The 144,179-nt window shown below is 47.9% G+C and overlaps 1 protein-coding gene, 1 long non-coding RNA gene, 1 other non-coding gene and 1 pseudogene across 4 annotated transcripts; 2 read left to right on the top strand and 2 right to left on the bottom strand.

Annotated features, from left to right (window-relative positions):
• Window positions 1-4,788: 4,788 nt before the first annotated feature.
• LOC134943847 (uncharacterized) lies at window positions 4,789-5,543 on the bottom strand. The gene is made up of 3 exons (XR_010181785.1): window positions 5,384-5,543; window positions 5,085-5,259; window positions 4,789-4,920 (listed from the first exon to the last, which is right to left on the bottom strand). It is a non-coding gene; the product is annotated as an uncharacterized LOC134943847 (long non-coding RNA).
• Window positions 5,544-26,256: 20,713 nt separating this feature from the next.
• Window positions 26,257-108,555, bottom strand: SHMT1 (serine hydroxymethyltransferase 1). 2 transcript variants are annotated; one of them, XM_063934941.1, is made up of 12 exons: window positions 108,408-108,555; window positions 100,878-100,997; window positions 81,475-81,620; window positions 59,541-59,656; window positions 40,641-40,801; window positions 39,460-39,541; window positions 37,159-37,371; window positions 36,895-37,011; window positions 36,692-36,814; window positions 29,485-29,601; window positions 29,122-29,232; window positions 26,257-26,934 (listed from the first exon to the last, which is right to left on the bottom strand). In XM_063934941.1, the coding sequence occupies exons 2-12, from the start codon at window positions 100,971-100,973 to the stop codon at window positions 26,762-26,764; spliced, it is 1,455 nt and encodes a 484-aa protein (XP_063791011.1). In that variant the 5' UTR covers window positions 100,974-100,997; window positions 108,408-108,555; the 3' UTR covers window positions 26,257-26,761. The 2 variants fall into 2 exon arrangements, with proteins under 2 accessions (XP_063791011.1, XP_063791012.1); XM_063934942.1 differs by lacking the exon at window positions 108,408-108,555 and adding an exon at window positions 108,303-108,321.
• Window positions 88,348-88,455, top strand: LOC134946925 (U5 spliceosomal RNA; annotated as a pseudogene).
• Window positions 90,102-90,216, top strand: LOC134946856 (U5 spliceosomal RNA). The gene has a single exon (XR_010182437.1). It is a non-coding gene; the product is annotated as a U5 spliceosomal RNA (small nuclear RNA).
• Window positions 108,556-144,179: the final 35,624 nt, after the last annotated feature.

Raw genomic sequence — 144,179 nt, 5'->3', positions numbered from 1 at the left:
TGCAGCGAGGGACTAAGGGGAGAAGAAGCGAACTCGCCTGCTTGCAGCCGGATTGGGCTTCTTAGGCTACTGGACACCATTAGCTCCAGAGGGATCGACCACAGGCCCAGTCCTTGGTGTTCGGTCCTGGAGCCGCGCCGCCGTCCCCCTTACAGAGCCAGAAGAGGTCCGGAAAAACGGCGGCAGAAGACATCAGTCTTCACCAAGGTAGCGCACAGCACTGCAGCTGTGCGCCATTGCTCCTCATACACACTGCATACTCCGGTCACTGAGGGTGCAGGGCGCTGGGGGGGGGGGGGGGGGGCGCCCTGAGAAGCAATAATAACACCTTGGCTGGCAAAAACTCCACAATATATAGTCCCAGAGACTATATATGTGGAAAATACCCCTACCAGAATATGAAAAAAAGCGGGAGAATAGTCCGCGGAAAAGGGGCGGAGCTATCTCCTGCAGCACACTGGCGCCATTTCTCCTTCACAGATCCGCTGGAAGGAAGCTCCCTGGCTTTCCCCTGCAGTCTACACTACAGAACAGGGTAAAAACAGAGAGGGGGGGCACTAAATTTAGGCGCAGTGTATATATTATATAGAAAAAGCAGCTATAGGGGACATAACTCAGTTAGTCCCTGCATTATATAGCGCTCTGGTGTGTGCTGGCATACTCTCACTCTGTCCCCCCCAAAGGGCTTTTGTGGGTCCTGTCCTCATTCGGAGCATTCCTTGTGTGTGTGCGGTGTGTCGGTACGGCTGTGTCGACATGTTTGATGAGGATAATGATGTGGAGGCGGAGCAGATGCCTTTAGAAGGGATGTCACCCCCTGCGGGGCAGACACCTGAGTGGATGGGCTTATGGAAAGTAATTAGTGCACGTATAGACTCCTTATATAAGAAAATTGACGACATGCCAAATGTGGGACAGCCGACTTCTCAGCTCGTGCCTGCCCAGGCGTCGCATGGGTCGTCAGGGGCTCTAAAACGCCCGCTACCTCAAGCAGACCCAGATGTCGACACTGATACTGACACCAGTGTCGACGACGATGAGTCTAACCTGATGCCCACTAAGGCCATTCACTGCATGATTGAGGCAATGAAAGAGGTGTTACACATTTCTGATATAACTACAGGTACAGATGTAGCCACCTTTATCTTGAGTGGCTGCGGCGTTTGTCCCGTTCGACCATACGCAGCGTACTGGGGCGTAGCGAGGCGCGCCTAGTCACAGAGAGGCTATCTAATCGCACGGAGACAGACATTTGACGTTTGGCGTTACCTTTACGTGTAATACCTGCGATCAGCCACCAGATGTCGCTTTTTACAATCACCACTGCGCATGCGTGTGGTCTCCCGTAAAATACAATACTGAAATACATAATAAGGACTACTTTACTAAGGCGTCTCATTACGCTGCATACAGTAAATACTGTACTCATTACGCTGCATTATTTAATACAGTACTGTATATACGACACCGACGCAAATAGTACAGCATACAGTATATGATCCATCTACAATACTTTATGAATACTGTATGTGAGCGTCCAAGTCCCGCAGACAAAACATACAGTACTGTAAAACCAGTAGTGTACACTGTCGCAAATGGATGTGTGTTACAAGTTCACTATTGCCTCTCAAGATTAGGAATTTTGTACAGTATGTTATCGTCCTAATCCCGTAGCCATTACAGCATAATCAAAACCAACGGATTTATACATTTGTCTGCGGCGAAGTGGTGAAGTGTTTCGCTTCCTATACTCAGAGTCCAGGGTTCGATTCCTTAAGTACGAATGCATGTTAGTTTTTTTCAGACACTTTATTATTTTTTTTATTCACATACAGTACTATAAACCAGGGCATACAGTAGCTGCATGAGCGGTTCTATGCGATCGAGTCCGGTGTACCATAATGTGCAGGTTCTATGCAGGTTAAGGTTCTATGCTCCGTACAGTACACATACAATTCTGTAGCTGGGCAGACTGAATAGAAATGGCTACCACCTATGACTCCTTGCCCCACAGAGGCCCTAGGCTACGGAGCAAGTAATAGTCCAGATTGTACAGACTATGGGGCAATGCTGAAGGAGCGTCACAATCCCCTAGCTAAAATACACAGTATGCATATTATGGTACACCGGACTCGATCACATACTGTACTGTAGCACACTGGCAAAATGGCCGCCGCCCCTGAACCCTTGTGCAGGTTATGGGGCAATGCTGAAGGAGCGTCACAATCCCCTAGCCAAAAATACACAGGGGAGATAGGGATAAGCTACTGTAGGATTGCATACAGTATTACGGTACACCGGACTCAATCGCATAGCACACTGTCAAAACGACCACTACCCATGAACCCCCACCTCCTGAACCCCCACCTCGTGGCAGGCAGCAGTTGGGTATGGAATGAGAAATGGCATAAGCTGTGCAGGCTACGGGGCGATGCTGAAGGAGCGTCACAATCCCCTAGCCAAAATACACAGAGATAAGCGAGGTCTATGCACATTACAGTACGTTACACCGGGCTCGGTCGCATAGCAAACTGACAAAACACAAGTTTTACAGTACATACAGTAAAGCAGGCCAAAGCTGCAGGAGAGTTTCTACTGTAAAGGTTCTATGCACCGTACGGTAATGTACACATACTGTACAGTACCTGTACAATTCTATAGCAGGGCAGACTCAATTGAAATGGCTACCGCCTGTGACTCCTAGCTCCTAGGAGGCACTCAGCTATGGAGCAAATAACAGCACAGATTTTGCAGGCTACGGGGCAATGCTGAAGGAGCGTCACAATCCCCTAGCTACAATACACAGGGGTGATAGAGATAATCGAGTGGCTGGAGGGGGGTCCCCTTGATTTAAGGGGCCCCCACTCCTCCAGGGTACTCCGGCCAGGTGTGACTAGTTGGGTATTTAATTCCATGGCCGCAGGGACCGGTATAAAAGTCTCCCCCGGCTGTGCATTATCTGTCCAGCTAGTGGAGCCCAGTGCTGATTCAAAAAATATGGGGAACCCCTACGCTTTTTTGTCCCCCTTATTTTTTGCACCAGGACCAGGCGCAGAGCCCGGTGCTGGTTCTAAAAAGATGGGGGATCCCGTGTCCATTTTTTCCGTATTCCTGCCGGAATTCGACTGCAATTGCATATACAGTACTGTACCCCTTAATGTCACTGCTTACAGTATACAGTATTTAGACATGAGCTTGTGTACAGTATCTGTCATGAGGTGCTTTTTTCACTGACACTATAACTTTTTTCTATTGTAATATACTGTACAGAGGCGGCAAACTAGCCAAACGGGAATAATCAGCTTCTGCGGAATAAAATGAGATGCTACAGTACATGCCTATATTCTGTGAGTGAATGCGGCTCTATGAAATTAAATCAGAAAATTTAAATATGAAATGCATTACTAATGTGTGGCATTACTGTACTGTATGTGTATAAGGTGTACTACAATATTTTCTGGTGTAACATAAGGAAAGGGCACTACTGCATGGTCTAATGCAGTGGTTCTCAAACTTGGTCCTCAGGACCCCACACAGTGCATGTTTTGCAGGTAAACCAGCAAGTGCACAGATGTACAGTATTCATTACTAACTGACACATTTTAGAAGGTCCATACAGTAGGTGGAGCTAATTTTTTCACTTGTGATTCTGCGAGACCTGCAAAACCTGCACTGTGTGGGGTCCTGAGGACTGAGTTTGAGTACCTGTGGTCTAATGTAAATAAAGATGAATGTGGTGGGGTGTAATGTGAATAAGGGGCATTACTGTTAGGAGTAATGTGGTACTATGATATGATGTCATGAGAATAAGAGACACCACTGCATGATATAATGTGAATAAAGTTGCAGTACTGTGTTGTGTCATTTCATCTTCGGGTATTATTGTGTTACCATGCCCCTTCCCAGCAAGAACATACTGTACACTGTTTTGGGCTGGCACTAAATGTGCACATTGTTCTTATTTAGATTATAGGGGGTAGGAGCGCCAAAATGGGTGATGGTGCTGGGAAAGGGGTGCAGGGTTAGAGGCGGAACTACGTAGCATCTGTGCAAGAGGGCATCAGCCAAAATCTAGCCTAGGGCATCATGTTGGTCAGGTTTGGCTCTGATAATACTGTATACTGTACTCTTACTGTACTTTGCATTCAATACAGATACTGTTTGCACACAGGTTTTACATGAATCATTGGCAATGCTGCAGGAGTGTCTCATTAGGCAATCTAAAATATACCACGACTATGGGTGGGGATACAGTAGGGAAGTTCTGTCACCATAAGCTGTCTGCTGTGTATAGCATATTTCCATCTGAGATGCATTTGTGTGTTTGTAATAAGAAAAAAACATTTTACTGTACATTTAGTGGATACAGTATTTCTCCCCCATAATGACGTATCATACTGTACAGGTACCCTCATGTACTGTACCGTACCATACTGTAAAATTGAATATTTATTGGAAAAACATCAATATTAATGTAAAAAAAAAGTATTACAACATCCGATTCCATGTACTGCACTGATCAAAATGTACAGTACTCTTATTCAGGACTTATAAAACTGAAAATAACTGTTCATACACATCAATAACATTACTACTGTATAATATTCTACATTAGTTTATGCAATAATCAGACAAAGGCAATTTTATAATTTTTTTTAATAATGCACCAATTTAAAATTTTAAACAGAAAATACAGTACAGAACTACATATTTGTGGCTTGACCATTTCTTTCGACTACAACAGGTAATACTTTATACAGGTGATTTATATAATTATTACAATGTTCAGGTGTGAGTACTTCTAGCCAAAATTTCTTTATCCCATCCACCAGTTGCTGTTTTGTTGTTGGCTTTGCAACACTCCTAACGTACCTCTTCAATTGAGCCCACACTAATTCGATTGGGTTCATGTCTGGTGATCTATATAAAAATAAAAAAAAAGCGTATAGAAAAAATTAATTACATTACAGTAAATAGAGAAAATTAAACATACAATATTGTACTGTTTATTAAACAATTTTTTTTTTTACAGTACTAGAGTGCTATCCAAAATTTTACTTGTACACTGTTGAAAGAATACTCACTCTGGTGGTGTGCGTTCCCAATTCATACCTTTCTCTTCCATAAATTTGGCTGAGGCGGAGTGTTTAGGATCATTGTCTTGGAATATCCTATGGTGAGTTGGGTAATATTTATTCACAAATGGTACCATACATTCCTCTACTATTGTTTCTTGGAAAAATTTCTTATCCATGATTCCTACAGAAATCAAAAAATGTTGTTCATTAATAAGCAACTCCTTTTATTGTGCAGTTACACGTACTCTACAGTACAGCATGTATTTTTACAGAACACAGGCACAGAATAAAGTATAGTACTGTACCTTCGAAAAATAATAGGGGACCAGCTCCTAATCGTGATATGCCTCCCCATACATGGACTTTCAATGGATGCTTTGGGCGTGGTTTTAAAGAGATATGGTTACGTTTCCTGAATGACATTCTGGAGAACCGCTCAAGGGCAACAGACGATTCATCTGTGAAAATGACATCATCAAATGTTTCACCACTCTCAATCCATCGCCGTGCCTGTTCCACTCTCTTTTCTTTATTCACATCTCTTATCATTGGAGATATCCTGTGAAGAGCCAAAAATAATGAAATCAGATACAGTTATGAAATTACAGATTTACAGATTACTGTATATACAGTAGACTGTATGTGCAGTATACTGTATTATATACCTACAGTACTGTATACATTAAACTGTACATACAGTACATTAAGGTACATACAGAGTAATATATACAGTATACTGTATACATACTGTACATACACACAAACACACACACACACACACACACACACACACACACACACACACACACAGTATACAGTATGTAATCATCACAATACAGTAAGCCGGCAATGCTTCATTGCTGTCTCTGAGTGCCTATACAGTAGGTATCTCTTTTGGGATAGAATATATACAGTATATACTGTACACACACACATACTGTATATAGTATAAAGTACACACTCTGTATAATGATTTATGGCATTATTATATCACGTATCAAGGGATTATTAACAGTGCATTTACTGTATGGTTTATACTGCTTTCAGTATTTTACCTTGTTGCGCCAAAGGTCCATCCCATTTTCCGTCGCATCCTTCTGATGCTGGTGGCCGATATGTCCAGGTCATACTTGGAATGGAGAATTCGTTTTATTTGCAGAGCAGTACGCTCATCATCCTCACGAGTTAGTTCCTCCACAATTTGTTGCACTCTCCTACAGTACAATACAGTATGAAAAATATGAATTCATGAACAGCACAATCACAGTTACAATTGATGAAGTTTTTATTTAATTTCAAAAAAATTGTTTATGGTATAAAGCAAGTCATTTAAACATTACAGTAGTGTACAGTACGTACCATGTGCATTTTGTAGGAAATACAAATCTGGGCGTTGTTCTCTCGAATGCATGATAGCGCACCGTTTCTAAAGTGACTATAATGCCACTTTCCTTGAGCCATGCATGGATCTCTTTGATGGTTTTATTTTCTTTTTTCATGTTGGCGATTATCTTGCTCATCGTTTTGTTGATAGTTACTGGCATGTTGTCCAACTATAATTCCTGTATGGAGAGAAAACATTTGTGAATACTGTAGTCTAAAATTTACACATCTGAAAATGCATAAGAGTTTTATGATAGAAGTTAATACTGTACATGTTTACTATCCAGTACCTGATGTTCAAATTTAAGTATTGTATACTGTACAGTACTGAAAATACCACTTCAGTGTTATGGACTGCAATTAGTTTCCGGTATGAAACAGATACAGTACAGTAAATAACCCTCCTTGGAAGTGCATGGGCCCTTTGAGACTTACAGTAGTGTACAGCATAAGGGTCGACTGACATGATGTACAAGCATTACATACAGTACATGTCAGTACTGTATGTAAATTCTTCAATTATTGCCTAACAACAATGCTGCTTACTGTATATTAAATACTGTAGGCCTAGAAATGTGCATCTCTATGTAGTAGTTAAAAACACAGGGGCCTATGTGGATAAGCGAGTTCTATGCACACTAAAAATGGCCACCGACCGTGAACCCCCAGCACGTGGCAGCGCTCGGATATGTAGTGAGATACAGTATGGCATACATTTCACAGTCCAGGGGGCAATGCTGAAGGAGCGTCACAATCCCCTAGCTCAATTACACTGGGATAAGCGAGGTCTATGCACATTACGGTATACCGAGCTGGATCGCTTAGCAACCTGACAAAATGGCCGCCGACCGTGAACTCCCAGCACGTGGCAGTGCTCGGATATGTAGTGAGATACTGTACAGTATGGCATACATTTCACAGTCCAGGGGGCAATGCTGAAGGAGCGTCACAATCCCCTAGCTCAATTACACTGGGATAAGCGAGGTCTATGCACATTACGGTATACCGAGCTGGATCGCTTAGCAACCTGACAAAATGGCCGCCGACCGTGAACTCCCAGTACTGTTTTGCTTAGTTGGTAGCGTCAGAATACACTCATTTCATTCACGCTGTTTGGGTGCATTTAGCGTAAAGAATCGCTCCTGCAGATGTACTTTGATTTATGTGGAACCTGTGTGCACCCTTCCATTGACTGTCTTACAATGTAAATAAAATAATACAGTGCATTATTACAGAAAAAAAAAAAAAAAAGAAAGAAAGCACATCATGTCTCGAACCCTGGACCCCCAGCGAGGGAGGTGGGAGCCTTCACCCCTAGCCCACGACGCCTCATGAGAGATTTCTAATTTCATGTGTGAAAGTACTGCAAACAGCGCCCGGCCCTCGCCCCATTGCTGTTGGTTTATGCCTTAGAGGACTCGGACGCTCGCATTTGTAAAGCACGGTGTTTTCCTCCGCCTCCTGCTAGCCTGTTGCCCTTCCCCCATGGGAGCCTGCACAGATCATGCAGTAGACAGGGAGGGAATGCAGGTCATGTGCAATACACAAACGCCCACTGTAGTACTACTGTATTTTGCTCACTTACAGTACTGTACTGTAGGTTGCATTTAGCGTAAAGAATTGCTCCTGCAGATGTACTGTACTTTGATTTATGTGAAACCTGTGTGCATCCTTCCATTGGATGTACTGTATTGGAGAGAAAAAAAAAAAATGTTAAAGTGAATGTCACGGGAACACATTAAAAATAAGGTTGGCACTTCCTTCCCATTGGTGTTGGTTTACAGTATGCCGTAGTGTACTCGGACGCTCATGTAATTGCATTTCAAAGGCACAGTATTTTCCATCGTCTCCCCCCTACCCCCATCGCCCTTCCCCCCTGGGGGCCTGCACAGGGAGGAAATTCAGGTCCTGTGCAATACACAAACGCTGAAGATCTACAGTACTGTTTTGCTTAGTTGGTAGCGTCAGAATACACTCATTTCATTCACGCTGTTTGGGTGCATTTAGCGTAAAGAATCGCTCCTGCAGATGTACTTTGATTTATGTGGAACCTGTGTGCACCCTTCCATTGACTGTCTTACAATGTAAATAAAATAATACAGTGCATTATTACAGAAAAAAAAAAAAAAGAAAAAAAAGAAAGAAAGCACATCATGTCTCGAACCCTGGACCCCCAGCGAGGGAGGTGGGAGCCTTCACCCCTAGCCCACGACGCCTCATGAGAGATTTCTAATTTCATGTGTGAAAGTACTGCAAACAGCGCCCGGCCCTCGCCCCATTGCTGTTGGTTTATGCCTTAGAGGACTCGGACGCTCGCATTTGTAAAGCACGGTGTTTTCCTCCGCCTCCTGCTAGCCTGTTGCCCTTCCCCCATGGGAGCCTGCACAGATCATGCAGTAGACAGGGAGGGAATGCAGGTCATGTGCAATACACAAACGCCCACTGTAGTACTGTTTTGCTCACTTACAGTACCGTACTGTAGGTTGCATTTAGCGTAAAGAATCGCTCCTGCAGATGTACTTTGATTTATGTGAAACTTGTGTGCATCCTTCCATTGACTGTCTTACAATGTAAATAAAATAATACAGTGCATTATTACAAAAAAAAAAAAAAAAAAGAAAGAAAGCACATCAGGTCTCGAACCCTGGACCACCAGCGAGGGAGTTGGGAGCCTTCACCCCTAGCCCACGACGCCTCATGAGAGATTTCCAATTTCATGTGTGAAAGTACTGCAAACAGCGCCCGGCCCCCGCCCCATTGCTGTTGGTTTATGCCTTAGAGGACTCGGACGCTCGCATTTGTAAAGCATGGTGTTTTCCTCCGCCTTCTGCTAGTCCTCCATTCCCATTATGCATTAGCGAACTCAGACGCTGATATATTTTAAAAGCACGGTGTTTATACATTGTACTGTACATTCTTCCTTTTACACAATTACTGTAGTTGCGTCTCCATACACATACAGTACTGTACAGTACTCCATACTTTTTCCACCGCCTCCCGTTACGCCTACAGTATTGCCAGAGCTGTAGATCAATCCGCCGCTATACTGTACGATCGAAAGTACTGGATTAGTGGAGCATTAGCCACACAGTGGTGGAGATGTGTAATGCATGATGAGTATCTAGATCGTCTCAACGCGCCTGCCTGTGATTAAACTCAGCTATCGCCTTAGCGTGGCTAAACGCCCGTCTCGGCGGAGAAACAGTCAAGATAAAGGTGGCTACATCTCCTAATGTAGTTATGCTTAGTTACCCTGTACCTGTCCTATATTGTCTTTAACTGTAAGTCACCATCTTCCCGTTTAGATTATGTGCATATATACTCTGTAATTGGGCACTGCGGAACCCTTGTGGCGCCATATAAAGGATAAAATAAAAGTACAAGTATTTGTCGAGTATTGCTTTTTATTACCCTCTCTTTTCCTTGTGTAAGGATTCAAAACTTTATTTCTCTGACGTCCTAGTGGATGCTGGGAACTCCGTAAGGACCATGGGGAATAGCGGGCTCCGAAGGAGGCTGGGCACTCTAGAAAGATTTATGACTACCTGGTGTGCACTGGCTCCTCCCACTATGACCCTCCTCCAAGCCTCAGTTAGATTTTGTGCCCGGCCGAGGTTGGATGCACACTAGGGGCTCTCCTGAGCCCTTAGAAAGAAAGTATAGTTTAGGTTTTTTATTTTCAGTGAGACCTGCTGGCAACAGGCTCACTGCAGCGAGGGACTAAGGGGAGAAGAAGCGAACTCGCCTGCTTGCAGCCGGATTGGGCTTCTTAGGCTACTGGACACCATTAGCTCCAGAGGGATCGACCACAGGCCCAGTCCTTGGTGTTCGGTCCTGGAGCCGCGCCGCCGTCCCCCTTACAGAGCCAGAAGCAAGAAGAGGTCCGGAAAAACGGCGGCAGAAGACATCAGTCTTCACCAAGGTAGCGCACAGCACTGCAGCTGTGCGCCATTGCTCCTCATACACACTGCATACTCCGGTCACTGAGGGTGCAGGGCGCTGGGGGGCGCCCTGAGAAGCAATAATAACACCTTGGCTGGCAAAAACTCCACAATATATAGTCCCAGAGACTATATATGTGGAAAATACCCCTACCAGAATATGGAAAAAAGCGGGAGAATAGTCCGCGGAAAAGGGGCGGAGCTATCTCCTGCAGCACACTGGCGCCATTTCTCCTTCACAGATCCGCTGGAAGGAAGCTCCCTGGCTTTCCCCTGCAGTCTACACTACAGAACAGGGTAAAAACAGAGAGAGGGGGCACTAAATTTAGGCGCAGTGTATATATTATATAGAAAAAGCAGCTATAGGGGACATAACTCAGTTAGTCCCTGCATTATATAGCGCTCTGGTGTGTGCTGGCATACTCTCACTCTGTCCCCCCCAAAGGGCTTTTGTGGGTCCTGTCCTCATTCGGAGCATTCCTTGTGTGTGTGCGGTGTGTCGGTACGGCTGTGTCGACATGTTTGATGAGGATAATGATGTGGAGGCGGAGCAGATGCCTTTAGAAGGGATGTCACCCCCTGCGGGGCAGACACCTGAGTGGATGGGCTTATGGAAAGTAATTAGTGCACGTATAGACTCCTTATATAAGAAAATTGACGACATGCCAAATGTGGGACAGCCGACTTCTCAGCTCGTGCCTGCCCAGGCGTCGCATGGGTCGTCAGGGGCTCTAAAACGCCCGCTACCTCAAGCAGACCCAGATGTCGACACTGATACTGACACCAGTGTCGACGACGATGAGTCTAACCTGATGCCCACTAAGGCCATTCACTGCATGATTGAGGCAATGAAAGAGGTGTTACACATTTCTGATATAACTACAGGTACCACTAAAAAGGGTATTATGTTTGGAGAGAAAAAACTACCCGTAGTTTTTCCCCCATCAGATGAATTAAATGAAGTGTGTGAAGAAATTGGTAATTCCTAAGAAGGTACTAATGGCGTTCCCTTTCCCGCCAGAGGATAGGTCACGTTGGGAAACACCCCCTAGAGTGGATAAAGCGCTCACACGTTTGTCTAAAAGGGTGGGACTACCGTCTCCGGATACGGCCGCCCTCAAGGAACCTGCTGATAGAAAGCAGGAGGCGATCCTGAAGTCTGTATATACACACACACACACAGGCATTATACTTAGGCCAACCCTAACAAACGTATATGTATGTAGCCCTGCGCTACCAAACAGAAGCTGCTGGTTTATAACACTTGGGATCTTCCCTTAACAATCCCTAAAAACAACAGATATGCAAAAAATGGATGGTTACAAACTAGCGCTGGTTTAAAATAATAAAATCTTAAAACGACTTGAGACTCCTAAGCTTTGTCCAAGGATTCTTTCAGATTTTCTCTTTTCATTAGAAAGACACTCACTTTATAATTCTGTCTCGTTTTCACATAAAGGTATCTTTCGGTCACCAAACATCAGGGGTATATTCATTTGAAATAGACTTAGCTATTGGAATAACACTTACATTAGTGTCCTGTCTCGCGTGCACAAAAAGGTATCTTTCATCCCTCACAGTGTGGGCGACGGGAATCAGGCAAACCACTGCTTTCTTTTTCAAAAACACACGGATTTTTTATTTATCCAATACAGCAAAGTAGATGGTCAGATGAGGTAAATGGCAGGTTGAAGTTACTGCCATTTACCTCATCTGACCATCTACTTTGCTGTATTGGATAAATAAAAAATCCGTGTGTTTTTGAAAAAGAAAGCAGTGGTTTGCCTGATTCCCGTCGCCCACACTGTGAGGGATGAAAGATACCTTTTTGTGCACGCGAGACAGGACACTAATGTATCTTTCATCCCTCACAGTGTGGGCGACGGGAATCAGGCAAACCACTGCTTTCTTTTTCAAAAACACACGGATTTTTTATTTATCCAATACAGCAAAGTAGATGGTCAGATGAGGTAAATGGCAGTAACTTCAACCTGCCATTTACCTCATCTGACCATCTACTTTGCTGTATTGGATAAATAAAAAATCCGTGTGTTTTTGAAAAAGAAAGCAGTGGTTTGCCTGATTCCCGTCGCCCACACTGTGAGGGATGAAAGATACCTTTTTGTGCACGCGAGACAGGACACTAATGTAAGTGTTATTCCAATAGCTAAGTCTATTTCAAATGAATATACCCCTGATGTTTGGTGACCGAAAGATACCTTTATGTGAAAACGAGACAGAATTATAAAGTGAGTGTCTTTCTAATGAAAAGAGAAAATCTGAAAGAATCCTTGGACAAAGCTTAGGAGTCTCAAGTCGTTTTAAGATTTTATTATTTTAAACCAGCGCTAGTTTGTAACCATCCATTTTTTGCATTATACTTAGGCCAGCTATTGCGTCAGCTTGGATGTGCAGTGCTGCCGCTGCGTGGTCAGATAAACTGTCAGAAAATATTGACACATTAGACAGAGACACGATCCTGTTAACCATAGACCATATAAAAGACTCAGTCTTATATATGAGAGATGCACAAAGGGAAATCTGCCGACTGGCATCTAAAGTAAGTGCATTGTCCATTTCTGCTAGGAGAGGCTTATGGACTCGCCAGTGGACAGGAGATGCAGATTCAAAAAAGCACATGGAAGTGTTACCATATAAGGGTGAGGAATTATTTGGGGATGGTCTCTCGGACCTAGTTTCCACAGCAACGTCTGGGAAGTCAGCATTTTTACCCCATGTCCCCTCACAGCCTAAGAAGGCGCAGTTTTATCAGGTTCAGTCCTTTCGGACCCAGAAAAAATAAGATTTTACTTACCAATAAATCTATTTCTCATAGTCCGTAGTGGATGCTGGGGACTCCGTCAGGACCATGGGGAATAGCGGCTCCGCAGGAGACAGGGCACAAAAGCAAGCTTTTAGTATCACATGGTGTGTACTGGCTCCTCCCCCTATGACCCTCCTCCAAGCCTCAGTTAGGTACTGTGCCCGGACGAGCGTACACAATAAGGAAGGATCTTGAATCCCGGGTAAGACTCATACCAGCCACACCAATCACACCGTACAACTTGTGATCTGAACCCAGTTAACAGTATGATAACAAAGAAGTAGCCTCTAAAAAAAGATGGCTCACAACAATAATAACCCGATTTTTGTAACAATAACTATGTACAAGTAATGCAGACAATCCGCACTTGGGATGGGCGCCCAGCATCCACTACGGACTATGAGAAATAGATTTATCGGTAAGTAAAATCTTATTTTCTCTAACGTCCTAGTGGATGCTGGGGACTCCGTCAGGACCATGGGGATTATACCAAAGCTCCCAAACGGGCGGGAGAGTGCGGATGACTCTGCAGCACCGAATGAGAGAACTCCAGGTCCTCCTCAGCCAGGGTATCAAATTTGTAGAATTTTACAAACGTGTTCCCCCCTGACCACGTAGCTGCTCGGCAAAGTTGTAAAGCCGAGACCCCTCGGGCAGCCGCCCAAGATGAGCCCACCTTCCTTGTGGAATGGGCATTTACAGATTTTGGCTGTGGCAGGCCTGCCACAGAATGTGCAAGCTGAATTGTACTACAAATCCAACGAGCAATAGTCTGCTTAGAAGCAGGAGCACCCAGCTTTTTGGGTGCATACAATATAAACAGCAAGTCAGACTTTCTGACTCCAGCCGTCCTGGAATTATATATATATATATATATATATATATATAAATGTCCAGCAATGAACGGCACTCGGAGACACAATAGTTGCAAAAATCTGTAATCCAAAAGTCAACGTTTCGGGGGACGGACCCCCGTCGTCAGGACACAACAAACACACAAACAAGTAGCACACTTACCCTCCTAAATACCTCAGAAGTCCTGCCGCCATCGTCCGTCCTGTGCGCGCCCGCTGCTCACTCTGCTTCCGCTCACGTCATCTGACTCCTACTTCCGGAAACAGCCGTCTCCATGGCAACCCAAGGCTTGCGGTTCACCACGTGCCCGGCTGCAGTCCATCGGCAGGAGAAAGCGCAGGCCTGACTTACAGGGGAGGTTGGGCTGTCATCACAGCGGGCAGGCAGGGACATAAACTAGAATAAAAACATAGTGTAAACAGCGATACATAAAGGACAAGGCAGCATAACTTATACATATACATCAGTAAGGAAAATGAAGTATGTAGTAACACAACAAAAAACACCAGAAATCAAAAAAACAAAAAAACAAAAACAGCAAGAACCCCCAAAAATTATACAAGCGTATTCCAATTAATCTTTTCATTAAGACCCCCAGGGGCGCAGGTGCCCAGTCTCAGGATCCATTTGGTTTCTTTAACTAGAAGCAGCTTGGCACGATCACCACCCCTCAGACTCAGGGGGACGTGATCTATAATAAAGTACCGGAGTGACTCCAAAGTATGACCAGCATTTTTGAAGTGTTTAGCGACTGGTTGATCGATCAATTTGCCCTCGAGCGTAAGTTTAATGGCCGATCTATGTGCCGCCATCCTCTCTGAAAACTTACGAGTAGTCTGGCCCACATACATGAGCCCACACGGGCAGACAATAATATACACGACAAATGCAGTCGAACAAGTTAAAACAAACCTGATGTCGTATGTTTTGGAGCAATGTGGGTGTTTGAATGATCTACAGTTCAACATCAATTTACACGTTGCACAACCACTGCAGCGATAGCAACCTGAGGGTTTATAAGTCACGTTGGGGGGCCTAGCAATACCCATGCCAGTGATGTCAGTTCTAACAATTCTATCTTTAATATTACGACCACGGCGGAACGACATCAGAGGGGTGGTGTGATTAAACACTTTGAGCTCTGGATCCGAAGACACAATGGGCCACAGTGCCTTGGTGGCTCTACTCACCCCTCCACTAGAAGAGGTGAAATTACAAGGGAAGGGGATCCTCTTTGTAAGGTGTCGATCAATAGGTACCAAGAGGGATTGCCTAGACATACCTAGAACCTCCTGCTTCTGCCTCTCTAGTAGAACAGGATCATAACCCCGGGCTATGAAGTTACGAATAAGGTCATCAAGCTCACCAGGAACTCTAGAGGGATCTGACGCTATTCTAGCTATTCGCATCATTTGTGAGCGAGGGAGCCCTTTCTTAAGGGGCTCTGGATGGTGGCTAGACGCTAATAAAAGAGTATTCCGATCGGTAGGCTTGTGGAAGACCTCCGTAGACAAACAGCCACTTTCAAGATGGATATTGACATCGAGAAAGTGGATGTCTGTCGTACTGCACGTATGTGTAAATTTAATGGAGGAATCGGAGTCATTGACATCAGCCAATACTTTAACAAGAGCATCCTGTCCCCCACTCCACAACAGAAAAATATCGTCTATATAGCGACAATAAAGAAGAATACTGTCGCTAATGGACGAATTGGAGAAAAAAATACGTTTCTCTTGCTCAAACATAAAAATGTTTGCGTACGACGGGGCCACTGGGGACCCCATCGCACACCCCCTTAATTCCAGAAAAAAAGAACCATCAAATAAGAAATAATTGCGTTTGAGGGTTAGCTCCAAGAGAGACAGAAATAGCTCATGATCAAATAGCTGTTCTGGAAGTTCAACCTGCAAAAAGTTCCTCATGGCACTGAGTCCTGCATCATGAGGAATAGCCGTGTATAGACTGCAAACATCGAGGCAGCAAAGTAAAGTTCCTGAAGGAATGTTCTGAACAGCCTGTAATTTCTTAAGGAAGGAAGTGGTGTCCTTCAGGAAGGAGTCTCTATGTAGTAACAAGGGCTGTAAGATGGAATCAAGTAGCTGAGCAACTGGTCTATATAGCGAGTCCGGGGCCGAGATGATAGGGCGTCCCGGGGGTTTGAGGGAGTCCTTATGTAGTTTGGGGAGTGTATAAAGCAACGGAACCCTAGGGTGACCAACATCAAGGGCTTTGACTATTTTCTTTGGTAATTGTCCAGATAATTGGGCTGTATTTAGAATCCCCAAAAGTTCCTTCTTGAACCGGACAGTTGGGTCTGATGGTAATTTGCAGTAGACATCCACATCATCCAATTGAGCATAGATCTCTTCTCTATAGAATTTTAAATCTAGGACCACAATCGCACCGCCTTTATCGGCAGGTCTAATTATGATATCGTCATAAGACGCCAATGCTTCAAGTGCTTTAGTTTCAGTTTTAGAAAGATTAAACTTAATTTTGGCTGGTGCTGCCGCAAATTTAGTAATCGAGTCGTCAAGCAGCCTGTGGAAAGATTTTAGAGAAGCATTGGATGAAACAGGATCAAAGGACGATCTCACTGAGCGTTTAATGAAGCTGGAAAAAATAGAAAAATCACTGGAATCTGTCGAATGCTGAAAGAATTCCTTGAGTCTCAATTTTCTAGAGAAAGCATGTATATCTTTAGACCAGTTGTATACATCATGGAGGTTAGTGGGCACAAAACTGAGGCCTTTACAAAGCACCGAAATTTCAGCTGGCTCCAGAATACGGTGCGAAAGGTTGAAAATCAGCGATTCTGGCGCTGCGCGACTGCCCGTACCCCTTTTGTTTTGGCCACCCCGTCGGGTGGCAGTGAGGTTATAGGATCGATCAACCAGTCGCTAAACACTTCAAAAATGCTGGTCATACTTTGGAGTCACTCCGGTACTTTATTATAGATCACGTCCCCCTGAGTCTGAGGGGTGGTGATCGTGCCAAGCTGCTTCTAGTTAAAGAAACCAAATGGATCCTGAGACTGGGCACCTGCGCCCCTGGGGGTCTTAATGAAAAGATTAATTGGAATACGCTTGTATAATTTTTGGGGGTTCTTGCTGTTTTTGTTTTTTTGATTTCTGGTGTTTTTTGTTGTGTTACTACATACTTCATTTTCCTTACTGATGTATGTGTATAAGTTATGCTGCCTTGTCCTTTATGTATCGCTGTTTACACTATGTTTTTATTCTAGTTTATGTCCCTGCCTGTCCGCTGTGATGACAGCCCAACCTCCCCTGTAAGTCAGGCCTGCGCTTTCTCCTGCCGATGGACTGCAGCCGGGCACGTGGTGAACCGCAAGCCTTGGGTTGCCATGGAGACGGCTGTTTCCGGAAGTAGGAGTCAGATGACGTGAGCGGAAGCAGAGTGAGCAGCGGGCGCGCACAGGACGGACGATGGCGGCAGGACTTCTGAGGTATTTAGGAGGGTAAGTGTGCTACTTGTTTGTGTGTTTGTTGTGTCCTGACGACGGGGGTCCGTCCCCCGAAACGTTGACTTTTGGATTACAGATTTTTGCAACTATTGTGTCTCCGAGTGCCGTTCATTGCTGGACATTTATTCATGATTGGTTCTGGCACCGGAGCAGCTTTATTCCCTATACTTGAGTGCCGGCTGCTGCTGTATTTATATATATATATATATATATATATATATATATATTTTCAGGGCCCTGACAACGTCTAGCAACTTGGAGTCCTCCAAGTCCCTAGTAGCCGCAGGCACCACAATAGGTTGTTTCAGGTGAAACGCTGACACCACCTTAGGAAGAAACTGGGGACGAGTCCGCAGTTCTGCCCTGTCCGAATGGAAAATCAAATATGGGCTTTTGTAAGACAAAGCCGCCAATTCTAACACTCGCCTGGCCGAGGCCAGGGCCAACAGCATGGTCACTTTCCATGTGAGATATTTCAAATCCACAGATTTGAGCGGTTCAAACCAATATGATTTGAGGAATCCCAACACTACGTTGAGATCCCACGGTGCCACTGGAGGCACAAAAGGGGCTGTATATGCAATACTCCCTTGACAAATGTCTGGACTTCAGGAACTGAAGCCAATTCTTTCTGGAAGAAAATCTACAGGGCCAAAACTTGAACCTTAATGGACCCCAATTTGAGGCTCATAGACACTCCTGTTTGCAGGAAGTGCAGAAATCGACCTAGTTGAAATTTCTTCGTGGGGCCTTCCTGGCCTCACCCACGCAACATATTTTCACCACATGTGGTGATAACGTTGTGCGGTCACCTCCTTCCTGGCTTTGACCAGGGTAGGTATGACCTCTCCCGGAATGCCTTTTCCCTTAGGATCCGGCGTTCAACCGCCATGCCGTCAAACGCAGCCGCGGTAAGTCTTGGAACAGACATGGTACTTGCTGAAGCAAGTCCCTTCTTAGCTCCCGAGGCCATTAGTCCTCTGTGAGCATCTCTTGAAATTCCGGGTACCAAGTCCCTCTTGGCCAATCCGGAGCCACGAGTATAGTTCTTACTCCTCTACGTCTTATAATTCTCAATACCTTGGTTATGAGAAGCAGAGGAGGGAACACATACACCGACTGTTACACCCGCGGTGTTACCAGGACATCCACAGCTATCGCCTGAAGGTCTCGTGACCTGGCGCAATACCTGTCCCATTTTTTGTTCGGGCGGGATGCCATCATGTCCACCCTTGGTCTTTCCCAACGGTTCACAATCATGCGGAAAACTTCCCGATGAAGTTCCCACTCTCCCGGGTGGAGGTCGTGCCTGCTGAGGAAGTCTGCTTCCCAGTCGTCCACTCCCGGAATGAACACTGCTGACAGTGCTATCACATGATTTTCCGCCTAGCGAAAAATCCTTGCAGTTTTGCCACTGCCCTCCTGCTTCTTGTGCCGCCCTTTCTGTTTACGTGGGCGACTGCCGTGATGTTATCCCACTGGATCAATACCGGCTGACCTTGAAGCAGAGGTCTTGCTAAGTTTAGAGCATTATAAATTTGCTCTTAGCTCCAGTATATTTATGTGGAGAGAATTCTCCAGACTTGATCACACTCCCTGGAAATTTTTTCCCTGTGTGACTGCTCTCCAGCCTCTCAGGCTGGCCTCCGTGGTCACCAGCACCCAATCCTGAATGCCGAATCTGCGGCCCTCTAGAAGATGAGCACTCTGTAATCACCACAGGAGAGACACCCTTGTCCTTGGATATAGGGTTATCCGCTGATGCATCTGAAGATGCGATCCGGACCATTTGTCCAGCAGATCCCACTGAAGAGTTCTTGCGTGAAATCTGCCGAATGGAATCGCTTCGTAATAAGCCACCATTTTTACCAGGACTCTTGTGCAATGATGCACTGACACTTTTCCTGGTTTTAGGAGGATCCCGATTAGCTCGGATAACTCCCTGGCTTTCTCCTCTGGGAGAAACACCTTTTTCTGGACTGTGTCCAGAATCATCCCTAGGACCAGCAGACGTGTCGTCGGAACAACTGCGGTTTTGGAATATTTAGAATCCACCCGTGTTGTCGTAGAACTACTTGAGATAGTGCTACTCCGACCTCCAACTGTTCTCTGGACCTTGTTCTTATCAGGAAGTCGTCCATTTTCTTTGAAGACGAATCCTCATTTCGGTCATTACCTTGGTAAGGACCCGGGGTGCCTTGGACAATCCAACGGCATCGTCTGAAACTGATAGTGACAGTTCTGTACCACGAACCTGAGGTACCCTCGGTGAGAAAGGCAAATTTTTGGGACATGGAGGTAAGCATCCCTGATGTCCCGGGACACCATATAGTCCCCTTCTTCCCGGTTCGCTATCACTGCTCTGAGTGACTCCATCTGGATTTGAACTTTTGTAAGTGTTCAAATATTTCAGATTTAGAATAGGTCTCACCTAGCCTTCTGGCTTCAGTACCACCATATAGTGTGGAATAATACCCCTTTCCTTGTTGTAGGAGGGGTACTTTGATTATCACCTGCTGGGAATACAGCTTGTGAATTGTTTTCAATACTGCCTCCCTGTCGGAGGGAGACATTGGTACAGCAGACTACAGGAACCTGCGAGGGGGAAACGTCTCGACATTCCAATCTGTACCCCTTGGATACTACTTGTAGGATCCCGGGGTCCTGTACGGTCCCAGCGTCATGCTGAGAACTTGGTAGAAGCGTTGGAGGGCTTCTGTTCCTGGGAATGGGCTGCCTGCTGCAGTCTTCTTCCCTTTCCTCTATCCCTGGGCAGATATGACTCTTATAGGGACGAAAGGACTGAGGCTGAAAAGACGGTGTCTTTTTCTGCAGAGATGTGACTTAGGGTAAAAAACGGTGGATTTTCCAGCAGTTGCCGTGACCACCAGGTCCCATGGACCGACCCCAAATAACTCCTCCCCTTTATACGGCAATACATCTTTGTGCCGTTTGGAATCTGCATCACCTGACCACTGTCGTGTCCATAAACATCTTCTTGCAGATATGGACATCGCATTTACTCTTGATGCCAGAGTGCAAATATCCCTCTGCGCATCTCGCATATATAGAAATGCATCCTTTAAATGCTCTATAGTCAATAAAATACTGTCCCTGTCAAGAGTATCAATATTTTTAGTCAGGGAATCCGACCAAGCCACCTCAGCTCTGCACATCCAGGCTGAGGCGATCGCTGGTCGCAGTATAACACCAGCATGTGTGTGTATACTTTTTAGGATATTTTCCAGCCTCCTATCAGCTGGCTCCTTAAGTACGGCCCTATCTGTAGATGGTACCGCCACTTGTTCTGATAAGCATGTGAGCGCCTTATCCACCCTAAGGGGTGTTTCCCAACGCGCCCTAACTTCTGGCGGGAAAGGGTATACCGCCAATAATTTTCTATCGGGGGAAACCCACGCATCATCACACACTTCATTTAATTTATCTGATTCAGGAAAAACTACAGGTAGTTTTTTCACATCCCACATAATACCCTTTTTTGTGGTACTTGTAGTATCAGAAATATGTAACACCTCCTTCATTGCCCTTAACGTGTGGCCCTAAAGGAAAATACGTTTGTTTCTTCACCGTCGACACTGAAATCAGTGTCCGTGTCTGGGTCTGTGTCGACCGACTGAGGTAAATGGGCGTTTTACAGCCCCTGACAGTGTTTGAGACGCCTGGGCAGGTACTAATTTGTTCGCCGGCCGTCTCATGTCGTCAACCGGCTTGCAGCGTGTTGACATTATCACGTAATTCCATAAATAAGCCATCCATTCCGGTGTCGACTCCCTAGAGAGTGACATCACCATTACAGGCAATTTGCTCCGCCTCCTCACCAACATTTTCCTCATACATGTCGACACACACGTACCGACATACAGCACACACATAGGGAATGCTCTGATAGAGGACAGGACCCACTAGCCCTTTGGGGAGACAGAGGGAGAGTTTGCCAGCACACACCAAAACGCTATAATTATATAGGGACAACCTTTATATAAGTGTTCCTCCCTTATAGCATTTAATATATATTCATATCGCCAAATCAGTGCCCCCCCTCTCTGTTTTAACCCTGTTTCTGTAGTGCAGTGCAGGGGAGAGCATGGGAGCCTTCCCACCAGCATTTCTGTGAGGGAAAATGGCGCTGTGTGCTGAGGAGAATAGGCCCCGCCCCCTTTTCGGCGGGCTTCTTCTCCGGAGTTTGTGATATCTGGCAGGGGTTAAATACATCCATATAGCCTCAAGGGCTATATGTGATGTATTTTTCGCCATACAGGTATTATACATTGCTGCCCTGGGCGCCCCCCCCCCCGCGCCCTGCACCCTCCGTGACCGCTGTGTGAAGTGTGCTGACAACAATGGCGCACAGCTGCAGTGCTGTGCGCTACCTGATGAAGACTGAAAGTCTTCTGCCGCCTGGTTCCGGACCTCTTCAATCTTCAGCATCTGCAAGGGGGGTCGGCGGCGCGGCTCCGGGACGAACCCCAGGGCGAGACCTGTGTTCCGACTCCCTCTGGAGCTAATGGTGTCCAGTAGCCTAAGAAGCCAATCCATCCTGCACGCAGGTGAGTTCACTTCTCTCCCCTAAGTCCCTCGATGCAGTGAGCCTGTTGCCAGCAGGACTCACTGAAAATAAAGAACCTAAAAACTTTTTCTAAGCAACTCTTTAAGAGAGCCACCTAGATTGCACCCTGCTCGGACGGGCACAAAAACCTAACTGAGGCTTGGAGGAGGGTCATAGGGGGAGGAGCCAGTACACACCATGTGATCCTAAAAGCTTGCTTTTGTGCCCTGTCTCCTGCGGAGCCGCTATTCCCCATGGTCCTGACGGAGTCCCCAGCATCCACTAGGACGTTAGAGAAACAGGCGTGGAAAAGGCGGGTCCTTTCAGTCCAGAGGCAGAGGTAGGGGAAAAAGGCTGCAACAAACAGCAGGTTCCCAGGAGCAAAAGTCCTCCCCCGCGTCCTCTTCCAAGTCCGCCGCATGACGGTGGGGCTCCACAGGCGGAGCCAGGTACGGTGGGGGGTCGCCTCAAAAATTTCAGCGATCAGTGGGTTTGCTCACAGGTGGATCCCTGGATCCTGCAAATAGTATCTCAGGGGTACAAGCTGGAATTCGAGACGTCCCCACCCCACCGGTTCCTAAAATCTGCCTTGCCGATTGCTCCCTCAGACAGGGATGCGGTGCTAGCGGCAATTCACAAGCTGTATTCCCAGCAGGTGATAATCAAGGTACCCCTACTTCAACAAGGCCGGGGTTATTATTCCACACTATTTGTGGTACCGAAACCGGACGGTTCGGTGAGACCCATTCTAAATTTGAAATCCTTGAACACGTACATAAAGAAATTCAAGTTCAAGATGGAATCGCTCAGGGCGGTTATTGCAAGCCTGGACGAGGGGGATTACATGGTATCCCTGGACATCAAGGATGCTTACTTGCATGTCCCCATTTACCATCCTCACCAGGAGTACCTCAGATTTGTGGTACAGGATTGCCATTACCAATTCCAGACGCTGCCGTTTGGACTGTCCACGGCACCGAGGGTATTTACCAAGGTTATGGCGGAAATGATGATACTCCTTCGATGAAAGGGAGTTTTAATTATCCCGTACTTGGACGATCTCCTAATAAAAGCGAGGTCCAAGGAACAGTTGTTGGTGGGAGTAGCACTATCTCAGGAGGTGCTGCACCAGCACGGCTGGATTCTGAATAGCCCAAAGTCACAGCTGGTTCCGACGACACGACTACTGTTCCTGGGTATGATTCTGGATACAGTCCAGAAGAAAGTGTTTCTCCCGGAGGAGAAAGCCAGGGAGTTGTCATCTCTAGTCAGAGACCTCCTGAAACCAAAACAGGTATCAGTGCATCGCTGCACACGGGTCCTGGGAAAGATGGTGGCTTCTTACGAAGCAATTCCCTTCGGCAGGTTCCATGCCAGAATCTTTCAGTGGGACCTGTTGGACCAGTGGTCCGGATCGCATCTTCAGATGCATCGCTTAATAACCCTGTCTCCAAGAACCAGGGTGTCTCTACTGTGGTGGCTGCAGAGTGCCCATCTTCTAGAGGGCCGCAGGTTCGGCATACAGGACTGGGTCCTGGTGACCACGGATGCCAGCCTTCGAGGCTGGGGGGCAGTCACACAGGGAAGAAACTTCCAAGGACTATGGTCGAGTCAGGAGACTTCCCTTCACATAAATATTCTGGAACTAAGGGCCATCTACAATGCCCTAAGTCGAGCAAAAGCCCTGCTCCTACACCAGCCGGTGCTGATCCAGTCAGACAACATAACGGCAGTCGCCCATGTAAATCGACAGGGCGGCACAAGAAGCAGGATGGCGATGGCAGAAGCCACAAGAATTCTCCGATGGGCGGAGAATCATGTACTAGCACTGTCAGCAGTGTTCATTCCGGGAGTGGACAACTGGGAAGCAGACTTCCTCAGCAGACACGACCTCCACCCGGGAGAGTGGGGACTTCACCCAGAAGTCTTCCAGATGCTGGTAAACCGTTGGGAAAAACCACAGGTGGACATGATGGCGTCCCGTCTCAACAAAAAGTTAAAAAGATATTGCGCCAGGTCAAGGGACCCTCAGGCGATAGCTGTGAATGCTCTAGTGACACCGTGGGTGTACCAGTCGGTTTATGTGTTCCCTCCTCTGCCTCTCATTCCAAAGGTATTGAGAATAATAAGAAAGCGAGGAGTAAACACAATTCTCGTGGTTCCGGATTGGCCAAGACGAGCGTGGTACCCGGAACTTCAAGAGATGCTCTCAGAGGACCCGTGGCCTCTACCGCTCAGACAGGACCTGATACAGCAGGGGCCCTGTCTGTTCCAAGACTTACCGCGGCTGCGTTCAACTGCCATGCCGTCAAACACCGGATCCTAAAGGAAAAGGGTATTCCGGAAGAAGTCATTCCTACGCTTATTAAGGCCAGGAAAGATGTTACGGCAACGCATTATCACCGCATATGGCGAAAATATGTTGCATGGTGCGAGGCCAATAAGGCCCCACCAGAGGAATTTCAACTAGGTCGATTTCTGCATTTCCTGCAAGCAGGAGTGGATATGGGCCTAAAACTAGGCTCCATTAAAGTACAGATCTCGGCTCTGTCGATTTTCTTTCAAAAAGAACTAGCTTCAGTACCTGAAGTTCAGACTTTTGTAAAAGGAGTGCTGCATATTCAGCCCCCGTTTGTGCCTCCTGTGGCACCTTGGGATCTCAACGTGATGTTGAGTTTCTTAAAATCACATTGGTTTGAGCCACTAAAAACCGTGGATCTGAAATATCTCACGTGGAAAGTGGTCATGTTATTAGCCTTGGCTTCAGCCAGGCGAGTGTCAGAATTGGCGGCTTTATCATGTAAAAGCCCTTATCTGATTTTCCATATGGATAGGGCAGAGTTGAGGACTCGTCCCCAATTTCTCCCTAAGGTGGTGTCAGCGTTTCACCTGAACCAGCCTATTGTGGTGCCGGCGGCTACTAGTGAATTGGAGGACTCCAAGTTGCTAGACGTTGTCAGGGCCCTGAAAATATATGTTTCCAGGACGGCTGGAGTCAGAAAATCTGACTCGCTGTTTATCCTGTATGCACCCAACAAGCTGGGTGCTCCTGCTTCTAAGCAGTCTATTGCTCGCTGGATTTGTAGTACAATTCAGTTTGCACATTCTGTGGCAGGCATACCACAGCCAAAATCTGTAAATGCCCATTCCACAAGGAAGGTGGGCTCATCTTGGGCGGCTGCCCGAGGGGTCTCGGCTTTACAACTTTGCCGAGCAGCTACTTGGTCAGGGGCAAACACGTTTGCAAAATTCTACAAATTTGATACCCTGGCTGAGGAGGACCTGGAGTTCTCTCATTCGGTGCTACAGAGTCATCCGCACTCTCCCGCCCGTTTGGGAGCTTTGGTATAATCCCCATGGTCCTTACGGAGTTCCCAGCATCCACTAGGACGTCAGAGAAAATAAGAATTTACTCACCGGTAATTCTATTTCTCGTAGTCCGTAGTGGATGCTGGGCGCCCATCCCAAGTGCGGATTGTCTGCAATACTTGTAAATAGTTATTGTTAACTAAAGGGTTATTGTTGAGCCATCTGTTGAGAGGCTCAGTTGTTTTCATACTGTCAAACTGGATATAGTATCACGAGTTGTACGGTGTGATTGGTGTGGCTGGTAAGAGTCTTACCCGGGATTCTAAATCCTTCCTTATTATGTCAGCTCGTCCGGGCACAGTGTCCTAACTGAGGCTTGGAGGAGGGTCATAGTGGGAGGAGCCAGTGCACACCAGGTGACCTAAAGCTTTCTTTAGTTGTGCCCAGTCTCCTGCGGAGCCGCTATTCCCCATGGTCCTTACGGAGTTCCCAGCATCCACTACGGACTACGAGAAATAGATTTACCGGTGAGTAAATTCTTATTTTTTCCCCCCGGTTGGATTCCCTACCATGTCTGCACTACTCCCTAAATTGTCACAAATGACTTAATTAGTACTTCTTTCATTTTGATATCACCATCTGTGCTGAGCCATGGATACTCTTAATACCTGGACTGTTAGGGTGGGTTTGGGAACCTTTTATCGTCATAGACCAGTCTCCGTAACCCTGAATTGTGCGCTGCTAGTACAAAGACCAATGGCTGTATAACTACAACAGGAATCCGTTCATTCAGCAACAGAAGCGACGAAACGTACCACAAGAGATCACACATTTTATTAGAACAGTGTTGCAAGTGCAGTACAGTATTAGTGGTAAGGCACAGGGAGCTGATGCAATAACAGGACACGGTTTACAATCCCAGTGCCCAGGAAATAGTGGATTTCAGGGTTCTGTAGTGAACGTATTGGCCATCAACCCTTATATAACCCACCACTCATCTGCTGTAATATGGTATGGTTCCCATCAGCTGAGGATGCTGGTGGGTGTAGTCCAGCACGAGCCAGATGCCTGAAGGTTTAATATGAGTAACAGAACAGATTGTAGCTGTCTGTGGCAGGGATAGAACAGAACTGAGTTTCCTCTGGCACCTGATTACATGGCAAACACCAGCTTCTTGTGCCTCGTCCAGTGTAAATGTCAGTTACAGAACTAAACAAGATTGGCTCCCATTGGTACACGGTCTGGCCTATTTTTCTTCACCATTATTAGTGCATTGTAATAACACAATCACAGGAAGGCCAGTCCTGCCGGGGGTCTTCATAGGTCAGGGAGCCCCGGCAGAGGGAAAGAGCCTGAGAACTGTTCCACCTCCTCCTTCAAGGAAGAGATTTTCTCCTGGTGCTTGCCGTCGCCAGCCAACTTGTCCTTAAATTCCTTCAGTGTGGCCTTGGGATTCATGTCGTTCTGGATCTCCAGTGTGAGCAAAATGCCTGGAAAAGAGAGAGGACTCAGGTTTCAGTTATTTGTTTATTTTGGGGGGGGGGGGGGGGGGGCACATAGTACGTACAGCAACCCTTAGGGCCCATACACACTTGCCGATAAAATGAGCGACGTCGCTCATTTTCCCCCTCCCTGAGCGACGTCGCTCATTTTAATCGGCAAGTGTGTATGCCGCCAGCGACGACCGATGTGCGGCCCCGTGGGCCGGCAATGATAGTCACTGTCGGCAGTGCATGCATGCTCAATCTGGACTGTCGTCCAGGAGCTGCATGCACGGCCGGCAGAGGCGTGACGTCACTGAGTGATATGAGCGGTCATATCACTCAGTGTGTACAGGCGGCCGCCGACCGGCCGGCCCGGGAGGGGTAACATTAGACGACGGCGCTCACAGAGCGACATCGTCTAATGTGTATGGACCTTTACTTCCTACAAACCAGAGAGGAAGAAACTCTGCAGGTAGTAATATAAAAAACAAAAACACACAAAACAAGAAAAACAAACCACAAATCCTCAAGTTTTGGGAGCAAGGAGACCAACAAATGTTTTGGCGGAAAAATAAAAAAAATACATAATTACCACTGTGAAGAGAGACCAGATGGCTGACAAGATACCGATAAGCCAATCTCATATAATAATATACAGTAAAAGAAAGTACCTTCTTGGCAGAGAGTGGTTTTACGGACCCTAATATTACAAGAAGATTCTACTATAGATGTGTCCACTTACATCTAGCCTCCCTGTACGTTAAACAGCCCCTCTAGTCACGCCATGCTGGTGAGCAGTAAAGTGTGAAAAGTGACCCGGCACTATTTGCAGCGCACCCAGCACTTTAGTCGGGTTTAGCAGTTTTATGCAGCTATACCTGGCACTGCAGGCCGCGATCAGCGCATTAAAACAAGTGAATAGTGCCCCCGATATCTCATATCCTTACACTGGAGATCAGGCACGCAGCAACAACTGAACTGCCCCCTCAGAATGTCGACAATGGTCATTATGTCCAAATTTAAAGTCGACTTTGTGGATGTCATCATTCGGCCAGGATACAGCCACAGAGCACGGCATTGCTTACTGCTCCCTCTCATTATTAAACTAAAGGGCCCCATACACTAGAGCGATTATGCCCGATTTCAGCCCAGTTCGGGCATTTGGCCCAATATGTTGGGTGAAATCGGACATTTTTGAGGTGTCTCCGGTCCGATCCACGTTCCCGTGAGCATCGGATCGGATCCTCCAGATTGAATGCGCTGCACATTAAATCAGGTCCAACCTGGGGGCATGGCTGGGATCACACAGGATGCAAAAGGACAGCATCCGATGTATATCGGGCGATCCTGCCCCTCCGGGTGGCTGCTGGGGTGATAAGTCTCCGACATGCGGTCGGATAAGTGTATGGGGCCCTTAGGACATTGGGGGAGGTTTGCCAACAACTCTGAATAACCCCCATAATGCGTAACAAAGAAATAAAACTACGGCTTCCAGTAATGATCGTGGAATAAAATGCCAAATGGGCCAAAGGTGAGACGTTCAGCTAAACCTTCTCAAAAACGAAATCTGATCACATTAAGAGATTTTGGCATATTAATATTACCGTTAAAACCATCCAAAAACCATGGAGATTTTAACTCCCCCATCCCCTGAAAGACATGAGTAACTTTTCACCATGTTCTTTACTAGGCAACAACTGGAAACTGTAAGAGCCTACCTCTATTGCACCTCCCAAACCCTGTATCTAGCACATCGCATGCATGGAACACATTAGATTACTACCTACAAGACAGTTCGGACACCATATGAGCCCCTGATATCATAGAGACACAATAACTCCCACTTTCTTAAAGACCAATTAAATCCTCCTGAACCGCCAATATACAAATTTTGCATCAAGCACCCTTGTCGTCGCTTCTAGGTCCCTTGCCGGGTTCCAAAGCTTTAAGGCACATGTGACTTAGATATGTTCAAATGTCATCAGCGCCATAACAATTATGACGACAACAGCTTTGAAATGTTCGTTAAACCAGGCTACCGCCTTGCACCCTTTAGACAGATTTCAGTAACCTTATTAGCACACTATAATGAGATCTGTATTTGGTTGGTTTGGGTCTTGGAACACTGGATAGTGGAAACAGCCTTATTCACACCCGGCAACAGCGGCTACTACGCAATAAACCACAACCCACCTTGGTGAATGAAATGTGCAACTTGTTTGAAGTCCTCTTCCAGGAATCCTCGAGAAGTCAGGGCGGGGGATCCAAATCGGAGGCCACTGGGGCGCAAAGCGCTCTTGTCACCTGGGGGACACAGGCAAGCAAAGTTATCAGGGACATCTGAGATGGTTGGTGCAAGTTCTGCTCTTCAAGAAATTACAAGAGGTTATGAAGGAAAAGAAAAAAGTTTGGAAGTTTCCAGTTGTGCACTAATCAGTTTCAGAGGTCATTGTAAGAGGATCACTGGGAAATGGAAAACAACATCCATTATATCTGTATATACTGTAGAGTTTTCATAGTGACTGTTTCACAAAATTTTCCCAACTGCACCCTCACCAGGGCAGGTGTTCTTGTTACAGGCAATGGCGCAGGCTTCAAGGACCTTCTCTGCTCTTCCCCCATCCGTGTTCTTGTTCCGCAGGTCAACCAGAATGAGATGATTATCAGAGCCACCTGGATGGTGACAATGAACAAGTCACATGACAGCCAGCAGTACACATATGGGCCCCCTCCCTCTGTTGTGCTGTTCACGGTTACCAGACACACCCGATCAAGCCAACGAACCGCCAGGAATGCGCACTTACACAAATACCTTTAGAGAGCAATTCTATTAGCATGTTCTACTACAGCTGTCCTCGTACACTGCGGCTTCAGCCGCGCCAAACAGCCCCTCTCTGTGCACCAGGTTCCATGCGACTACCAAGCTAAGAGTCATTTTGCTCACAAAACGGGGCAGATGTATTAAGCCTGGAGAAGTGATAAAGCAGTGATAAGTGCAAGGTAATAACGCACCAGCCAATCAGCTCCTGTCATTTATCAAATTCTTAATGATTGGCTGGTGCGTTATCACCTTGCACTTATCACTGCTTTATCACTTCTCCAGGGTTAATACATCTGCTCCAGTGTGTCTTATGCGCACAAATAAAACAACAAGAATCAAACAAAGCGACTCTGCTAGATTATACTGATCAGTTTGATGTACATCTGTGTGCAAATGAGCCTCAATCTGTATACAAAGCAGCGGCCGCTGTGCTTTATCTGCAACTACAGGTTGAGTATCCCATATCCAAATATTCCGAAATACGGAATATTCTGAAATACGGAATTTTTTGAGTGAGAGTGAGATAGTGAAACCTTTGTTTTCTGGTGGCTCAATGTACACAAACTTTGTTTAATACACAAAGTTATTAAAAATATTGTATTCTAAGACCCTCAGGCTGTGTGTGTAAGGTGTATATGAAACATAAATGAATTGTGTGAATGTACACACACTTTGTTTAATGCATAAAGTTATTAAAAATATTCGCTAAAATGACCTTCAGGCTGTATGTATTAGATGTATATGAAACATAAATGCATTCTGTGCTTAGACTTAGGTCCCATCTCCATGATATCTCATTATGGTATGCAATTATTCCAAAATACGGAAAAATCCCATATCCAAAATACCTCTGGTCCCATGCATTTTGGATAAGGGATACTCAACCTGTATATACGTTTTAAAAAACGCTCTAGTACACTGTGAGCGGTTTCTAGCTGTGTGTCTGATGCGACTTACACGCGACTTAAATGATACAGAAAATAGGATTTTGGTACTTACCAGGTAAATCCTTTTCTTTGAATCCATAGGGGGCACTGGAGTACTCTTGGGATATGGACGGGCTTCCGTAGGAAACAGCACTGAATATTCAAATTAGTAACACTCCACCCCTCCATATCCCTGGTCACTACCCAGTGTTTTTTACTGAGCCGAACAGGAATTAAGAGAGGTTAATAATAATGGAGTATTACATATAACATAACTGACAATAACGAAGTTAACACATAACGTTAGTGACAACTAACAGTTGACACCCTAACCAGCACTTGTAACTTGAACCAGTCGGTGAAAGTGTGTTACCATAAGATCCTCAGAACTAACCACAAGTAGGTAAAACTGCTCTGGGTGGGCGTCCAGTGCCCCCTATGGATTCAAAGAAAAGGATTTACCTGGTAAGTACCAAAATCCTATTTTCTTTTTCATCCACTAGGGGTCACTGGAGTACTCTTGGGACGTACCAAAGCTTCCCCCGTGGGCGGGAGAGCTGTTTGGCACTTGTAACACTAGGCGGCCAAAGCTAGATGCTGATGCCGCAAAAGTATCAAACTTGTAAAAGCGCACAAACGTGTGCACTGAAGACCATGTAGCCGCCCGGCAAAGCTGTGTCGCAGAAGCCCCACGACCAGCTGCCCATGAAGTTCCCACAGAACGTGTGGAATGAGCGGTTACTGACGTAGGCGGTTGTAACCTAGCATGAAGGTACGCCTGGCGTATGGTCAGTTTTATCCATCTGGATAAAGTTTGTTTAGATGCTGGCCAACCCATCTTGGCAGCATCATAGAGAACAAATAACGTATCCGTCTTACGAACTGAAGACGTTCGGGATACATAAACGCGTAATGCGCGAACCACATCCAGAGTTCCGGAATGTGCTGTCAACACAGGAACTACTATTGGTTGATTGATGTGAAAAGATGACACTACCTTTGGTAAGAAGGCGGGATTCGTCCGAAGTTCCGCTCTGTCATCATGAAACACCAAATACGGTGGCTTGCATGACAAGGCACCCAAATCCGAAACACGCCTTGCCGAAGCTAAGGCTAAGAGAAAAATTGTTTTCCAAGTGAGAAACTTTATATCCACTTGTTTTAAGGGTTCAAAATATGAAGACTGTAAGAACTCCAAAACCAGATTCAAGTCCCATGGCGCTGTAGGTGGAATGAATGGAGGCTGTACCCTGAGTACACCTTGTAGAAAAGTGCGTATAGACGGCAATAGAGCCAATCGTCTTTGAAAGTAAATTGACAAAGCAGATACCTGCACCTTTAGTGTAGATAAACGCAATCCTCCATCTAACCCTGTTTGTAGAAACAACAAAAAGCGGCATAACTTGAAAGCTGATGTCGGAAATTTCCGAGCTTCACACCAACCTATATAGGCACGCCATATTCTGTAATAATGAGCTGCCGTAACCGGCTTCCTAGCTCGTAACATGGTTGGTATAACTGAATCTGGAATGCCCTCTCTTTTTAAGAGGGCGGTCTCAACAGCCACCCCGTCAAACGCAGCCGCGCTAAATCGGGGTAAAGAAACGGACCCTGTTGTAACAGGTCTGGACGTATCGGGAGCGGCCACGGATCGTCTGCGAGTAATCCTCGAAGATCCGAGAACCAAGCTCTCCGAGGCCAATGCGGCGCCACTAGTATGACTGTGAGCGACTCTCTTTTGATCCGTTTTAGCACCAGAGGGAGCAGCGGAAACGGTGGAAACAGATACACAAGACTGTACGGCCACGCGACAGTGAGAGCATCCACCGCGACTGCCTTTGGATCTCTTGTTCTGGACACATACTGGAGCGTTTGATGATTGTGTCGAGATGCCATCAGGTCCACCTGAGGATAACCCCATCGCTGAACCAACATGTGAAACACTTCTGGATTTAATGACCATTCGCCTGGGTGAAAATCCCGACGACTGAGATAATCCGCTTCCCAGTTGTCCACTCCCGGAATGAACACGGCCGACAATATCACCTGGTGGCATTCCGCCCAATTGAGGATTCGAGCTACTTCCCGCATTGCCATGCGGCTTCTCGTTCCTCCTTGTTTGTTGATGTATGCGACCGCCGTCGCATTGTCCGATTGCACTTGGACAGGCTGAGAGCGAATCATGTGCACTGCTTGTCGTAGCGCATTGAAAATTGCGCGGAGTTCTAGAACATTTATCGACAGCAATTTCTCGTGATCCGCCCAGAGACCCTGGAGCTGACAATTTTGAATGACCGCTCCCCAACCTCTGAGACTGGCGTCCGTAGTTAGAATTATCCAATTGCAAACTCCGAACCGTCTTCCTGCGGTTAAATTGTGTTCCTTGAGCCACCATAGCAGAGAAACTCTTGCTATTGGTGACAACCTCACTCTGTGGTGAATCTGCAGATGCGAGCCCGACCACTGGGCAAGCACGTTCAGCTGAAATGGACGAGAGTGAAATCTCCCGAACTGAAGCGCCTCGAAAGCTGCCACCATTGTGCCTAACAGGCGAATGCACAAGTGTACCGACACTGTGCGTGGTTTGAGTACTAATTGTACTAGATGGCGTAGCATTTGTACTTTTTGTTGTGGTAGGTAAATCCTTTGATTGACCGTATCGAGAATCATACCTAGGAACTGAAGGCGTTGAGACGGAATCAGATGTGATTTCTTGAAATTTACAATCCAACCGTGGTGAACCAGTACATTGTAAGTTAGCAGCGCATGTTGGGTAAGTATCTGTTGAGACGGAGCTTTGATGAGCAGATCGTCTAAATACGGAACTATTGTCACTCCCAGGGATCTGAGGTGAGCTATCATCACCGACATTACTTTGGTGAATACCCGAGGCGCTGATGACAGGCCAAACGGCAGAGCCTGAAACTGGTAATGGTTCTGGCGTATTGCAAATCGTAAGAATTTCTGATGAGGCTGCCAAATTGGAATGTGTAAGTACGCATCCTTGAGGTCTAGCGCAATCAGAAATTCCTTGGTCTCTAACCCCGCAATCACCGAACGTAGAGACTCCATTTTGAATCTGTAGTAAGTTACGTACTGATTGAGGCCCTTTAAGTTCAATATTGGTCTGACTGAGCCATCCGGCTTCGGGACCACAAATAGACTTGAATAATAACCCTGACCCTGTTGGTGTACAGGGACTGGAATCAACACTGCCGAATCCAGTAAGGACTGAATGGCAATTTGCAAAACTGTCCTCTTGTCGTCCGACAGAGGCAAGCCTGTCTTGAAAAACCGCAGAGGCGGCAGACAGTCGAACTCTATTTTGTAACCTTTTAACACTAAATTGCGAATCCAGCCCTCCGCGGATGTGCGGAACCACGCCCCCTGGAACGTCTGAAGGCGTGCTCCCACAATTGGAGAACCGAGATGGGCTGGTAACCCGTCATGCCACTGGCTTGTCGGTAACCTTAGCGTCTTGGCGAGTTGTGTTGGTTTGATGGAAACCACGTCCTCGACCACGTCTAGCAGGCGTGGCTGATCCTCTGCCACGTCCTCGAAAGGGCTGAGGTCTAAAGGATCTGAACGAAGGTCCAGCGTACCTTCTTCTTGGCGCAGGTGGAGGCAATGGTAAGAACACAGACTTACCTCCCGTAGCCTCCTTAATCCATGCGTCCAATTCTGGCCCAAACAACTTCTTGCCATCGTAAGGCAACGCCTCTATACTTCGTTTGACCTCTGCCTCCGCCTGATAAGTACGCAGGTAGAGTGCTCTTCGTGCCGTAACTAGCGAAGATGAAATACGAGAAGTGAGCTGACAGACGTCAGTGGACGCTGTACAGAGATACTCTACAGCCTCAATCATTTGATTTACCTGAATTATCTGGTTTTCGTCCTGTAAAACAGATTTGAGTTCTGTAAGCCATATTATGAGCGCCTTAGTTACCCAAATGCCAACCAATCCAGGTCTTAGCATCACACCTGCTGCTACATACATGCTTTTTAGCATAGTTTCTATCTTGCGATCTGAAGGATCTTTAAGCGTAGTAGCTGCTGGCACTGGTATGGTTAATTTCTTGGTAAGCTTTGACACTGAAGAATCAACTATTGGTGGATTCTCCCATGTACACGTTACCGAGTCTGGAAAAGGATAACTAGACTTAAATCTGCGAGGTATAGAAAACCGTTTATCTGGATTCTGTCTTGTTTCTACTAACATCTGATTTAGAGAATCCGACACAGGAAAACTTACTGGCGTCTTCCGTCGTTTAGTAAATACGACCTGATCATTGGTGAGAGGCTGTTCAGCTTCAGGAAACCTTAGCGACTGCCGTACCGCTCTGATGAGATCATCAATGCCGGAACTGTTAACATCCTCGCCATCTGACTCCACTTCGCCCTCCTCCCCCTCATCGTGTTCCGTGAGGTCTGGGATGGAATCGTCAGAATGCAACATAGCAGACACTGGAAAATCATAAGACATATGAAAATTATCCCGTTTGCCCAAAATGGATTTGGACCGTACGCAAGGTTGAGACGCCTCCGGTAGTTCTGGCGGTCTCACCCTAGACTCAGATCTTAACGTTTCTCGTTCCAGACGAGCCGCGGTCATTTCTGTCTGAAATCTCTCCAGTACATTTACTAACATACCCCACGGAGGGTCCGGTGAGGAAATTGGTTGTAAAACAGGAGGAGAAATGGTATTCTGAACGGAATCCACAAAACATACTTTACATGTGGCAGATCCATCCGGTAACACACTGCCACATACTTTGCAAATATGCTTTTTAGTTTTTGCTGGTGCCTTACTCATTATGGCGACAGACAATACAATACACAAAAAACAGACACTTGCACGACTCAGTAAAATAGCAGTAAGGTGTCTCTGTATATAAATCTGGCCAAGTGCAGTACACGTGGCCAGTACTATGAAATTTGATCCCAAATTCCCACTAACACCCCTGTCCGGTGGTGTAGAGATGTAAGACAGGAATCTTCTGGAATCACAGAGGAAGACACAGGAAGCATGTTAAAAATGGCTGCCATGTTATACTTATACATATAATCACAGTGCTGTTACATTCACTGATTATACTGTAACATTCCTCTGCTGCTTATTATTATTGTCCCCCATGTAAAGGCTGCCTGCTCTTTTAGCTTATTACAGCGGCAGCGCAGCGTGTGGGCCCCCAGCGGGTATCGTAGAGCGCTATGTGTGTTTCCCAGCGGTGGGCTCCTGTATAATAGCGTCAGCTAATCAAGTTAGCGCTGCGGCGGGCGGCGGCCTGTCGATCAGCGGTGCCTGCACGGAGCCTGAGCGGGGAGATCTGCGGTGCCTGCACGGAGGTCTGTGGCCGAACGTGCGGGCGCCTGAGCGGGGAGAGCCGCGGTGCCTGCACGGAGGTCTGTGGCCGAACGTGCGGGCGCCTGAGCGGGGAGAGCCGCCTGAGAGGGGAGAGCTAGCGCGTCATCAAACACTATGTCCCCACACGTCGGGGCGGCAGCGGGAGCTGACCGCCCCGTTTCACATACCTTACTCCTGCAGACGTGCGGAGGCTCCGACGGGGCTTTTCAGTAAGCGCCGGCCAGCCAGTGCAGGAGGATGTGAGGGCTGTGAGGGAGCTCTTTCAGAGAGGCCCGACACGCCCGTGCTGCTATCAGCAGCTGCACTATCCCTGACCCTGCCTTTTGGAAGGGGGAAAGGGATGTGTACAAATAGTAGAAAAAATAAAAATAAAAGTTTCTTCAACAAAACCGTGACTTCAGGTATTAAGCTGCTACCACGTTCAGCACAGAAAAAACACTGGGTAGTGACCAGGGATATGGAGGGGTGGAGTGTTACTAATTTGAATATTCAGTGCTGTTTCCTACGGAAGCCCGTCCATATCCCAAGAGTACTCCAGTGACCCCTAGTGGATGAAAAAGAAAAAGCCGGTACGCTACATAGCTCAGCTGAGAGTTCTATCTTTTACCCATTTCCTTTAGAATGTTGTGGAATGTAACACGCGTTCCTCACCAGTGACAATGTGGTACCCAAGTCCCTCTAATGCGGCAGCCAGCGCCCGGCAGTTGGAGACCACCTGTGTCTGGTACAGTGTGAACTCCGGGGTCATGGCTTGTTTCAGCGTCACAGCGATTCCTGTAAGTATAGGAAAACATGTAGTAAGACCTCACTGCTTTATGAACAGGGAGGGAGGGTATAATCCTATCCTCCATTACCTGCAATGGCATGATTATGAGGTCCCCCCTGCAGGCCAGGGAACACCGCCTGATTAATTAGGCTCTCGTAGTTGTACAGAATCTCCTTGCCGGTCTTTGGATCCACGCTGCGTACTCCTGAAATAGAAGAGAGAGATGCACTCGATCAGTAACTGGAGCAGTCAGGTGCTTCATCGCTCTGACTTTAGAATATACAGATGTATGCTGGCACTGCTTGCAGATCAGAGTGTAGATCCATACGAGAATCTCACTTTGTGAACGCACCTTTCCGATAAAAGATAACGCCGGCCCGGCAGCCGCGCAATGTCTTATGCGTTGTGGTCGTCACAACGTCACAGTGCTCAAAGGGAGAGGGGACTACGCCAGCTGCCACCAGCCCACTGATGTGCGCCATGTCGGCCATTAATACTGCGTTATTTTCATCCGCAATAGCCCGCATCCGGGCGTAGTCCAAATTCCGAGAGTAGCAGCTGACACCTGCAGGTAGTGAAGAGACAAGAATTTACAGGCCTAGACCGGTATACAAAATCCCCCCAAAATATGAATAAACAGCAATTGCATTAAACAGACTAAAAAGCATAAATGCATATTACTATATGCAAAAATAATAGTTAAAAAAAAAATTCTGTCTGCAGCTATATATATCTATATATTATATATAACACAGGTATTGTAAATAAGGACTCGCAGGCAGGTTTTTCGGTTACAACCAGAGCGTCTTTACTGGCATCAGACACTATAGAACACACAGGCTTACAAAGGCTTGGGCCTGGTCACACAGATATATACAGAAAAATGAAACAAGGGAACATAAAAGGTCCTAGCACTTCCCGTGCTCACAAGTCATTGTGCTGCAGTGGCTTGCAGCCACACATGCCACAGTCCCTGGCGCTATAAACTGCGCCCTGCTGACTGGCCTCTAACAGGCATCAGTGCAATGCATTGTAAGTAAATGGAATTTTTAAACCCTTCTCCTGCACCTGACTTCTGGGTGAGCTGGAAAACCTGGACCTCAGTTTCTCATTTTAAAAAGCCTGGAATTATAAGCTTCCACCACAGGTGCAGACCTTGTTTCCTTCGCCCTTGGAGGGAGCCGATTCCACCAGAATGTGGAGAGACGCAAGCCCTCTCACCACAATATAATACAGGGATGGCCAAAAGGTAGATCGCGATCTACCGGTAGCTTGCAATTTTTTTATTTTTTTTTAAATTGTATGAAGCAAATGTGTTTTTACTCCCGTCTGGGGGCCAATGTGTTTTTACTACTGTGTGGGGGCCAATGTGTTTGAGGTTTTTCCAGTGGAGGCCAATTTGTGATTTCGGGTGAGACAGCCCCTAACACCCTGTGCAGCGAGGAGGTCACACCCCTTTCTTGTTATGCCACGCCCTTTTTTGGGTGCGCACCTGTGTCACACGTTATTGTCGCACCTAGGAAGATCACAAAAGCTATTCAGCTTTCAAAGTAGATTGCCAACTCCAAAAGTCTGGCCACCCCTGATATAATAATATAATATATAATAATAAATAGTAACGGACCCATTCATCATTGCCATAATGCGTACGGCACAGTCTTGTGGTTTTACTTCTCCTCATAATCCAGCATGTGGATGACTATCCATCATCCCTGACTGCAGACACGAATGCTGTCTTCAGATGGCGCCGAGTCCTTCGCCTTTGTATTGGAAGGAGATCCAGCTTGCAAAGAGAGATCTATTTGGAACTCTCCCTATCCTCATAGCGCGCACGCATAACCTAAAGTCACGCATGTGCAGTAACTCACCATCAGTGTAAACCGACATCACTAATTAATAGCGTGTTAGTGATAGGGAGCAGGGGACGGAGGATTTTGAAGCAGCTGTCCTGGCAGTGGAGCCATACTGAATTGTTCGGGTAGATTTGAATCTATGGCAGCAAATGGCAGATTAATAATCTGCGCTGGGCACAACCTCCACCACATTTATTCCCGAATAGGCCTCTAAATGTAGATTTCACCCCTACCGACTATAAGAATCACTGTGCCGGTTGCAGAACCGTGCGGAGCACACGCAAGTATGGGTGAAACCGAGTAACGCACATCTGAAGAGACAACTGGGCTGTAATGTGAATGTCCTCTCATACGCTCAGCGAGGGCGTGTCCACACAACCACGGAACATGCAGACTGGAACGGTAGGGGAGATAGGTCTGTTTGCAGGTCTATCTGGTGCACCAAGTATGAGGTGCTGTAAGTGCATATTGATAACAGCATACATATAGCGGACAGGCACATAGGAGGTGATGCATCAAACAGTATAAAAGAGTGGAGAAGTTTCCCATAACAACCAATCAACTTCAAGGTAGCATTTATCAGGTACAATCTATAAAATGATAGCTAGAACCAGGATGGTCGATATGGGCATATATCTACTCTTTACACTACTTGATACATCTCCCCCCCATAATTTGCAAGTTCTCTAGTACTATGGATAATGATATGTAGAAGAAAAGGGATTATTCCTTTATCAGGTAACGTTTTAGCAAGACTGACAACCTACATCATGAGCCCGGGTGGCGCTTTCTCTACCTACCTGCTATGATTAGTTTGGGATGAAATAAGCGAGCGTTTTCCGCCAGTCTGTCATAGTCTATGTACCCAGTGTCCGGATTTACCTGGGCAGGAAGACAGAAGTAACACAAGCGTAAGTTCAGTTGTGTCCGCGGTCATCTTACCCGTGAACATACCCACCGATGCAATCAAAAGGCCACGGGCACATTTGTCACGGCAAACGACCCGCGAATGCCACGCCATGGATGAACACAGACACACCTGTACATCTTACGCCACAAATTCCTGTATGCCGTTAGTGTACATAGTGATGTTCTGACAGATAAAATATTCATTTTATTCCTAGATGATACACCCTGTGCTGCTGGGGTACCCTGCTCCTTCCACTATATAACTCTCAGCCTGTGGCTTCCTGCTGCCACCATTCTCCTCCTTACATCATGTCACTGCCCCGTCACATGCAGCCCTGTCCTCACAGACACATCACTCATCTCCTGATATACTCTGTGCTGCTGGGGTACCTGTTCCCTCCACTATATAACTCTGTCTGTGGCTTATTGTTGCCTCCATTCCCCTGTCACATGCAGCCCTGTCCTCACTGTCAGATCACTCCTCTCCTGATATACTCTGTGCTGTTGGGGTACCCTGCTCCTCCCACTATACAACTCTCAGCCTGTGGTTTCCTTACTGCCTCTCCATTCACTTGCAGCACCTTCCTCACCGACACCACTCATCTGCTGGTATCTATACTGGCTTCTATAGTGAGAAGCATACACAGATAGTGACATGTATTTTTGTTCAGGAATGAGCAGAATAAGCTACTTGAACTGAAACCACATTTCTCAGTCACTAATCTCCCACACACACACACACACACACACACACACTCTTTCAGAAACATCTGGGCCAATAAATCTTAAGGCCTTTTATTTGCCGTCTACTGTATTTGTGTAATTAATATGGCAATTGACCTCAGACGCCTCGTGGTTCACATTACACGTTTATTAATATGCACATGAAAGTCAGTTTATCATCTGTGTGCGAAAACAGCTGATTAGCACACACACAGCACGTGTATTACCAGACAACGGGCGCCCTGAGTGATACACCCAACACTCTATGAAGATTCTGCCTCGAGTCTGGTTATTAAACACTCTTCACTGTACCGGGGGGAGGCAAGGGAGGGGATCCCGGACCACTCACCTTGTATGGCATAGACTCAAAGAAGATGGAAGTGGCTGAGATTTTCTTCTTGTCGGTCATGAACCCGTGTGTCAGGTGCCCCCCGTCAGGCAGGTCCAGCCCCATGATTCTGCCATGAGGCTCCACCAGGGCCGTGTAGACGGCAAAGTTAGCAGGGGAGCCTGGAAGCATAGATCAATGCAATAATCATCACAGTGCACTATACACAACTAAAAGGACGGAGCACGGAGATCACTCATCACTCACATGACATCTCCACTGCACAATGTTAGCAAACCTGAAAAAACAAGCAACTGGGCAAAACCACTCTGCACTGCAGGTGGGGCAGATGTAACATGTGCAGAGAGATTAAGATATATTGTTTCTGTGCAGGGTAAATACTGGTTAATTTCTACACCTCAATTTAGATTTCAGTTTGGAAACACCCCACCCAAATCTAACTCTCTCTGCACATGTTACATATGCCCCACCTGCAGTGTACATGGTTTTGTCCAGTTGCTTTCTAATAACTCCATATTCCACTGCAGGGGCCTGACAATTATTTAAGAGGTGCTGTAGTTGTCTGGTCATAGCATTTTCCTTCCAAAATGCTACCAGTGTAAAAAAATAAACCACTGCCACGACACACATTATCCACTCGTCTATACCCCACTGCCTACATGCTCCAGTGTCCCCTAGTGGATGAAGGAGAAAATAAGATTTTAAACCTACCGGTAAACCTTTTTCTCGTAGTCCGTAAAGGATGCTGGGGACTCCGTAAGGACCATGGGGATAGACGGGCTCCGCAGGAGATCAGGCACTTTAAGACTTTGGATCTGGGTGTGCACTGGCTCCTCCCTCTATGCCCCTCCTCCAGACCTCCGTTAGAGAAACTGTGCCCAGAGGAGACGGACAGTACGAGGAAAGGATTTTAGTTAATCCAAGGGCAAGATTCATACCAGCCCACAACAATCACACCGTATAACTTGTGATATACTATCCAGTTAACAGTATGAAAAAACAACATAGCATCGGTCCAAAACCGATTAAACTATAACATAACCCTTATGTAAGCAATAACTATATTCAAGTCTTGCAGAAGTAGTCCGTACTTGGGACGGGCGCCCAGCATCTTCTACGGACTACGAGAAAAAGATTTACCGGTAGGTTTAAAATCTTATTTTCTCTAACGTCCTAGAGGATGCTGGGGACTCCGTAAGGACCATGGGGATTATACCAAAGCTCCCAAACGGGCGGGAGAGTGCGGATGACTGCAGCACCGATTGAGCAAACAAGAGGTCCTCCTCAGCCAGGGTATCAAACTTATAGAACTTTGCAAAGGTGTTTGACCCCGACCAAGTAGCATCTCGGCACAGCTGTAGTGCCGAGACCCACCTTCCTAGTGGAATGGGCCTTAACCGATTTTGGTAACGGCAATCCTGCCGTAATATGCGCCTGCTGAATCGTGTTACAGATCCAGCGAGCAATAGTCTGCTTTGAAGCGGGAGCGCCAACCTTGTTGGCTGCATACAGGACAAACAGTGCTCTGTCTTCCTGACTTTAGCAGTTCTGGCCACGTAAATTTTCAAAGCCCTGACCACATCAAGGGACTCGGAATCCTCCAAGTCACGCTTAGCCACAGGAACCACAATAGGTTGGTTCATATGAAAAGATGAGACCACTTTAGGTAGGAATTGAGGACGGGTCCGCAATTCCGCCCTATCCATATGGAAAACCAGTTAGGGGCTTTTATGTGATAAAGCCACTAATTCCGAAACTCGCCTAGCCGAAGCCAAGGCTAACAACAGGACCACCTTCCAAGTGAGATATTTCCACTCCACCGTTTTAAGTGGTTCAAACCAATGTGACTTAAGGAAACTTTACACCACGTTAAGGTCCCAAGGCGCCACCGGAGGTACAAAAGGAGGCTGAATATGCAGTACTCCCTTCACAAACGTCTGTATTTCTGGGAGAGAGGCCAATTCCTTTTGAAAGAAAATGGATAAGGCCGAAATCTGAACCTTAATAGATCCTAATTTTAGGCCCAAATTCACTCGTTTGTAGGAAGTGAAGAAAACGGCCCAGATGGAATTCTTACGTAGGAGCATTCCTGGCTTCACACCAAGAAACATATTTTCGCCATATTCGGTGATAAAGTTTTGAGGTCACGTCCTTCCTAGCCTTTATTAGTGTAGGAATGACCTCACCCGGAATACCTTTTTCCACTAGGATCCGGCGTTCAACCGCCACGCCGTCAAACGCAGCCGCGGTAAGTCTTGGAACAGACAGGGCCCCAGTCGCAACAGGTCCTGTCTTAGAGGAAGAGGCCACGGATCTTCTGTGATCATCTCCTGCAGATCCGGATACCAGGTCCTTCGTGGCCAATCTGGAACAATGAGGATTGTTTTCACTCCTCTTTTTCTTATTATTCTCAACACCTTGGGTATGAGAGGAAGAGGAGGAAATACATAGACCGACTGGAACACCCACGGTGTCACTAGGGCGCCCACAGCTACCGCTTGAGGGTCTCTTGACCTGGCACAATACCTTTGTAGCTTTATGTTGAGACGGGACGCCATCATGTCTATTTGGGGCAGTCCCCACTGACTTGCAATCTGCGCGAAGACTTCCTGGTGAAGTACCCACTCTCCCGGATGTAGGTCATGTCTGCTGAGGAAGTCTGCTTCCCAGTTGTCCACTCCCGGAATGGACACTGCTGACAGTGCACTTACATGATTCTCCGCCCAGCGAAGAATTCTGGTGGCTTCTGCCATTGCCACTCTGCTCCTTGTGCCGCCTTGGCGGTTTACATGAGCTACTGCGGTGACGTCTGACTGGATCAGAACTGGTTGGTCGCGAAGTAATGCCTCCGCTTGACGTAGGGCGTTGTATATGGCCCTTAGTTCCAGGATGTTGATGTGGAGACAAGTCTCCTGACTTGACCACAGACCTTGGAAATTTCTTCCCTGTGTGACTGCTCCCCAACCTCGGAGGCTCGCGTCCGTGGTCACCAGGATCCAGTCCTGAATGCCGAACCTGCGGCCCTATAAGAAGGTGAGCACTCTGCAGCCACCACAGGAGAGATACCCAGGCTCTGGGGGACAGGGTGATCCACTGATGAATTTATAGGGGTGGTCTTCTGTATGCCGGCGGTCGGGCTCCCGGCGCTCAGTATACCGGCGCCGGGAGCCCGACAGCCGGCATACCGACACTTATTTTCCCTCGTGGGGGTCCACGACCCCCATAGAGGGAGAATAAAATAGTGTGGCCACCGTGCCCGTTGCGTGGCGAGCGCAGCGAGCCCGCAAGGGGCTCATTTGCGCTCGCCACACTGTCGGTAAGCCGGCGGTCGGGCTCCCGGCGCCGGTATGCTGGTCGCCGGGAGCCCGACCGCCGGCCAGCCGTAGTGAACCCATTTATAGATGTGACCCGGACCACTTGTCCAGTAGGTCCCATTGGAAAGTCCTCGCATGGAACCTGCCGAAGGGAATGGCTTCGTATGATGCCACCATCTTTCCCAGGACTCGAGTGCAGTGATGCACTGACACCTGTTTTGGCTTCAATAAGTTCCTGACCAGAGTCATGAGTTTCTGTCGGAAGAAAAACCCTTTTCTGGTCTGTGTCCAGAATCATGCCCAAGAAGGTCAAACGAGACGTAGGATTCAGCTGCGACTTTGGAATATTGAGAATCCAGCCGTGTTGCTGTAACACCTTCAGTGAAAGTGATACGCTGTTCAGCAACTTCTCCCGTGATCTCGCTTTTATGAGGAGATCGTCCAAGTATGGGATAATTGTGACACCCTGCTTGCGCAGGAGCACCATCATTTCCGCCATCACCTTGGTGAAAATCATCGGGGCCGTGGAAAGCCCAAACGGCAACGTCTGAAATTGGTAATGACAATCCTGTACCGCAAATCTCAGGTACGCCTGATGAGGAGGATATACGGGAACATGCAGGTATGCATCCTTTATGTTCAGAGATACCATAAAATCTCCCCCTTCCAGGCTGGCGATGACCGCTCTGAGCGATTCCATTTTGAACTTGAACCGTTTTAAGTAAAGGTTCAGGGATTTTAAATTCAAAATGGGTCTGACCGAACCGTCCGGTTTCGGGACCACAAACAGAGTTTAGTAGTATCCCTTCCCTCTTTGAAGCAGGGAAACCTCGACCACCACTTGTTGAAGACACAATTTGTGAATCGCATGTAACACTATCTCCCTTTCTAGGGGAGAAACCGGCAAGGGGGCACCTCTTCGAATTCCAGCTTGTATCCCTGAGAAACTATTTCTATTGCCCAGGGATCCACCTGTGAGTGAACCCAGATGTGGCTGAAAAGTCGAAGACGTGCCCCCACTGGAGCGGACTCCCTCAGGGGAGCCCCAGCGTCATGCGGTGGATTTTGCTGAGGCCAGGGAGGACTTCTGTTCCTGAGAACTAGCTGTGTTGTGCAGCTTTTTCCCTCTGCCCTTACATCTGGCAAGAAAGGACGATCCACGTACGCTTTTGCTTTTATTTGAACGAAAGGACTGCATTTGATAATGAGGCGCTTTCTTAGGTTGTGAGGGAACACAAGGCAAAAAATTCTATTTACCTGCCGTAGCTGTGGAGACGAGGTCCGAGAGGCCTTCTCCAAATAATTCCTCACCCTTGTAAGGTGAAAACTCTATATGCCTCTTTGAGTCGGCATCACCTGTCCACTGTCGGGTCCATTAGACTCGCCTAGCAGAAATAGACACAGCGTTTATTCTGGAACCCAGTAAACTAATGTCTCTTTGAGCATCCCTCATATATAAGACAGCATCTTTTATATGCCCTAGGGTCATTAAAATGGTATCCTTATCTAGGGTCTCAATTTCCGCTGATAAGGAATCTGTCCATGCTGCTACAGCACTACAAACCCAGGCCGACGCAATTGCCGGTCTGAGTATCGTACCAGAATGTGTGTAAATGGACTTAAAGGTAACCTCCTGCTTGCGGTCAGCAGGATCCTTGAGGGTAGCCGTATCTTGGGATGGCAGCGCTATCTTTTTTAATAAGCGTGTCAATGCTTTGTCTACCCTAGGGGAGGATTCCCACCGTATTCTGTCCTTTGGCGGGAAAGGATACGCCATAAGAATCCTTTTGGGAATCTGCAGTTTTTGTCTGAAGTTTCCCAAGCTTTTTCGCATAATTCGTTCAGCTCATGTGAGGATGGAAAGGTGACCTCAGGCTGCTTTCCTTTATACATGTGTTCCCTCGTGTCAGGTTCCTCTGTGATATGCAAAACATCTTTTATTGCAATAATCATATATGGAATACATTTAGCCACTTTTGACTGTAATTTTGCATCATCGTAGTCGACACTGGAGTCTGAATCCGTGTCAGTATCTGTGTCAACTATTTGGAATAGTGTGCGCTTCTGAGACCCCGAAGGTCCCGGCGACATTGGGACAGACATGGTTCGACTCCCTGACTGTTCCCTAGCCTCAGCCTTGTCTAATCTTTTGTGCAATAAATTTACATTAGCACTTAAGACATTCCACATATCCAACCAGTCAGGTGTCGGTGTTGCCGACAGAGACCTTACATTCACACACTCCCCCTCCTCCTTAGGTGAGCCTTCAACCTCAGACATCTCGACACACGCGTACCGACACACCACACACGGAAACTTTTCTGAAGACAGGTTCCCCACCAGGCCCTTTGGAGAGACAGAGAGAGAGTATGCCAGCGCTATATGACCCAGGAAACACACAGAATGTTTACCCAGTAGCGCCTTTATATATGTATATGCACCAATTATGTATCCCCCCCTCTTGAAAACCCTCTGTCACCGTGAGTAAGCAGGGGAGAGTCCGGGGAGCTTCCTCTCAGCGCTGTGCTGTAGAGAAAATGGCGCTGGTGAGTGCTGAAGGAGAAGCCCCGCCCCCTCAGCGGCGGGCTTCTGTCCCGCTCAAAATTCTTAAAAAACATGGTGGGGGCTCTTTATATACATTTACAGTGCCCAGCTGTACATTTATATATGTACTTTTGCCACAGGAGAGGTTTATATTGCTGCCCAGGGCGCCCCCCCTGCGCCCTGCACCCTTACAGTGACAGCTGTGTGCGAGGTGAATGGGAGCAATGGCGCACAGCTTCACTGCTGTGCGTTACCTCTATGAAGATCAAGATGTCTTCTGCTGCCTCTGAAGTCTTCTTTTCTTCTCATACTCACCCGGCTTCTATCTTCCGGCTCTACGAGGAGGACGGCGGCGCAGCTCTGGGACGGACAGCGAGGGCGAGACCTACGTACCAATCCCTCTGGAGCTAATAGTGTCCAGTAGCCTAAGAAACAGAGCCTTGAAACTCAGAGAAGTAGGTCTGTTCCTCTCTCCTCAGTCCCTCGATGCAGGGAGTCTGTTGCCAGCAGGCTCCCTGAAAACTAAAATACTTTCTGACAGGAAACTCAGGAAAGCTCCCTGAAAGCACCCAGTCTCCACTGGGCACAGTATCAAACTGAGGTCTGGAGGAGGGACAGAGGGAGGAGCCAGTGCACACCCAGATCCAAAGTCTTTCTTAAAGTGCCCATGTCTCCTGCGGAGCCAGTCTGTCCCCATGGTCCTTACGGAGTCCCCAGCATCCTCTAGGACGTTAGAAAAATATCTATTACAGAAGCAGAAGATGGCTCACACAGTCTATGGATGGTAATGCAGCACTCGACTGGATAGCACCCATAACCATCAAATTAGGGAACTCATTGGGGCAGATTCAACTCTGCGCACACTCCACAATGGCACCCAGCAGTTGCACGAGCAATTAACCATCGCGTGCAACGCTGTCACCCAAAAACGAATATAGACACCCACTGAAGCCATCACAAAGTCCTCATCAACGGTGTACTCATACGCACCATTGTCGCAATAACAAGGAAGATAGATTCCCTGAGGGAGTCTATGGTGATGCCGACTGGCCGCGGCACCAAAGTACAAACATGAATTAGGCCCGTAGCAGCCATAGTGCTGAATGGAATTGCCCCCATAAAATTCTTCACCTGTGGGGGTCTCTTATCTGTCTTGCAAATGGCGCTGCCTGGTGAAAATACTCAGGTAACAGCAGGGTGAGAGGCCACATACCACCAACTTGCTAATAAAGGGAGATATAGAAGGGGAGGAGCCAGCTACGCTTCCTGGAAAAAAAAAAAAAATTGCCAGGCTCCAATCATCCACTCTTCTATACCCCGTTGTCTATATGTAAGGACCATGGGGAATAGCGGCTCCGCAGGAGACTGGGCACAAATAGAAAGCTTTAGGACTACCTGGTGTGCACTGGCTCCTCCCCCTATGACCCTCCTCCAAGCCTCAGTTAAGATACTGTGCCCGGAAGAGCTGACACAATAAGGAAGGATTTTGAATCCCGGGTAAGACTCATACCAGCCACACCAATCACACCGTACAACTTGTGATATGAAACCCAGTTAACAGCATGATAACAGAGGAGCCTCTGAATAGATGGCTCACAACAATAACCCGATTAGTTAACAATAACTATGTACAAGTATTGCAGACAATCCGCACTTGGGATGGGCGCCCAGCATCCACTACGGACTACGAGAAATAGAATTACCGGTGAGTAAATTCTTATTTTCTCTGACGTCCTAGTGGATGCTGGGGACTCCGTAAGGACCATGGGGATTATACCAAAGCTCCCAAACGGGCGGGAGAGTGCGGATGACTCTGCAGCACCGAATGAGAAAACTCAAGGTCCTCCTCAGCCAGGGTGTCAAATTTGTAAAATTTTACAAAGGTATTTGACCCTGACCAAGTCGCAGCTCGGCAAAGTTGTAAAGCCGAGACCCCTCGGGCAGCCGCCCAAGATGAGCCCACCTTCCTTGTGGAGTGGGCTTTTACAGATTTTGGACGTGGCAGTCCTGCCACAGAATGCGCAAGCTGAATTGTACTACAAATCCAGCGAGCAATAGTCTGCTTAGAAGCAGGAGCACCCAGCTTGTTGGGTGCGTACAGGATAAATAGCGAGTCAGATTTTCTGACTCCAGCCGTCCTGGAAACATATATTTTCAGGGCCCTGACAACACCCAGCAACTTGGAGTCCTCCAAGTCTTTCGTAGCCGCAGGCACCACAATAGGTTTGTTCAGGTGAAACGCTGAAACCACCTTAGGGAGAAACTGAGGACGAGTCCTCAATTCTGCCCTGTCCGCATGAAAAATCAGATAAGGGCTTTTACAGGATAAAGCCACCAATTCTGACACGCGCCTGGCCGAAGCCAGGGCCAACAGCATGACCACTTTCCACGTGAGATATTTTAAATCCACAGAATTAAGTGGTTCAAACCAATGTGATTTGAGGAACCCCAAAACTACATGGAGATCCCAAGGTGCCACTGGAGGCACAAAAGGAGGCTGTATATGCAGCACTCCCTTGACAAACGTCTGAACTTCAGGAACTGAAGCCAGTTCTTTCTGGAAGAAAATCGACAGGGCCGAAATCTGAACCTTAATGGATCCCAATTTGAGGCCCATAGACACTCCTGTTTGCAGGAAATACAAGAATCGACCCAGTTGAAATTCTTCCGTCGGGGCCTTCCTGGCCTCGCACCACGCAACATATTTTCGCCAAATGCGGTGATAATGCTTTGCGGTTACATCCTTCCTGGCTTTTATCAAGGTAGGGATGACTTCCTCCGGAATGCCTTTTTCCTTCAGGATCCGGCGTTCAACCGCCATGCCGTCAAACGCAGCCGCGGTAAGTCTTGTGTCCACCTTTGGCTGTTCCCAACGGTTTACAATCATGTGTAAGACTTCTGGGTGAAGTCCCCACTCTCCCGGGTGGAGGTCGTGTCTGCTGAGGAAGTCTGCTTCCCAGTTGTCCACTCCCGGAATAAACACTGCCGACAGTGATATCACATGATTTTCCGCCCATCGGAGAATCCTTGCAGCTTCTGCCATCGCCCTCCTGCTTCTTGTGCCGCCCTGTCTGTTTACGTGGGCGACCGCCGTGATGTTGTCCGACTGGATCAGCACCGGCTGGTCCTGAAGCAGAGGTCTCGCTTGGCTTAGGGCATTGTAAATGGCCCTTAGCTCCAGGATATTTATGTGAAGTCTCCAGGTTTGACCACAGTCCCTGGAAATTTCTTCCCTGTGTGACTGCTCCCCAGCCTCGAAGGCTGGCATCCGTGGTCACCAGGACCCAGTCCTGAATGCCGAATCTGCGGCCCTCTAAGAGATGAGCACTCTGCAGCCACCACAGGAGAGACACCCTTGTCTGTGGCGACAGGGTTATCCGCTGATGCATCTGAAGATGCGATCCGGACCATTTGTCCAGCAGGTCCCACTGGAAAGTTCTTGCGTGGAATCTGCCGAATGGAATTGCTTCGTAAGAAGCCACCATTTTCCCCAGGACCCTTGCGCATTGAAGCACCGATACTTGACCTGGTTTTAGGAGGTTTCTGACTAGATCGGATAACTCCCTGGCTTTTTCCTCTGGAAGAAATACCTTTTTCTGGTCTGTGTCCAGAATCATCCCTAGGAACAGAAGACGTGTCGTCGGGATCAGCTGTGATTTTGAGATATTGAGAATCCAACCGTGCTGTCGTAACACTTCTTGAGATAGTGCTACCCCGACTACCAACTGTTCCTTGGATCTCGCCCTTATCAGGAGATCGTCCAAGTACGGGATAATTAAAACTCCCTTTCTTCGAAGGAGTATCATCATTTCGGCCATTACCTTGGTAAAGACCCGCAGTGCCGTGGACAACCCAAACGGCAGCGTTTGGAACTGATAGTGGCCGTTCTGTACCACAAACCTGAGGTACCCTTGGTGAGAAGGGTAAATGGGGACATGCAGGTAAGCATCCTTGATGTCCAGCGACACCATATAATCCCCTTCCTCCAGGCTCGAGATAACCGCTCTCAGTGATTCCATCTTGAATTTGAACTTCTTTATGTAAGTGTTCAATGACTTCAGATTTAAAATGGGTCTCACCGAACCGTCCGGTTTCGGTACCACAAACATCGTGGAATAATACCCCTTTCCTTGTTGCAAGGGGTACCTTGGTTATCACCTGCTGGGAATACAGCTTGTGAATAGCCTCTAACACCGCCTCCCTGTCGGAGGGAGTTGTCGGTAAAGCAGATTTTAGGAAACAGCGGGGAGGAGACGTCTCGAATTCCAACTTGTACCCCTAGATACTACCTGAAGGATCCAGGGATCCACCTGTGAGCGAGCCCACTGTGTGCTGAAATTTTTGAGACGGGCCTCCACCGTACCTGAGTCCGCCTGTAGAGCCCCAGCGTCATGCTGAGGACTTGGCGGAAGCGGGGGAGGACTTCTGTTCCTGAGAACTGGCTGTTTGCTGCAGCTTTTTTCCTCTACCTTTGCCACGTGGCAGAAAGGAGGAGCCTTTCGCCCGCTTGCCCTTATGGGGCCGAAAGGACTGTGCATGATAATACGGCGTCTTCTTATGCTGTGCGGTAACCTGGGGTAAAAACGTGGATTTCCCAGCAGTTGCCGTGGAAACCAGGTCCGACAGACCTACCCCAAATAACTCCTCCCCTTTATAAGGCAATACTTCCATATGCCTTTTTGAATCTGCATCACCTGACCACTGCCGAGTCCATAACCCTCTCCTGGCAGAAATGGACATAGCACTTACTCTTGATGCCAGCCGGCAAATATCCCTCTGTGCATCACGCATGTATAAAAAGCATCCTTTAAATGCTCTAAAGTCAGTAATATACTGTCCCTATCCAGGCTATCAATATTTTCTGTCAGGGAATCTGACCATGCCACCCCAGCACTGCACATCCAGGCTGAGGCGATCGCTGGTCGCAGTATAACACCAGTGTGTGTGTATATACACTTTAGGATAGTCTCCTGCTTTCTGTCAGCAGGTTCCTTAAGGGCGGCCGTATCCGGAGACGGTAGTGCCACCTGTTTGGACAAGCGTGTGAGCGCCTTATCCACCCTAGGGGGTGTTTCCCAACGTGCCCTATCCTCTGGCGGGAATGGGTACGCTGCCAATAACCTCTTAGGAATTATCAGTTTTTTATCGGGAGAAATCCACGCTTCATCACACACTTCATTTAACTCCTCAGATGCAGGAAAAACTACAGGTAGTTTTTTCTCACCAAACATAATACCCTTTTTTGTGGTACCTGTGGTATTATCAGAAATGTGTAAAACATTTTTCATTGCCTCAATCATGTAACGTGTGGTCCTAGTGGAAGTTACATTTGTCTCCTCGTCGTCGACACTGGAGTCTGTATCCGTGTCAACGTCTGTATCTGCCATCTGAGGTAGCGGGCGTTTTAGAGCCCCTGATGGCCTCTGAGACGCCTGGACAGGCACAAGCTGAGAAGCCGGCTGTCCCATGTCGTCAAACTTCTTATGTAAAGAGTTGACACTGTCACGTAATTCCATCCATAAGCCCATCCACTCAGGTGTCGACCCCGCAGGGGGTGACAACACATCTACAGGCAATTGCTCCGCCTCCACATCATTTTCCTCTTCATACATGTCGACACAGCCGTACCGACACACAGCACACACACCGGGAATGCTCTGATAGAGGACAGGACCCCACCTAGCCCTTTGGGGAGACAGAGGGAGAGTATGCCAGCACACACCAGAGCGCGCGCGCTATATATATATATATATATATATATACATACATACATATACATACATATACATACATACACATATACATACATATATACACACACACACAGGGATATCACTATATAGAGTGTTTTCCCCTATAGCTGCTGTTATGATTAATACTGCGCCTAAATAGTGCCCCCCCTCTCTTTTTTACCCTTTTCTGTAGTGCAGGACTGCATGGGAGAGTCAGGGAGACGTCCTTCCAGCGGAGCTGAGGAAAATGGCGCCAGTGTGCTGAGGGAGATAGCTCCGCCCCCTTCTCGGCAGACTTTTCTCCCGCTTTTATGGAAAATCTGGCAGGGGTTAATGTACACCCATATAGCCCTGGGGACTATATGTGATGTATTTTTTCCAGCCAAGGTGTTAATATTGCTGCCCCCCCCCCCCCCCAGCGCCCTGCACCCGTCAGTGACCGCAGTGTGAGGTGTGCATGAGGAGCAATGGCGCACAGCTGTAGTGCTATGCACTACCTTGATGAAGACTGATGCCTTCTGCCGCCGATTTTCTGGACCACTTCTTGCTTCTGGCTCTGTAAGGGGGCCGGCGGCGCGGCTCTGGGACCGGACTCCGAGGCTGGGCCTGTGTTCGATCCCTCTAGAGCTAATGGTGTCCAGTAGCCTAAGAAGCCCATGCTGGCTGCAAGCAGGCAGGTTCGCTTCTTCTCCCCTTAGTCCCTCGTAGCAGTGAGCCTGTTGCCAGCAGGTCTCACTGAAAATAAAAAACCTAAACTAACTTTCTTTCTAAGAAGCTCAGGAGAGCCTCCTAGTTTGCACCCAGCTCGGTCGGGCACAAAAATCTAACTGAGGCTTGGAGGAGGGTCATAGGGGGAGGAGCCAGTGCACACCAGGTAGTCCTAAAGCTTTCTATTTGTGCCCAGTCTCCTGCGGAGCCGCTATTCCCCATGGTCCTTACGGAGTCCCCAGCATCCACTAGGACGTCAGAGAAAAAGATTTTACTTACCGGTAAGTCTATTTCTCGTAGTCCGTAGTGGATGCTGGGGACTCCGTAAGGACCATGGGGAATAGACGGGCTCCGCAGGAGACAGGGCACTTTAAGAAAGAATTAGGAATACTGGTGTGCACTGGCTCCTCCCTCTATGTCCCTCCTCCAGACCTCAGTTAAGGAAACTGTGCCCGGAAGAGTTGACCGTACAAGGAAAGGATTTTGGAATCCAGGGTAAGACTCATACCAGCCACACCAATCACACCGTATAACTTGTGATAAACTTACCCAGTTAAAAGTATGAACAACAACAGAGCATCAGATAAACCTGATGCAACCATAACATAACCCTTATTAAAGCAATAACTATATACAAGTATTGCAGAAGTCCGCACTTGGGACGGGCGCCCAGCATCCTCTACGGACTACGAGAAAAAGACTTACCGGTGAGTAAAATCTTATTTTCTCTAACGTCCTAGTGGATGCTGGGAACTCCGTAAGGACCATGGGGATTATACCAAAGCTCCCAAATGGGCGGGAGAGTGCGGATGACTCTGCAGCACCGAATGAGCAAACACAAGGTCCTCCTCAGCCAGGGTATCAAACTTGTAGAACTTTGTAAAAGTGTTTGAACCCGACCAAGTAGCTGCTCGGCAAAGCTGTAATGCCGAGACCCCTCGGGCAGCCGCCCAAGAAGAGCCCACCTTCCTTGTGGAATGGGCTTTTACTGATTTTGGAGGCGGCAATCCAGCCGCAGAATGAGCCTGCTGAATCGTGTTACAGATCCAGCGAGCAATAGTTTGCTTTGAAGCAGGAGCACCCAGCTTGTTGGATGCATACAGGATAAACAGCGACTCAGTTTTCCTGACTCCAGCCGTTCTGGCTACATAAACCTTCAAAGCCCTGACTACATCTAGTAACTTGGCATCCTCCAAGTCACGAGTAGCCGCAGGCACCACAATAGGTTGGTTCAAATGAAAAGATGACACCACTTTTGGCAGAAATTGCGGACGAGTCCGTAATTCTGCCCTGTCCATATGGAAAACCAGATAGGTGCCTTTATATGACAAAGCCGTCAATTCTGACACACGCCTAGCCGAAGCTAAGGCCAATAGCATGACCACCTTCCACGCAAGATATTTTAACTCCACGGTTTTAAGTGGCTCAAACCAGTGTGATTTCCGGAAACTCAACACCACGTTAAGATCCCAAGGTGCCACAAAAGGGGGCTGAATATGCAGCACTCCGTTTACAAACGTCTGAACTTCAGGAAGAGAAGCCAGTTCCTTTTGAAAGAAAATGGATAGGGCCATTCCTGGCCTCACACCAAGCAACATGTTTTCGCCATATACGGTAATAATGTTTAGCCGTCACGTCCTTCCTAGCCTTTATTAGCGTAGGAATAACCTCATCCGTAATGCCTTTTTCTGCTAGGATCCGGCGTTCAACCGCCATGCCGTCAAACGCAGCCGCGGTAAGTCTTGGAACAGACAGGGCCCCTGTTGCAACAGATCCTGTCTGAGAGGCAGAGGCCATGGGTCCTCTGTGAGCATTTCTTGCAGTTCCGGATACAAAGTCCTTCCTGGCCAATCCGGAACAATGAGTATTGTTCTCACTCCTCTTTTTCTTACGATTCTCAGCACCTTGGGTATGAGAGGAAGTGGAGGAAACACATAAACCGACTGGAACACCCACGGTGTCACTAGTGCATCCACAGCTATCGCCTGAGGGTCTCTTGACCTGGCGCAATACCTCTGTAGCTTTTTGTTGAGGCGGGATGCCATCATGTCCACCTGTGGCAGTTCCCACCGACTTGCAACCTGCGTGAAGACTTCTTGATGAAGTCCACACTCTCTGGAGTGGAGGTCGTGCCTGCTGAGGAAGTCTGCTTCCAAGTTGTCCACTCCCGGAATGAACACTGCTGACAGTGCACTTACATGATTCTCCGACCAGCGAATAATTCTGGTGGCTTCTACCATCGCCACCCTGCTCCTTGTGCCGCCTTGGCGGTTTACATGAACCACTGCGGTGATGTTGTTTGACTGAATCAGAACCGGCTGGTCGCGAAGTAGGGACTCCGCTTGGCGTAGGGCGTTGTATATGGCCCTTAGTTCCAGGATGTTGATTTGGAGGCAAGTCTCCTGACTTGACCACAGACCTTGGAAATTTCTTCCCTGTGTGACTGCCCCCCCCCTCAGAAGCTTGCATCCGTGGTCACCAGGACCCAGTCCTGAATGCTGAATCTGCGGCCCTCGAGAAGGTGAGCACTCTGCAGCCACCACAGGAGAGACACTCTGGCCCTGGGGGATAGGGTGATTAACCGATGCATCTGAAGATGTGATCCGGACCATTTGTCCAGTAGATCCCATTGAAAGGTCCTCGCATGGAACCTGCCGAAGGGAATGGCCTCGCATGATGCCACCAACTTTTCCAGGACTCGCGTGCAGTGATGCACCGACACCTGTTTTGGTTTTAATAGGTTTCTGACCAGTGTCATGAGTTCCTGAGCCTTCTCCATCGGGAGATAAACCTCTTCTGGTCTGTGTCCAGAATCATGCCCAGGAAAGGCAGACGAGTCGTAGGAATCAGCTGCGACTTTGGAATATTTAGAATCCAGCCGTGTTGTCGTAACACTTCCAGAGAGCGTGCTACGCTGATCAGTAACTGCTCTCTGGACCTCGCCTTTATGAGGAGATCGTCCAAGTATGGGATAATTGTGACCCCTTGCTTCCGCAAGAGTACCATCATTTCCGCCATTACCTTGGTAAATATTCTCGGTGCCGTGGAGAGACCAAACGGCAACGTCTGAAATTGGTAATGACAATCCTATACCACAAATAGGAGGTACGCCTGATGAGGTGGATAAATGGGGACATGAAGGTATGCATCCTTTATGTCCAGAGACACCATAAAATCCCCCCTTCCAGGCTTGCGATGACCGCTCTGAGCGATTCCATCTTGAACTTGAACCTTTTCAGGTATATGTTCAGGGATTTTAAATTCAATATGGGTCTGACGAACCGTCCGGTTTCGGTACCACAAATATAGTCGAATAATAACCCTCTCCTTGTTGAAGGAGGGGAACCTTGACCACCACCTGTTGAAGATACAATTTGTGAATTGCAGTTAACACTATTTCCCTCTCTAAGGGGGAAGCTGGCAGGGCCGATTTGAGGTATCGGTGAGGGAACATCTCTTCGAATTCCAGCTTGTATCCCTGAGACACAATATCTATTGCCCAGGGATCCAACTGGGAGTGAACCCACTTGTGGCTGAAATTTCGGAGACGCGCCCCCACCGGGCCTAGCTCCGCCTGTTGAGCCCCAGCGTCATGCGGTGGACTTGGTGGAAGCCGGGGAGGACTTCTGTTCCTGGGAACTAGCTGCGTTGTGCAGCTTCCTTCCTCTGCCCCTGGCAAGAAAGGACGCACCTCAGACTTTCTTGCCTTTTTGTGATCGAAAGGACTGCATTTGGTAATACGGTGCTTTCTTAGGTTGTGAGGAAACATATGGCAAAAAAATTTGACTTTCCAGCAGTAGCTGTGGAGACCAGGCCTGAGAGACCATCCCCAAACAATTCCTCACCCTTGTAAGGTAAAACCTCCATGTGCCTTTTTGAGTCGGCATCACCTGTCCATTGCCGAGTCCACAGGACCCTTCTGGCAGAAATCGACATAGCATTTATTCTAGAGCCCAGTTGGCTAATGTCTCTTTGAGCATCTCTCATATATAGGACAGCGTCTTTTATATGCCCCAGGGTCATTAATATAGTATCCTTGTCTAAGGTATCAAGTTCCTCAGATAAGGTATCCGTCCATGCTGCTACAGCACTACACCCCCAGGCCGACGCAATTGCCGGCCTTAGTAAGGTACATGAATGTGTATAAATGGACTTCAGGGTACCCTCTTGCTTTCCATCAGCAGCATCTTTTAGGGTGGCCGTATCCTGTGACGGCAGGGCTACCCTCTTGGATAAGCGTGTTAGAGCTTTGTCCACCCTAGGGGAGGATTCCCAGCATAACCTGTCCGTTAGCGGGAAAGGATACGCCATAAGCATCCGTTTGGAAATCTGCAGTTTTTTATCTGGAGATTCCCAAGCCTTTTCACATAACTAATTTAGCTCGTGTGAAGGGGGGGGGGGGGTCACCACCTGCCTTTTTTCCCCATACATATGAACCCTCTTGTCAGGGACTGGGGTTTCCTCTGTGATGTGCATCACATCCTTAATTGCTATAATCATATAACGGATGGATTTAGCCAATTTAGGCTGTAACTTTGCATCATCGTAATCGACACTGGAGTCAGAATCCATGTCGGTATCTGTGTCAACAATTTGGGATAGTGGGCGCTTCTGAGACCCTGACGGCCTCTGCGACATAGGATCAGACATGGGATGAGACCCTGACTGTCCTAAGGCTTCAGCTTTATCCAACCTTTTATGCAAGGAATTAACATTATCATTTAAAACCTTCCACATATCCATCCAATCGGGTGTCGGCGGAGACACCACATTCATTTGCTCCAGCTCCATTTCCACATAGCCTTCCTCGTCAAACATGTCGACACAAGCGTACCGACACCACACACACAGGGAATGCCCTTTTTGAAGATAGTTTCCCGACAAGGCCCTTTGGAGAGACAGAGAGAGAGTATGCCAGCACACACCCCAGCGCTATTATAACCCAGGAATAACACAGTAACTTAATGTTAACCCAGTAGCCGCTGTTGTATTGATTTATGCGCCTAATTATGTGCCCCCCCCCTCTCTTTTTACCCTCTTCTACCGTGTATCTGCAGGGGAGAGCCTGGGGAGCTTCCTCTCAGCGGAGCTGTGGAGACAAAATGGCGCTGGTGAGTGCTGAGGAAGAAGCCCCGTCCCCTCAGCGGCAGGCTTCTGCCCCGCTTTAATATACAATTTTTGGCGGGGGCTCATACATATATACAGTGCCCAACTGTATATACGCAAACTTTTGCCAAAGAGGTCCTAATTGCTGCCCAGGGCGCCCCCCACCCTTACAGTGACCGAAGTATGTTGGTGTGTGTGGGAGCAATGGCGCACAGCTGCAGTGCTGTGCGCTACCTCAGTGAAGACTGGAGTCTTCTGCCGCCGATTTCGAAGTCTTCTTGCTTCTTTCACCCGGCTTCTGTCTTCCGGCTCTGCGAGGGGGACGGCGGTGCGGCTCTGGGATCGGACGACGAGGGTGAGATCCTGTGTACGATCCCTCTGGAGCTAATGGTGTCCAGTAGCCTAAGAAGCAGGACCTATCTGCAGAGAGTAGGGCTGCTTCTCTCCCCTCAGTCCCACGATGCAGGGAGTCTGTTGCCAGCAGAGCTCCCTGAAAATAAAAAACCTAACAAAATACTTTTACAGCAAGCTCAGGAGAGCTCACTGAACAGCACCAAGCTCGTCCGGGCACAGATTCAAACTGAGGTCTGGAGGAGGGACATAGAGGGAGGAGTCAGAGCACACCAGAAATCTAAATTCTTTCTTAAAGTGCCCATGTAAGCTCTCACGAGCAGGGCCCTCTTCCCTCATGTGCTTTTTCTTACTTTAATATTCTTCAACTGCACCAATTCCGTCAGTCTTCTGCCACCTGATACATAAGCAGATGACACTGGAATAAGTAACTATGTTTATTTACCCTGTACTTGTCCTATACTGTCATCAACTGTAAGTTGCTGTTTTCCTGTTTGATTATTTGTTTATGTACTCTGTAATTGGGCGCTGCGGAACCCTTGTGGCGCCATATAAATAAAGGATAATAATGTCTCCTGCGGAGCCCGTCTATTCCCCATGGTCCTTACGGAGTCCCCAGCATCCACTAGGACGATCGAGAAAAGGGAAAAACATCATGTTTCCCCCAGTGCAGCAATTCCCCGATGTCGATATGATCAAAACCACCAATCAGCGGCCATCGATGATCAGCGATCTGTTGGGGAATCCGGGAAATTCAGCATGTTACAAATCCCAGACACGCCGATACCAATTATTTTTGTTCGGATTCAGCAAATCAGTATTTTCCAATAAACTGAGTTTCCCCGATTCCCAGAACATACACAGAGATTAGGGAGCGGGTGCTCAGATTTGTCAGAGTACATTTTCAGTAATTGAGTCAGCCACTGTGTTTCCTCTCTGGTATTTACTGACTTGTAGGCTGCACACTTCCCCCACAGTGTGTCAGGGACAAGTGCAATTACTAAAGGCATGTGATGTGATAAATAAAATAAAGAGCGTCCTTGTTGCTAAGTTAGATCACAAATTCGGAGTTACTATTAGAATGGGGAACGATCACGCTAAATTGTAAACGATAAAAGGAAACGTCAGCTCCCACCAACGCTTACCAGAATACGGCTGCACATTCACCCCCCACTTCTTGGGGTCCAGTTTATACGCCTCCAAAGCTCTTTTCTGACACAGCCTCTCCAACTCGTCCACGTGCTCCGTGCCACCATAGTACCTGCCGTGGTACAGAGAGGAAGACTCATAACCCTGAATAGAGGTTTATGTACAACCAGCACGTAACACAGTGTACATAGGGACTGGCGAAGGGTATGGAGAACGGAAAACACCTTCTCATAGAAAATTCAACTATTTATATCCAGGAGGCTTATCATCAGCTTCATTGTTTAAGTTTCATTGTTTAAGTTACCTACCATAGGGAAGAAGTCATCTTACCTAGGAACGGGTTCCCGGCGGTCAATATACCAACGCCGGCATCTCAAGGAAAGACATAAACCTGGCGTCACTATACCGACACCAAACGGTGTTAGTTTTAGGCTGCAGACCGGGGGTTAGGGTTAGGCTGCAGCACCGGAAGGGATAGTGTTAGGCACATAGAAAGGGAGGTTAGGGTTATGCACCAAACAGGGAGGGTTAGGTAGCAGGGAAGGGAGGATTAGGGAAAATGTGAGGGTTAGGCCCCAGGGAGGGAGGGTTAGGCACGCAGAAAGGGAGGTTAGGGTTAGGCACCAAGCAGGGAGGGTTAGGCAGCGGGGAAGGGATGGTTAGGGAAAAGGTGAAGGTTAGGAGGCTTCCTGGAGGGGCTGTTGGGATTATGATGGATGGGATGCCGCCGTCGGTATAGTGAACGCCGACATCCCGTCCATCGGCCAGTCACACCGATCCCCACCACATAGATACTCCATATAAGTACAACGAGCAAGTGTCAATTTGTGATTGCAATATTTTTACAACACTGAATACAAGACGCTGCCCTATATGATTAAAGCAACAAACTATGTATATCATTGTGTTAAACGTTTATTAGACCCCACAATTAAAAGATTGTAAATTAATAAAACGAGATTTATGGTAAGAACTTACCTTTGTTGCATCTCTTTCTGCAAGGTACACTGGGCTCCACAAGGATAGACATTGGGGTGTAGTTGGATCTTTATCCGAGGCACCAACAGGCTCAAAGCTTTGACTGTTCCCAGAATGCACAGCGTCGCCTCCTCTATAACCCCACCTCCCTGCACAGGAGCTCAGTTTGTAGTTAACCAACCCAATGCAGTAGCAGGAAAAGAGACGACAACGGTTAGTAACCACATACACCACACTCTCACGACAAGAGAGGTGTCAGCGGCTAATGCCATACCAACCCAAAGAAGCTAAGTGCGTCAGGGAGGGCGCCTTGTGGAGCCCAGTGTACCTCGCAGAAAGAGATTTAACAAAGGTAAGTTCTTACCATAAATCTCGTTTTCTGCTGCGGGGTACACTGGGCTCCACAAGGATAGACATAGGGGGATGTCCTAAAGCAGTTCCTTATGGGAGGGGACGCACTGTAGCGGGCACAAAACCCGGCGTCCAAAGGAAGCATCCTGGGAAGCGGCAGTATCGAAGGTATAGAACCTTATGAACGTGTTCACCGAGGACCACGTAGCCGCCTTGCATAATTGTTCAAGGGTCGCACCATGGCGGACCACCCAAGAAGTAGTAGAATGGGCCGTAATGTGAGCAGGAGCCGACAGACCAGCCCTCACATAAGCATGTGCAATCACCATTCTAATCCATCTGGTCAAAGTTTGCTTGTGAGCAGGCCAGCCCCGTTTGTGAAATACAAACAGTACAAAGAGAGAATTAGATTTCCTAATAGAAGCAGTTCTCTTCACATAGATACGGAGAGCCCGTACCACATCCAAAGACCTCTCTTTGGGAGACAGATCAGGAGAAACAAAGTGCCGTAACCACAATCTCCTGGTTAAGGTGGAACGAGGAAACCACCTTAGGTAAATATCCGGGACGAGTCCTAAGAACCGCCCGGTCACGGTGAAATATCAGATATGGGGAACTACAGGACAAGGCACCCAAATCCGACACTCTTCTAGCTGAAGCAATAGCCAGCAGAAACACCACCTGAAGGGAAAGCTATTTAAAGCCAGCTGAACCAAGAAGTTCAAACGGAGACTCTTGTAACGCCTCCAAAATCACTGACAAGTCCCAAGGAGCCACAGGCGGGACACTGGGAGGTAGAATACGCAACACACCCTGAGTGAAGGTATGCACATCAGGTAGGGTCGCAATTTTTCTCTGAAACCACACCGACAAGGCAGAAATATGAACCTTGAGGAAGGCCAGACGCAGGCCTAAGTCCAGACCCTGCTGAAGAAAAGTCAACTACTTGGCTGTACTAAACTTGGAAGCATCATAATTGTTAGATGCGCACCAAACAAAGTAAGAATGCCAGAACCTATAGTAAATCCGAGCAGACGCCGGTTTCCGGGCCCGCAACATAGTTTTAATTACCTCTTCAGAAAAAACCTTAGCCCTCAAGACGGAAGCTTCAAGAGCCACGCAGTCAAAGGCAGCCGGGCTAGGTCCTGGTAGACACAGGGGCCCTGAACGAGAAGGTCTGGGTGTTGAGGAAGTAGAATTGGACGCTCTGACAATAGACCCTGCAGGTCTGAGAACCAGTGCCGTCTGGGCCACGCCGGAGCTATGAGAAGCAGAATCCCTCTTTCTTGCTTGAACTTCCGAATTACCCTAGGCAGGAGTGACACCGGAGGGAACACGTACGGCAGCCGAAACCTCCACGGTACCGCCAGCGCATCCACGAATGCTGCTTGAGGATCCTTTGTCCTTGCTCCGAAGGACGGAACCTTGTGATTGTGTCGAGACGCCATCAGAGCTACGTCTGGAAGGCTCCACTTTTCCACTAGGAGTTGAAACACTTCTGGATGGAGGCCCCACTCGCCGGCATGTACGTCCCGACGACTGAGAAAGTCCGCTTCCCAATTCAGGACTCCCGGAATGAAGATTGCCGATATGGCCGGTAGATGGCGTTCCGCCCAATGTAGAATCCGTGAGACTTCCTTCATTGCCAGACGGCTTCGAGTGCCACCTTGATGATTTATGTAAGCCACTGTGGTGGCGTTGTCAGACTGCACTTGAACAGGACGGTTCTGAATTAAATGCTGGGCTAGGTTCAATGCATTGGAGACCGCCCGCAATTTCAGAATGTTGATTGAGAGGAGGGACTCCTCCTTGGTCCACCGACCCTGAAGGGAGTGTTGCTAAAGCACCGCACCCCAACCTCTTAGACTGGCATCTGTCGTCAACAGGACCCAGTTGGATATCCAGAAGGGACGGCCCCTGCACAATTGTTGGTCCCGGAGCCACCAGAGCAGCGACAGACGGACCGCCGGAGTCAATGAGATCCTTTGAGACCTGATCCGGTGAGGCAGGCCGTCCCACTTGGCTAGAATCAGCACCTGGAGGGGACGAGAATGGAATTGAGCATACTCCACCATGTCGAATGCTGATACCATGAGGCCCAGCACCTGCATCGACGAATGTATCGACACTTGCGGACGAGAAAGGAAGCAACGAATCCTGTCCTGAAGCTTCAGGACTTTCTCCTGACACAAGAACAACCGCTGGTTGTGAGTGTCCAATAGCGCTCCCAGATGCATCATGCTCTGAGCAGGGACCAGGAAGGGCTTGTAGAAACCGGACAGTCATATCTAGATGACGCAGGAGACGTTCTGGGGAATTTGCCAGGATTAACAAGTCGTCCAGATACGGTAGTATCCTGACCCCTTGACGGCGGAGACTTTGGGGAAGACTCGTGGAGCCGTTGTTAAACCAAAAGGTAACGCCCGAAACTGGTAATGGAGGTTGCTAATCGCAAACCTCAGGTATTGCTGATGTGACACTGCTATAGGAATATGTAGGTAAGCATCCTGTAAATCCAGGGAGACCATGAAGTCCCCAGGTTCCGAGCCCAGAACTATAGAGCGAAGGGTTTCCATCCGGAACTTGGAAACCTTCACAAACCTGTTCAATGCCTTGAGGTTGAGAATGGGCCAGGAGGACCCATTCGGTTTCGGGACTAGAAACAGCGGAGAAAAGCACCCCCGGCCCCTCTGCGCTAGAGGCACCTGTACTAAGAATCCTGTATCCAGCAGGGTCTGTACCACCGAATGTAGAGTGTTTGCCTTTGTCTGGTCCAACGGGACGTCTGTCCCGCAAAATCGATGAGGGGGGGCGGTTTTTGAAGGCTATGGCGTAACCTCGAGTGACGACTACCCGTACCCAGGCACCTGAAGTGGTCTTTTAACCATCCCTGGGTATACCCTAGAAGCCGGCCCCCCACCCTAGGATACCCCAGGGGAGGCCCGCCCCGTCATGCGGCAGGCATATCTGCCTTGGAAGCTGGCCCAAGCTCTTTTGGGCTTTGGCTTACCAGGTTTGGAAGTACGGGCCTGCTTGTTGTACACCTGACCTTTTGCTTTACCTGAAGGACGAAAGGGGCGAAAGGAAGTACCTTTAGCCTTCGACACAGAAGGAGCGGTACTTGGCAGACAGGCAGTTTTGGCAGTAGCCAAGTCAGCCACTATCTTATTTAAGTGCTCCCCAAACAGAATATCTCCCTTCAAAGGGAGTACCTCCAGGGTTTTTCTAGAGTCCAGATCCACAGACCAGGATCTCAGCCACAATATCTGGTGAGCCAGGACTGACGTAGTAAAGGCCTTGGCTGCTAGAATACCAGCATCAGAAGCCGCCTCTTTAATATAGTGAGAAGCTGTGACAATATATGACAAGCATTGTGTAGCATGGTCAGGAGATTTCTAACTCCAAGGCCCATGCTTCAATAGCCTCTTCAGCCCATGTTACCCTAAAAGCCGGCCCCCCACCCTGGGATCCCCCAGGGGAAGGCCCGCCCAGTCATGCGGCAGGCTTATCAGTCTTGGAAGCTGGCTGACGGGCAGCCCAGGCTCTTCTGGGCTTCGGCTTATCAGGTTGTCAAAGTCGAAAAATATAGAAACCTACATTGCCTTGTTTTATCCCCATGCGTGTGCCCGCTGCACATGCACAGGCCCTCCCGTGTGTGCGCATATTCACAGTCGCGTGCACGCTCAGGCGCACGGTATGTGCATTTACGGTAGAGTTTGTGCGCGTCTAGCATGCGACTCGATCGCTACATATTTAATCAAAATAATGTATTTTAGAAGTTAATATTCCTCTGAGTTCAGCAGGTATCAGTGGGTCTAAAATGGCTCTTTGACCTTAGAGATTCCCCTTTGCATGTTGGGAGGGCTTCACATGTTCTTACGCATAGATAAGCACAGGAATAGTAATTGAAGATTAATTGTATTCCGAATAAATTACACCTAAGACCAGTCCGTTTCTTTCCCGCAGACGGAATACAATAGCCTTTAATTACACTAAGCTTTGAGATTCTATGAAGAGGGCTGACACCTTTGTTTACGAATGGGTCTAGGTTTCTCTCCAGAAGAATGATTGCTGAGATGTCATTGTCTCAACTGAATGTGGACAGTGAGAAAACAAAACAAAACCCAGAGACAGGGTTTGTTTTGTATTCCCCAAACAATAGCTTCCCACAAGACAGGAATGTGAAATAATAAGAATTTACTTACCGATAATTCTATTTCTCATAGTCCGTAGTGGATGCTGGGAACTCCGTAAGGACCATGGGGAATAGCGGCTCCGCAGGAGACTGGGCACAAAAGTAAAAGCTTTATGACTAGCTGGTGTGCACTGGCTCCTCCCCCTATGACCCTCCTCCAAGCCTCAGTTAGGATACTGTGCCCGGACGAGCGTACATAATAAGGAAGGATCTTGAATCCCGGGTAAGACTCTTACCAGCCACACCAATCACACCGTACAACTTGTGATCTGAACCCAGTTAACAGTATGATAACCGTAGGAGCCTCTGAAAAGATGGCTCACAACAATAAACAACCCGATTTTTGGAACAATAACTATATACAAGTATTGCAGACAATCCGCACTTGGGATGGGCGCCCAGCATCCACTACGGACTATGAGAAATAGAATTATCGGTAAGTAAATTCTTATTTTCTCTGACGTCCTAGTGGATGCTGGGAACTCCGTAAGGACCATGGGGATTATACCAAAGCTCCCAAACGGGCGGGAGAGTGCGGATGACTCTGCAGCACCGAATGAGAGAACTCCAGGTCCTCCTCAGCCAGGGTATCGAATTTGTAAAATTTAGCAAACGTGTTTGCCCCTGACCAAGTAGCTGTTCGGCAAAGTTGTAAAGCCGAGACCCCTCGGGCAGCCGCCCAAGATGAGCCCACCTTCCTTGTGGAATGGGCTTTTACAGATTTTGGCTGTGGCAGGCCTGCCACAGAATGTGCAAGCTGAATCGTACTACAAATCCAACGAGCAATCGTCTGCTTAGAAGCAGGAGCACCCAGCTTGTTGGGTGCATACAGGATAAACAGCGAGTCAGATTTTCTGACTCCAGCCGTCCTGGAAACATATTTTCAGGGCCCTGACTACGTCCAGCAACTTGGAGTCCTCCAAGTCCCTAGTAGCCGCAGGCACCACAATAGGCTGGTTCATGTGAAACGCTGAAACCACCTTAGGGAGAAATTGAGGGCGAGTCCTCAGTTCTGCCCTGTCTGAATGAAAAATTAGGTAAGAGCTTTTATAGGATAAAGCCGCCAATTCTGAGACACGCCTGGCTGAAGCCAGGGCTAACAGCATGACCACTTTCCATGTGAGATATTTTAATTCCACAGTGGTGAGTGGTTCAAACCAATGTGACTTTAGGAGACTCAACACTACATTGAGATCCCAAGGTGCCACTGGAGGCACAAAAGGAGGCTGTATATGCAGTACCCCTTTGACAAACGTCTGAACTTCAGGCACTGAAGCCAGTTCTTTTTGGAAGAATATTGACAGGGCCGAAATTTGAACCTTAATGGACCCTAATTTTAGGCCCATAGATAGTCCTGTTTGCAGGAAATGCAGGAAACGACCCAGTTGAAATTCCTCTGTAGGGGCCTTCTTGGCCTCACACCACGCAACATTTTCGCCAAATGCGGTGATAATGTTTGGCGGTTACATCCTTCCTGGCCTTGATCAGGGTAGGGATGACTTCATCTGGAATGCCTTTTTCCTTCAGGATCCGGCGTTCAACCTCCATGCCGTCAAACGCAGCCGCGGTAAGTCTTGGAACAGACAAGGTCCCTGCTGGAGCAGGTCCTTTCTTAGAGGTAGAGGCCACGGGTCCTCCGTGAGCATCTCTTGAAGTTCCAGGTACCAAGTCCTCCTTGGCCAATCCGGAGCCACGAGTATAGTTCTTACTCCTCTCCTTCTTATGATTCTCAATACTTTGGGTATGAGAGGCAGAGGAGGGAACACATACACTGACTGGTACACCCACGGTGTTACCAGAGCGTCCACCGCTATCGCCTGAGGGTCCCTTGACCTGGCGCAATATCTGTCTAGTTTCTTGTTGAGACGAGACGCCATCATGTCCACCTTTGGTTTTTCCCAACGGTTTACAATCACGTGGAAGACTTCTGGGTGAAGTCCCCACTCCCCCGGGTGGAGGTCGTGTCTGCTGAGGAAGTCTGCTTCCCAGTTGTCCACTCCCGGAATGAACACCGCTGACAGTGCGGTCACATAATTTTCCGCCCAGCGAAGAATTCTTGCAGCTTCTGCCATTGCCCTCCTGCTTCTTGTGCCGCCCTGTCTGTTTACGTGGGCGACTGCCGTGATGTTGTCCGATTGGATCAATACCGACTGACCCTGAAGCAGAGGCCTTGCTTGACTTAGGGCATTGTAAATTGCCCTTAGTTCCAGGATATTTATGTGAAGAGACGTTTCCATGCTTGACCACAAGCCCTGGAAATTTCTTCCCTGTGTGACTGCTCCCCAGCCTCTCAGGCTGGCATCCGTGGTCACCAGAATCCAGTCCTGAATGCCGAATCTGCGGCCCTCTAGAAGATGAGCACTCTGCAACCACCACAGGAGAGACACCCTTGTCCTTGGAGATAGAGTTATCCGCTGATGCATCTGAAGATGCGATCCGGACCATTTGTCCAGCAGATCCCACTGAAAAGTTCTTGCATGGAATCTTCCGAATGGAATCGCTTCGTAAGAAGCCACCATCTTTCCCAGGACCCTTGTGCATTGATGCACTGACACTTGTCCTGGTTTCAGGAGGTTCCTGACTAGCTCGGATAACTCCCTGGCCTTCTCCTCCGGGAGAAACACCTTTTTCTGGACTGTGTCCAGAATCATCCCTAGGAACAGTAGACGTGTTGTTGGAATCAGCTGCGATTTTGGAATATTTAGAATCCACCCGTGCTGACGTAGCACTACCTGAGATAGTGCTACTCCGACCTCTAACTGTTCCCTGGACCTTGCCCTTATCACGAGATCGTCCAAGTAAGGGATAATTAAGACGCCTTTTCTTCGAAGAAGAATCATCATTTCGGCCATTACCTTGGTAAAGACCCGTGGTGCCGTGGACAATCCAAACGGCAGCGTCTGAAACTGATGACAGTTTTGTACCACAAACCTGAGGTACCCTTGGTGAGAAGGGTAGATTGGGACATGGAGATAAGCATCTTTGATGTCCAGAGACACCATATAGTCCCCTTCTTCCAGGTTCGCTATCACTGCTCTGAGTGACTCCATCTTGAATTTGAACCTTTTTATGTAAGTGTTCAATGATTTCAGATTTAAAATCGGTCTCACCGAGCCGTCCGGCTTCGGTACCACAAACAGCGTGGAGTAATACCCCTTTCCCTGTTGTAGGAGGGGTACCTTGATTATCACCTGCTGGGAATACAGCTTGTGAATAGCTTCCAATACTGCCTCCCTGTCGGAGGGAGACGTTGGTAGAGCAGACTTCAGGAACCGGCGAGGGGGAGACGTCTCGAATTCCAATTTGTACCCCTGTGATACTACCTGCAGGATCCAGGGGTCCACTTGCGAGTGAGCCCACTGCGCGTTGAAATTTTTGAGACGGGCCCCCACCGTGCCTGAGTCCGCTTGTAAAGCCCCAGCGTCATGCTGAAGACTTGGCAGAAGCGGGGGAGGGCTTCTGATCCTGGGAAGAGGCTGCCTGCTGCAGTCTTTTTCCCCTTCCTCTGCCCCGGGGCAGAAATGAGTGGCCTTTTGCCCGCATGGGGACGAAAGGACCGAGTTTGAAAAGACGGTGTCTTTTTCTGCCGAGAGGTGACCTGGGGTAAAAAGGTGGATTTCCCAGCCGTCGCCGTGGCCACCAGGTCCGATAGACCGACCCCAAATAACTCCTCCCCTTTATACGGCAAAACTTCCATATGCCGTTTGGAATCCGCATCACCTGACCACTGTCGTGTCCATAAACTTCTTCTGGCAGAAATGGACAGCGCACTTACTCTTGATGCCAGGGTGCAAATATCCCTCTGTGCATCTCGCATATATAGTAATGCATCCTTTAAATGCTCTATAGTCAATAATATACTGTCCCTATCCAGGGTATCAATATTTTCAGTCAGGGAATCCGACCAAGCCACTCCAGCGCTGCACATCCAGGCTGAGGCGATTGCTGGTCGTAGTATAACACCAGTATGTGTGTATATACCCTTTAGGATATTTTCCAGCTTTCTATCAGCTGGTTCCTTGAGGGCGGCCGTATCAGGAGACGGCAACGCCACTTGTTTTGATAAGCGTGTGAGCGCCTTATCTACCCTAGGGGGCGTTTCCCAACGCGCCCTAACCTCTGGCGGGAAAGGGTATAATGCCAATAATTTATTAGAAATCAGCAGTTTTTAATTCATCTGATTCAGGAAAAACTATGGGTAGTTTTTTCACACCCCACATAATACCCCTTTTTGTGGTACTTGTAGTATCAGAAATGTTCAAAGCCTCCTTCATTGCCGTGATCATGTAACGTGTGGCCCTACTGGACATTACGTTTGTCTCGTCACCGTCGACGCTGGAGTCAGTATCCGTGTCTGGGTCTGTGTCGACCATCTGAGGTAACGGGCGCTTTAGAGCCCCTGACGGTGTTTGAGACGCCTGGACAGGCACTAACTGATTTGCCGGCTGTCTCATGTCGTCAACAGTTTTTTGCAAAGTGCTGACACTGTCACGTAATTCCTTCCATACGACCATCCAGTCAGGTGTCGACTCCCTAGGGGGTGACATCACTATTACAGGCAATTGCTCCGCCTCCACATCATTTTCCTCCTCATACATGTCGACACAATCGTACCGACACACAGCACACACACAGGGAATGCTCTGATAGAGGACAGGACCCCACGAGCCCTTTGGGGAGACAGAGGGAGAGTTTGCCAGCACACACCAGAGCGCTATATATATATATATATATATATATATATATATATATATATATATATATATATATATATATATATATATATATACACAGGGATAACCTTATATAAGTGTTTCTCCCTTCTATAGCTGCTGTATTTGTATTATCTGCCAATTAGTGCCCCCCCTCTCTTGTTTTACCCTGATTCTGTAGCAGGACTGCAGGGGAGAGTCAGGGAGCCGTCCTTCCAGCGGAGCTGTGAGGGAAAATGGCGCTTGTGTGCTGAGGAGATAGGCTCCGCCCCCTTTTCGGCTGCCTTTTCTCCCGCTTTTTTTAGGAAAACTGGCAGGGGTTAAATGCATCCATATAGCCCAGGAGCTATATGTGATGCATTTCTTTAGCCATATAAGGTTTAAAACGTGTTTTATTGCGTCTCAGGGCGCTCCCCCCCAGCGCCCTGCACCCTCAGTGACCGGAGTGTGAAGTGTGCTGAGAGCAATGGCGCACAGCTGCAGTGCTGTGCGCTACCTTATTGAAGACAGGAACGTCTTCTGCCGCCGATTTTTCCGGACCTCTTCGCTCTTCTGGCTCTGTAAGGGGGCCGGCGGCGCGGCTCCGGGACCCATCCAAGCTGAGCCTGTGATCGTCCCTCTGGAGCTAATGTCCAGTAGCCAAGAAGCCCAATCCACTCTGCATGCAGGTGAGTTCGCTTCTTCTCCCCTTAGTCCCACGATGCAGTGAGCCTGTTGCCAGCAGGTCTCACTGAAAATAAAAAAACCTATTTAAACTTTTACTCTAAGCAGCTCAGGAGAGCTACCTAGCATGCACCCTTCTCGGCCGGGCACAAAAATCTAACTGAGGCTTGGAGGAGGGTCATAGGGGGAGGAGCCAGTGCACACCAGCTAGTCATAAAGCTTTTACTTTTGTGCCCAGTCTCCTGCGGAGCCGCTATTCCCCATGGTCCTTACGGAGTTCCCAGCATCCACTAGGACGTCAGAGAAAACAACAAGTGTTAGTCATCACCCAACGTTTTGAATAACCAAGATCACATGGCCAGCTCAGCTCACTGATGCAGCTGGCCCGCATGCTGTGAGGGACACACCCACAGGTATGAATATACTGTACTCACTTGAAATCAGAGCTCACTCTCACCGAGAACCAACCTAGTATCCAGAAGCATGGCATGCTCCTCACCGGGACCGATCTCCTTACTAAGGCTAAGTATCATACCCAATATCTCATAGATAAATAACATAGAATAGTTAAATATGTGTTTGTGGTAAAGTAGTTGTGAAATGATCATCATAGAATAGTTGATATGGAGATACAAATGGCTTGGGGTTGGTGGTAATTGTGCAGTTATGTGATTGTTGTGTGTTTGTGATGATACTCTATGAAATCTGTAATGAATTGGAACAGTAGACAATCTGTAGCATAGCATCTCTGGTATACATTTATGGATGGTGATTTATAACAGATTATAGTAGTTTCTCTATCGTCCTAGTGGATGCTGGGGTTCCTGAAAGGACCATGGGGAATAGCGGCTCCGCAGGAGACAGGGCACAAAAAGTAAAGCTTTAGGATCAGGTGGTGTGCACTGGCTCCTCCCCCTATGACCCTCCTCCAAGCCTCAGTTAGATTTTTGTGCCCGGCCGAGAAGGGTGCAATCTAGGTGGCTCTCCTAAAGAGCTGCTTAGAAAAGTTTAGCTTAGGTTTTTTATTTTACAGTGAGTCCTGCTGGCAACAGGATCACTGCAACGAGGGACTTAGGGGAGAAGAAGTGAACTCACCTGCGTGCAGGATGGATTGGCTTCTTGGCTACTGGACATTAGCTCCAGAGGGACGATCACAGGTACAGCCTGGATGGTCACCGGAGCCTCGCCGCCGGCCCCCTTGCAGATGCTGAAACGAGAAGAGGTCCAGAATCGGCGGCAGAAGACTCCTCAGTCTTCTTAAGGTAGCGCACAGCACTGCAGCTGTGCGCCATTTTCCTCTCAGCACACTTCACACGGCAGTCACTGAGGGTGCAGGGCGCTGGGAGGGGGGCGCCCTGGGAGGCAAATGAAAACCTTTTTTGGCTAAAAATACCTCACATATAGCCTCCGGGGGCTATATGGAGATATTTAACCCCTGCCAGAATCCGTTAAGAGCGGGAGACGAGGCCGCCAAAAAAGGGGCGGGGCCTATCTCCTCAGCACACAGCGCCATTTTCCCTCACAGAAAGGCTGGAGGGAAGGCTCCCAGGCTCTCCCCTGCACTGCACTACAGAAACAGGGTTAAAACAGAGAGGGGGGGCACTAATTTGGCGTTAAAAATATATAAAAAAGATGCTATAAGGGAAAACACTTATATAAGGTTGTCCCTATATAATTATAGCGTTTTTGGTGTGTGCTGGCAAACTCTCCCTCTGTCTCTCCAAAGGGCTAGTAGGTCCTGTCCTCTATCAGAGCATTCCCTGTGTGTGTGCTGTGTGTCGGTACGTGTGTGTCGACATGTATGAGGACGATGTTGGTGAGGAGGCGGAGCAATTGCCTGTAATGGTGATGTCACTCTCTAGGGAGTCGACACCGGAATGGATGGCTTATTTAGGGAATTACGTGATAATGTCAACACGCGCCAAGGTCGGTTGACGACATGAGACGGCCGACAAACAATTAGTACCGGTCCAGACGTCTCAAAAACACCGTCAGGGGTTTTAAAACGCCCGTTTACTTTAGTCGGTCGACACAGACACAGACAGGGACACTGAATCCAGTGTCGACGGTGAATAAACAAACGTATTCCTTATTAGGGCCACACGTTAAGGGCAATGAAGGAGGTGTTACATATTTCTGATACTACAAGTACCACAAAAGAGGGTATTATGTGGGATGTGAAAAAACTACCGTAGTTTTTCCTGAATCAGATAAATTAAATGAAGTGTGTGATGATGCGTGGGTTCCCCCCGATAGAAAATATGGGCGGTATACCCTTTCCCGCCAGAAGTTAGGGCGCGTTGGGAAACACCCCTTAGGGTGGATAAGGCGCTCACACGCTTATCAGAACAAGTGGCGGTACCGTCTATAGATAGGGCCGTCCTCAAGGAGCCAGCTGACAGGAGGCTGGAAAAATATCATAAAAAGTATATACACACATACTGGTGTTATACTGCGACCAGCGATCGCCTCAGCCTGGATGTGCAGAGCTGGGGTGGCTTGGTCGGATTCCCTGACTAAAAATATTGATACCCTTGACAGGGACAGTATTTTATTGACTATAGAGCATTTAAAGGATGTATTTCTATATATGCGAGATGCACAGAGGGATATTTGCACTCTGGCATCAAGAGTAAGTGCGATGTCCATATCTGCCAGAAGATGTTTATGGACACGACAGTGGTCAGGTGATGCAGATTCCAAACGGCACAAAGGTGTATTGCCGTATAAAGGAAGAGGAGTTATTTGGGGTCGGTCCATCGGACCTGGTGGCCACGGCAACTGCTGGAAAATCCACCGTTTTTACCCTAAGTCACATCTCTGCAGAAAAAGACACCGTCTTTTCAGCTTCAGTCCTTTCGTCCCTATAAGAGTCATATCTGCCCAGGGATAGAGGAAAGGGAAGAAGACTGCAGCAGGCAGCCCATTCCCAGGAACAGAAGCGTTCCACCGCTTCTGACAAGCTCTCAGCATGACGCTGAGACCGTACAGGACCCCTGGATCCTACAAGTAGTATCCCAGGGGTACAGTTTGGAATGTCGAGACGTTTCCCCTGCGCAGGCTCCTGAAGTCTGCTTTACCAAGGTCTCCCTCCGACAAGGAGGCAGTATGGGAAAAAATTCACGAGCTGTATTCCCAGCAGGTGATAATTAAATTACCCCTCCTACAAGAAAAGGGGGTATTATTCCACACTATATTGTGGTACTGAAGCCAGAAGGCTAGGTGAGACCTATTCTAAATCTAAAAAAATTTGAACACTTACAAAGGTTCAAATCAAGATGGAGTCACTCAGAGCAGTGATAACGAACCGGGAAGAAGGGGACTATCTGGTGTCCCGAGACATCAGGGATGCTTACCTCCATGTCCCAAATTTGCCCTTATCACTAAGGGTACCTCAGGTTCGTGGTACAGAACTGTCACTATCAGTTTCAGACGCTGCCGTTTGGATTGTCTACGGCACCCCGGGTCTTTACCAAGGTAATGGCCGAAATGATGGTTCTTCTTCGAAGAAAAGGCGTCTTAATTATCCCTTACTTGGACGATCTCCTGATAAGGGCAAAGTCCAGGGAACAGTTGGAGGTCGGAGTAGCACTATCTCGGATACTGTTACAACAGCAGGGGTGGATTCTAAATATTCCAAAATCGCAGCTGATCCCGACAACAAGTCTCCTGTGCTTAGGGATGATTCTGGACACAGTCCAGAAAAAGGTGTTTCTCCCGGAAGAGAAAGCCAGGGAGTTATCCGAGCTAGTCAGGAACCTCCTAAAATCAGTGCATCATTGCACAAGGGCCATGGTAAAAAAATGGTGACTTCCTTCGAAGCAATTCCAGTCGGCAGATTTCATGCAAGAACTTTTCAGTGGGATCTGCTGGACAAATGGTCCGGATCGCATCTTCAGATGCATCAGCGGATAACCCTATATCCAAGGACAAGGGTGTCTCTCCTGTGGTGGTTACAGAGTGCTCATCTTCTAGAGGGCCGCAGATTCGGCATTCAGTTTTGGATGTTGGTGACCACGGAGGCCAGCCCGAGAGGCTGGGGAGCAGTCACACAAGGAAAAAATTTCCAGGGAGTGTGATCAAGTCTGGAGATTTTTCTCCACATAAATATAGCTAAGGGTAAATTTATAATGCTCTAAGCTTAGCAAGACCTCTGCTTCAAGGTCAGCCGGTATTGATCCAGTGGGATAAAACATCACGGCAGTCGCCCACGTAAATAGACAGGGCGGCACAAGAAGCAGGAGGGCAGTGGCAAAAACTGCAAGGACTTTTCGCTGGGCGGAAAATCATGTGATAGCACTGTCAGCAGTGTTTCATTCCGGGAATGGAAACTGGGAAGCAGACTTCCTCAGTAGGCACGACCTCCACCCGGCAGAGTGGGAACTTCATGGGGAAGTTTTCCACATAATTGTAAACCGTTGGGAATTACCAAAGGTGGACATGATGGCGTCCCGTCTGAACAAAAAACGGGACAGGTATTGCGCCAGGTTAAGAGACCCTCAGGCAATAGCTGTGGACGTTCTGGTAACACCGTGGGTGTACCAGTCGGTGTATGTGTTCCATCCTCTGCTTTTCATACCTAAGGTACTGAGAATTATAAGACGTAGAGGAGTAAGAACTATACTCATGGCTCCGGATTGGCCAAGAAGGACTTGGTACCCGGAACTTCAAGAGATGCTCACAGAGGACTTATGGCCTCTGCCGCTAAGAAGGGACTTGTTTCAGCAAGTACCATGTCTGTTCCAAGACTTACCGCAGCTGCGTTTGACGGCATGGCGGTGGAACGCCGGATCCTAAGGGAAAAGGCATTCAGGAAGAGGTCATTCCTACCCTGGTCAAAGCCAGAAAGGAGGTGACCGCACAACATTATCACCACATGTGGCGAAAATATGTTGCGTGGTGTGAGGCCAGGAAGGCCCCACGAAGAAATTTCAACTCGGTCGATTCCTGCATTTCTTGCAAACAGGAGTGTCTATGGGCCTCAAATTGGGGTCCATTAAGGTTCAAATTTCGGCCCTGTCGATTTTTCTTCCAGAAAGAATTGGCTTCAGTTCCTGAAGTCCAGAAGTTTGTCAAGGGAGTATTGCATATACAACCCCCTTTTGTGCCTCCAGTGGCACTGTGGGATCTCAACGTAGTTCTGGGATTCCTCAAAACACATTGGTTTAAAACCAGTCAAATCTGTGGATTTGAAGCATCTTACATGAAAAGTGAACATGCTCTTGGACCTGGCCTGGACCAGGCGAGTGTCAAATTGGTGGTTTTTTTCTCAAAAAAGCCCATATCTGTTTGTCCATTCGGACAGGGCAGAGCTGCGGACTCGTCCCCAGTTCTCTCCCTAAGGTGGTGTCAGTGTTTCACCTGAACCAGCTTATTGTGGTGTCTTGCGCCTACTAGGGACTTGGAGGACTCCAAGTTGCTAGATGTGGTCAGGGCCCTGAAAATATAGGTTCCAGGACGGCTGGAGTCAGGAAAACTGACTTGCTGTTATCCTGTATGCACCCAACAAACTGGGTGCTCTTGCTTCTAAGCAGACTATTGCTAGTTGGATGTGTAATACAATTCAGCTTGCACATTCTGTGGCAGGCCTGCCACAGCCAAAATATGTAAATGCCCATTCCACAAGGAAGGTGGGCTCATCTTGGGCGGCTGCCCGAGGGGTCTCGGCTTTACAACTTTGCCGAGCGGCTATTTAGTCAGGGGCAAACACGTTTGTAAAATCCTACAAATTTGATACCCTGGCTAAGGAGGACCTGGAGTTCTCTCATTCGGTGCTGCAGAGTCATCCGCACTCTCCCGCCCGCTTGGGAGCTTTGGTATAATCCCCATGGTCCTTTCAGGAACCCCAGCATCCACTAGGACGATAGAGAAAATAAGAATTTACTTACCGATAATTCTATTTCTCGGAGTCCGTAGTGGATGCTGGGCGCCCATCCCAAGTGCGGATTATCTGCATTACTTGTACATAGTTACAAAAATCGGGTTATTATTGTTGTGAGCCATCTTTTCAGAGGCTCCGCTGTTATCATACTGTTAACTGGGTTCAGATCACAGGTTGTACAGTGTGATTGGTGTGGCTGGTATGAGTCTTACCCGGGATTCATAAATCCTTCCTTATTGTGTACGCTCGTCCGGGCACAGTACCTAACTGAGGCTTGGAGGAGGGTCATAGGGGGAGGAGCCAGTGCACACCACCTGATCCTAAAGCTTTACTTTTTGTGCCCTGTCTCCTGCGGAGCCGCTATTCCCCATGGTCCTTTCAGGAACCCCAGCATCCACTACGGACTCCGAGAAATAGAATTATCGGTAAGTAAATTCTTATTTTTACATGATGCATCTTGCTGAAGGTTAGAAGTCAAAACATACTTCCTTTTGTTACTGTAGTCATGTGCTTGTAGCAATAGCAGGCTGATACTTGTGGGTACCTGGTGATCTGGTCTTGTGATGGCTCATATGGACAGCATGAGATATGTGGTGCTGATTCTGGAAGGATAGCATAGTCAGCATACCATATGCTCTGGTTATTGAGATACTGTGTTGGCTTGAAATTGTGAAAGGTGATTAGATGGTTTGGAATTGTAAAATCAGCACATATGCATTATATTGAAGCTTAGACATTTTGGAATATAGTGGAGTCTTATGTCTTCTGCTAAGTGATTATGGTGTAGCAAAGAATGCCATGTGTTTGGACTTGCAAATCTAAAAATGGCTGCTGGCATTCCCTTTTGAACCATATGTTACAGACTTTGGAATCATGGGAGTTTTTCCCAAAATGGAGTCTAGCTTCTGTCCCATGCGGTATTGTAGGGACCATTGTATTGTTACTGTATGTTGTGTATATAAGGACAGCCAGCCTGGGCCAGCTCACTTTTCTCTCCACAAAGGTTCTCAGCATTGACTAACTGCGCAGCGATCGTTCCCACATGTGTAAGTGCTCTACAGACATTTTACCTCCTATTTGTTGTAAGCCATTCTTCTCTCCTCCCCCCTAAATGTTATTGTGCCACTATTGTATATTAATGTGTAGTTATTCTGTTAGGTATTAATGTTAGCATGGTAGTGTATAAACTTTATTGTGTATTCTTTTGCAATTGAACGTTCATTCTCTCCCTTAAAGGTGTTAGAACCTTAGACCGGTATTTGAGTGTTTATTATATCGCTAAGGGTTCTCTGAGCGTCTCAGTCGCTCATACAGCTTTTGAACTAACAAGGTTACACTGCATTGCATCTACACATTATCACTGCACAAAGGTTTACAGTATAAGTACATTCCTTAAGGTATAGTTATTAAGGTTTAATTCTGTGAGCGTCAGTGCCGCTTGTGTTCGTTTCCTGTTCACAAGCGTCCGTTACGCTATTAGCGTAACATTACGGTGATCAGCCGCCTATAGTGTGCCCGATACCAACAGCGTATTCTCGCGAGCGTTTGTGTCGCTCGAGCGGCTCGCTCCCGATACAGCGTCCGCTACGCTAAGGGCGTACCATTACAGTACCTCGTGCGCCAATTGCGTACTGTGTCTCTTAACATTTTATAGTGTTTAATATAGAATAAATATTAGGCTTTGTCAAGGTTTGGAAGTGCGGGCCTGCTTGTGGTACGCCTGACCTTTTACCGAAAGAACGTACCTTTAGCCTTCGAAACAGAAGGAGCGGTATTTGGTAGACAGGCAGTTTTGGCAGAAGCCAAGTCAGCCACTATCTTATTTAAGTCCTCACCAAACAGAATATCTCCCTTGAAAGGGAGTACCTCCAGGGTTTTTCTAGAGTCCAGATCCACAGACCAGGATCTCAGCCACAATATCCAGCGAGCCAGTATTGACGTAGTAGAGGCCTTTGCTGCTATGATACCGGCATCCGAAGCCGCCTCTTTAATATAGCGAGAAGCTGTGACAATATAGGACAAGCATTGTGTAGCATGGTCAGAGGAGATTTCAGTATCTAACTCCAAGGCCCCTGCTTCAATAGCCTCGGCAGCCCATGTAGCTGCAATAGTGGGCCTTTGTGCAGCACTCGTGAGGGTGTAAATCGCTGTCAGATAACTCTCCACACGTTTATCCGTAGGCTCTTTTAGAGACGTGACGGTAGTGACAGGTAGAGCTGAGGAAACCACCATCCTAGCCACATGTGAGTCTACAGGAGGAGGCGTTTCCCAATTCTTGGATAGCTCTGGTGCGAGAGGATAGCGAGCCAGCATCTTCTTTTGAGGCACAAACTTCGTACCCGGGTTTTTCCAGGGTTCCTGACGTATATCCACTAGGTGGTCAGTGAGGTAAAACTTGTTTAAACCACCTTCTGACGCTTGAACCTATCTGGTTTCTTAGGAGGGACAGGTGGCTCGGGGTAATCCGTAATCTGTAGAATTAACTTAATAGCCTCCAAAAGATCAGGAACATCCACATGTGAACCACCCTCCCCATAAGCCGTATCTGAGTCAGAACCTGTGGGGTCAGTGTAAGTGCCGTCTTCATCAGACGAGGTGTCAGTGACAGCAGTGGATTGTGAGGAGACAAGAGCTCACTTAGAGGACCCCTTGGGCTTAGGCGAGCGAGGGTCAGACCTTTTAGTAGTCAGGGACTGGTTCAACTTCCTCACTTGAGCAGATAAATCATCCGACCACAACGAGTTAGCTGCAGGGACCACATACGGTTGTACCGGCATTGGGGGTCCCATAGGGGGTGATAGTTTATTAACTTGTGTATGTAGAAGCATGGAAAAAGCGGCCCACGGTGGGTCATTATGTACCTCCATTGCCACAGTACCACTGTGGGGCAAGGAGCCCCCAGAACCAGAGCCCACAGCTGCTATATTTTCCTCATAGGGATCTGTGGCTTCAGCAACACCAGCAGTGTGTTCCGCCCCAGAACCGTTACCCTCAGAAGCAGACATGATATAACTTGCAGTATCACGTAACACAGTACAATTGGCAGCAGCACAATATCCCAAACCCAAACCCCTGCGCAGTGTAGTCAGCACTAGCAGAGATAAAGGAAAGATATGCTAACTAAATCACAGAGAAAAATACGTATTAAAGTATATCTTTGTGAAAATCCTATATAAATATAAAACCTGACGCACCAAGCCCCCTCAGGTTATAGAATATAGGGATAGAAAGTTGAGTGAAAGATACGAAATGGACACCACTCAGCTATCTAATGCACACACAGATAGTCACAGTTTGTAGAATGCATAGGTTATTACTAACAATAATACTGCACTAGACTAGCATATATATAGCTATATAGTCAATAGATATAACACTACACAGTAAGAACTGGATGTATATCACAGGGTAATTGTACTAGAAAACCCTGACTAAATGCACTCTCTCTTAACTAGCACTGTCAACAAAAGGCAGGTAGAATATTTAAGTGTCATGTAAAGTCACAGCGCTGACAACCAGGCGGCTTTACACAGGAGGATTTGCCCAAGCAGTCCCAGGAACAGTGAAGCTGAGAGATAATGGCGCCCAGACACTGACAGGGAGAGACAGATATGCAGCTCCAGGGCGGGCACATTTGCGGGAAATGGCACCCTGGGGCTGGGGCTTCAGGTCTAAGCCTTATCCCCCTGCTGGCAAAACCACTGGGTACTGTGGGCTACTGAAAATGGTTTAGAGAGAAAACCTGACCTGCACCCATGCCCTGGTGATCTAGTGGGATCGCCTGTACTGCCACAGTGTCCACCGCACGCGGCCCGCCTCCCACTGACCGCGCCAGATCGCGATAAAGACCAGGCCCCGCAAGCGGGACCCACTCACCACTTCCCGAAGTGCGGCCATGCGATCCCGGAGAGCCCCCGTCGTGTGTGCCTGACCGTGAAGAAAACCGGAGCCTCCTGCTGTAGTTACCCAGCAACCAGGGCTTGGGAGTGTACAGCGCCGCTGAGGAGAGCTGGAGCTGCAGCAGTGAATGTCTTCTGACATTTACCACTGCTGCTGCCCTTGAAGTCTTCACTTTTTTCTTCAAAAAAAGCTCTTCTTAGGGCTGCCTGGAGCAGCCCCTCTGTTATATGCCTGCTATCTGCGGCACCAACTACACAACTGAGCTCCTGTGCAGGGAGGCGGGGTTATAGAGGAGGCGGCGCTGTGCATTCTGGGAACAGTCAAAGCTTTGAGCCTGTTGGTGCCTCGGATCAAGATCCTACTCTACACCCCAATGTCTATCCTTGTGGAGCCCAGTGTACCCCGCAGCAGAAATCAAAGTTTTACTGTATACGAAAATAGAATTTGGCAAGAAGCCAAAATCCTAACGCCTTCTCCCACAGCTCTGACTGGCTGCACACGTGAAGGAAATGGTCAAAACTTGGTGAAACTATACAAACAAACACACACACACACACACACACACACACACAGTACTACGCATCACCATTATAGGACAGCCAGGAGTTCTGCCGGATGGCTTTACAGTGAATACAAAGTGGTTCCTGGCATCATGGTCATTATATGCAGTACTAAACGTGGTGATTGCATGTTAAAGATCCCGTGTACCATGCCCTTCTGTGTCACAGGTTTCTTTGCAGGGTAGACAAGCCATGTTACACGTGTAGGTGACTGGACCACACATCACAAGGGGAGGACAGACTATGGGGGAATGCTATTCACCCACTACATCCTGCAGGGCAACGTCTGCCGAGGCCAAAGCATTTACCCTACAGAATCATGGTGAAGGTGAAACAACAGGACCAGACGGCGGTCTTGCGGTCATGTTTAGCCGTAGCACCCCTCCTAAGCGGCATGAGTCTGCCCACTTTTGTTCCGTCTGAGGGCACCTGATGGTTGAAGACGGATACTAGGAAGGCGCGAGTACTGACGCGGAGGGAAAATAGATCTTACAGTAATTGCTGTAATAGGAATTGCATTTGTTAGTGCTGAAACAGGAGAGACCTATTGGAGCGTCGAGTGTGAACTTTCCCCTGGTTACAATAAAACAATATAAGCTGCACACAGTCGCACAGGGCAATGTCACAATGGTAACCTGGCCATCCTGCCATGACCTGCAGTAACCTCCCTGCCCGGTGCCGCCCTCTCACCTCTGTCCTGGGTAACCCTCTGAATACTTGTTGTTCATGCACGAGCCCAGAGCCTGCAATACAGCACAGCTGGCAAAGTTCTCAGACGCGATCAGTTCCAGCCCGTACCGCTGCCTGTGTTTCTCCTTCCGGATAATGTCGTACACCTGGTGAGAAAACACGCGGTTACACGGAGAAATGAACACGCCACGGATATAGAGTTCATGGCAAATGCATACTTCAGTGAAGCTGGTAACACAATATAAATCACATATCCCAAGGTACATACAATGACACAATAAAAAATAGGATTTTGGTACTTACCAGGTAAATCCTTTTCTTTGAATCCATAGGGGGCACTGGAGTACTCTTGGGATATGGACGGCGTAGCAGAAACAAAGGCACTGAATATTTAAATTTAGAACTCTCCACCCCTCCATATCCCAGAGTACCTCAGTGTACGACCTCTGTTTTTACTGAGCGAACTACTATAGAGAGGTTGACAATGGAGAATTCCTATAACATAACGGACAACAACAAAGTTGACCCATAACGTTACTGTCAACTAAACAGTTGACACCATAACCGATAGACCTTTATAATTTGAACCAATCGGTGAAAATGTGTTACCATAAGCTCCTCTGAGCTTAATACAAACCAGGTAAAATGTGTTACCCTAAGCTCCTCTGAGCTTAAAACAACCCAGGTAAAACTGCTCTGGGTGGGCGTCCAGTGCCCCCTATGGATTCAAAGAAAAGGATTTACCTGGTAAGTACCAAAATCCTATTTTCTTTTTCATCCACTAGGGGTCACTGGGAGTACTCTTGGGACGTACCAAAGCTTCCCCCGTGGGCGGGAGAGCTGTTTGACACCTGTAACACTAGGCGGCCAAAGCTAGATGCCGATGCCGCAACCGTTTAATAACGTGTAAACGCGCACAAACGTGTGCACTGAAGGCTATGTAGCCGCGTCGTAGACGCTCCACGACCAGCTGGTCCTGACATTCCCACAGAACCTGTGGAATGAGCTATTACTGACGTAGGCGACTGTAACTTAGCCTTAAAGTAAGCCTGACTTGTAGTCATTTTTATCCAACTGGATAATGTCTGCTGAGAAACTGGCTAACCCCAGTTGGCAGCATCATAGAGAACAAACAACGTATCCGTATTACGAACTGTAGACGTTCGGGACATATAGACGCGTAATGCGTGTACCACATTCAGAATTCTAGAATGTGCTGTTAACACAGGAACCACTATTGTTTTATTGATGTGAAGAATAAGAAATCGGAATTCGTCCGAAGTTCTGCTTTGTCATGAGAAAACTCAAATACGGTGGCTTGGAATACAAGGCACCCAAATATGAAAACAAAACACTTGCCGAAGCTAAGGCTAGAAGAAAACGTTTTCCAAGTGAGAAACTTAATCCCCATTTGTTGTAAGGGTTCAAAATATGAAAACTGTAAGAAATCTGAACCCAGCCTCAAGTCGCATGGCGCTGTAGGTGGGATAAATGGAGGCTGTATTTGATGACACCTTGTAGAAAAGGTGTGTACCGACGCAATAGAGTCAAACGTCTTTGAAAATAACTTGACCACACAGATACCTGCACCCTCAGTGCAGATAAACGCAGTTCTCCATCCCACCCAGTCTGTAAAATAACAGAATACGGGTAACTTGAAAGATGATGTCGGAAACTTCCGAGCTTCACACCCACCTATATAGGCACACCAAATTTTGTAATAATGAGCTGCCGTAAGCGGCTTCCTAGCTCGTAACATGGTCGGTATAACCGATACTGTAATGCCCTATTTCTTTTCTTAAGAGGGCGGTCTGAACCCCCACCCCGTCAACCGCAGCACATAGGTAAATAGGGGTAAAAGAACGGTCCCTGTTGTAACAGGTTGGACGTATTATGAGCGGGCCAAGATCGTGTGCAAGTATTCCTTGGAGATTCGAGAAGCAAGCTCTCCGAAACCCATGAGATATCACTAGTATGACTGTGACGAACTGTCTTATGATCCGTTTTAGCAACGGAGAGAGCAGCGGAAAATGGTGGAGCCAGATACACGAGGCTGTATGACCACACGAATGTGAGAACCTCCACCGCCACTGCCCTTGTGATCTGTCGTTCTGTACACATACAGAGCGTTTGTAATTGTGGCGAGATGCCCTCATGTATACCTGAGGGTAACCCCACCTGTGGATTCACATATGAAACACCTCTGGATTTAATGCCCAGTTTTCAGGATATAAATCCCGACGGGTGAGATCATCTGTCTAACAGATGTCCACTCACGGAATGAACCCCGTCGACAACATCACATAATGGTGTTCTGGGCAATTGAGGATTAGAGCTACCTGCCGCATTGCCATGCGGCTTCTTGGTCCTCCCTGGTTGTTGTGTATGCAACTCCCGTTGCGTTGTCTGACTGCACTTGGTCAGACTGAAAGCGAAGCATGTAGTGCATTGTAAATTGCACGGAGTTCCAGGACATTTATCGACAGCAATTTGTCGTGATCCGCTTTAGAACCCCTGTCGCTGATCTTTTTTAACTACAACTCCTGAACCTCTGAGACTCTCGTCCAGAGTATATACACCCTCGCCCCCCTGTGGGAAACGCGAGTGAAGCCCGGCGAACTAAAGCGCTTTGAAAACACATCATTATTCCTAACAGGCGAATACACCAATGTACCGCTAGTGTGCGTGGCTTTTGCACTAATTACTAGATGGTATATTTGTTCTTGCTGGTGTAGTAGGTAAATGTCTGTGATTTACCGTATTTATAATCTCACCTAGGAATTGACGTCGTTCAGACGGAATTAGATGCGATTGTTTTTGAACTTGACCTGCCACTGTAGTATACATTAGTAGCGCAAGTAAGAGGAACTCTGTTGAGACAGAGTTCTTATGAGCAGATCGTCTAAGTATGGAACGATTGTCACTGGCAGGCTCCGAGATGAGCTATCCTCACCAACATCACTTTGGTAAATACCCGAGGCGTTGACAAGAAGCCAAATGGTAGAACCTGAAATGGTTAATGGTTGTGGCGTTTTGCAAACGCTAGAACCTGTGATGCGGTGACCAAACCGGAATGGGTAAATACGCATTGTGAAGATCAAGTGCAATTATGCAATTTTGTGGCTCCAAATATGCAAATACTAACCGCAGAAAATCCATTTTCAAACTGCAGTAAGTGACTTGCTGATTGAGACTGCGACGGAGCTGTCTGGTTTTGTTACCCCAAACAGAGGGGAATAAGTAACCCTGACTCTGTTGGTGTACTATGCCTGGAAATAAAAACAGCTGAAACCAGCAGAGACTAAATGGCAACCTGCCAAAACGTTCGACAGAGGCAGTCTTGTCCTTTAATCTGTAAATAGCGGAGACATCCATGAGTTGATGTCTGGAAACCCCGCAAATGTAACGTGTAAAGACGCGCTTCCACAATTGGAAAAGGTCGTCAAGCCACTGGCTTGTTGACTGTAGCGTCCTGTCGTTACAAGGCTTGACTGTTTTTGTACCACAGCCTTGAAAAGACTGAAGTCGAAAGGGATTAAACGCCGGCACAAGTATTTCCGTTTTGATACTGGATGCGGTAATGGCTGAATATCAAATTTAGGACCAAACAAGCTCTGGCCTTGTCGTGCTGAAACTAGCGACGATGAAAAGTGAGAATCAAAGTAACCGGCGTTAGCAGAAGCTTTACAGATATACTCTGCAGCTTCTCATTAACAGTGATCGTCATTGTTTCCAGACATAGAGTCTAGTGACCCAAATGTATTCTGGGTCTTTATAATGTTTGACACAGACGAATTCACCAATGGCGGATCGCGTCATTTAGATGTGGAAACGATTAAATAGTGGTTAGAGTCTACTCAGTCTCTGTAAAAATGGAGACATTGACTCACTGGGTTTTAGCAATGCATGGTTGTCAAAAACCCCGCACTATCTGAGTGCTGGTCTAATGTACCCTTCTCACTCGTAGTTATCGCTGTGAGATTTGACATAGAATCGTCCGAGTGCATTAAATTATAAGACCAGTTAAATAAACACCCTGGTACCCAAAGGGAAATTGGCCCTTTGGAAAGACTGTCCTTCGTTAGAGCTGGCGGAGTAACTTCCGAGATTCAGATGTTACCGCTCCTGTCGAGCGGAGTTTAATTTGAATTGCCAATGCTTAACATAGGATCTTTAAAATTATTTTAAGTCTGCGCTGGAGCCTTACTCCCTATGCAGACAGACACCACAATAGGCAACGGACAGACACTTGCACGACTTAGTGAAGTTATTATGTGTCATATATATATATTTATTGCTGAAAAGCATATCTTTATGCTGAAAAGCAGTTCACTTGGGCAGCTTATGTGAAACCCGAACCAAATTCCCACTAACACCCCTGCGCCTCTGGTGGCTTAGAGATGTAGGGCCGGAATGTTCCAGAATTACAAACTGTAAAACAACAGGAAACATGGTTAAAATGGCCCCTTTGCCATGCTGACCCTGATAATCACAGAACAAGTTACAATTGTTTCAGTGTTAATATAGCCTATTATACAGTGATAATCACAGGCAGGGTACAACACATGCTCTATGAATAAATATATATATATATATAGGCTCAATAGCCTATGATAATTACAGACATTAATATAGGCTCAATAGCCTATTATACAGCATTAATATAGGCTCAATAGCCTATTATTTAGTGATAATCACAAACATTAATATAGGCTCAATAGCCTATTATACAGTGATAATCACAGACAGTAATATAGGCTCAATAGCCTATTATACAGTGATAATCACAGACATTAATATAGGCTCAATAGCCTATTATACAGTGATAATCACAGACATTAATATAGGCTCAATAGCCTATTATACAGTGATAATCACAGACATTAATATAGGCTCAATAGCCTATTATACAGTGATAATCACAGACATTAATATAGGCTCAATAGCCTATTATTTAGTGATAATCACAAACATTAATATAGGCTCAATAGCTTATCACAGGACAGGTTACAATACATGTCTGCATTATTTATAGTGATAATGAATACCTGTCCCATATATATAGCTGCATATACATAAACTGTGGCTGCTGTTCATATAGGTATTTCTTTATCATCCACTAGGGGTCACTGGAGTACTCTTGGGATATGGACGGGCGTAGCCGAACAAGGGCACTGAATATTTAAATTTAGGACCCTCCCCCCCCTCCATATCCCCGAGTACCTCAGTGTACGACCTCAGTGTTTTTTCGGTGCTCACAGCACGAACAAGGCTTGTGGTATATCCACACTTGGATTTTTATTTTTAAATTTTTATTTTTAATTTTTATTTTTACACTTAGCACATCCCTTCCCAGTTTCTGGAAAAACATGGGTCCGGGATAGTGCCGCTGCACGGGCAGCGAATGGCGTGTCGGTCCTCACAAAGAGCACCCTCACAGCCACAGGCGCTACAAGGCAGCGCATGGCGTGTCGGTCCTCACAAAGAGCACCCTCACAGCCACAGGCAGACTGTCTCCTACTGCAACTGGACGGAGATTACAAGCCCCGTCACAGCCAGGAGGAGAGCTGAAAACTGGACGGTGCTTACAGTAAGAAGCCCCGTCACAGCCAGGATGGAAGCCCCGTCACAATCTGGACGGAGCTTACAGAAGTGCGACACTACAAGGTATGGTGGGGGGGTCAGGGCGGTCAGCTCACGCTGCCGCCCTGCTGTGTGGGTAAAGCCTTTATTTTTACCGCCGCTTTGCCCGCCGCTTACAGAGGACCCCGCTGAACGAGAGAGCGGCCGCACGTCACTCACAGACGCCGGCCGCTCTCCCAGCCACTGTACCAGTACTCTGCCACTGTAACCGAGCGGCCGCACGTCACTCAGACGCCGGCCGCTCTCCCAGCACGGTAACCGAGCGGCCGCACGTCACTCAGACGCCGGCCGCTCTCCCAGCACGGTAACCGAGCGGCCGCACGTCACTCAGACGCCGGCCGCTCTCCCAGCCACTGTACGCGAGCGCCGCCCAAGCAGCCACTCTGCGTACCCGGGTCTAAAGCTCCGAGCGGCCGTACGTCACTAAAGACGCCGGCCGCTCTTCCAGCGCTGCACCCGGCCACTGCTGTATGAGGCGCCGCCCGTTCCTAGGGCTCCCCGGCGCAATATAGCAGCGCTCCCCGGGTTTCCCCAAGCTCCCTGCACTCGCTTCCGGCGCTGCACAGGGAGAAGCTACATCACAAGCAGCGCGGCTGCGGGGGGGTGACGGTGAGTAAAGCCCATAGCAGCAGCAAAGGCTGCATGGGTTAAGGGCTGCTTAGGAATAAGATATGTTGGAAATAATACAATTCACTGCAGGCAGTGTTGAGAAAAGCCCATAGCAGCAGAAGGCTGCATGGGGTAAGAGACTGCTTAGTGTTTAAACAGTTAATGAAAATAACTGGAAGGCTAACTAAAGCATAAGGCTGCATAATGTATTGTAAACTGCACGGAGTTTACTGTATAATAGACCTGTAACTGTAGAATAGGCTATTAAGCCTATATTTAATGTATAATAGGCTATTAAGCCTATATATTAACGCTGCAGCAGGTAACCTGTCCTGTGATTTTCAGTGGCATGGCATGACGGTCATTTTAATCATGCTGTTCTTCCAGGTTATAATTCCAGAACATTCCGCCCATACACCTATACTCCACAAGGAGGCGCAGGGGTGTTAGTAGGAGTTTTTGGTTCAGGTTTCACATAAGTTAGCCATGTAATCTGTATTTCTAATTAATTCTAGAACATTCCTGCCCTACATCTCTCAGCCACCAGAGGCGCAGGGAAGTTAGTAGGAAGTTGGTTCGGGTTTCATATGCCCATGTGAACTGCTTTTCACATAAAAGAAAATATTTTGATTTCTCTTCATATCGAATAAATCTTTCGTTTTTTGCTAAAGATTTCCGTAGAGAGAAACAAGCTTGAGTTTCATATGAATATGCTGTTCAGCAATAACATATATATATATATGACACATAATAACTTCATTAAGTCGTGCAAGTGTCTGTCTATTGCCTATTATTTTATAGTGTCTGTCTACATAGCGAGTAAGGCTATAGTGCAGACTAAAAATAATTTTAAAAATCCTATGTTAACATTGGCAATTCAAATTAAAAGAGCGGTAACATCGGAGTCTCGGAATGACTCCGCCAGCCCTAACAAAAGACAGTCTTCCAAAGGGCCAATTTCCCTTTGGGTACCAGAGTGTTTATTTCACTCGATTCTATGTCAAATTATAACTACGAGTGAGAAGGGTACATTAGACCAGCACTCAGATAGTGCGGGGGGGGGGTTGTTAACAACCATACATAATCGTTTCCAAAAGGACGCGATCCGCCATTGCTAGATGATTTTCTGTCAAAAACCCAGGATACATTTGGGTCACTAGAATCTATGTATCAAACAATGACGATCACTGGTAAAAGAAGCTGCAGAGTATATCTGTAAAGCTTCTGCTAACGCCGGTTATTTTCATTGTCGCTAGTTAAGCGCGACAAGGCCAGAGCTTGGTTGCTCATAAATTTGATATACTTGTAACGGTATTTTATCCCTTTATGATATTCAGCCATTACCGCATACAGTATATTTGTAACGGCGTTTTATCCCTTTATAAGGAACAGTCACGCCTTGTAACGACAGGACGTCACAGTCAGCAAGCCAGTGGTTTGATGACTTCTTTTACAATTGTGGAAGCGCGTCTTTACATGTTACATTTGCGAGGTTTCAGGACTTCAACTCATACAGGTCTCAGCTATTTACAGCTTAAAGGACAAAACTGCCTCTGTCGAACGGTTGGCAGGTTGTCATTTAGTCTTTGCTGGTTTATAAACCAGGCAGTAGTACGCCAACAGAGTCAGAGTTACTTATTCCCCTCTGTTTGAGCAAAACCAAACAGCTCCGTTGCAATATCAATCAGCAAGTCATTTACTACAGTTAGAAAATGGATTTTCTGCGGTTAGTATTTGCTTATTGGAGCCACACAATTGCATAATTGCATTTGAATGCGTATTTACCCAGTCCGGTTTGTTCTTCACAGGTTCTAGCGGTTGCAAATCGCCACAACCATTAACCATTTCATGTCTACCGTTGCTTATCGCTTTGGGTATTTACCAAAGTGAGGTTGGGATGATAGCTCATCTCACATAAGAACTCTGTCTCAACAAAGTTCCTTTAACTTGCGCTACTAAGGTATACTGCGGTAGCAGATCAAGTTCGAAAACAATCACATCTAATTCCGTCTAAACGATGTCAATGCCTAGGTAAGATGATAAATACGGTAAATCAAAGACTTTTACCTACTACACCAGCAATAACAAATGTACGTCTAGTAATTAGTGCAAAACACGCACACTAGCGGTACATTGGTGTATTCACCTATTAAGAATAAAGATGTGTTTTCAATTTAGTTCGCCACCCTTCACTCGCGTTTCCCACAGAGGGAAAAGGGTGCATATACTCTGGACGACAGTCGCAGAGGGTCAGGATTTGTAGTTAAAATCAGCAACAAAGGTTCTAAAACACGACAGATTGCTGTCGATAAAGGTCCTAGAACTCTGTGCATTTTACAATGCAATACATGATTCGCTTCAGTCTGACCAGGTATATACTCTGGTTTCTCTTCAGAACGAATAAATCTTTCGCCTTTTACTAAAGATTTCTGTGGAGAGGAACAACCATGAGTTTCAGGTAAATGTTTGATGCCTGTCTCACGCTGGCCTTAAGCAGTCAAACAAGGCAACGGCAGTTGCATACACAACAACCAGTGAGAACCAAGAAGCCGCATGGTAATGCGGCATGTGACTCAAATCCTCAATGGCTTAGAACACCATTATGTGAAAATGTCAAGAGATCATTACGTGAGTGGACATCTGTTAGACAGAGGATCTCACCCGTCAGGATTTGGATCCTGAAAACTGGACATTAAATCCAGAGGTGTTTCATATGTGAGTCCACAGAAGGGGGTTACCCTCAAGTATACATGATGGCATCTCGCCACAATTACAAAAGCTCAGTATGTGTACAAAACAGATCACAAGGGCAGTGGCGGTGGAGTCTCTCACATTCATGTGGTCATTCAGCATCGTGTATCTGGCTCCACCAGTTTCCGCTGCTCTCTCCGTTGTCAAAACGGCTCATAAGACAGTTTGTCACAGTCATACTGGTGGTAGCTCATGGGTTTCGGAGAAGTTGCTTCTCGAATGTTCAAGGAATACTTGCACACGATCTTGGCCCGCTCATAATACGTCCAACCTGTTACATCAGGGAACGTTAGTTTACCCATAGTTACCTATGTACCTATTATCTATGTACCGCAGCTGCGGTTGACGGGGTGAGGGTGCAGACCGCCCTCTTAAGAAATTGAGCATTACAGTATCGGTTATACTAACCATGTTACGAAATAGTAAGCCGTTTAAGGCAGCTCATTTTTACAAAATTTCGTGTGCTTACATAGGTTGTAAACCTCGGAAGTTTCCAACATCATCCTTCAAGTAACCCGTATTCTGTTAAACGGGGTGGGATGGAAAACTGCGTTGATCTGCACGAAGAGTGCAGGTATCTGTGTGGTAAACTTATTTTCAAAGACGTTTGCCTCTATTGGCGTCTGTACACATCTTTCTACAAGGTGTCATCAAAGTTCACACTCTATTTATCCCACCTACAGCGCCAGGCGACTTGAAGTTGGGTTCAGATTTCTTACAGTTTTCATATTTTGAACCCTTTCAACAAATGGGAATTAAGTTTCTCACTTTGGAAAACAATTTTCTTATAGCCTTGGCTTCGGCAAGGGTTTTGTTTTCATATTTGGGTGCCTTGTATTCCAAGCCACCGTATTTGAGTTTTCTCATGACAAAGCAGATCTTCGGACGAATCACGCTTTCGTATTCTTCACATCAATATACCAATAGGGGTTCCTGTGTGGACAGCACATTCTAGAATTCTGAATGTGGTACACGCATTACGCGTTTATATATGTCCCGAACGTCAACAGTACGTGATATGAATACGTTGTTTGTTCTCTATGATACTGCCAACTGGGGTTAGCCAGTTTCTTAGCAGACATTATCCAGTTGGGTAATAATAATGACTACAAGTCAGGTTTACTTTAAGGCTAAGTTACAATCGCCTACGTCAGTAATAGCTCATCCCACAGGTTCTGTGGGAATGTCAGACCCAGTGGGTCGTGGAGTGTCTAAAACGCGGCTATATAGCCTTCATGTGCACCATGTTGGTGCACGTTTACACGTTATAAATGGTGGCGCCATCAGCATCTAGCTTTGGGCTGCCTACTGTTACAAGTATCAAACAGCTCTCCCGCCCACGAGGGAAGCTTTGGTACGTCCCAAGAGTACTCCAGTGACCCCTAGTGGATGATAAAGAAAATAGGATTTTGGTACTTACCAGGTAAATCCTTTTCTTTGAATCCATAGGGGGCACTGGACGCCCACCCAGAGCAGTTTTACCTGGGTTGTTTTAAGCTCAAGGGAGCTTAGGGTAACAAGTTTTACTTCATTGATATTAAGCTCAGAGGAGCTTATGGTAACACATTTTCACCGATTGGTTCAAATTATAAAGTTCTATCGGTTATGGTGTCAACTGTTTAGTTGACAGTAAGGTTATGGGTCAACATTGTGTTGTCCGTTATGTTATAGGTATTCTCCATTGTCAACCTCTCTATATCGTTCCTGTTCGCTCAGTAAAAAACACTGAGGTCGTACACTGAGGTACTCGGGGATATGGAGGGGGGGGAGGGTCCTAAATTTAAATATTCAGTGCCCTTGTTCGGCTACGCCCGTCCATATCCCAAGAGTACTCCAGTGCCCCCTATGGATTCAAAGAAAAGGATTTACCTGGTAAGTACCAAAATCCTATTTTTACATACCCTTGCCGCTGTGATCCGACAGATTCCACCGCCCCCCTTCCCCCCTGTAACGCTGTGTCTCCGCGGGAAGCCCGGGAAGACTTGTAGGGAGGCCTTCTTGCAGCCTCTTAGCGCTGGCACTGATCTGCGGGTGGATGTGCTGGGCGGCCGGATGGAGCGGCGGCCCGGTTATCACCCTTTTAGTGCTGAGAACTGAGGGAGCGTCTGCGGCCGTATGGCGCTGGGCGGCCGGACGGAGCGGCTGGGACGGGCGGACGTAGCGCTGCTGTATGGAGCGAATGGGCTGGCAGACGTAGCGGCTGGGCGCTGTGGTGGGCGGATGAGCGGCGGAAGCGGCATATCAAAACCTACATAGCGGGGCGGCAGCCTGCGCTGACCGCCCCGTTCCCCAGCCTACCTTGCTCTTGTATCTCTGATCATGGCTGCGACGGGGCTTCTTATGTGTAAGCTCCGTCCAGCTCTCCAGTCATGGCTGCGACGGGGCTTCTATGTGTAAGCTCCGTCCAGCTCTCCAGTCATGGCTGCGATGGGGCTTCTATGTGTAAGCTCCGTCCAGCTGTTGCAGACAGTGGGCTGCCTGTGGCTGTGAGGGTGCTCTTTATGAGGACCGACACGCCATGCGCTGCCCGTGCAGCGGCACTATCCCGGACCCATGTTTTTCTTGAAACTGGGAAGGGATGTGCTATTGAAAAAAAATAATTAAAAAATAAAAAGTAAAAATGAAAAATTAATAAAATCTTCCACAAAGTGTGGGAACTCCCACAAGCCGATGTTAGTGCTTTGAGCACAGAAAAAACACTGAGGTCGTACACTGAGGTACTCTGGGATATGGAGGGGTGGAGAGTTCTAAATTTAAATATTCAGTGCCTTTGTTTCTGCTACGCCGTCCATATCCCAAGAGTACTCCAGTGACCCCTAGTGGATGAAAAAGAAAGTGATTAGCTCTGTGGTAAGAGTGGAGCGTACCACTATGGGTGGGCGCAGGGCCGATATTAACGCAAATGTTTCTGAACTGCGCATGTGTCTATTCTGCCAAGAGTCACCCAGCTCCTGCGTCGTACAATGTCGCAGGACCAATCAAGACGCACTGTCTCAGAAATGTATTGGGCATTCCCGGGAGTTGGCTATTCAGACACAAGGAGATACGCTGCGTGTTATGGGAGTGTCCTAGGAACGTCGCTGAACTGACTGCAATCTCAGGCGCTCAAATCGCTGTCATTGGAAGCTGTACTGCGATGGAGAATCTGCGTCTAGCAGGACGGGGGCGAGTTTCGATGGTAAAGACGCTCCAAGTAGGTGTCAGTCGTCACACATTCATACGCAAGGGAAGGGCATAAAGCGGCATTTGCATAACGTCGCACACGTGACTGTGGCAAAAGGCGCACACTCAGACGCCATTGTGTCCAATTTAGCCGTTAAACCTTAAAGCTGATCTTACACCACTACACTCAAGATATCTATAGATATGCAAGAAAGCGATCATTTGACTATTTTTAGTGAGATCAGATTTAGGGGTCAGATTCAGCAGTATGTGCACCTGGGTAACAGGTGAATTGGCTTCATAATAGCAAAAAAAAAAATAAGATTTTACTTACCGGGAAATCTATTTCTCGTAGTCCGTAGTGGATGCTGGGGACTCCGTAAGGACCATGGGGATAGACGGGCTCCGCAGGAGACATGGGCACTTTAAGAAAGAATTTAGGTTCTGGTGTGCTCTGGCTCCTCCCTCTATGCCCCTCCTCCAGACCTCAGTTAGAGAAACTGTGCCCAGAAGAGCTGACAGTACAAGGAACGGATTTTGGTAATCCAGGGCAAGATTCATACCAGTCACACCAATCACACCGTATAACATGTGATAACAACCAGTTAACAGTATGACAAATAACAGAGCATCAGGTCCAACCCCGATGCAACCATAACTTAACCCTTATTGAAGCAATAACTATATACAAGTATTGCAGAAGAAGTCCGCACTTGGGACGGGCGCCCAGCATCCACTACGGACTACGAGAAATAGATTTACCGGTCGTCCTAGTGGATGCTGGGGACTCCGTAAGGACCATGGGGATTATACCAAAGCTCCCAAACGGGCGGGAGAGTGCGGATGACTCTGCAGCACCGAATGAGCAAACACAAGGTCCTCCTCAGCCAGGGTATCAAACTTGTAGAACTTTGCAAAAGTGTTTGAACCTGACCAAGTAGCCGCTCGGCAAAGCTGTAATGCCGAGACCCCTCGGGCAGCCGCCCAAGAAGAGCCCACCTTCCTAGTGGAATGGGCCTTAACTGATTTTGGCAGCGGCAATCCAGCCGCAGAATGAGCCTGCTGAATCGTGTTACAGATCCAGCGAGCAATAGTTTGCTTTGAAGCAGGAGCACCCAGCTTGTTGGAAGCATACAGGATAAACAAAGACTCTGTTTTCCTGACCCTAGCCGTTCTGGCTACATAAACCTTCAAAGCCCTGACCACATCAAGTAACTCGGAATCCTCCAAGTCCGTAGTAGCCACAGGCACCACAATAGGTTTGTTTATATAAAAGGATGAAACCACTTTTGGCAGAAATTGTGGACGGGTCCGCAATTCTGCTCTATCCGCATGGAAAACCAGATAGGGGCCTTTAAGTGACAAAGCCGCCAACTCTGACACACGCCTAGCCGAAGCCAAGGCTAATAGCATGACCACCTTCCACGTGAGATATTTCAACTCCACCGTTTTGAGTGGTTCAAACCAGTGGGATTTCAGGAAACTCAACACCACGTTAAGATCCCAAGGTGCCACTGGAGGCACAAAAGGGGGCTGAATATGCAGCACTCCCTTTACAAACGTCTGAACTTCAGGTAGAGAAGCCAACTCCTTTTGAAAGAAAATGGATAGGGCCGAAATCTGGTCCTTAATGGAACCCAATTTTAGGCCCAAATTCACTCCGGACTGTAGGAAGTGAAGGAAACGGCCCAGCTGGAATTCCTCCGTAGGAGCATTCCTGGCCTCACACCAAGCAACATATTTTCGCCATATACGGTGATAATGTTGAGCTGTCACGTCCTTCCTAGCCTTTATCAGCGTAGGAATGACCTCATCCGGAATGCCTCTCTGCTAGGATCCGGCGTTCAACCGTCATACGCAGCCGCGGTAAGTCTTGGAACAGACCGGGCCCCTGTTGCAACAAGTCCTGTCTTAAAGGAAGAGGCCACGGGTCCTCTGTGAGCATTTCTTGCAGATCTTGATACCTAGTCCTTCGTGGCCAATCTGGAACAATGAGTATTGTTATCACTCCTCTTTCTTATTATCCTCAGCACCTTGGGTATGAGAGGAAGAAGAGGAAACACAGACCGTCTGGAACACCCACGGTGTCACCAGGGCGTCTACAGCTATCGCCTGAGGGTCTCTTGACCTGGCGCAATACCTCTGTAGTTTTTTGTTGAGGCGGGATGCCATCATGTCCACCTGTTGCAGTTCCCACCGACTTGTAATCTGTTCGAAGACTTCCTGATGAAGTCCCCACTCTCCCGGGTGGAGGTCGTGTCTGCTGAGGAAGTCTGCTTCCCAGTTGTCCACTCCCGGGATGAACACTGCTGACAGTGCGCTTACGCGATTCTCCGCCCAGCGAAGAATTCTGGTGGCTTCCGCCATCGCCACTCTGCTCCTTGTGCCGCCTTGGCGGTTTACATGAGCCACTGCGGTGATGTTGTCTGACTGAATCAGAACCGGTTGGTCGCGAAGCAGGGTCTCCGCTTGACGTAGGGCGTTGTATATGGCCCTTAATTCCAGGATGTGGATGTGAAGGCAAGTCTCTTGACTTGACCACAGACCTTGGAAATTTCTTCCCTGTGTGACTGCACCCCAACTTCGGAGGCTTGCGTCCGTGGTCACCAGGACCCAGTCCTGAATGCCGAATCTGCGGCCCTCGAGAAGGTGAGCGCCCTGTAGCCACCACAGGAGTGACACCCTGGCCCTGGGGGATAGGGTGATTAACCGATGCATCTGAAGATGAGATCCGGACCACTTGTCCAGTAAGTCCCATTGAAAAGTCCTCGCATGGAACCTGCCGAAGGGAATGGCCTCGTATGATGCCACCATCTTTCCCAGGACACGAGTGCAGTGATGCACTGACACCTGTTTTGGTTTTAATAGGTTCCTGACCAGTGTCATGAGTTCCTGAGCTTTCTCTATCGGGAGATAAACCCTTTTCTGGTCTGTGTCCAGAATCCTGCCCAGGAAAGGCAAACGAGTCGTAGGAACCAACTGCGACTTTGGAATACTTAGAATCCAGCCGTGTTGCCGTAACACTTCCAGAGAAAGTGCTACGCTGATCAGCAACTGCTCTCTTGATCTCGCTTTTATGAGATCGTCCAAGTATGGGATAATTGTGACTCCTTGCTTCCGCAGGAGCACCATCATTTCCGCCATTACCTTGGTAAATATTCTCGGTGCCGTGGAGAGACCAAACGGCAACGTCTGAAATTGGTAATGACAATCCTGTACCACAAATCTGAGGTACGCCTGATGAGGTGGATAAATGGGGACATAAAAGGTATGCATCCTTTATGTCCAGAGATACTATAAAATCCCCCCCTTCCAGGCTTGCGATGACCGCTCTCAGCGATTCCATCTTGAACTTGAACCTTTTCAGGTATATGTTCAGGGATGTTAAATTCAATATGGGTCTGACCGAACCGTCCGGTTTCGGGACTACAAACATGGCCGAATAATAACCCCTTCCTTGTTGGAGGGGAACCTTGACCACCACCTGTTGAAGATACAATTTGTGAATTGCAGTTAACACTATTTCCCTCTCGTGGGGGGAAGCTGGCAGGGCCGATTTGAGGTATCGGTGAGGGGGCATCTCCTCGAATTCCAGCTTGTATCCCTGAGACACAATCTCTATTGCCCAGGGATCCAACTGGGAGTGAACCCACTTGTGGCTGAAATTTCGAAGACGTGCCCCCACCGAGCCTAGCTCCGCTTGCGGAGCCCCAGCATCATGCGGTGGATTTTGTAGAGGCCGGGGAGGACTTCTGTTCCTGGGAACTAGCTGTGTTGTGCAGCTTCTTTCCTCTGCCCCTGCCTCTGGCAAGAAAGGACGCACCTCGGACTTTGTTTTTCTGTGATCGAAAAGACTGCATTTGATAATACGGTGCTCTCTTAGGCTGTGAGGAAACATATGGCAAAAAATTTGACTTTCCAGCAGTAGCTGTGGAGACCAGGTCCGAGAGACCCTCCCCAAACAATTCCTCACCCTTGTAAGGTAAAACCTCCATATGCCTTTTTGAGTCGGCATCACCTGTCCATTGCCGAGTCCACAGGACCCTTCTGGCAGAAATTGACATAGCATTTATTCTAGAACCCAGTAGACTAATGTCTCTTTGAGCATCTCTCATATATAGGACAGCGTCTTTAATATGCCACAAGGTCAACAATATAGTATCCTTGTCTAAGGTATCAATTTCCTCAGACACGGTATCCGTCCATGCTGCTACAGCACTACACACCCAGGCCGACGCGATCGCCGGCCTCGGTAAGGTACCTGAATGTGTATAAATGGACTTCAGGGTAACCTCCTGTTTGCAATCCGCAGCATCTTTGAGGGTAGTCGTATCCTGTGACGGCAGGGCTACCTTCTTGGATAAGCGTGTTAAAGCTTTGTCCACCCTAGGGGAGGATTCCCAGCGTAACCTGTCCGTTGGCGGGAAAGGATACGCCATAACAATCCTTTTGGAAATCTGCAGTTTTTTATCTGGAGATTCCCAAGCCTTTTCACATAACTCATTTAGCTCGTGTGAGGGGGGAAAGGTTACCTCCGGTTTCTTTTCCCCATACATATGTACCCTCTTGTCAGGGACTGGGTTTTCCTCTGTGATGTGCAACACATCCTTAATTGCTATAATCATATAACGTATGGATTTAGCCAATTTTGGCTGTAACTTTGCATCATCGGAATCGACACTGGAGTCAGAATCCATGTCGGTATCTGTGTCAACAATTTGGGATAGTGGGCGCTTCTGAGACCCTGACGGCCTCTGCGACATAGGACCAGGCATGGGCTGAGACCCCGACTGTCCTGAGGCTTCAACTTTTTCTAACCTTTTATGCAAGGAATTAACATTATCATTTAAAACCTTCCACATATCCATCCAATCAGGTGTCGGCGCCGGAGACACCACATTCACTTGCTCCCGCTCTGCTTCCACATAGCCTTCCTCATCAGACATGTCGACACAAGTGTACCGACACACCACACACACAGGGAATGCCCTTTTTGAAGACCGTTCCCCCACAAGGCCCTTTGGAGAGACAGAGAGAGAGTATGCCAGCACACACCCCAGCGCTATCAACCCAGGAATAACACAGTAACTTAATGTTAACCCAGTAGCTGCTGTTTTATATTGATTTTTGCGCCTAATTATGTGCCCCCCCTCTCTTTTTACCCTCTTCTACCGTGTATCTGCAGGGGAGAAGCTGGGGAGCTTCCTCTCAGCGGAGCTGTGGAGAAAAATGGCGCTGGTGAGTGCTGAGGAAGAAGCTCCGCCCCCTCGGCGGCAGGCTTATGTCCCGATTAAATATGCAATTTTTGGCGGGGGCTCATACATATATACAGTGCCCAGCTGTATATATGTTAAACTTTTGCCAAAAGAGGTCCCAAATGCTGCCCAGGGCGCCCCCCCCCCTCCCCCCTCCCCCCTCCCCCTGCACCCTTACAGTGACCGGAGTATGCGAGGTTTGTTTGGAGCAATGGCGCACAGCTGCAGTGCTGTGCGTTACCTCAGTGAAGAACGGAGTCTTCTGCCGCCGATTTCGAAGTCTTCTTGCTTCTCATACTCACCCTGCTTCTGTCTTCCGGCTCTGCGAGGGGGACGGCGGCGCGGCTCTGGGATCGGACGGTGAGGGTGAGATCCTGCCTACGATCCCTCTGGAGCTAATGGTGTCCAGTAGCATAAGAAGCAGGACCTAGCTTCAGAGAGTAGGGCTGCTTCTCTCCCCTCAGTCCCACGATGCAAGGAGTCTGTTGCCAGCAGAGCTCCCTGAAAATAAAAAACCTAACAAAATACTTTCTCTCAGCAAACTCAGGAGAGCTCACTGAAAAGCACCAAGCTCGTCTGGGCACAGTATCAAACTGAGGTCTGGAGGCGGGGCATAGAGGGAGGAGCCAGTGCACACCAGAACCTAAATTCTTTCTTAAAGTGCCCATGTCTCCTGCGGAGCCCGTCTATCCCCATGGTCCTTACGGAGTCCCCAGCATCCACTAGGACGTTAGAGAAATAAAAAAAGATAAAGGGGGAAAAAAAAAAAAAAAACCACGATTCATAAATACAATACAAGGACAGATAGTGTTCACTATAGGGTGAACCACGGGCAGGGTATAGTATGTGAAATACAGCACTTATATGCGCACTAAAGGGGGTGTGGCCACTCAGGGAGGAGGCATGGCCTTGTGATATCCCCAATTTGTCACTCTTGGGGGCGTGCGCAGTACTTACGGACGCGTCGGGCTGCCCCCAAACTCTCCCGGCACTGCATCAGCGCATCGCATCTATTCACCGGCGGCGAGAACTAAATTGCACCTTTTCCCACTCACGGGACACTGCAGCCTGCGGGTAGGGACAGCAGGAGGCAGGCTGTTTTACCGGGGAATCACCATAAGGGCAAGGAGCATTTTATTATTTTAAAGTCGTGCAGGGTGTGGCGCCCCACTGAGACAGCATAGTGGTAAGACTAGACAGTGTAATCCGTAACTAAGTCACATATACTGTACCATGTAAAACTAAAAAAAATTTTTTTTATTACATTTAAATCAATAGACACATCTGTCGCCTTCCCTTATAAAATATGACATGGAATCCTTTTATATTGACATAGACCAAGTGCAAATACTACTGTAATAATACAATAGATATCAGCAGCAGCAATATTTCTTAACGATTAGCATAAATGGGAGGGATTTAGAGGCACTCACCAATCAAACGCCGCTGCTGATAGTTGTCAGTGCATATATACTGCACCAGAGTTTGAGTCTCCACAACGGATCTGCATATTGCTTTACTGTACTTTGGCCCTGCTTACACACCATCCCCCCCCCCCCCCCACCCTGTAATCCCCCCACTTGGAACATTCACCAAAAAGTAGATCCAGTGCACCGATAATTGAATAAGCCCCGATGGATAAAACTTTGTATTTATTGCAGGACTCCTAATTCATCCAAAACCACGTGTTTAGTTTTAAGCGACGTTAACTATTAATGTGATGATCACACAAGACACCCACCTAGCGCTGGGCTTTTACCAATTGGCATTATGAGAGTAAGAGTAGCCCTAACATGTAATTAGTATAGCACAAACGTTGGATCGTTCCCAGGATCACATTACCATGTTGCGCAAATCACCACGAGAAAATCGCCCCAATGCGCTCAGAACTCCCGCTACAGCTGCAGAGTTTGGGGGAAGTCCCTTCCTGCCAATAATTCCTGACAGGATTGCTATTCCTGCCCACTCCCACCAATTCCTCACCTCTGGATCATTTGTTTCCAGTGGCTCCAGCACCATCTGGTTATGAGTTGTCCATAGATTACTGTGTGCGCCATTCATCGTGGGGGTGTCAGCCATCTTTCCGGCTCTGTTTCCTCACTTCTGAAAGGGAAAAAACATAAAAAAATAAAAATCATAAACTAAATCAAATACACTCTGACGCTCAGAGACGTAGTCACCTGGAAGTACTGGGAAGGGTTACACCAAGCACATTTATGCTCAGGATTTTACAGACAACAGGGGGACCAAATACTGCGCATATGCGGTCTAATGACCGCACATTGGAGAATACCGAGCGCCGGGAGGAAGCAATGGCGAATGTCATCTTCAGATGGCGTTTGCTACCAGGGTCAAAAGGTAGATTTGAGAAGACCGCAACCTTCATATGTTTCTATGGGCCTGCTTTTGCAGTCGAATACAGGGAATCGCAGCAGAGTTCTGAACCTACAATTGGGGAATACTTATCCACCCAACCCAGCCCAAAATGGGTGTTTCAGAGGATATCCCGCAAATACTTGATGAATAAGCCGCTTAGTCACCGGATGGGTATTTACTTCACTCCTTTGTGGTGTGACAAATGCCTTCTCCTTTATGTAACGTGATGATTGGTTAAGCCAACTGGAAGTGTAACGTGCACCTGACAACACTCATTTCCTGCACGATTCTGACAAGAATCTCACATCACTGCCGCCGGCCCAGCCAGATTCTATGGGGTCAATTCAATTTGCCGACAGATGAATAGTGCCGGGAATTAGCTCCTGGCGCTTTTCAATAGAGCACCATGTGACACTTGATTGTCAAGAATTCTTCTCTCACCCCCGTGGGGTGGGAGCAGAAATCCGACAAAAGTGCTTGCGCACGGCCGCCGCGAGGCTCATTCTGTCGGGAATCAACATTGCGATGGGCAGTTGAGTCGCTGAATGCCTGCCCGCTCTCCCGACAAATCAACCTGTTAAGTCCGGGAGAACAGGCATTCGCCGACTTAACATGAGCAGAATTGAATAGCGACGGGAGCTAATTCCCGGCGCTATTCAACTGTCAGCAAACTGAATTGACCCCTATGAGCACTTACACCAGGTAAATGGTGCTCAACAGAACAATTTAATGTAGAATATGATATGCAGACTACAGTGTGCTATGGGCTATCTGATGGTTCTTGGACTCGCTCATGCAACTACCCTTGCCCAACAGTCTTTTAGCCTCCTGCAGCCAAAGACTTCACCTACAGCAGCTGCCTTTCCAGGACAGATTAGGTCCACCCTGTACTCAGATGCCCCCAGGTTTTATGTATAGACAAGGTGGCTATTGGAGGATGGGCAAGAGTAGGTTGCAGTACGGTGAGACGTACACTGAACCCTATCTAGATACCGCTGCACTACACGCGGACAGAGAGAAATGACCTAATGTACATAAGTGCAACAATGCACAGGTTGGAATATAATCTTAACTCAATCAATATGTATATGCTACTATGCACAAGATGTTATTTGCAACTAGACCGTATACACATGCAACAATGCACAGGATGGTATGAATAATAAATAATTTAGCAATGAGTTCCTAAAGGAGCTTGGCAGAACAAGGCAAGGTACAGATTACAAAGTTACTTAGCTGCAGGAGACCCCTGGATTCCAAGCAAGGCAGGACAAAGCAAGACAAGGTAAGGCTGGAGCTGTCTGAATGTACTTCCAGGCTAGGTCTCACATGCACAATCAGGAACTCAGGTGACAGGTAATGAACTCAGGGTTCTGGCAGGAAATTTTCTCCTCATGTGATGGTGCCTGGCACAAGGAGGCTGAGAGACCGCTGTTCATTCCACTATCAACATCTCAATCTGACTTCCTACTGCCTCCAGCACTCTCCACCATTATGGTATGACATTGCGGCGCAGACGCCAGCTTGATCGCACCCTTACATTTCTATGGTAGCAACCAGGGCTGAGCTAATTCATTGGTGATAAGGCTACTGCAATACTCATAGGCACCATATTGGAGAAAGTGAAAATGGCTGCGTCCACTGTGACCGGTACATTATAGGGACAAGGGCAGCTGGTGAGAAGACATCATCTAATCACAGCCTAACCTGCTACATAGGCTGCGCTCACACCGTGGTATCACCACTCAATCACATCCTAACCTGCTACATGGACTGCGCTCACATTGTGGTATCACCACTCAATCACATCCTAACCTGCTACATGGACTGTGCTCACATTGTGGTATCACCACTCAATCACATCCTAACCTGCTGCTGCTGCTGTGCTATCACCACCCAATCAGAGAGTAACCTGCTACATCAACAGTGCTGCCATCACTAGTTTCTAACCATCGTTAGCCATCGATGGTCTATTCCAGTACATGTACAAATCACGCCTGCAATCTTCCCACCGCTTATGTCCACCATTGGTGCTACCTCATCAACGGCAAAACTAGCCCACTACTAAATTCTACCTCTGCACACCAGTGGACAAACTTACTGTCCCAGGTACTATTTTATTTTTATGATTCACCATTATGATCATTTCTTCTTTCATGTGTGTTCTGAAAGTCTATGGGCACGATTCAACTCTAAGAGATTCAATTGCAAGAGCTGAATAGCGCCAGGAATTAGCTCCCGGGGCTATTCAATACAGCGTCCTGTGACACCCAACGACAGGATTTCTTCTCACCTTTCTGATCAGCAGCGTTATACCAAATTGGTAGCACCCCTTTGAGACTCCTCTCATTATGGTGTACCACCACCTTCATGTCACCCACCGCTGCTCTGCTCTAAATCCCTATTCTGGCGTCAGGGAGAGCCGCCCGCTACGCCAGATAAACACCGCCATAGACCAATATCCATTATTATAACCTCATAAGTGATGGGACTCTGCCCTGAGGATTTTCTGAACATATTTAGAAAACAAACACGTCTATTGCAAAAGGTTATAAGTTACACAAGTAACTGGCGGCGATAGACAATGCACTCCACTGTGCAGACAACAGCTGGGGGGAGGGAACAGACGCACCAAAACAAGTTCTACATATTAACTTTTCAAGGGCAGTAGAAATGTGGAAGCAAAACAGGCTCAGTCAGGCTAAGTATCAAAGGTCTCCACTTACCGAGACAGCGATGCGGGTGTATCACCTGGCTGGGGCGTAATAGGCGAGAGCACTTTTAACACACGTAGCTCATCTTATTATGCAATCTATCCTATCATGTCACCCTCTAATACATGCCTCCTAGCACAATATTACGTCACCCCCAGTAATATAATATGTGCACCCCATCATGATGTCGCCCCCAGCAATACAATACTTTGCAAAAGTTTTAGGCAGGTGTGGAAAAAATGCTGCAAAGTAAAATTGCTATCAAAAATAGAAGTGTTAATAGTTTCTCTTTATCAATTAACAAATTGCAAAGTGAACGAACAGAAGAGAAATCTAAATCAAATTAATATTTGGTGTGACCACCCTTTGCCTCCAAAACAGCATCAATTCTTCTAGGTACACTTGCACACAGTTTTTGAAGGAACTCAGAATAGAGGTTGTTCCAAACATCTTGCAGAACTAAGGGCCTAATTCAGATCTGATCGCTGGGCAGCAATTTTTGCAGTCCTGCGATCAGACAGTTGCCGCCTACAGGGGGAGTGTTTTTTTGCTGTGCAAGTGTGCGATCGCATGTGTAGACTTTGTGCCGTCTCTGCGCAGCGCAGGACTTACTCTTCCAGTGCGATGAGAACAGGCTGATTGACGTCAGCTCCAGTCCCAGACACCCTCCCTGAAAACGCTTGATCCCGTAAACGGTCAGTTGCCACCCACAAACGGCCTCTTCCTGTCAATCTCCTTGCGAATGCCCGTGTGAATGGATTCTTCGAACCATCCTTTCGCAGGGCGCCTGTGCCCACTGCAGCCATGTGATGCGCCGCCGCAGTGCAGCATGCGCAGTTCAGATCAGATCACCCACTGTGAGAAAACGCACAGCAGCGATCAGATCTGAATTACCCCCTAAGCACAGATCTTCTGTGGATGTAGGCTTGCTCACATCCTTCTGTCTCTTCACGTAATCCCAGACAGACTCAATGGGGGGGAATTCAAATGTTTGAAAAGTCGGTTGGGTGTCTTATTTCCCGTCTATTGGATAGGAAAAAACAGACTCCCAACTGACTTTTCAAACATTTGAATCTCCCCCAATAATGTTGCTATCAGGGCTCTGTGGGGGCCATATCATTCCAGGACTCCTTGTTCCTCTTTACGCTGAAGATAACATTGGTATCTTAATGCCACCGGCTGTATGTTTGGGGTCATTGTCGTGCTGAATGAATTTGGAGCCAATCAGACGCCTCCCTGATGGTATTGCATGATGGATAAGTACCTGCCTGTATTTCTCAGCATTAAAGCACACAAAAACGGGCAACGTTGAGGACCATATATGCAGTGGTCGGCTGAGAAAACTTAGTGCATCAGACGAAAAGACACATCATGCAAATTACTTTCGAATTAGGAAGAGGTCCAGCAGTGCCATCAGCTTAGAACTGCCAGAAAAAAGTGGGACCAAAGTACACCCATCCACTGTGCAGAGAAGTCTGGCCAGAAGTGGTCTTCATGGAAAAATTGCAGCCAAAAAGCCATACTTTCAACGTGGAAACAAGGCCAAGTGTCTCAACTGTGCACAATAAACTGGGGTGCAGAAAATGGCAGCAGGTGCCCTGAACTGATTAGTCAAAATGTGAAATATCTGGCTGTAACAGAAGGCAGTTTGTTCACCACACGGCTGGAGAGCGGTACAATAATGAGGGTCTGCAGGCAACAGTGAAGCATGGTGGGGGTTCCTTGCAAGTTTGGGGCTGCATTTAAGCAAATGGAGTTGGGGATTTGGTCAGAATTGTGTCCTCAATGCTGAGAAATACAGGCAGGTACTTATCCATCACGCAATACCATCAGGGAGGCTTCTGATTGGCTCCAAATTTATTCAGCAGCAGGACAACAATCCCAAACATACAGCCAATGTCATCTTCAGCGTAAAGAAAATCAAGGAGTCCTGGAAGTGATGATATGGCCCCCACAGAGCCCTGACCTCAACACCATCAAGTCTGTCTGGGATTACATGAAGAGACAGGAAGGTTTGAGCAAGCCTACATCCATAGAAGATCTGTGCTTAGTTCTACAAGATGTTTGGAACAACCTGCCTGCCGAGTTCCATCAAAAACTGTGTGCAAGTGTACCTAGAATTGATGCTGTTTTGAAGGCAAAGAGTGGTCACAGCGGGACACATACGAAATCCTGGCAGTGAACCCGCTCACCACGCATCGGGCACGATGGCAAGAGTCGCTCGCCACAGGTCCTATTCCCACTCGGTTGGACCCACTAACCGAATGTGAATAGCGGGGGTGGGTCAGGATTCCAGCTGTCGGGATATCCGTGGGCGTCGGGATTCCAGCGTCAGTCTCCTAAACGCCAGGATCCAGACAGCCGGTAAAGTGACTGCATCCCGTCACACCAAATACTGATTTGACTTAGATTTCTCTTTTGTTCATTCACTTTGCATTTTGTTAATTGATAAACTATGACTTCTATTTTTTAAAGCATTCCTATCTTGCAGCATTTCTCCACACCTGCCTAAAACTGTTGCGATATTAGAAAAAAAAACCCGCAACATTCTATAGACCACGGAATTCCGGACAGGAGCAGCTCATGTAGCAAACTCTGCCATTCTGGAAGTTGTACTGCACGTCCCTATCCGGGAGACGGGGAGAGATTACAACAGACAGAGAGGAGGGGGGTGCAAATCCCCACCCCTAAATTCCCTTCCGCACACTGAAAATTACCTGTAACCATCCCTGAACCTATCTGGTAATAAAATTCAGAGAATTAGTCACAAATGTTTGCAAACACATGTTTAGCTGCTGAGCCACTTCATGGCTTCTCCGATACAGCAGTACTAACCTACATAATAGCAGTGCCCACATAGATTACAACTTCCCCACATGATCCGCACCGCACGGTTGTTTTACAATCCCCGGACCGTATGGGGAAGGGGAGGGGGGGAATGCAATCTCTCCCTCTCAGCCTCCATTGTGATAGCTGTCAGAAACACCACCCCCGGATGGGGCACCACATGGACAGGGTGCACACTACAAGCTCCAGAATGGCAGAGTCTGCTGCTGGGAGCCGGTCCAGCGTTCTGGAAGGGTCAGGTTTTTACCCAATCCCAACTTTTGCACAGAACTGTTTAACCCATGCCTCCTCCATGACATCACCCCCCTAGCAATATAACCCATGCCCCCCATGACATCACCCCCCTGGCAATATAACCCATGACATCAGCCCCCTGGCAATATAACCCATGCCCCCCATGACATCACCCCCCTGGCAATATAACCCATGCCCCCCCTTGACATCACCCCCCTGGCAATATAACCCATGCCCCCCCCCCCCCATGACATCACCCCCCTGGCAATATAACCCATGCCCCCCCCCATGACATCACCCCCCCTGGCAATATAACCCATGCCCCCCCCCCATGACATCACCCCCCTGGCAATATAACCCATGCCCCCCCCCCATGACATCACCCCCCTGGCAATATAACCCATGCCCCCCATGACATCACCCCCCTGGCAATATAACCCATGCCCCCCATGACATCACCCCCCTGGCAATATAACCCATGCCCCCCATGACATCACCCCCCTGGCAATATAACCCATGCCCCCCATGACATCACCCCCCTGGCAATATAACCCATGCCCCCCATGACATCACCCCCCTGGTAATATAACCCATGCCCCCCATGACATCACCCCCCTGGTAATATAACCCATGCCCCCCATGACATCACCCCCCTAGTAATATAACCCATGCCCCCCATGACATCACCCCCCTAGTAATATAACCCATGCCCCCCATGACATCACCCCCCTAGTAATATAACCCATGCCCCCCATGACATCACCCCCCTAGTAATATAACCCATGCCCCCCATGACATCACCCCCCAGGCAATATAACCCATGCCCTCCCATGACATCACCCCCTAGCAATATAACCCATGCCCTCCCATGACATCACCCCCTAGCAATATAACCCATGCCCCCCATGACATCACCCCCCTGGCAATATAACCCATCCCCCCCATGACATCACCCCCCTGGCAATATAACCCATGCCCCCCATGACATCACCCCCCTAGCAATATAACCCATGCCCCCCATGACATCACCCCCCTAGCAATATAACCCATGCCCCCCATGACATCACCCCCCTAGCAATATAACCCATGCCCCCCATGACATCACCCCCCTAGCAATATAACTCATGCCCCCCATGACATCACCCCCCTAGTAATATAACCCATGCCCCCCATGACATCACCCCCCTAGTAATATAACCCAGCATGCCCCCTCCCCCATTCATGGAGTAACACGCACAGGTGAGGGGCCCTCCAAGACTCGCTGTGGAACACTACACGTGCACTTCCCGCACCCGGCTTCCCTCCCCCCAGCACAGCCACCCGCACCCCTGTGATTACATACACGCAAAGCAGCAGTAACACGCAGCGTCGCCAGCAGCCTGATCCCACTCGCTTTCTCCCGGCACAGGTCACGAGTGACAGAATCTCGGTCGCACCACTCGCTACTGCACGGGGAATCCGGTACGCAGCCGAACCAACCACAGCTGTGGGCTGCGGCCTCATACAGCCAATCAGCGAGAGGCATACCCTTCAGCCAGCCAATCACTGACAAGTAATTCTCCATGCGCGCCAATGTGTGAGCAACAGGTTTTTGCCGGGAGGATTCAGGACTTACAGACAAGTTCTCACCCACGTGTGTCTGTGTGTGTGTGAGAGGAAGGATGAGCAGCCATACTCACACAGCACAGAGGGCTGATATACTGACAGACAGGTCCCCATACATATGGGACTGGAATACACAGAGACAGGTCCCCATACATACAGGACTGGTACACACAAAGACAGGTCCCCATACACACAGGACTTGTACACACAGAGAGAAAGGTACCCATACATACAGGGCTGATATACACACAGAAACAGGTCCCCATACATACAGGGCTGATATACACACAGAGACAGGTCCCCATACATACAGGGCTGATATACACACAGAGACAGGTCCTCATACATACAGGGCTGATATACACACAGAGACAGGTCCTCATACATACAGGGCTGATATAGACACAGACAGGTCCTCATACATACAGAGGCAGGTCCCCATACATACAGGGCTGATATACACACAGAGGCAGGTCCCCATACATACAGGGCTGATATACACACAGAGACAGGTCCTCATACATACAGGGCTGATATATACACAGAGACAGGTCCCCATACATACAGGGCTGATATATACACAGAGACAGGTCCTCATACATACAGGGCTGATATATACACAGAGACAGGTCCTCATACATACAGGGCTGATATATACACAGAGACAGGTCCTCATACATACAGGGCTGATATATACACAGAGACAGGTCCTCATACATACAGGGCTGATATAGACACAGACAGGTCCTCATACATACAGGACTGATATACACACAGAGACAGGTCCCCATACATACAGGGCTGATATATACACAGAGACAGGTCCTCATACATACAGGGCTGATATAGACACAGACAGGTCCTCATACATACAGGACTGATATACACACAAAGACAGGTCCCCATACATACAGGGCTGATATACACACAGAGACAGGTCCCCATACATACAGGGCTGATATATACACAGAGACCGGTCCTCATACATACAGGGCTGATATAGACACAGACAGGTCCCCATACATACAGGGCTGATATATACACAGAGACAGGTCCCCATACATACAGGGCTGATATACACACAGAGACGGGTTCCCATACATACAGGGCTGATATACATACAGAGACAGGTCCTCATACATACAGGGCTGATATATACACAGAGACAGGTCCTCATACATACAGGGCTGATATACACAGAGACAGGTCCTCATACATACAGGGCTGATATATACACAGAGACAGGTCTCCATACATACAGGGCTGATATACACAGAGACAGGTCCTCATACATACAGGGCTGATATACACACAGACAGGTCCCCATACATACAGGGCTGATATATACACAGAGACAGGTCCTCATACATACAGGACTGATATACACACAGAGACAGGTCCCCATACATACAGGTCTGATATATACACAGAGACAGGTCCTCATACATACAGGACTGATATACACAGAGACAGGTCCTCATACATACAGGACTTGTACACACAGATGGACAGGTCCTCATACATACAGGGCTGATATACACACAGAGACAGGTCCCCATACATACAGGACTGATATATACACAGAGACAGGTCCCCATACATACAGGGCTGATATACACACAGACAGGTCCCCATACATACAGGGCTGATATACACAGAGACAGGTCCTCATACATACAGGTCTGATATATACACAGAGACAGGTCCTCATACATACAGGACTTGTACACACAGATGGACAGGTCCTCATACATACAGGGCTGATATACACACAGAGACAGGTCCCCATACATACAGGGCTGATATACACACAGACAGGTCCTCATACATACAGGACTGATATACACAGAGACAGGTCCCCATACATACAGGGCTGATATATACACACAGAGACAGGTCCTCATACATACAGGTCTGATATATACACACAGAGATAGGTCCTCATACATACAGGGCTGATATATACACAGAGACAGGTCCCCATACATACAGGGCTGATATACACACAGAGACAGGTCCTCATACATACAGGGCTGATATACACACAGAGACAGGTCCTCATATATACAGGTCTGATATATACACACAGAGACAGGTCCCCATACATACAGGGCTGATATATACACAGAGACAGGTCCCCATATACATACAGGGCTGATATACACACAGAGACAGGTCCTCATACATACAGGTCTGATATATACACAGAGACAGGTCCTCATACATACAGGACTGATATACACACAGAGACAGATCCCCATACATACAGGACTGATATATACACAGAGACAGGTCCCCATACATACAGGGCTGATATACACACAGACAGGTCCCCATACATACAGGGCTGATATACACAGAGACAGGTCCTCATACATACAGGTCTGATATATACACAGACAGGTCCTCATACATACAGGACTTGTACACACAGATGGACAGGTCCTCATACATACAGGGCTGATATACACACAGAGACAGGTCCCCATACATACAGGGCTGATATATACACAGAGACAGGTCCCCATATACATACAGGGCTGATATACACACAGAGACAGGTCCTCATACATACAGGGCTGATATACACACAGAGACAGGTCCCCATACATACAGGGCTGATATACACACAGAGACAGATCCCCATACATACAGGGCTGATATATACACAGAGACAGGTCCCCATATACATACAGGGCTGATATACACACAGAGACAGGTCCCCATACATACAGGGTTGATATACACACAGACAGGCCTCCATACATACAGGTCTGATATATACACAGACAGGTCCTCATACATACAGGGCTGATATACACACAGAGACAGGTCCTCATACATACAGGTCTGATATATACACACAGAGACAGGTCCTCATACATACAGGGCTGATATACACACAGAGACAGGTCCTCATACATACAGGGCTGATATACACACAGACAGGTCCTCATACATACAGGACTGATATACACAGAGACAGGTCCCCATACATACAGGGCTGATATATACACACAGAGACAGGTCCTCATACATACAGGTCTGATATATACACACAGAGATAGGTCCTCGTACATACAGGGCTGATATATACACAGAGACAGGTCCCCATACATACAGGGCTGATATACACACAGAGACAGGTCCTCATACATACAGGGCTGATATACACACAGAGACAGGTCCTCATATATACAGGTCTGATATATACACACAGAGACAGGTCCCCATACATACAGGGCTGATATACACACAGAGACAGGTCCTCATACATACAGGGCTGATATACACACAGAGACAGGTCCCCATACATACAGGGCTGATATACACACAGAGACAGATCCCCATACATACAGGGCTGATATATACACAGAGACAGGTCCCCATATACATACAGGGCTGATATACACACAGAGACAGGTCCCCATACATACAGGGTTGATATACACACAGACAGGCCTCCATACATACAGGTCTGATATATACACAGACAGGTCCTCATACATACAGGGCTGATATACACACAGAGACAGGTCCTCATACATACAGGTCTGATATATACACACAGAGACAGGTCCTCATACATACAGGGCTGATATACACACAGAGACAGGTCCTCATACATACAGGGCTGATATACACACAGAGACAGGTCCTCATACATACAGGGCTGATATATACACAGAGACAGGTCCCCATATACATACAGGGCTGATATACACACAGAGACAGGTCCCCATACATACAGGGCTGATATATACACAGAGACAGGTCCCCATACATACAGGGCTGACATACACACAGACAGGCCTCCATACATACAGGTCAGATATATACACAGACAGGTCCTCATACATACAGGGCTGATATACACACAGAGACAGGTCCCCATACATACAGGGCTGATATACACACATAGACAGGTCCCCATACATACAGGGCTGATATATACACAGAGACAGGTCTCCATACATACAGGGCTGATATACACACATAGACAGGCCTCCATACATACAGATCTGATATATACACAGAGACAGGTCCCCATACATACAGGGCTGATATATACACAGAGACAGGTCTCCATACATACAGGATTGGTACACACAGAGAGACAGGTCCCCATACATACAGGGCTGGTACACACAGAGGGACAGGTCCCCATACATACAGGACTGGTACACACAGAGAGACAGGTCCCCATACATACAGGGCTGGTACACACAGAGGGACAGGTCCCCATACATGCAGGATGTCACGGTCCAGCGGATCGGGTTCCGGGACCAGCGGTACTTACCTGTCCGGATGCTCTGGCGCGGTCCCTCCGGTGGGGGTGCGGGCTGCTGGCAAGGGGCACAACTTGCAGGCATGTTTGGGAGGAGAGGTCTCGGAGGCAGCAGCAAACATTTGTGCAGCTTCCAGCTGCAGAGGTCCGGGATGGACGTCGCCGCCTTGGAAGGGTCAGCTAATCTAAAACACTCAGTCACCTGCAAGGTTTGCAAAACCAATGGGAAACAGTCTGCAGGTATAAATCTAGGGATTTCTGGGTAAGCAAATTGCCAGTGCAACGTCTCTCACACAGCCTTGTGTGTGCTAGTTCCCTGTGCTCCACAGCATTGCTTCTAAAGCATCATGTTCCCTGAGTTCTCACCTGGATTGCTGGATCTACACCCGGTTATTTCTCCTCGCATGCTGACCTCTCCGAGTCACCATCCCTCTCAGCGAGTCTCAGTTACCCCAGTCTACAGTCTTCCTATCCGGGTTTCCGCCAGACGTTCGTCCACAGACGTACAGAACCTGCCGACGCAACCGCTCTAACAAGTAAACAGCTAGGGCACCTGTGGAACCTCCTTTAAAGCTCTATGAAAAGACTTTCATTCAATCTGCTCGGCTAATCCTGCCTAAAGTCACCGATACCAAACCGCACGCCACAATTCCGGATTCACAAAACCCAGTCCCCGTGACACAGTATTGGTACACACAGAGACAGGTCCCCATACATACAGGGCTGGTACACAGAGACAGGTCCCCATTCATACAGGACTGGTACACACATAGACAGGCCTCCATACATACAGATCTGATATATACACAGAGACAGGTCCCCATACATACAGGGCTGGTACACAGAGACAGGTCCCCATACATACAGGGCTGGTACACAGAGAGAGACAGGTCCCCATACATACAGGGCTGGTACACACAGAGACAGGTCCCCATACATACAGGGTTGGTACACACAGATGGACAGGTCCCCATACATACAGGATTGGTACACACAGAGAGACAGGTCCCCATACATACAGGATTGGTACACACACAGAGACAGGTCCCCATACATACAGGGCTGGTACACAGAGAGAGACAGGTCCCCATACATACAGGGCTGGTACACAGAGAGACAGGTCCCCATACATATAGGGCTGGTACACACAGAGACAGGTCCCCATACACACAGGGCTGGTACACAGAGAGAGACAGGTCCCCATACATACAGGGCTGGTACACACAGATGGACAGGTCCCCATACATACAGGATTGGTACACACAGAGAGACAGGTCCCCATACATACAGGGCTAGTACACACAGAGAGACAGGTCCCCATACATACAGGGCTGATATACACAGAGAGACAGGTCCCCATACATACAGGGCTGATATATACACAGAGACAGGTCCCCATACATACAGGGCTAATACACACACATAGGGGTAAATTTACGAAGATGGGAGTTCTATTTAAGATGAGATGTTGCCCAAATTAACCAATCAGATTCTACTTCTCATTTATCTAGCACCTTCTAGAAGATAATACCTGGGATCTGATTGGTTGCTATGAGCAACATCCCATCTTTAATAGAACTCCCATCTTAGTATATTTACCCCATAGACAGGCCCCCATACATACAGAGCTGATATATACACAGAGACAGGTCCCCATACATACAGGTCTGATATATACACAGAGACAGGTCCCCATACATACAGGGCTGCTATATACACAGAGACAGGTCCCCATACATACAGGGCTGATATATACACAGAGACAGGTCCCCATACATACAGGACTGGTGCACAGAGACAGGTCCCCATACATACAGGTCTGATATACACACAGAGACAGGTCCCCATACATACAGGGCTGATATACACACAGAGACAGGTCCCCATACATACAGGGCTGATATACACACAGAGACAGGTCCTCATACATACAGGGCTGATATACACAGAGACAGGTCCCCATACATACAGGGCTGATATACACAGAGAGACAGGTCCCCATACATACAGGGCTGATATACACAGAGAGGTAATTGAGTGAAATATCCTTTCTTGTTCCAAAATTTAACTGTTTACTATTTTAATCATCAGTTCTGCCAGCACGAATGGAGCACAGATCACCTGCCAGCCCTTCCAAGTACCGGAATGGGGCGCAAACCACCTAAGCTAGCTGTTCTGGACGGTGCTCAGGCCACCTTAGCCACCCAGAATGGGGTGCAAACCACCTAAGTCAGCCATTCTAGGTTTAATTATTAAAACTACATTTATACGGTAGAGCTCCTGCTGCAGCTACTAAATAAATCATTTTCCTGGGTAGTTGTGCGCTTTTAAGATCTCCCCCTGCCTGCTCCAGTGCCCTGGGGGCGTGAGCGAGTGCTGCGGAGCCGGGGGTTGGGTTTACCCGTCGTGCCTGCGACTTCCCCCCTCGATTGCTGTGGGTCCTACCTTGAGCTCAGGAGTGGGTCTCGTGGCTCCGACTGGTGTGGAGGAGAACGACGCTATACACGGGGATCAGCGCAATGGACTGCCTGACCGTCCCCCTATCCGGAGCTTACAAGCGGCGCCCATCTGGAGCAGCTTTGAGGAGGTGAGGCGCTGCGGCTCCCATGGATTAGCTGCTGTTGGCTCGGCAGCCTGGCTGAACCCTTGAGCTGCCTCACATTTTTTCCAGCATTATATCAGCCATTAGTGCGGCTACCATAAGGGGCACCCCCTGCTATATTTGTGGAGGTGGTCACTGGAGCGTAAACATTGCATTGCTGCTTTCTCCCTGCACCCCGTTTCCCCAGTGCTACTGTTCACAGTAATACTGCTTACACTAATACTTCCTGACTGGCTGGTGGAGAACTGCAACCCACATATCACCAGCCTACATTCCTTTATTATACGTGCTCTGGCTACTTGAGTCCGCAGCCCTGATATTAAATTCGTTTAACAGTACCCCTACCTATGTGCAAAGGGGCCATCTCCCACACAGCCAAGCAGTTCCCTGCAGCACACTAGCTGGCTCCTGACCTGTTCCCGCAGCTACCACTCGGCTGCTTCCCACAGTGTCTTGCAGGTTGGGCTCGTCTCTGTTCTGTGGACTGGCACCCCTGTTAGTTTCCTCAGCCTCTACTGACGGGCCCATCGTTTCCTATACTATAAGAGGAAGACCACCACTACAGGCTTCAGCCTTTGGAGCCCATATGTGACGGTCTCCTGTTTGCAATGCCTCACCCCTGAGAGGGGGCTATGTCCCTCGACCCCTCCTATGACCGCTGGTGCTGAATAACAAAATGAACCTACCTTTCACGCTCTTCTAATGGGCAGGGGCAGAAAGGGTTCACAAGGGAAGAGCTCCCGATCTAAACGTGCTATCCCCACAAGATCTACCCTCCGCTCATTTTTCTCTGTCGCGCAAGTTGCAGATTCTCCTTCCTCCACCCTGGAGATTGAGCCGCCTTCCTCGCCCATAATGGCCCACTCTCCTCTTTCTGGTGACTTTCAAGCTCAAATGTCTCAATTATGAAGTGAAATTTGAGAAATTTTAACATATGTTCGCTCTCTACCATCCAAGCATGACATGCAGGCGTTTGAATCTCGCTTGCAGGACTCTCTTCAGACCCACATCCCTTCAGAACAATCAGATATTAAACACCTGGGGTCTAGAGTGGTCACTCTGGAGGATAAGAAGGAGTCCGTGGATGACCAAATTTCACATCTTCATGAAGTTATCTCTCAACAGGCGTCAGATATGAAAGCTATTCAAAACAAACTGGAAAATTTAGATAATAGAGGACTTCGTAACAACATAAGGGTCCAGGGTCTTCCTGAATTGGTCCCCCCAACGGGTCTCATTGACGCGCTCAACAAAATGTTTGGAGACCTTTTGAGTCTTGATCCTAATGACCTTATCAAATTTGATCGAGCTCACAGATCACTCCGACCAAAAGGTTCTGCTTCTGATCGACCACGAGATGTCATCTGTAGGCTCCACTATTTCTCACAAAGGGAAGCGATTCTCCGTAAGGTTCGGGAGTTGGAAGGAATTGAATTCAATGGAGTCCAGATCCAGATATTCCAAGACCTTTCGTGGAGAACGCTTCAACAGAGGAGATTGGTGAAACCTTTAACAGAAGCACTACGCAAAGCGAATTTGAAATATAGATGGGGCTTCCCGTTTTCTTTACAAGTCACACATGCTGGCAAGTTTCTGTCTCTTCAGTCCCCTGCCGACCTTCCTACCTTCTGTTCTATGTTCGGCCTGGAAGCCATCACCCTTCCCGATTGGCAAGCATTCAACTTGCCTGACCCTGTTCCTCCTACTTCTGTTAAAACAGCAAGATGGCAACTAATTCCACATACTAAGAGGATGTCCACCAGTGAGGATTCAACTCGGGCACGAGACCCCCCTTGATGGACTAGACTTTTTTTATTTTATTTTTTTATGTAAGGGTTTGGTCGCCCTCTTTTGGTTCCCAACACATATAGTCCTATAAGTTCGCCAAATTTATGATCTCGCCAGTAGATCTCTCTGAGATACCACTGATTATGTGCTTGTTATTTCTGTATTTCTTATGATGTTTACTTCTTGCAAGTTTTCCTTTATCTTATTGGAGTGTCCGCCTGGGTTTACCGCTCAATGGCAACTTTATTTTTAGTGGACTTCATCACATAGTTCCTTTTGGGCTTCAGATTATCTTTCTGTTCAGTGTGATTGGTTAGGTTCCTTATGCCCTATATAGCTCAGTATATTTTTGGTATCCTCTCTGAGGGCACTGTCTGTTTATGTATGATTATTAATGTTCACGAAATGTATTTTTCAGTTGTATTTCTCTATCGTCCTAAGTGGATGCTGGGGTTCCTGAAAGGACCATGGGGAATAGCGGCTCCGCAGGAGACAGGGCACAAAAGTAAAGCTTTTACAGGTCAGGTGGTGTGTACTGGCTCCTCCCCCTATGACCCTCCTCCAGACTCCAGTTAGATTTTTGTGCCCGGCCGAGAAGGGTGCAATTCTAGGTGGCTCTCATAAAGAGCTGCTTAGAGAGTTTAGCTTAGGTTTTTTATTTTACAGTGATTCCTGCTGGCAACAGGATCACTGCAACGAGGGACAGAGGGGAGAAGAAGCGAACTCACCTGCGTGCAGGATGGATTGGCTTCTTGGCTACTGGACATGAAGCTCCAGAGGGACGATCACAGGTACAGCCTGGATGGTCACCGGAGCCACGCCGCCGGCCCCCTCACAGATGCTGAAGCAAGAAGAGGTCCAGAATCGGCGGCTGAAGACTCCTGCAGTCTTCTTAAGGTAGCGCACAGCACTGCAGCTGTGCGCCATTTTCCTCTCAGCACACTTCACACGGCAGTCACTGAGGGTGCAGGGCGCTGGGGGGGGGGCGCCCTGGGAGGCAAATGAAAACCTTTAAAAAGGCTAAAAATACCTCACATATAGCCCCAGAGGCTATATGGAGATATTTACCCCTGCCTAAATGTACTAAATAGCGGGAGACGAGCCCGCCGGAAAAGGGGCGGGGCCTATCTCCTCAGCACACGGCGCCATTTTCTGTCACAGCTCCGCTGGTCAGGAAGGCTCCCAGGTCTCTCCCCTGCACTGCACTACAGAAACAGGGTATAACAGAGAGGGGGGGCAAAATAAATGGCTATATATATTAATATAAAAGCAGCTATAAGGGAGCACTTAATCATAAGGCTATCCCTGTCATATATAGCGCTTTTTGGTGTGTGCTGGCAGACTCTCCCTCTGTCTCCCCAAAGGGCTAGTGGGTCCTGTCTTCGTATAGAGCATTCCCTGTGTGTCTGCTGTGTGTCGGTACGTGTGTGTCGACATGTATGAGGACGTTATTGGTGTGGAGGCGGAGCAATTGCCAAATATGAGGATGTCACCTCCTAGGGGGTCGACACCAGAATGGATGCCTTTATTTGTGGAATTACGGGATAGCGTCAACTCGCTTAAGCAGTCGTTTGCCGACATGAGGCGGCCGGACACTCAATTAGTGCCTGTCCAGGCGCCTCAAACACCGTCAGGGGCTGTAAAACGCCCCTTGCCTCAGTCGGTCGACACAGACCCAGACACAGGCACTGATTCCGGTGGTGAAGGTGACGAATCAACCGTATTTTCCAGTAGGGCCACACGTTATATGATTTTGGCAATAAAGGAGATGTTACATTTAGCTGATACTACAGGTACCACTAAACAGGGTATTATGTGGGGTGTGAAAAAACTACCAGTAGTTTTTACCGAATCAGAAGAATTAAATGACGTGTGTGATGAAGCGTGGGGTGCCCCGATAAAAAACTGCTAATTTCAAAGAAGTTATTGGCTTTATACCCTTTCCCGCCAGAGGTTAGGGAGCGCTGGGAAACACCTCCTAGGGTGGACAAAGCGCTAACACGCTTATCAAAACAAGTGGCGTTACCCTCTCCTGAGACGGCCGCACTTAAAGATCCATCAGATAGGAGGATGGAAAATATCCAAAAAGGTATATACACACATGCAGGTGTTATACTACGACCAGCTATTGCGACTGCCTGGATGTGCAGTGCTGGGGTAGTTTGGTCAGAGTCCCTGATCGAAAATATTGATACCCTGGACAGGGACAATATTTTACTGTCGTTAGAACAAATAAAGGATGCATTTCTTTATATGCGTGATGCACAGAGAGATATCTGCACACTGGCATCACGGGTAAGTGCTATGTCCATTTCGGCCAGAAGAGCTTTATGGACACGACAGTGGACAGGCGATGCGTAGAGGAGTTATTTGGGGTCGGTCTATCGGATTGGTGGCCACGGCTACGGCCGGGAAATCCACCTTTCTACCTCAAGTCACTCTCCAACAGAAAAAGGCACCGACCTTTCAACCGCAGCCCTTTCGTTCCTTTAAAAATAAGAGAGCAAAGGGCTATTCATATCTGCCACGAGGCAGAGGACGAGGGAAGAGACAGCAACAGGCAGCTCCTTCCCAGGAACAGAAGCCCTCCCCGGCTTCTACAAAAGCCTCAGCATGACGCTGGGGCTTCGCAAGCGGACTCGGGGGCGGTAGGCGGTCGTCTCAAGAATTACAGCGCGCAGTGGGCTCACTCGCAGGTAAATCCCTGGATCCTGCAGATAATATCTCAGGGGTACAGGTTGAAATTAGAGACAGAGCCACCTCGCCGTTTCCTGAAGTCTGCTTTACCAACGTCCCCCTCAGAAAGGGAGACGGTTTTGGAAGCCATTCACAAGCTGTATTCTCAGCAGGTGATAGTCAAGGTACCTCTTCTACAACAAGGGAAGGGGTATTATTCCACTCTTTTTGTGGTACCGAAGCCGGATGGCTCGGTAAGGCCTATTCTAAATCTGAAGTCCTTGAACCTGTACATAAAGAAGTTCAAGTTCAAGATGGAGTCACTCAGAGCAGTGATAGCGAACCTGGAAGAAGGGGACTTTATGGTATCCTTGGACATCAAGGATGCGTATCTCCACGTTCCAATTACCCCTCACACCAGGGGTACCTCAGGTTCGTTGTACAAAACTGTCACTATCAGTTTCAGACGCTGCCGTTTGGTTTGTCCACGGCACCTCGGGTCTTTACAAAGGTAATGGCCGAGATAATATTTCTTCTTCGAAGAAAAGGCGTATTAATTATCCCATACTTGGACGATCTCCTAATAAGGGCAAGGTCCAGAGAACAGCTAGAGATGGGTTTAGCACTATCTCAAGAGGTGCTAAAGCAGCACGGATGGATTCTGAATATTCCAAAATCCCAATTAATGCCGACAACTCGTCTGCTGTTCCTGGGGATGATTCTGGACACAGTTCAGAAAAAGGTTTTTCTTCCCGAAGAAAAAGCCAAGGAGTTATCTGACCTGGTCAGGAACCTCCTAAAACCAGGAAAGGTGTCTGTACATCAATGCACAAGAGTCCTGGGAAAAAATGGTAGCTTCTTACGAAGCAATCCCTTTCGGCAGATTCCATGCAAAGGGAGCTGCTGGACAAATGGTCAGGGTCGCATCTTCAGATGCACCTGCGGATAACCCTGTCGCCGAGGACAAGGGTATCCCTTCTGTGGTGGTTGCAGGAGGCTCATCTATTGGAGGGCCGCAGATTCGGCATGCAGGATTGGATCCTGGTGACCACGGATGCCAGCCTGAGAGGCTGGGGAGCAGTCACACAGGGAAAAAATTTCCAGGGAGTGTGGTCGAGCCTGAAAAAGTCTCTTCACATAAGCATTCTGGAACTAAGAGCAATCTACAATGCTCTAAGCCAGGCGGAACCTCTGCTTCAAGGAAGACCGGTGTTGATCCAGTCGGACAACATCACGGCAGTCGCCCATGTAAACAGACAGGGCGGCACAAGAAGCAGGAGGGCAATGGCAGAAGCTGCCAGGATCCTTCGCTGGGCGGAGAATCACGTGATAGCACTGTCAGCAGTATTCATCCCGGGCGTGGACAACTGGGAAGCAGACTTCCTCAGCAGACACGACCTTCACCCGGGAGAGTGGGGACTTCATCCAGAAGTCTTCCACATGCTATTAAACCGTTGGGTAAAACCAATGGTGGACATGATGGCGTCTCGCCTCAACAAAACACTGGACAGGTATTGCGCCAGGTCAAGAGATCCGCAGGCAATAGCTGTGGACGCGCTGGTAACACCTTGGGTGTACCAGTCGGTATATGTGTTTCCTCCTCTGCCTCTCATACCAAAGGTATTGAGGATTATACGGCAAAGAGGAGTAAGACTAGTGGCTCCGGATTGGCCAAGAAGGACTTGGTACCCGGAACTTCAAGAGATGGTCACGGACGATCCGTGGCCTCTACTTCTGAGAAGGGACCTGCTTCAGCAGGGTCCTTGTCTTTTTCAAGACTTACCGCGGCTGCGTTTGACGGCATGGCGTTTGAATGCCAGATCCTAAAAGGAAAAGGCATTCCAGAAGAAGTCATTCCTACCTTGATAAAGGCAAGGTAGGAAGTCACCGCGAAGCATTATCGCCGTATTGGGCGAAAATATGTTGCGTGGTGCGAGCAGCGGAGTGCTCCGATGGAGGAATTTCAACTGGGTCGTTTTCCTACATTTCCTGCAATCAGGATTGTCTTTGGGTCTCAAATTGGGATCTATTAAGGTTCAAATTTCGGCCCTATCAATATTCTTCCAAAAAGAATTGGCCTCGGTCCCTGAGGTCCAGATTTTTATCAAAGGAGTACTGCATATACAGCCTCCTGTGGTGCCTAAGGTGGCACCGTGGGATCTAAATGTAGTTTTAGATTTCCTCAAATCCAATTGGTTTGAACCACTAAAGAATGTGGATTTGAAATATCTCACATGGAAAGTGACTATGTTACTGGCCCTGGCTTCGGCCGGGAGAGTATCTGAACTGGCGGCTTTGTTTTATAAAAGCACTTATTTAATTTTCCATTCGACATAGGGCAGAGCTGCGGACGCGTCCGCATTTTCTCCCTAAGGTGGTATCAGCGTTTCACCTGAACCAGCCTATTGTAGTGCCTGCGGCTACAGACGACTTGAAGGACTCCAAGTTGTTGGACGTTGTCAGAGCCTTAAAAATATACATTTAAAGGACGGCTGGAGTCAGAAAATCTGACTCGCTGTTTATACTGTATGCACCCAACAAGTTGGGTGCACCTGCTTCTAAGCAGTCGATTGCTCGTTGGATTTGTAACAAAATTCAACTTGTACATTCTGTGGCAGGCCTGCCACAGCCTAAATCTGTTAAGGCCCATTCCGCAAGGAAGGTGGGCTCATCTTGGGCGGCTGCCCGAGGGGTCTCGGCATTACAACTCTGCCGAGCAGCTACGTGGTCAGGGGAGAACACGTTTGTAAATTTTTGCAAATTTGATACCCTGGCAAAGGAGGACCTGGAGTTCTCTCATTCGGTGCTGCAGAGTCATCCGCACTCTCCCGCCCGTTTGGGAGCTTTGGTATAATCCCCATGGTCCTTTCAGGAACCCCAGCATCCACTTAGGACGATAGAGAAAATAAGAATTTACTTACCGATAATTCTATTTCTCGGAGTCCGTAGTGGATGCTGGGCGCCCATCCCAAGTGCGGATTATCTGCAATACTTGTACATAGTTATTGTTAACTAATTCGGGTTATTGTTTAGGAAGCCATCTTTCAGAGGCTCCTCTGTTATCATACTGTTAACTGGGTTTAGATCACAAGTTGTACGGTGTGATTGGTGTGGCTGGTATGAGTCTTACCCGGGATTCAAAATCCTCCCTTATTGTGTACGCTCGTCCGGGCACAGTACCTAACTGGAGTCTGGAGGAGGGTCATAGGGGGAGGAGCCAGTACACACCACCTGACCTGTAAAAGCTTTACTTTTGTGCCCTGTCTCCTGCGGAGCCGCTATTCCCCATGGTCCTTTCAGGAACCCCAGCATCCACTACGGACTCCGAGAAATAGAATTATCGGTAAGTAAATTCTTATTTTTTTCTGCTTAGCTACCAATTTGGTGGGTGTCGAGGCACGCATCCCCCTAGTGTGCCCCCTACTGCCAATTTTTTTGATCTCTGAGACATGGATCCCGTCACGGTTCCCTTTTTGTCCAGAGCCGTTTTTTTCTTCGCCTTACTTTCAAGGCGTCACCATTTCTTTTTGAGTTTTATTTTCTTGTTTTTCTTTTTCTCCTTTTTTCTTTCTCTTTTTCTGACTCTCCCGTTTTGCCCCCCTCTCCCTGAATCCGACTGTCCTCCCCCTATTGGGCTTAAGCTGATACATGAGCCATCTCTAAGTGTTCTATATCCGAAGTGTCATGGGGTTTAAAATTCTCTCTATAAATGTTAACAGTCTGAACTCGCCTAAGCGTCGTACACAAGTGCTGGGGGCATGTAGGCGTGAGAAGGCGGACGTTGTTTTGTTGCAAGAAACGCACCTTACAGGTGAACATTCTCGGCTACGAGGGAAACGTTACACTCACACTTTTTTTGCCTCCGCTCCATGTAAAAAGAGGGGTGTTGCGATTCTAATAGCTAACAGTGTTCCCTTTGTCCTTTCTAAAAGTGTGTCTGATTCGGATGGCAGGTTCCTTATTTTGGTGGGTTCCATAGGTGCAGAACAAATTACTTTAGTTAGTGTTTATGCTCCCAACACGGGTCAGAGCCGTTTTTTTTCTAAATTGTTTAAACGAATAGAGAAATGTATGCTAGGCAATTTGATAATAGGTGGTGACTTTAATGCTGTGCTGGATCCCTCTTAGGACAAATCCGCCTTGCGGACTCTAAAACACTCACCCGAAGTCATTCGCACCTCATTTAATCTTTGTCAGGAGTTAACGAAACTAGCGATTTTGGATACATGGCGCCTTAAAAACTCGACGGCTAGAGACTATACTCATTATTCTGGTCCCTATTAGATCTGTTCATATATTGATATGATCTTTGTATCTAGGTCGCTTGCCTCTGGAGTGGGGGCGGCAGGTATAACGTCTTTTTCTTGGACAGACCATGCAGGACCTTATGTTCTTCAGGATGCCTTCTCATCCCACTCCAGATCCCACGTGTGGCGTCTGGATGATAATGTCACGATCCGGGTATCTGGACGCCATTACCTGCCTTTCAGATGTCTCCTGAGGCTCGCTCAGCGTTCCAAGGCCGGATCTCATCTGTGTCCACATACTGCACATTCCTCCTGTCACGCTGAGATGCTGTCACAGCGGCGCCATGTTTGAATCCTGCATGGCGTCTCCCGTTCTCCGCGGCCTCCGCCGCCGCTCCTGTGTTATAGGTGCAGGTTGTCAGTGTGGTGTTCCATGCCTGCCGCGGCCTCCGTTGTCATCCACGAGTCTCAGCATACATTTGTCAGTCTGGCGTCTCCTGTCCTCTGTGGCCGGCGCCGCCATTACAGTTATGTTTCCACATGGTTTCCCAAGCCAGTTTTCCCTCCAAGTTCTAACATGGGCGCAGCCATGTTGGATCTAATCACATGCAGTGCCGTTTCTAGCGGCGGGCGAGCCGTGCAACCGCACGGGGCGCCCGCCGCGGCACTTTGTTACTCCTTATCGCCTCTCCCGAGAGCTCCTGCTCGGGGTGCGGAGTTTCGCGGAATGACGCGTTGCGTCGTGACGTCACGACGCAAACGCGTCATTCCGCGAAGCCCCGCCCCCCGAGCAGGAGCGCTCGGGGAGAGGCGATAAGGAGATAAGCATGAAGGAGGAGGCGGCCGGCGCGAGGGACGTGAGGCGGCGGGACCGAAGAGCGGGAAGACGTAAGTATTCTCTCTCTCTCCCCCTTCCTTCCCCCCAACTTGAAACCTGCCTGCCGCTGCCGCACTGTGTAAAATGGGGACACCTGCCTATGGGGATACCTGCCTGCCGCACTGTGTAAAATGGGGGCACCTGCCTGCGTACTGTGTAATATGGGGGCACCTGCCTGCGTACTGTGTAATATGGGGGCATCTGCCTGCGTACTGTGTAAAATGGGGATATCTGCCTGCCGCGCTGTGTAAAATGGGGATACCTGCCTGCCGCGCTGTGTAAAATGGGGATGCCTGCCGCACTGTGTAAAATGGGGGCACCTGCCTGCGTACTGTGTAATATGGGGGCACCTGCCTGCGTACTGTGTAAAATGGGGATACCTGCCTGCCGCGCTGTGTAAAATGGGGATACCTGCCTGCCGCACTGTGTAAAATGGGGATACCTGCCTGCTGCACTTTGTAAAATGGGGGCACCTGCCTGCGTACTGTGTAAAATGGGGATACCTGCCTACTGTACTGTGTAAAATGGGGATACCTGCCTTCCGTACTGTGTAAAATGGGGATACCTGCCTGCCGCACTTTGTAAAATGGGGACACCTGCCTGCCGCACTTTGTAAAATGGGGACACCTGCCTGCCGCGCTGTGTAATATGGGGACACTTGCCTGCTGTAATGTGTAAAAAGGGGACTTTTTTATTTTTTCCCCCCTGTGGTGGGTGTGATGATATCAGATGAGGCCATGCCCACTTTAATGAGACCACGCCCATTTTAATCAGGCCACACCCTTGTCGGGAGCGCGCGCGCCTACGGCGCGCGCATGCTTTTTCTTTTTTTGGCTATATGGGGGGGCACGCATTTTTTTTTAGAGCAATTGGGGGGGGGCGCATTTTGAAATCTCGCACTGGGAGCCAAATTGTCTAGAAACGGCCCTGATCACATGCTTCAGTTCCTCCAATCCACTGCCTGGAAATCTGCATAATTGCCCAGCCAATACCTGCACTGCTGCAGGTATAAGTATCCTGTGCCTGGGCCAGGAAATGGTCAGTGCTTTGTTTGTCATACCTTGTTCCAGTCTCTCTCCTGTGGTTGTGTTTCCAGGTTCCAGCTCCTGTCTCCAGCATCCACTAAAGAGACCCGCACCTGCCTACCATCTTGCAGTGCAGCCTGACTCTGCAGTCCTCCGTGGCTGATCCAGTTTCCAGCTTCCAGCTATTTCATCTGCTTCCAGCAGTATCCACTACCACCGGTAATCATCCTTCAATTCCTCTGTTTCCACGCTCCCTAGCATCTTACTATATTCACTCCGTGTTTCATCACCTGGCTGGTTCCACCCAGCATTCATTCAGTGACTTTATCATCTGGCTGATTCCATTCCGCATCCACTCCGTGTCTTACCACCTGGCTGGTTCCATCCAGCAATTAGAAACAGCTGATTCAAGTTACCAACTTCATCTGTTCCATCTACTGAATGTTATGATTCTAATACTCAGGTCTGATCTTATATGAAAGGACCTGAATGCCAGAACGTAATGCTGGGAAAGGGGAAAGGAATGGGAATAGTCCCTGGCGCCCTATCTCCGTTGTCTCGCCCGTGCTGTCAGTACACTCTTGCGAGACTATGGTTGCTTGGGCCCATGGCAGCCGCGTTTGAAGGGCGGATTACGTCTGCCCAACTCCGATGCCCCCTCAGGTCTTAATGAGAGACAAAGAGTGAACCGAGACAGGGTGATAACAAGGGGCCCTCTAACTAAACAACAAGGCCAGGGGCTACTAACAAACCTAAAACTAAAGTATGCGCGGATTACCGCCAGGGAAAAGAACAACCAAAATACTCCACTTGTCCACTCTCCTACACGGCACCGCCGAGTTCCGGAGAGGACTGTGGAAGCGGATACCTCCGCAAATGCTCCAAAACCAGAACACAATATTAAGCGGCCTAGGCCGCAGCACGCGGCAGAGCCGCCACTCACGAAACCAAACGAGATCCTCTAAAGACTGTCACAGGTAAATGAGGACCAGGAGAACTCCTTGGGATGAGATGACAAACACCAAGACTCAGGAACTCAGAGGACTGGAATGACCGGGCACAGCAGACCAGGAACAGACGTTCACCAACATGAGCAGCATGCAGGAAACTATCACCGGCATCTGTGTGAGGCACTGAGAAGGTATTTAGCAGGGAATCCTCCAATCAAAGTCCAGAGCCTAATTACAATGAATGTCGTGCAGCTGCCTTGCTGCACGACCAGAAAACATGTGTGCACAGTTAAATAATCAACCCAGCAACGGGGAACGCGGTCCGTCCGTGGCGTCCCCGTTGCTAGGGTCCCGGCGGCTCGGCGTCCTAGCGTTGCTAGGGAGCCGGCGGCTCAGCGCGCACGGCGTCCTAGCGTTGCTAGGGAGCCGGCGGCTCAGCGCGCTTGGCGTCCCTAGTTGCTAGGCGCCGGGCCGGGAGGAAGTCTTGGACCGCGGCGCCTAACACTGGCATGTTCCTTGGATATCTTCACTACTACAGCCAGGCCTGGTAAGGTTATTCCATCTAAGGACTGTAACAGCTGTTCTTACCTACCAGTGTCCTGTGTAACCATTTCATGGTCAGAGTGCTCCAGGAATCATATTATTTATCATTGCCATTATTTACCTTGAATGCTCTTTGTTTACACGGAGTCTGTTAATAAACTTTTATTTTGACTTTTACCTGGTTGTCATGGTCACACCTTCGGGTTTCCGTTTAACACTTACATGTCCAGGGGTCTGATTAAACCTCCCCGGTTTAAGTTCCTCTCAGCCCCTACAACTGAGGCTTTCTCCTGTCAGCCAAAACCCTCAGTTGGGACAGTAAGCACTGACCCATATGAATCCAGCCGGAGTCCAGGATCTCTCTACGCGGCTGGATGGGATTCAAACGACCCTCCGGGGACCTGGCACGTCCGGTGCGTCCACTACAGTGACACCAGCTGTAACCCCACCCACCTTACCCATTTCCATTCCACGTCTTCATCTCCCAACGCCAGCAAAGTTTGACGGATCTCCAAGGTTCTGCTGGGGATTTCTTAACCAATGCGAAATCCACTTTGAGTTTCAGCCTTGCAATTTCCCCAGCGACCGTACTAAAATTGCCTATATAATTTCCCTTCTCAGCGGCTCAGCCCTTGACTGGGCATCACCTTTATGGGAGAAGTCTGATCCCCTGCTGTCCTCCTATACGGACTTTGTGGCAACATTCAGGCGCATCTTCGACGAGCCAGGCCGGGTAACCTCTGCTTCATCTGAGATTCTCCGTTTACGCCAGGGAACACGTACTGTGGGACAGTATCTCATACAGTTCAAAATCCTGGCATGGAACGATGAGGCCCTGTATGCTGCATTCTGGCATGGCTTATCAGAACGCATCAAGGATGAGTTAGCTACCAGAGACTTGCCCTCTAAGTTGGATGAGCTAATTTCTCTTTGCACGAAGGTTGATCTACGTTTCAGAGAGAGAGCAACCGAGCGAGGAAGATCGTCTGCTCCAAAATCTTCAGCTCCTCTTCGTCAACCGTCTCCATCCAAGGATGAGCCCATGCAAATTGGCCGTTCCCGTCTATCTCCCGCTGAGCGCCGAAGACGTCTCTCTGAGTCTCTCTGTCTCTATTGTGCAGCTCCGTCTCACATTATCAATGCCTGTCCCAAACGTCCGGGAAACTCCAAATCCTAGCTCGCCAAGGAGAGGGCCGGCTAGGAGTAATGATCTCCTCTCCATCTCCTTATGATTGTAATCTCCCAGTCTCGCTCCAAATTGCTCAACGTTACAGGAACGTCATTGCCCTCCTTGATTCCGGAGCAGCTGGGAATTTTCATAACGAAGCTTATGTTAAACGGTGGTCCCTACCCACCGAGAGACTTCCTTCGTCCATCTCCTTAACTGCAGTAGATGGCAGCAAGATTTTTGACGCAGTTATTTCTCTAAGGACTCTACCAGTTCGTCTGAGAGTGGGAGTTCTTCATGCAGAATTTATTTCCTTCCTAGTGATTCCAAGAGCCACACATCCAGTGGTTTTTGGCCTTCCATGGCTCCGTCTCCACAATCCGTCGATTGACTGGACGACTACGCAAATACTAGCATGGGGTCCCTCCTGTGCTAAGACTTGTTTGTCCAAAGAGCTTCCTGTTTGTTCTTCTTTCCCCAGGTCGTCTGATGTTCCACCTCCTCCATATCAAGACTACACGGACGTGTTCAGTAAGGCTTCTGCTGATATCCTTCCTCCTCATAGAGAATGGGACTGCCCAATTGATCTCATTCCAGGGAAGGTTCCACCTCGAGGCCGAACTTACCCGTTGTCTCTGCCTGAGACGCACTCCATGGAGGAGTACATCAAAGAGAACCTGGCGAAAGGTTTTATCCGACCTTCTTCTTCTCCAGCTGGCGCAGGCTTCTTCTTCGTTAAGAAGAAGGACGGTGGTCTGCGACCGTGCATCGATTACAGAGGTCTGAACGACATTACTGTCAAGAACCGGTATCCTTTACCTTTGATTACAGAGCTCTTCGATAGAGTCAGCGGAGCAACCATCTTTACAAAGTTGGATTTGAGGGGTGCCTACAATCTCATCCGGATCCGTGAGGGTGACGAGTGGAAGACCGCTTTTAACACCCATGATGGACATTATGAGTACCTCGTCATGCCCTTCGGATTGAGCAACGCTCCAGCTGTCTTCCAGCATTTCGTGAATGAGATCTTCAGAGACATCTTATACCGCCATGTCGTGGTTTATCTAGATGATATCCTCATCTTTGCCAATAATCTAGAGGAACATCGTTTCTGGGTAAAGGAGGTTCTGTCCCGTCTCCGTGTCAATCATCTCTATTGCAAATTGGAGAAATGTGTCTTTGAAGTTAAATCCATTCCGTTCCTAGGTTACATTGTGTCCGGTTCCGGACTAGAGATGGATCCTGAGAAACTACAAGCTATCCAGAATTGGCCGATATCCTTAACCCTCAAAGGGGTCCAGAGGTTCTTAGGGTTCGCCAATTATTACAGAAAGTTCATACGAGACTTTTCCACCATTGTGGCGCCTATCACTGCATTAACCAAGAACGGTGCTAACCCGTCCAAGTGGTCTGAAGAAGCTACGCAAGCTTTTCATCTTCTAAAACAACGTTTCATCTCTGCACCAGTTCTGAAACAGCCCGACACCGACTCTCCTTTCATCTTAGAGGTGGATGCCTCCTCCGTTGGAGTAGGAGCGGTGTTATCCCAGAGGGCTAAAGATGGCCATCTACATCCCTGCAGTTTCTTCTCCCGGAAGTTCTCCCCAGCTGAGCGCAACTATGCCATTGGCGACCAGGAGTTGCTAGCCATCAAGCTCGCTCTTGAGGAGAGGAGATATCTGTTGGAGGGAGCTTCTCATTCAATCACGATACTTACCGACCACAAGAATCTTTTATACCTGAAAGGCGCACAATGTCTTAACCCCCGTCAGGCCAGATGGGCACTTTTCTTTTCCAGGTTCGACTTTAAACTCCAGTTCTGTCCGGGCTCTCAGAATCGCAAGGCCGATGCCCTCTCCCGCTATTGGGAGCAAGAAAACGAGTCAGAGTCTTCAGACAAGCATCCTATTATTAATCCGTTGGCATTCTCCACGGTAGGGATGGACTCTACGCCCCCACCAGGGAAAAGTTTTGTGAAGCCGGTGTTAAGGAAGAAGCTCATGCATTGGGCCCATGCTTCCCGTTTTGCCGGACATACAAGCATTCAGAAAACCCTCGAGTTTATCTCTAGGTCCTACTGGTGGCCAACTCTGAGGAAGGACGTCAAGGAGTTTATTGCCTCTTGCCCAAAGTGTGCCCAACACAAAGTTCCCCGCCAGTCTCCTGCGGGGCAACTGGTTCCATTATCTGTTCCCAGTCGACCGTGGACCCATTTGTCGATGGACTTTGTTACAGATCTGCCTATATGCAATAAGTTTAATACCATATGGGTGGTAGTTGACCGGTTCACCAAGATGGCACATTTCATACCCCTCACCGGTCTCCCGTCAGCTTCCAAGTTGGCCCAAGTGTTTATCCAAGAGATCTTCCGACTTCACGGTCTTCCTGAAGAGATCATCTCCGATCGTGGAGTACAATTTGTAGCTAAATTTTGGCGAAGTTTGTGTCAAGCCCTCCAAGTCAAGTTAAAGTTTTCTACAGCTTACCATCTTCAGACCAATGGTCAAACCGAGAGGGTGAATCAGGACTTGGAGGCCTTCCTCCGCATTTATGTGTCTTCCTCCCAAGATGACTGGGTTCAACTCCTTCCTTGGGCCGAGTTTAGCCACAACAATCAATACCATTCCTCATCCTCCTCAACACCATTCTTCATCAACTATGGATTTCACCCTTAGGTTCCAGAATTCCAACCGCTTCCAGCAACTTCTGTTCCAGCAGTGGATGTCACCTTGCGTCAGTTTTCAAACAACTTGAAGAATGTCCGCGCAGCCCTGCTTAAAGCCTCATTTAGGTACAAGAAGTTTGCCGATAGGAAGCGTAGAGCGGTTCCTGCTCTCAAGGTGGGTGATCGAGTATGGTTGTCCACGAAGAATTTGAGGTTGAGAGTTCCCAGCATGAAATTTGCTCCTCGTTACATCGGTCCTTTTAAAATTGAACAAGTCATCAATCCTGTTGCTTATAGACTCCAGTTACCTCCCTTCTTGAAAATACCCAGGACATTCCATATTTCCCTGTTGAAACGGCTGATCCTGAATCGGTTTCATTCTGCACTTCCTCCAACTCCTAAAGTTCAGACTCAACGGGGAATCGAGTATGAGGTGGCCAAGATTCTGGACTCACGTTTCCGTTACGGTTAGTTGCAGTATCTTATTGACTGAAAGGGCTATGGTCCTGAAGAACGCTCTTGGACCAATGCGTCTGATGTCCATGGTCCTGCCTTGGTCCGGAATTTCCACTCGAAGTTTCCTCTAAAGCCTAAGAAGCGTCCTGGGGCCACTCCTAAAGGGGGGGGGGGGGGGGTGCTGTCACGATCCGGGTATCTGGACGCCATTACCTGCCTTTCAGATGTCTCCTGAGGCTCGCTCAGCGTTCCAAGGCCGGATCTCATCTGTGTCCACATACTGCACATTCCTCCTGTCACGCTGAGATGCTGTCACAGCGGCGCCATGTTTGAATCCTGCATGGCGTCTCCCGTTCTCCGCGGCCTCCGCCGCCGCTCCTGTGTTATAGGTGCAGGTTGTCAGTGTGGTGTTCCATGTCTGCCGCGGCCTCCGTTGTCATCCACGAGTCTCAGCATACATTTGTCAGTCTGGCGTCTCCTGTCCTCTGTGGCCGGCGCCGCCATTACAGTTATGTTTCCACATGGTTTCCCAAGCCAGTTTTCCCTCCAAGTTCTAACATGGGCGCAGCCATGTTGGATCTAATCACATGCTTCAGTTCCTCTAATCCACTGCCTGGAAATCTGCATAATTGCCCAGCCAATACCTGCATTGCTGCAGGTATAAGTATCCTGTGCCTGGGCCAGGAAATGGTCAGTGCTTTGTTTGTCATACCTTGTTCCAGTCTCTCTCCTGTGGTTGTGTTTCCAGGTTCCAGCTCCTGTCTCCAGCATCCACTAAAGAGACCCGCACCTGCCTACCATTTTGCAGTGCAGCCTGACTCTGCAGTCCTCCGTGGCTGATCCAGTTTCCAGCTTCCAGCTATTTCATCTGCTTCCAGCAGTATCCACTACCACCGGTAATCATCCTTCAACTCCTCTGTTTCCACGCTCCCTAGCATCTTACTATATTCACTCCGTGTTTCATCACCTGGCTGGTTCCACCCAGCATTCATTCAGTGACTTTATCATCTGGCTGATTCCATTCCGCATCCACTCCGTGTCTTACCACCTGGCTGGTTCCATCCAGCAATTAGAAACAGCTGATTCAAGTTACCAACTTCATCTGTTCCATCTACTGGCATGTTCCTTGGATATCTTCACTACTACAGCCAGGCCTGGTAAGGTTATTCCATCTAAGGACTGTAACAGCTGTTCTTACCTACCAGTGTCCTGTGTAACCATTTCATGGTCAGAGTGCTCCAGGAATCATATTATTTATCATTGCCATTATTTACCTTGAATGCTGTTTGTTTACACGGAGTCTGTTAATAAACTTTTATTTTGACTTTTACCTGGTTGTCATGGTCACACCTTCGGGTTTCCTTTTAACACTTACATGTCCAGGGGTCTGATTAAACCTCCCCGGTTTAAGTTCCTCTCAGCCCCTACAACTGAGGCTTTCTCCTGTCAGCCAAAACCCTCAGTTGTGACAGATAATATGTTGCTGGACCCCTCATTTTTTGAGGATGTTAGGTCAGCCATATCGGAGTTCTTTGATTTTAATTAGACGGATGAGATGTCGATGGGGATTATCTGGGAGGCGCATAAGGCCACACTCGGGTAAATTTATTAGTAGGGCAGCATTTCGGAAGAGACAAGCCCAAAGAGAAATTTCCCAACTTGAAACTGAAATTTCCTCTTTTCTTACTCGACACAAACAGAACCCCACGGCATCTCTACTGGTTCAGATCAATTCTCTGAGGGGCAGTCTTTATACTATTCTCTCTCGCAAATCTGCTTATATTTGAAACGACTTCAGCAAAAATATTATGATAAGGCAGTTAAGGCTGACTCTGTTTTAGCTAGCAAACTTAGAAGAGAGCTTCTGGTCTGATTACTAGAATCAGGGAACACGGTTCCGGAACGACTACTTATGACCCCAAACGCATAGTCTTAGACTTTCAAACATACTATGAGAAGTTATATCATTTATATGGCTCCCCCCCACCTCAGGATCTCTCTTTGATCCCCTCCTTATCCACTTTTTTCTCCAATGAATTACTCCCCCATTTAAGTGATCAACAGGTATTAGACCTGAATGCGGAAATATCGGAGGAGATTTTATCGGCCATTAAGGGGCTTAAATCTTCTGCTGCTCCAGGCCCAGATGGGTTTACGTCTCAATATTATAAGAAATTTGCACCCGTTCTCACACCCTTCTTTAAAAAAAAATTTAACGACCTTTTAGATGGTGCATCGTTAGACCCCTTGACCTCCTTGGCCAGCATAGTTGTAATTCCTAAGCCGGGCAGAGACCCAGAATTAGTCTCTAATTATAGGCCTATCTCCTTGCTAAATGTGGATATGAAAATCTATGCAAAAGTACTGGCGAATAGGCTAGGTCCTTTACTTCCCTTCCTGGTACACCCGGACCAGATCGGTTTTATATCCAGTTGACAAACGTGTGATAATACCCACCGTACAGTTGATATAGTTCATGCCATCCACAAACAAAAAGTGCCAGCTCTGATCTTGGGATTGGATGCTGAAAAAGCTTTCGACCGGATTCAATGGCCCTTTATGTTTTATACCCTCCAATCTATAGGGATCAAGTATCAGTTCCTTCATGGTATTCAAGCTTTATATGATAAACCTAGTGCAGCGATGCTGGCCAACGGGATTGCTTCCCCTCCCTTTCCGATATCTAATGGGACCCGGCAGGGATGCCCCTTATCCCCACTTATTTTCGCCCTTTCTATTTAACCATTAGCCGCGCATATCCGAGCTAATCCACACATTTAGGGGATTAAAATAGGGCCTAAAGAATACAAGATTGCTCTCTACGTGGACGACATCCTACTTACAATTTCTGACTCACTCCATTCTTTGCCCCATCTCTTTCAGGAAATTAATACGTATGGAACCCTCTCGGGTTATAAGATCAATGCAAATAAAACTGAGGTTCTCGATTTCTATATTCCTCAAGTGACCAAGGATTCCTTGGAACAATCTTTTAATTTTCACTGGAATAGACGAAATCTATCTTATCTAGGGATAGCCATAACCAAGACATATTCGCAATTATATCAAGCTAACTATCCAAAGCTCCTAGCTCAACTCCAGAAAGATCTTGAGGAATGGGGAAGGTACCACATTTCTTGGATAGGGCGAATTAATGCTGTTACAATGAACCTCTTACCAAGACTACTATATCTATTTCAAACGTTACCAATTCGGGTTCCCCCCTGTGTCTTTAAGGGACTCCAGCACAGCATGATGTCATTCATATGGTCAAAAAAGAAACCCAGAGTGAAACGATCAGTGATCCAAAGGCGTACTTCCGAGGGTGGACTCGGGGTCCCTAATATAAGATCTTATTACTTAGCAGCCAGACTTGCTCAGTGCATTATCTGGAATAGACCCATATCTGAAAGAATTTGGGTCGAAATAGAAACTAATGACCTTAATCTCCATACTATATCCTGTCTATTATGGATACCTAGAAAATCCCGTCCTAAAACAACTCTCGGCCATCCTGTTGTCTCATATTCATTAGATGTATGGGATATGGCAAACAAGAAATTTGCCCTAGCCCCAGCCCCCAGTCCTCTGATTCCGCTGTTTGACAATCCTGGTTTCCGACCAGGGTGCTCCGCTCTCTCTTTCCAGTGCTGGTCGAATGGCGGAGTCAGACTGCTTAACGATATTACTTAAGATTCTTCTTTGCCCACTTTCGCGGACCTGCAAACTAAACATTCTATCCTGCATAAATCTTTTTATCAATATTTACAAATTAGGCATTTTCACTCTGCGGATTCTTCTCAATTATGTGCCAGACCTCTTTCTTCAGTGGAAAACTTAGCATTTGGTAAAGCTTCCACTAAAGGACTTATATCCACCCTATCCTCTTTACTATCTCCCCCAGCAACAGGGGCTAAAGACTCTGATGAACAAGCATGGGAATCCGATCTAGGGGAAACTCTAGAGGCGGACGAGTGGTCCTTTATTTATTCTAGGGTGGCCTCTAGTTCTATATGTGTGAGATTGAAGGAGAACGCCTATAAACTTTTCTATAGATGGTATTACGTCCCAACTAGACTTAACAAAATGAGTCCCGAGATTTCCCCATTGTGCTGGAGGTGTAAGAAAATGGACGGCACATTCCTTCATATATGGTGGACATGCCCAATTCTTGCGCCCTTGTGGAGGGAGATGGCGACATTGGCCTCTGCAGTCCTATCTATCTCAATCCCTTTTAAGGCCGGCTATTTCCTTCTGGCAATGGACATACCTGAGATTACACGCCACCAGCATAAATTATTTTCCCACATGGTCCTTGCGACCAGATGTTGTATAGCAGCGAAGTGGTGGTCCTCAGGGATCCCCAAGATAGATGAGATAATAGCCAAAATATGGCATATTCACTCAATGGAACATATTTCAAGTATCCTGAAGAACTCTTCTGCTACATTTATAAAGGTCTGGAGCCCATGGGGGGTCATTCCGAGTTGTTCGCTCGGTAAATTTCTTCGCATCGTAGCGATTTTCCGCTTAGTGCGCATGCGCAATGTCCGCACTGCGACTGCGCCAAGTAAATTTGCTATGCAGTTAGGAATTTTACTCACGTTTTTTTCCTCGTTCTGGTGATCGTAATGTGATTGACAGGAAGTGGGTGTTTCTGGGCGGAAACTGGCCGTTTTATGGGTGTGTGTGAAAAAACGCTACCGTTTCTGGGAAAAACGCGGGAGTGGCTGGAGAAACGGAGGAGTGTCTGGGCGAACGCTGGGTGTGTTTGTGACGTCAAACCAGGAACGACAAGCACTGAACTGATCGCAGATGCCGAGTAAGTCTCGAGTTACTCAGAAACTGCACAGAGATGTCTTATCGCAATATTGCGAATCTTTCGTTCGCAATTTTGATAAGCTAAGATTCACTCCCAGTAGGCGGCGGCTTAGCGTGTGCAAAGCTGCTAAAAGCAGCTTGCGAGCGAACAACTCGGAATGACCCCCATGGTCCCTATTCTTTAACACACCTCTTGCCTTTACTTAAAGTGTGGCAGCCGGATTAGAGTACATTAGATCAGTTTAATGTGTCCAATTCTCCTGGACTAATCGGTAGGTACTTTGGATGATCTGTCGGATCGTTCCCTTCCATCCCTTCTCCTCCCCTACTCTTTATATTCTCTTCTCTTTAGTCTTTTCTTTCCTGTCTTCTTTCTCTAACGGTTATTGCCACCTTGAGTTTTAGTTTCTCTTGTGACTTCTTTTCTTTAACTGTTTTTTTTTGGTTTTTATACTATTAAAATAAAAAGTGAGAAAGACTGTAAGTAGTATTACCTACACAGCTTTTATTGGTTTTGATATATTTTTAGAACTGTGCCCAATTGGCCTACTAGAACATTGGGGGTAATTCCAAGTTGATCGCAGCAGGAATTCTGTTAGCAGTTGGGCAAAACCATGGCCCTCATTCCGAGTTGTTCGCTCGTTGCCGAATTTCGCTATATTGCGATTAGTCGCTTACTACGCATGTGCAATGTTCGCAGAGCGCATGCGCTTAGTTATTTTACTCAAAAGTTAGGTATTTTACTCACGGCATTACAAGGAATTTTCTTCGTTCTGGTGATCGGAGTGTGATTGACAGGAAGTGGGTGTTTCTGGGCGTAAACTGGCCGTTTTATGGGTGTGTGTGAAAAAACGCTGCAGTTTCTGGGAAAAACGCGGGAGTGGCTGGAGAAACGGGGGAGTGCCTGGGCGAACGCTGGGTGTGTTTGTGACGTCAAACCAGGAACGAAACTGACTGAACTGATCGCAGTGGCAGAGTAAGTGTCGAGCTACTCGGAAACTGCTAAGAAATTTCTATTCGCAATTTTGCGAATCTTTCGTTCGCAATTCTGCTATGCTAAGATACACTCCCAGAGGGCGGCGGCTTAGCGTGTGCAATGCTGCCAAAAGCAGCTAGCGAGTGAACAACTCTGAGTGAGGGCCCATGTGCACTGCAGGGGAGGCAAATATAACATGTGCAGAGAGAGTTAGATTTGGGTGTGGTGAGTTCAATCTGCAATCTAAATTGCAGTGTAAAAATAAAGCAGACAGTATTTACCCTGCACAGAAACAAAATAACCCACCCAAATCTAACTCTCTCTGCACATGTTATATTTGCCTCCCCTGCAGTGCACATGGTTTTGCCCAACTGCTAAACAATTTCCTGCTGCGATCAACTTGGAATTACCCCCAAAATTCCTGCTGCGATCAACTTGGAATTTTCCCCATTATGCTTAGGCCTCGATGAAAGCTGTTTATTTGCATGTTCTACGGCCTCTGTGTAGGTCATCTCTGTTTTTCATTTATGTACATGTCTTCTCATGAATAAAACTTACATTTAAAAAAAAAAACTTCATTTGCACTAAAACTACATTTATACCATTAATTGATTATGTCTTGGTATGAGTAAAGCAAACAACTGGTGTGTTAGAACGTTATCAGATATGGTTTTGTAATGTAAGTCATTGTAACAGGGATGGACTTGGGCCATAATTCAGCCCTGGCATTCATGCACCTGCACGGCACAGGGGGGCGTGGGCTCAAAGGTACACTCCCATTTTTGTGAAAACGCACGCTTAGCAGAGCAGCGGTGAATAGACGCTGTGGGCATGCGCACAGCGTCTATTCACTGGAGTCAGAGGGAGAGGGGGCATGCCAGCGGCTCCCAGAGCGCTGGGCATGCCTCCTCAGTGATTAAAACGGGGGCGTGGTCCTCCCACGAAGCCACTCCCCCTTTCCATGGGCAACGCCCCCTTTTTGCAGCGCGTGTGTCCCGCCTCCACACAGGACAAAGTTGGGAGGTATGATATCGCCTAGTGTGTACACTCATTATCGTTAACGATGTGCACTTTCGCGCGTCGTTAACGACTCCCTCCCTCGTGTGAACATGTATAGACGAGGGAGGTACTCGGTAACGACAGCCATGCTGCAGATGCAGCACGGGTGTCGTTGCCCCCACCATCGCTCCCTTCCCCGCTGGCATCGGCAAGTGTGTATGTTTGTATGCACTTGCCGATGTCGGCACTCCGCCGCCGCCAATAGCGGGGGCTTGCCTAGTGTGTATTGGCCTTTAGGAGCTGCAAGGCTGGTGCGTTATCACCTTGCACTTATCACTGCTTTATTACTTCTTTATCCCTTCTCCAGGCTTAATACATCTGCTCCATCTTAGTGCACACAGATCTCTTCCACAAACAGATCAGTGTGATCTGGGACGCACTGTATAGTACCTCCCCCAACTGTCCCTGCAACTAGGAAAAATTCACTCACCTGAGCCAAGGGTTAAATTGTTGCACTTGCAGGAGCCAGATAAGGACAGTGGCTGCAAACGTCAGGCCAGCTAGTGTTCCAATTGTAAACAGGCTACACGTGGTTGTGTATGTTTCCTCTGGGTGCTCCGGTTTCCACCCACACGCCAAAAAACATGCTGGTAGGGTAACTGACAAAAAAACATATCCCTTGTGCGTATGTGTGTGTCCATATATAAAATAGGTTGTGTCTGTGTTCCCTTCGTGATCAGGACCCCCTCCCCTTTAGAATGTAAGCTCTCACGAGTAGGGCCCTCTTCCCTCATGTGCTTATTCTTTTAATAATCTTCAACTGCACCAAATCCATCAGTCTTCTGCCACCTGATACTTATTCCAGTGTCATCTGCTGATGTAACTATGTTTATTTACCCTGTACTTGTCCTATATTGTCATCAACTGAGTTGCTGTGTTCCTGTTTTGATTATTTGTTTATGTACTCTGTAATTGGGCGCTGCGGAACCCTTGTGGCGCCATATAAATAAAGGATAATAATAATAATAATAATAATAACAATAAAGGAAGTGACAGCACGAGAGGGCAGAAGAGAACTTCCGCCCTTACAGCACATTAATATTTTATCCATCCTCCGTTTGTTTGAGGTTATTATGTTTCATCTATGCAACATTGTACCCTTGCGGGCTCGCTTCGCTTGCCGCGCTTCGGGCTCAGTGTCTCGCTTCGCTCGCCACAGGTTACTATTCCAAATAACAAAGTGGAAAGGGGGTGCAAATCCCCACCCCTAAATACCCTTCCGCACAATGAAAATTACCTGTAACCTTCCCTGAACCTATCTGGTAATAAAATTCAGAGAATTAGTCACAAATGTTTGCAAACACACGTTTAGCTGCTGGCCACTTCACGGCTTCTCTGATACAGCAGTCCTAACCTACATAATAGCAGTGCCTACATAGGGCCATGTGATTTGTCTACAGTAAGGCCTCATAATAAAGGCTACTACTAAAACACTTCCCGACAGAGAGCTAACTTACCCGGGAGCCACCCCCAGGATCTCCCATTGGCACTACAAGGAACAGCATGCCTTCCAAATGCTGCTCCCATTCAATGCCTCTTGCACACATGCAGACAAACAATTTGAAAGCTGCTCAATCATACCTGGAGATAATTATATATCAGGTGCTGGAAGGGTCACAGACAAACAACAGACAAAGAGGAAGGGGGGTGCAAATCCCCACCCCTAAATACCCTTCCGCACACTGAAAATTACCTGTAACCTTCCCTGAACTATTCCAAATAGTTGGTGACATGGACCCAGGGGCTTATGGGAAAGGTCCTCTCCACGAAGGGTAACTAGACGCTACCATATAAAAAATAGACTGTAAGCTCATTGGTACACCGTATAGCACCAGCATATGAGTGCATTTTGGGGCAGTCTGGCACGCCAGGCATCATTGCCCAGACAGAAACACATGTGTCAGTCTGTGTGTGATGTGTCACGCTCGGCTGGTTTTGAGGATCCGGCAGCTGAGACTTGCCCAAGGAAGTATTTGTCTGCGGATGAAGAAGACGTGGGGGCTGGATACAGTTCCTTCTCATGGGACAGGGATCAATGGAGAACGTAGGCGGAGCAATGAGTCAGTGGGTAGTAGTTCTTGAGAACGTGACTGAGGGAAAAGAACTGTGGTTCGTGAACGTTGATTTGAAGACGAGGTTTGAAGACAAGAACTGCGGATTGTGACTTGAAAAGACGAGGCTGTGGATAAGGAACTGCAGACTGTGAATGGTGGTTTAAAGACGTGGCTGGAGACAAGGAACTGCGGACTGTGGCTTGGAAGATGAGACTGTAGATAATGAACTGCAGACTGTGAATGGTGGTTTAAAGACGTGGCTGGAGATAAAGAACTGCGGACTGTGGCTTGGAAGATGAGACTGTAGATAATGAACTGCAGACTGTGGATGGTGGTTTAAAGACGTGGCTGGAGACAAGGAACTGCGGACTGTGGCTTGGAAGATGAGACTGTAGATAATGAACTGCGGACTGTGGCTTGGAAGATGAGACTGTAGATAATGAACTGCAGACTGTGACTTGAAAGACGAGGCAGAAAGCCCGGGACCGTCCGTGCCCTAAGGCTCTTACTGGACCGGGGTTTCCAGGAGCGCTTCCACAGGCAGCAGTAGGTTAGGAACGGCAGGGCTGCAGCAGAAACTGAGACACGGCTAAGCAGAGTTAGGAGTAACCAGAACACGGCAAGAATCCTGGGAGCACAGGGCTAAAGCACCTACAACAGGGTTGTAACTTGAAGCACTGGCCTCCCTGTCATAAACCAGCCCCCTTTTATAAGGAGAACTCACTCTGGATTGGCTGGAAGAAAGAGGAAGCCTGCACTATGCTTCCAAACTTGGTCTCCAACATGGCGGCACCCAGTAAGGCAGACCTCCCTGCATAGCCACACAGCTCATTGCCCCTGGTCTCCTAGCAACCACCCAGGCAAGAGAGACCCGCTGTAGCGGCGTCCCGCCGCCACGAGCGGACCCCCCACTGCCGCTTACCGCTGCACATGGACCCGGTGCGGCAGCCCTCCTCTGCCGCTGCCCACACGCTGCCTGTACAGAGAGAGAGAGAGAGACACACACCTGGGACAGAGAGAGAGACCTGGGACAGAGAGAGAGAGAGACCTGGGGCAGAGAGAAAGACCTGGGGCAGAGAGAGAGAGGCCTGGGGCAGAGAGAGAGATAGACCTGGGGCAGAGAGAGAAAGACCTAGGACAGAGAGAGACCTGGGGCAGAGAGAGAAAGAGACCTGGGGCAGAGAGAGAAAGACCTGGGGCAGAGTGAGAGACATGGAGCAGAGGGAGAAACATACATGGGACAGAGGGAGAGATGTGGAGCAGAGAGATTGGGCAAAGAGAGAGAGGCCTTGGGCAGAGAGAGAGTCATGGAGAAGAGAGATGGGGGCAGTGAGAAAGAGAGACCAGGGGCAGAAAGAGAGATCTGGTCAGTGTCGGACTGGGGCAAGAAGGGCCCACCGGGGAATGCGCTGACAGGGGCCCATACTTAGGGGTGTGGCCAGCCTCTACAGAGTCTTGAAATACACCATAGTCTTGTATAGTATAGTGCAACATACTGCACCAAACTATGATTCCAGACTGTGCATTATGATAAGGTTCTAGGCTGTACACTGTTCCCTAGAGGAGGGGGTGGGCCAACGGTCGGTGGGGCCTAACGGGGATTTCCCACGTGCACCTGTGGGCCACTCCAACCCTGGACCTGAGTCAGACAGGTTGAGAGACCTGGGGATGAGCAGAGGCCCAGGAGAGCAGCATAATGAGCAGGCACCATGTGTGTTCTGCACCCATGCACAGTGTCACACCTACTCACCTGCCTCATCTCTAGTGGGCTAACACAAAGCTCCCTGTTGTAAGACTGGGTCTGTGCCGGAGAGCGCCCCCCCTGTGGTGACAGCGTGTAAATACTGATGGATCCGTGAGTGACAGATCAGACGTTTCAGACTGCCTTTGTGTCATGAGCCACCGCTGTGGCTCATTCCTGTTTGCATTCTGTTTATGTTTTTATGTTGTATTTCTGTTCGCATTCCAGGTTTTCTCATGTACTTGTTTAGAGTACTGTTGCGAGCCGCCTTTGGTGAGTCTGTGTAACTGCAGCCTGTTTCCTGTATGTGTGTCCTGTGCAGCCTCACCTGTCAGATAATTAGGTCATTATATGGTGAGTCTGTGTAACTGCAGTCTGTCTCCTGTACGTGTGGCCTGTGCAGTCTCACCTGTCAGATAATTAGGCCATTACCTTGTGTCTGGATCCAGCCATCCTGATTGGGGCGTGCTTCCTTTATTACCCAGCCTGCCCTTCATATGATGCCGGTGAGAGATACATGTTCCTGTTTATACTTGTGTCCGGGCCCTGTCCTATGGTGGAATCTTGAACCTGGCAATCGGTCCTGTTATACGTCTTGTGAACCCGTATGTGAATCTCTTGTATGAGATCCTGTCTGCCTGTGTAGATCTTGTGATCCGGAGTCCCTGTCAGATGGGTACCTGACCAGAATCAGCTGGCCTTGTATTCAGATTTTTGTGGAGTTTCCACACAGACACTGCTTGCCTGCATTTCTGTATTGTAACACCTTTTGAGCATTGTTGCTTTCACAGTTTATTTAGTAGCTTATAACACCCGAGAGCATTGATGCTTTCCCAGTTTATTAAGTTGCTTATAACATCTTTTGAGCATTGCTGCTTTCACAGTCTTAAGGTGCATACACACGGGGAGATTTTGGCTATGAGAGATTTTGACTGAGAGATTTCCCTTGAACTGGCAGTCAGAGATTTTGACTAACTTTTCCAGCAATTTTGTCTAACTATGCAAGAGGTTTTGGCTATGGGAGATTTCGACTATCTCATTTAAACAAGGGGATGAGTGGGGGAGTGTCATATATAGGATGATTTTTACAGGGTGGCTGGTATTTAAATAGCTAAAAGTTTTAAAAAAATTGCGTGGGGTCCCCCCTCCTATGTATAACCAGCCTCGGGCTCTTTGAGCCGGTCCTGGTTGTTAAAATACAGAGGTAGAAATGCGTAGGGTTCCCCCGTATTTAGACAACCAGCATCAGGCTCTGCGCCCGGTCCTGGTTTAAAAAATGTAAAAAATACGGGGGACAAAAGACATAGGGGTCCCCCGTATTTTTAAAGCCAGCACCGGGCTCCACTAGCCAGGGAGATAATGCCACAGCCGGGGGACACTTTTATATTGGTCCCTGCGGCCGTGCCATTACCCCCCCAACTAGTCACCCTGGCCGGGGTACACTGGAGGAGTGGGGACCCCTTAAATCAAGGGGTCCTCCCCTCCAGCCACCCAAGGGCCAGGGGTGAAGCCCAAGGCTGTCCCCCCATCCGTGGGCGGTGGATGGGAGGCTGATAGCCTTTCAAAATGACAT

This window comes from Pseudophryne corroboree, chromosome 7 (assembly GCF_028390025.1).
Source record: "Pseudophryne corroboree isolate aPseCor3 chromosome 7, aPseCor3.hap2, whole genome shotgun sequence".
NCBI classification, from domain to species: domain Eukaryota; kingdom Metazoa; phylum Chordata; class Amphibia; order Anura; family Myobatrachidae; genus Pseudophryne; species Pseudophryne corroboree.
This window is presented reverse-complemented; position numbering and strand designations above follow the sequence as displayed.

Bases quoted from the DNA above. Each gene is read 5' to 3' on its own strand.
- SHMT1 (XM_063934941.1), bottom strand. From the start codon at position 100,973: ATGGCTGACACCCCCACGATGAATGGCGCACACAGTAATCTATGGACA. The intron at 59,657-81,474 runs GTGAGAGGGCGG...GTACCACGGCAG, and splicing joins GAGGGTTACCCAGGACAGAG to GTACTATGGTGGCACGGAGC. The intron at 36,815-36,894 runs GTAATGGAGGAT...CTATACTTACAG, and splicing joins TCATAATCATGCCATTGCAG to GAATCGCTGTGACGCTGAAA.